General features: G+C 46.0%; 6 protein-coding genes and 1 non-coding gene across 7 annotated transcripts in view; 2 read left to right on the top strand and 5 right to left on the bottom strand.

Annotated features, from left to right (window-relative positions):
- Positions 1–20610: 20610 nt before the first annotated feature.
- On the bottom strand, positions 20611–25668 carry CAMK2N1 (calcium/calmodulin dependent protein kinase II inhibitor 1). Its single transcript, XM_048519269.1, has 2 exons — positions 25226–25668; positions 20611–22171 (listed from the first exon to the last, which is right to left on the bottom strand). Exons 1-2 carry the CDS (start codon positions 25392–25394, stop codon positions 22101–22103), a joined length of 240 nt encoding a protein of 79 aa, XP_048375226.1. The 5' UTR covers positions 25395–25668; the 3' UTR covers positions 20611–22100.
- A 9693-nt stretch (positions 25669–35361) lies between these two features.
- LOC125445537 (von Willebrand factor A domain-containing protein 5B1-like) lies at positions 35362–68879 on the bottom strand. Its single transcript, XM_048518624.1, has 10 exons — positions 68826–68879; positions 67227–67332; positions 57534–57656; positions 43713–43865; positions 42556–42705; positions 41899–42121; positions 40342–40484; positions 39913–40044; positions 38379–38503; positions 35362–35388 (listed from the first exon to the last, which is right to left on the bottom strand). Exons 1-10 carry the CDS (start codon positions 68877–68879, stop codon positions 35362–35364), a joined length of 1236 nt encoding a protein of 411 aa, XP_048374581.1.
- Positions 68880–70504: 1625 nt separating this feature from the next.
- Positions 70505–90670, top strand: LOC125445684 (ATP-dependent RNA helicase DDX19B). Its single transcript, XM_048518914.1, has 12 exons — positions 70505–70659; positions 75296–75344; positions 76482–76535; positions 78433–78568; positions 81863–81955; positions 82307–82409; positions 83610–83724; positions 84859–85036; positions 85170–85407; positions 86102–86264; positions 86633–86824; positions 88279–90670. The coding sequence occupies exons 1-12, from the start codon at positions 70603–70605 to the stop codon at positions 88338–88340; spliced, it is 1440 nt and encodes a 479-aa protein (XP_048374871.1). The 5' UTR covers positions 70505–70602; the 3' UTR covers positions 88341–90670.
- LOC125446103 lies at positions 77815–77955 on the top strand. The gene has a single exon (XR_007246363.1). It is a non-coding gene; the product is annotated as a small nucleolar RNA SNORA57 (small nucleolar RNA).
- Positions 90671–91426: 756 nt separating the features above from the next.
- On the bottom strand, positions 91427–97791 carry UBXN10 (UBX domain protein 10). Its single transcript, XM_048519526.1, has 3 exons — positions 97579–97791; positions 95598–95718; positions 91427–94740 (listed from the first exon to the last, which is right to left on the bottom strand). Exon 3 carries the CDS (start codon positions 94723–94725, stop codon positions 93832–93834), a length of 894 nt encoding a protein of 297 aa, XP_048375483.1. The 5' UTR covers positions 94726–94740; positions 95598–95718; positions 97579–97791; the 3' UTR covers positions 91427–93831.
- Positions 97792–110940: 13149 nt separating this feature from the next.
- On the bottom strand, positions 110941–112997 carry FAM43B (family with sequence similarity 43 member B). Its single transcript, XM_048519581.1, has one exon. The coding sequence runs from the start codon at positions 112764–112766 to the stop codon at positions 111594–111596; it is 1173 nt and encodes a 390-aa protein (XP_048375538.1). The 5' UTR covers positions 112767–112997; the 3' UTR covers positions 110941–111593.
- A 26396-nt stretch (positions 112998–139393) lies between these two features.
- Positions 139394–142383, bottom strand: part of LOC125445632 (trypsin-like) — a 13699-nt gene continuing 10709 nt past the window's right edge. The window contains exon 7 of the mRNA XM_048518806.1: positions 139394–139749. Within this exon, the coding sequence (XP_048374763.1) occupies positions 139600–139749 (150 nt within the window). The 3' untranslated portion in view covers positions 139394–139599. The remainder of the gene's footprint in view (positions 139750–142383) is intronic.

Genomic DNA, 142383 nt, shown 5'->3' on the forward strand with positions numbered 1-142383 from the left:
AATGTTACATTCCTGAAATGTTCAGCCCCACCTTGACGACTGGAAGGGTTTGCCCGCCAGTTTCATTATTTCCTGACGCCTTCTCTCTCCCTCTAGTATTTGAACCTTCCAAACCGGACTGCCAGGAGCCCTAAAAATAAATGGTGCTTGATTTCCATTCTGTTCAATAGTTTTTTACATGAATTCATTAGTTTGAAAGCATACACCCCTACCTATTCTAAAATAGTAATAATTAATTTGTTGGAAAAACCCTAATTGGGCTACTGATATTTTTCTGTTACTGATACAGCTTCATAGAGAATGAATATATGTCTCCCACTTTGCCTCTGTTGATATTTTATCCTGATTCTGTCAGTACGTCTCTGTTCCCACACTACCTTTAGTCAGACTTCTCCACTTGCTGATAGTCCAGTTTTCACTTCCCTGCCCACTCCTGTGCATGGGAATACAGTCAATACAGTGCATGGGAATACAGTCAATACAGTGCATGGGAATACAGTCAATACAGTGCATGGGAATACAGTCAATACAGTGCATGGGAATACAGTCAATACAGTGCATGGGAATACAGTCAATACATGGGAATACAGTCATTCGCTCCGGATGAGTAGCTGTGTTAATGTGTTGTGGCTACTGTTTATTTTTTTAACTTTGTATAATTTTTGGCATCCTGATCTAGATATTCCCAGGCTAGCCTGGTTTTCTCAGATCTTGGAAGCTAATTAAAATTAGCCATGCTTAATATTTGATAGGAGATGACCACGGGATGCTAGGGTCACTAAGCAAAAGCAGGTAATGGCAAATCCCCTCTTACCTGGAAAACTCCTACATCAGTGGTTCCCAACCTCACGTACACATACCAGAGTGTACACATACCTCAAGTACACATACCAGTGGTTCCCAACCTCACGTACACATACCACATGAAAAAAAATGTGTAATATGGGAGTACAGTTTGAGAAATGGGTTGCCAAGGGGTACATGAGTGAAAAAAGGTTGAGAATCACTGCTCTACAGTAACTGATTTCTAGTGTTTAATTCTGGGAGATTCCTGTCAAGGGGATTATATCTAGTTGATTGAGATGCATTCCTAGCTCAATGTAACTGCTACAAGATATATGTAACCAGCCTGCTACATGTTATCACTGCCGTTCTGGAACATTCTTTCCTTGATCTTTGCTTTATGGCTTCACATGCCTAGTAAATAACCAGGCTTTCCCCTTCGGTCTCACGGAAACCTGGATTGTCTACGTTGTCCTGTGGGGGCAGGTTGCCAGTGGCTCTATCTCCATCTATCGCCAACCTTGGGGCGCCTTAGCTGCAAACTAACTGTTTCTCACATTCCTTGGGAAAATGAGAGGGGAGATTAACTTCAGAATAACGGGGGTAGCAAAAACCAGGTTCGCTAGAACTAGCTTTGACAAGCTGGGTGCTTCAATGCCTATCAATAAACGCTGCTGAGCAACAATACAGAGTCTGTTTGTTGCTTCAAGGTTCGAGACTTAACAACTCTCTGACTTCAGCTGCAGGCCGGAGATTCTAGCCTGCTGCCTCCTCTTTTCCTACTCCCTCCGGCTTCTTGCTTTCCCTAAAATATGGCTCCTTCCTTCTGACAGGGCCACATCACAGCTGCTGCTCTATCCTCCAGAGATCTTTCTTTCTGCCCCATAATTCACCCCAAAGATCTTAAGGATAATACCCATGCCTGCACCAGTTGCAGATCCCTACCTCCCCCCACCCCTGGCCCACGCCCACAGCACAGCAGCTTTTCTAGCCCACTCTTGGTGTTTGGCTCACATTCCTGTGCTCAAAGAACATTCCTTCCCTCCCGGTTTATATCTCCACATCTTTTCTCATGTCTTTCCATCTGTTAGTGCACCGTGTGGCCTGAGAACACCTCAAATGCAGAGACAGAGCAATTTGTACAGTAAAATGGGGGCAAATGGAGGGGGTCATGGCTGGTCTTGATGCCTACACATACTCTTGTTTACCTAAATGGATGACTAGTGCCCCCCCCCCCCGCCGCCCCATGTAATATAATGCATGCAGCAGCTTTGTTATATAAATGTGGATGTAAACTGTTCCGAGCCCGACCTGACAGGTGAGAGCAGTCTACGAATTCAATAAATATAAATAAATGAGAAAAAGAGGAGGCCATCTTAAATTTGAATGCAAGTTACAGTTGTGTTCAATTGTTTAAAACACCCTTTTGTAAATAAGCATTAAAAATGAGAATCAACTTACATTCAGGGTTGTCATCCTCTGGGATAAATAAGGTACCCTATTCCCAGCCCAGAGTGGCCAACCCTACAAATCAGAAGACAGTGGGCTCTGAACCCTGCTTTTACTGTATGAACCCTGACTGAACAAAATTGAGCTAAAGATGACAGCAAAGAAGGGCATTTTCAGGGGACTGATTCAACCCTACCATATCTCTTTACCCTGCATGAACATTGCAAAGGCTGTGTGCACAGTGCATTCATGCCTTATGGTTTGCCTGTCTCCCTCTAGGCTCTTCTCCTGTTTCCTCCTCAGGGGTCCAAGGGGACGTATGGGGTCAAATATCCCTGTGTTGTGGCCGTTTAGTCACTTGGGGGTGGAAAATTCCCCCCTCCTTCTTCCCCTCCGGGTTAATACACTGACTTCAAGAACTCATGCAAAAAACGTTGTTTGGTCATGGTAGGGGAGGGCAGCCGCCCATGGGGCAGGGGTGGGGAGGCGGAAAACTCAGATTTTGCATCCGGCTACATTTTCCCCAGATACGCCTCTGCATGGATTGCATGTGGATGGATAACAGGGGTGGCTTAGCCAATGGGCAAAAGGGGAACTGTCCAAGGTCCTGGTTTGGGGGGTCCCAACTGTTGATGGCCATGATACCCTCCCAAAATAACAAGTGCGGGGGAGAACAGCAGACTCTTTCTGTCACTTTCACCTGCCTCATCTGGGCTCAGGCAGTTGGCTTCTGGTAGCAGTAATGACTCTTGCCCAGCTCACATGGGGAGAGGGCAGGGATGCCAGGTTCCAGGAGAGCCGTGAGGATGCCTCGGAATTAAAACTCATCTCCAGACTACAGAGGTCAGTCCCATGGGGGGGATTGATGCTTTGGATGGTAGACTCTATGGCATAGGTGTCAAACTCGCGGCCCTCCAGATGTTATTGACTACAGTTCCCATCATCCCCTGCCAGCAATGTGCTGGCAGGGGATGATGGGAACTGTAGTCCATAACAACTGGAGGGATATGAGTTTGACAACTATGCTCTATGGCATTGTACCCTCCTGAGGTCCCCTTAACCCAAAGCTCCAACCCCAAATCTCCGGGAGTTTTGCAACCAGAATCTAGCAACCCCATTCCCATTCCCCGTCAATGGCAGGGTGGACCTGGCCCCCCAGGGCAAAGTCATCCTGATTTTTGCCCAGGGCCCAAGAATCACTGATAGCCCATTTTTACAAATGAAAAATGCATTTTGAAGAGAAAACAGTGAGGGTGGGAATCATCCTCACATTTTCAGTTGCAAAAAAAGGTTTCTTGCGTTCTGAGCTGTAATCGATTTCGAATTAGACTATCGTAAGAAAAGAGGTAGCTGAAGTTTTGCCGTAACAACAGAACACAGAAATAACTTGCATCTAACTTCTTCAACACAAATGCACTTGCAGGTTACCATGGCAACTCCAACATTTGGCCCCCTCGCCAAGGCGAGAGCACTAAATAGAGTCCCTCGGAGACAAACAGAATTGAGGAAAATATCTTTACAATCTGTGCTTTAGTCGGTGCACTTATCTGAGCTCAGAGCAGGCAATTGCTGACCTTTGAACACTGAGCTCCTATAATGAAGATGACTGTGTTTAAAATATTGCATTGGAGAGATTCACGGAAGGCACATAAAGATGGCCAAATGATGGTATTCTGGTTAACCGAATGGTGGTTATCATCCCAACAAGGGTTAAGGAGGGACTTTAACATACAGAGGTCTCAAATCTTTTGAAGATTGCAGGAGCCTTTGGAATTCTGACACAATGTAGCTATTGTGGCTACAAAATGGCTGCACCAAAATGGCTTCTTCTGAAGGTGGAGCCAGCTGCAAAATGGCTGCCTCAGCTTACCGTCCAGATCCTCATGCTGTGACAGCAACTGCTGCCAGAGTAACTTGAAAAAATTGACACAGCCAACCAAATATCCAGTGACCAATTAGAAAATATACTGGGTAGAAGACCCACCTGGTCCTGCCCGATTTCTAAAAACACTTGGACGGAACCAGGAAAAGTGCCAGCATTTTCTGTGGGTGCTCCTTGCTGGGTGCCTGGCTCCCTTGGTAGCATACGACCCACTTATGTCTCCTCCCTCCTCCCTCTCGCCTTTCTTACACTCCTGCCTTCATCTCTGCTTCCTTGCTCAGCTGGCTGTGACTCCCTTGCTCACCCAGCCATAGGGTAGACAACTCTGGCTTGGGAAATTCCTGGAGATTTGGGTGTACAATTTTGGGAGGGCGGAGTCTGGGAACAAGATGGGATGTAGTAGCGTACAAACCACACTCCAAAACTACCATTTCCTTCAGGACAACATATATTTGTGGTCTGGTGATCAATGATAGGCTGCTTCTGCATGGGCAACACAAATGGGTTAAATGATCCCGTATTGCCTGTTGTCACCATTTGGCATGGCGGGTGCAGGGGCCATCTGGGATCATTGAAATCCCAGTGTGAGGATGTGGCATTGTTTGCATAGGAAATGCTATGTTTCTCTTGCAAACCACACATCTGAGATCCCCCCCCCCCCCACCTGAGAATTCTCCACCCGATAATCCCATACACACACTTACTGGCAAAAATGGCGGCTGCCTAGAGAATCCACTCTAATGGTGGCCATCTGCAAAATCCACCATAATGGTGGACAGAAGCGGGGGAGATAGAATGCTTCCTGCTTGTCATAGCTCACATAGGCAAGCAGGAAGCATCTGAAAGGGAAAAGGCTACTAATTTAGTTAACCCGAGTTTGCCCAAATATAATGGGTTGGAAGCATTTGAGGGGCAAGTTTTGTGGGAACTTCTCCCGCATGATGCTTTTTTCACACCCTTGAAGCTGAAAGCTGGTACCCCTAATTGGGCCACATAGGGAGTCCAAAGCAAGTCTTGGAAAACCTGTGACTCACTTCAGGGACTTTGGAGGCATCCTTCCTTTCCCTTCCTTAATCCACCAATTAGAACAATGCTCCAACGTTCCCCCCAAAGAGCATAAAGTTTTGTAAATTATGCAAAAAAGCATCCTCTCGGAGTCTTGTTCATTCCCCTGACCAGCTTCCCATCCAAGCTCTGGTTTGTAGATGCAGTTGCTATAGGAACCGAGATTCGGAGCAGCTTCTGCCAAGTCCCTAAGACCATTGCTCTCTCTCCAGGAGGGTATTTTCCTCTGGCATTTGCTGCTTCTCTGGCACAGTGTAACGAGAACCCTGCTATCATATGCTTCTCGCTGAAAGTCCTTGTCACAGACACAAGGTCATGTAGGAGACAATTGCTTGTGTTGACAGGGAGGATGGCAATTCACCGTCTCTCCCTGGCCTTGACTGAGTTTCCTATGTCCTTCGCAAATGGGGCCCTTTCCACACTACCTTTTAAAATGCTTTGAGGCAGGAAATAAAACATTTCTTCCATGGAGTTCCACATTTTCTCCCCCTTGGGGGTGGGGGGGGCACATTTTATTTCCAGCCTGAAAAGGGTTGCTTTGGGAAATTGCTATTTTGTTGTTGTCCCCTGTATCAGAATCCCAGAGGCATCCATGAGGCTCAAAAAGATTATAGATCCCTGCTCTAGATGATCTCACCAGCAGAGTAAATTTGTGTTGGATAAGATATCTATCATCTCCCCTCCGGTCCTATGCTGCAAGCATAGTAACTCCACAGGATTCCTGCCAAGCATCTGGTCAGACTACCTTTGGCCAATCCCGCTTGGAAATGGAGCGCTCGCTGGGTTGATTCAAGCTACACACAGCTGCACCAACTGCCTCTGGATGCTGGTTAAATATTTCATGCAACCTCCTTTTGGTTGAGCTGGTTCGTGATTAAATTTAGTCCTTTTTGGAAATATTAAAGACCGGAGGCACCTTTCGGGAGGCGCCTGGTCAAATCATGTTCTCTCCCTCTTCATCTCACTCATTCGCTTCGTTATTATACAATATCCTCCTCCACGGCTGTATTATTTATCTGGGTAACTGAACCAACTAGAATACCTTCTATTATTCATGCAGCGATCCGAGATACCTTTTGTGCAAAAGGAACTCTCCACATAAAAGGACAGAGAATATTTCTTTCTGGATGTGACAAGAGCATGCTCATGAGCACAGGTGCCTTGTCCAGTTTGGGGAATCTTCATGGGGGGGGGGGGGGGAAGAAAGAGGTGTATAAGCTTAAGCAATGGAAGGAAGGAAGGAAGGAAGGAAGGAAGGAAGGAAGGAAGGAAGGAAGGAAGGAAGGAAGCAAGGAAGGAAGGAAGCAAGGAAGCAAGGAAGGAAGCAAGGAAGGAAGGAAGAAAGCCCTCCTACTTGAGATGGACAAAAAGAAATATGTCTTGTGTTCTATGCACTGAAATGCATCCTCTCCAGTTGTCCTGGAAATAATATGGTTGCCAGCCTCCAGGTGGGGCCTGGAGATCTCCCAGCATTAGATTGTATCTCCAGACTACAGAAATCAGGTCCCCTGAAGAAAATGACTGCTTTGGAAAGCAGGTCTCTCCCCTCTCTAAACACTGTCCAAACCAGGATCAACCCCCCTCCCCCCAAAATATCCCTGCATTTCACAACCCAGAGCTGGCAAACCTAACTCCCTCCCAAATACACACCCTTATAACAAGGATGGGTCTTGTGCTAGACTTCCATAAATGCTGAAGTTTTGGTCTGCTTTAGGAACCCATTTGGGATTTCCTTCTTTCTAATCTTTTCTCCATTTAATCATAAACATGAGTGCATTTTCAATGTGGCCAGGATTTGTTGTTTGTTTTCCCAGTTCGTTTTTACACGTACCCTGATCCTGTGGGGCAAACCAGGCGACAACATCAACAATGGCAAAATTCCCACCCCTCCGATCAACCCTCTTTGACGGGTGAAAGCCCTTTTTAATTTTAAACAGCCTTTCGTTTTATTCTCTGCCCCAGGCCTTTCTGAAGGGGAAGTCCATGGTCTAAAGCAATGCGGGAATTCTGTTGCTCATTTAGGGGGGAAATCCACAGAGATTTAGCAAAATTACTTCAGCATATGAGAAGGGAATTGCAGATAATATATACACTTTGGAGCATTAAAAAAACACACTCAAATAAAATTAAAGTTCATAGCTGGTTTGCAATCTTCTCCTGTAACTCCTTTCGCCTCCCTCCTGAGAAAGCATCAGGCAATCTAGAGTCTGAGGGAGAATTATCCTCGCAGACTCAGAAGGGGGTATGTGGATCCAAGGAGGCCTAGAATTTCCCCCTAGTGCAAGATTTCCCCACCCCTTTCTCCCTTTGCCTGTTCTGCAGATTGACTTTCCGTCTTAATATTATTCAAAATCTGCTCAGGGAATGCTTCCTGGAAGCTGCAAATTAGTGGGATGAGATGCTAAATCCCCTCAGCTAGCTTCTTGTTTTATTAGTGAAATTATCTTGCAGGCTGCTAAAGAGACAAGGGGTGGCTTGGTTTCCTCTCTCAGGGCACTGCTGTGCAAAACGTATTGCGAGTCTCACTGGTGCTATTTTGGTTCAGTTAATTCCCACCCATCCCTGTCTGAGCCTAGGGATCCCAGCCTCCAGCTGGTAGCTGGAGATCTACTGAGATCACAACTGATCTCCAGGAGAAAATGGCTCCTTTGGAAGGTGGACTCTGTGGAATTATACCCCACTGAGGTTCCTCCCCTCCCCAAACCCCACCCTCCTCAGGTGGCACCCCCAAATCTTCAGGTACTTTTGGACCCAGAGCTGGCTACCCAATCCGAGCTAGCAACCTACAGTTGAACTTGCCCAGGCTCTGAGCTAGTATTTCTAGCTGCAGCTGGCAACCTGCTGGGAGGATTGGGGGTGGGGGTGGGGGTGGGGGTGGGGGTGGTGGTGGTGGTGACAGGCATGCTGGCCATGTGCAGGGATGTGACATCGCTTCCTGCAAAAACCAGAAGGGTCCTCTTCACATCAAGGGCGATGCTGTCGTATTCACTGAAAACTCTATGGTTAAACCACAGAGCTTTGGTGAATCCTGCAACATTGCCTCTAATGTAATGATGTCACTTCTGGTTTTGGCCATAACTGATGTCATATACCAGTATAATATTGGTATGCCCTCCCCTCCCCATTTCCTGCCACTGGTCTGTAAATCATAGAATCATAGAGTTGGAAGAGACCCCAAGGGCCATCAAGTCCAACCCCCTGCCATGCAGGAACACATGATCAAAGCACTCCCTTCAGATGGCCATCCAGCCTCTAAAAACCTCCAAAGAAGAAGATTCCACCACACTCTGAGGTAGTGCATTCCACTGTCGAACAGCCTTGGCTGTCAGGAAGTTTTTCCTGATGTTTAGGTGGAGTCTCTTTTCCTTCACCTTGAACTCATTACTCCTGGTCCTAGTCTCTGGAGCAGCAGAAAACAAGCTTGCTCCCTCACCAACATGACATCCCAGCAGGGTCAGGGGAAATGCTATTTTAGGGATGTCTGTTGCACGCCATCTGCCAACCAAGTAGATCCAGACATTCCAAAGCATCAGCCTTCTTATCTTCATATTGGTATCATCTATTAAATATTGTCAGTTACTAAATGCCATTGCATACTCTCGTGGGCGAATAACACCAACGCTGTTGATAATGTCCAACAAAACGTTTCACAGAGCTGTGGAGAAATTTTGGCAGCTCCTCCTCTGCTCTGTAAACAAAGAACTTTTTCCCGTCTAAGGACAAAGCTTGGAGAAACTGACTCTGTGAGCTTTTGAAACAGTTTACCAAGAACAGGGGGAAATAGCCTGCGTGTTAAGAAGGACGTATTAGCTAGTCTCCATGCCATCACTAAGTCAGTAGTGCAGTTTTGCCATTGTTCAGTAATAGTGACCAATTACTCTGTAAAATGAAGAATGAACTAAGTAATGTACAGGTGTGCTTTTAAAAATATATATCAGCCCACCTGATACGTTAGGAGAAGAAGAGATGGATTTATATCCCCCCTTTGTCTCCTGTAAGGAGACTCAAAGGGGCTTACAAATTCCTTTCTCTTCTCCCATCACAACAAACACCTTGTGAGGTAGGTGGGCCTGAGAGAGCTCTGAAGAACTGTGACTAGCCCAAGGTCACCCAGTGTTGGAGTGCACAAGCTAATCTGGATCACCAGATAAGCCTCCACAGCTCAAGTGGCAGAGCGGGGAATCAAACCCGGTTCTTCAGATTAGAGGGCACCTGCTCTTAACCACTACACCACGCTGGCTCTCAGAGAGGAGAAAATAGACAGGGACTATTACGTATGCTGTAGTACAGCATTTCCCTGATTTGGATGGCCCAGATTAGCCCCATCTCATCAGATTTCAGAAACTAAGTACGATTGATCCTGATTAGTACTCGAATGGGAGACCTGCAGGGAAGTCCAGGGTTGCAACGCAGAGGCACATAATGGCTGTTCATCTCTTGCCTTTAAAACCCATGTCGGCTGTCCACCAGTTCAGGACCGAAAGATTAGGTTACACCACAGGTGAAAAACAGGTCAAGTGAGTTCTTAAAACTGACTTCTCCATGCCTCCAGGTCACCCAATCGCATGTCCACAGTCCCTAACATGCTGAACAGAAACGTTTAGGAGATTGGCACATGCCAAAGGGTGATTCCCTGATGGATGACGTCCGGTATCACCTCTGCAATTAGAAACCAGAAAGCAATCCTGTCTATAACATGGTGCTGTTCCATGGCCAGTTCTGAAGCTTCGACATTCTCCATCTGGTTGGCCTCTGGGGCCCTGAGGGATGGCTGATTCTTTCCAACTAAGGTCACACATTCATCATGGCTATTGCAGACTTCATGAATGGGCAGCAATCATTATAATTTCACCTATGTTCAGAGCTGCCTGTATGTGAGGCTCTTGGTCACACCTATAAGTTAGGGCTGCAACATTTAGTAGATTAGTTAAAATAATTTTTAAATAAAACTTTTAATAGTTGCAAAAGGTGGCCTCCTCCCACCCACCCCCACTAAACCTGTGGTTTTAAACCATTTTGAAAAAAAAGGAAAAAGTTTTCAAAACTGCCCCCTTAGAGAGCCAGAATGGTATGGTGGTTAAGAGCTGCGGCTTTTTATCTGGAAAACTAGGTTCGATTCCTAACTCCTCCACATGAAGCCTGCTGGGTGACCTTGGGCTAGTCACAGTTCTCTCAGAGCTCTTCCAGCCCATACACCAGCAGGCATTGGTAAACCACCTCTGAACAGTTCTTGCCTTGAAATTCCTCCAGGGTCACCGTAAGTCATTTGTGACTTGACGGGGCGCACGCGCGCACACAGAGGCACCTTAGAAGAAGCAAGTTCTTTCTCAACTCGGAGGGCATTCCTTTGTGAATGTATGCTGATTGAATCAACTGATGAAGATTCTGTAATTGGGGGTGAAGTCGGCCTGCGAAGGTCGCGAGGAAGAGGCGAGATGCAGCGATATCATCCGGTGGAGAGAGCCAGTGGCAGGAAGCGTGATCCGTGGATCTGGCAACTCTGCCGTGGTCTAGTCCCTGGCACCTTTTATTAGGGTTTCACAAGAGGCGGGACGGAGGCGGGAGAGCGGGAGAATACTGTACAGTATATGACTCATGGGGTTGCCTACGTAAGAGAGGAAACGTTCCTGTCTGGGCCTAATCCATACCTGGGGACTTGCGCCCCTTTGTCCCTTTGTCTGGGATGTCTTGTGACCGTGAGTCAGGTATCTCATGACCTATGACTCACGGGGGCTTGGGGACAGGTGAGCGTGTGCACCCAGAAGGGCACAGATGGCACAGGCATTCCTGCGCACTTTCTGAGGCTCTGCTGGGTTCGCGGGGCTCATCCCTACAGGGGGACTGAGTACACTTCTGAAGATGCCAGCCACAGATGCAGGCGAAACAATAGGAACAAGATCTACCAGACCACGGCCACACAGCCCGGAAAGCCCACAACAACCAGTATTATGTGCCTTCTTCTAAAAGCAACATCTAGTCAGTCGGATGATACAGATGGAGAAACTGGAGATCCAACGTGACCCCAAGACATTCAGCTGCTTGCAGAAAAAACAAACATCTTGAACCCAGGAAGGAAGTTTCTCCCTTTCAACGAGACAGCTGCATTTTCCAACCATACTTACCTCCAGTTCTAAAGCACTGAAAAAATCCGCAGTGCTTTATCGCAGCCAGAATCTATTTCTATTTCTCTGCCCCCCCCCTCCCCCTGCCTCCAAGCAAGCTTAGTTTTACAAACCAGAGCAGCTGTTCTACTGTGGATTGGGGAGCTGCTCAGTTTCCAGGACAAAATCCACTCTGCATGAAACTGTCGTTGCGGGGGGCATTGTTTATAAAAGCAAATGCCAGCCTCGGTTATGCGGCCAGCAACTTCAGCCTCTCAAAATCCTGGCCCTTTGGGCAAGGTCAGAGGGACGGTCAGAAACATATCTATAGAAAACAGATCCCAGAGCTAGCACTGAAATCGTGCCCCCTCCTCCCAAAAATCTGACAGGTCTTCTCATCTTGGGGATTAGCTCTCCGGCGACCAGGTCTACCCATTGCTTTCAACCAGGGGTAGACCATCTCTCCAAACAGCTGGCCCACTCATTGTTAAGAAGAATTGGTAGACCTGACCTCCTGGGGCCCGGTCCACCCATTGTTTTCAATCATGGGTAGAAACCAGTAGGATGGGTGCAGAACCAAGGCAAACCCTGGAATGTGATGGGTGGAGCCTAACAAGCAGAATCTGATTGGCTGAGAGCAAAAGATGGAATTGGTTATCTTTTTAGACTTCCAGTTATTCGGCAGAAGATATCCCTAACTCTGGATCTACTGTGGATTATAAAACTATTTTTTGTCAAGCTAGGTAATTTGCTTTAGATGTATATGCATCTTGCTTTTCGCCTCAAAGTGGACCAAAGCAATCTAAAATTTTAGTTTTTACTGCTGCTTCAATGTTTGATTGTTTTATACTGTTATTTTTATATGCTGTACACTGCCCAGAGCCCTTCGGGGATGGGGCGGTATAAAAGCCTAAATAAATAAATAAATAAATAAATAAATAAATAAATAAATAAATAAATAAATAAATAAATAAATAAATTTTAGTTTTTACTGCTGCTTCAATGTTTGATTGTTTTATACTGTTATTTTTATATGCTGCATGACTGCCCAGAGTTCTTCGGGGATGGGGCTGCATAGTGCCTAAATAAATAAATAAATAAATAAATAAATAAATAAATAAATAAATAAATAAATAAATAAATAAATAAAGTCACTCTCTTTCCCTGCATTTTATTCTCACAACAACCCTGTGAAGGAGGTTAGGTTGAAAAAGTGACTGTCCCTAAATCACCTGGAGATAGGTTTCCATTTCAGGTTGGGCAGTTCCTGGAGATCTGGGTATGGCGTCAGCAGAAATAACCCAATTAAAACAGCACACAGCTTTTGGCATTAAAAAAATCAACACTGCTAATGGTTGAGTCCACCCAAAATATGTTAGTGAAATGCCTGGTGGAATGATTTTGTCTTACGTGCCCTGTGGAATGTAGAGAAGCCCCATAGGGCATGAGTCTCCTTTGACAAAGCACTCCTCCAAGTCAGGGCTGTGATAAATCAGTTCTCACCCTTGTCACACCCAAATAGGCAAATCGAGCACCAGACACCACCCAAAGCCTACATGTGGTAGAATAAAGGCATCACAAGGGGTCGTAATGGAAGAGGACGTCCTTTAGGTAATGATTGTCCCAGAAAATTTAGAGCAGTGGTTCTCAACCTTCCTGATGCCGCGACCCTTTAATACAGTTCCTCATGTTGTGGTGACCCCCAACCCTAACATTTATCCATTTTACAGATGGAGAACACTAATGCAGAGAGTCTTAGGCGACCCCTGTGAAAGGGTCGTTCGACCCCCAAAGGGGTCCTGACCCCCAGGTTGCGAACCACTGATTTAGAGCTTTCAAGGTTAACACCAACGCCTTGAACTTGATCCAGAAACCAACCGGAAAATGGTGCAGATGCCACAAAATGGACTGGATATTTGCAAAACATGGTGGATCGGTCAACAGTTTGGCTGCAGCATTCTGAACAAACTGAAATGTCTGAAGCGTCTTCAAAAACAGTCTGGGTACAGGAGGCTGGCAACCCTATCTGGAGCACTTCCATTCCAATTCTCTACCACCATTTCACACCGAATCTCCGGTGGTGGGCTTCAGACTGAATACTAACAGTCCAAATACCAGTGCTCGTTGGCAGGGATTTTGTTTTTAAGGAGACAATACAATTTATTGTTTTGCCTAGCCTTTCCAGTTCTGACTTTCCTGAACAATGCTGCCGCTGTTTGCATAAAGCCTGAAACCTCATCAGCTTGCACTGACAAGAGGAAGAATCAGGGCATTCGTAAGCATCTAGCTGCCACCCTCAAAGCTAGTCGAAGGGGTTCGGGTCTCTTTTCAGCACTTACAGTAATGCGTGGGGATGCTGTTGCAGAAAAGTACACTGTAGGAACTGATATGGTCATCCAACAGAGGAAGGCGTTACTTCACTGGAGTGACCTAATTATGTCCTTGGGGGGGGGGGTGTAAAACAGTATTTTTATTGTTTTCTGTGAACTTATTTGTAGACGGTGTTCCAAATCTGGACACAGTGTACATAGTCCAAGAGAGGCAACAGCTGTGGGACATTCCTGTTCTGTGATTCCATGCTTACTCCATCTTACAGCAGTGTGATGCAGCGGCCAAGAAAGCCAATGTGATTCCGGGTTGTCTCAATAGGAGAATAGTGTCTAGATCGAGGGATGTACTTGTACCTCTCGATTCTGCATTGGTTAGACCTCACCTGGAATATTGAGTACAGTTCTGGGCACCGCGATTCAAGAAGGATATTGGCAAGCTGGAATGGGTCCAGAGGAGGGCAATCAAAATGGTAAAAGGTCTGGAGTCCATGCCATTTGAGGAGAGTCTTAGGAAGCTGGGAATGTTTAGTTTGATGAAGAGAAGGCTAAGAGGTGACATGATAGCCGTGTTTAGATATTTGAAGGGATGTCATGTTGGTGAGGGAGCAAGCTTGTTTTCTGCTGCTCCTGAGACTAGGACCAGGAGTAATGGGTTTGAGGCAAATGAAAAGAGATTCCACCTAAACATCAAGTCAGGGCTGTTTGACAGTGGAATGCACTCCCTTGGAGTGTGGTGGAGTTTCCTTCTTTGGAGGTTTTTAAAGAGAGGCTGGATGAACATATGTTGGGAGTGCCTTGATTGTGTGTTCCTGCATTGCAGGGGGTTGGACGATGGCCCTTGAGGTCCCTTCCAACTCTCTGATTCTATGATAAGCTTTGCACCCCAAGTTTCTAGTCCTCATTGACTGTAGAAAATTTTTTTACAGGATCCAGGGCTGAGGGGGGACTTTTGCAACTTCATGGTTCTTTAATTAAAACATTTATTTTCTACCTCTTCATAAACCTGTGCAAGGCAGCTAATAAGATTTTTTTTAAAAAAATCATAAAACATAACATTATTAAAATTAATCATTTTTAAAACTTAGCCAATAAACCCCAAAAGCATAAAGGTACAAGGAAGAATCTAGAAGCCTAAAAGAAGCCTAAATATACCCTGCTATTCTCAACTGTAAGAGTCTCAAAGCCGCTTACAAACTTTTTCCCTTCCCCTCCCCATAATAGACTTTTTGAAGTAAATGGGGCTGAAAGTTCCGGGAGAACTGTGGCTAGCCCAAGGTCACATAGCAGGCTTCATATGTAGGAGTGAGGAAACAGGCCCAGTTCTCCAGACTGACTTCACGGTTCTTGGTCACTACACCACACTAAAAACACATGGAAGCTGCCTTGGGCCTGATCTTGGTTGGGAAAGGTGGCGTAGAACTCTAATAAATAAACAAACCCAGAAGCCTAAAAGTACATAAAGCTACAGTTTTATCTTCCTATTCTCCCATGCAATCCTGAGTCAAATTGGATTCCTTTTAATGCTTTCTGCTCATCTTTCCCTTCTCTGTGACTCTTGGCACTCATTTGTGCCTCTCTCTCCTTCCCATGAGCCTTGGAAGGTTTGATTCTGCTGCAGAATTCCTGCAATTAACACCAAGCTCGTGCTACACGCCCCTTCCACTTTAACAGAGCACTTAGTGCATTTAACTAGGATCTAGCTCCGGTGCTTTGCAATACACAGGATTCATTTCTTTTTTATGTGTGCGCTCGCCTGCCAGATCCAGGTTCTTCAAGACCACAGTAGCATTACATAACCTTAACGTTCAGTTCTGGAGAGCAAAACCAGGGATGATATTTATTTGCAGCAGTCTAAAGATCCCATCCAGCGCCATGCGGTTGCCAGGCTGCCCAGTTATAACACCAGAACAAGACCCATATTCTGTACTTATCACCCTTCTTAGTTTTAACAAAACAAGCAGGATTTAACATTCCGTTCCTGTGTGTGGTTTGGTGGTGGGGAAACAAGAAAGAGGAACCTGGATACTGTCAGTGCTGGATTGGGCAGCAAAATGTGCCAGAACCACTGGAGACCCAGTAGGATCAGAATTCAACAGAGCATTGGGGGTCAATCCATAGGTCACAATGCAAGGATAGAGTTGGGAAACTAGTCCAGTGTGAGGTTGGAACAGGTGTGGGAGGACTCTGGACAAATGGTCTTTTAGTTCCTCACTCAGGCCCCTTCTGCACATGCAGAGTAATGCACTTCCAATCTACTTCCACAATTATTTGCAAGTGGATTAGGCGATTCCGCATAGCTGCAAAGTGCACTGAAAGTAAATTGAAAGTGCATTATTCTGCATGTGTGGAAGGGGCCTCAGTAAACAGGCCCCTACCACCACCTCTCATCTGTGCAACTATTTACACACAGAGATCTGGCCGAGAGTGGGGTTTGACTATTTCAGCCCTATTGGCACCAGTGAAACTGAAAGGCATGCGAAAGAGTCACAGTTGTCTTGCCCCAGATACTTAGGCTGTCATACAATGGAAGAGTGCCACACAGGCTCTGGTTTCTGGGACAATTTCCTATTTCTGGAATTTTCCCCTCACCCTTCCACCTTAATCTGGATGGCTCAGGCTGGTCAGATCTCAAGAGCTAAGCAGAGTCAGCCCTGATTACTTGGATGGGAGAGTTACAGGGAAGTCCCGAGTTGCTACACAGAGGCAGGTTATGCCAAACCATCTCTGTCCATCTCTTGCCTTGAAAACCCAACAGGGTTCCCATCAGTCGGCTGAGACTTGAAGGCACTGTCCATCAGTTCAGGACCGAAAGATTAGCTTACATTGCAGATGAAAAACAAGTGAGGCAAGTCCTTAAAATTCTACAAAAGGCAGAGAAAACATTAATTTAGCTTGAAAAAAAATTGGTACAAGGAAAAACAAAACAAAGTCTCATGAGCTCAATTTGCATATGGGACAATCAAATAACAAACCAGGGATTTTTTAGTTGAAATAGCAAAACTGGTAAAAAACTGTCCTGGGGATCTTGGAAAACTGCTGCCATGGGGTAGAGTCTATGGCCCCTTCCGCACGCGCTAAATAATGCGTTTTCAAACCACTTTCAAAACTGTTTGCAAGTGGATTTTGCTATTCCGCACAGCTTCAAAGAGCACTGAAAGCAGTTTGAAAGTGCATTATTCTGCATGTGCGGAATGAGCCTATGTGACATAGTCATCAGAGTGCTGGATTGGGATCTGAGAGACCCAAGTTCAAATCCCCACTCTGCCATGGAAGCTCTCTTTCAGCCTAGCCTACCTCACAGGATTGCTGTGATGTTAAACCAAGGGGTGGGGGTAGGGGGAAGAACCATCTATATTGGCCGAAGGTGGAGTTAAACTATGGTACAGTAGAGGAGTAATTCCTCACTGAGGGCCAGTTCATGTTAGTGGTCAACAAGAAATAAAATAACCAGATAATATTAAGTTCTTGTGAGCTCACAGTAACTATCTGTAGAGGAGGCTGCCTGCTATAGCTGAGTACCAACATATCATGCCTTTTCTCTTATTCCCCTTACAAAGGATCCTAAGATAGTTTTGCTGCATGACAATAATCTGCCATAAGGAGAGGATAATTCTGCCCAGCTTTTTAACTTCAACAAAACCGGCTAATTGTTTGCTCTTCTTGTTTGGAGATGCAGCAAAATGACCAGACTTCTGAGGGAGTCTGCTTGTTGCAGCTCTGCATGTTACTACTCCCGGAATGAGGAGGCTTCTCTGAGGAACAGTCATTATTAAAATACATGCTAAAGCTCGAACTTTTGGGGCATACAATAAAACACACCTCCAACTTTATTTCAGAATAAGAGTATGACAGCTACCCAAAGTTTCAGGACGCTGGGGGAGACAAAATTGGATATGCGTGTGTGCATTTAGCAAAAATAAAAAAAATGTAATTAGTTTCTTGGCCAAACTGCTAGATTAGATCATACCAAGAGAGTGAAATCATACTTAGCGGTTGAGCTTGGCAATGCGCACCATCTAAAATGGTTTTATTTTAGTGTACATTGAGGAATACAACTTCATTGTAAGCCGATATTAACATTTGTAATTGCATTTTCTTTATGGGAAAAACTTTAAGGGCTTAAAGTCAAATGCTCAAACCATGGGAAAGCATTCAAATACCAGCCTTACATTTACAGTTTGAAAAGTTGCTTATAACATTTCTCTTTGCCTTGAAGAGTGGTCGACAGTCAATGAAAATAAACAGATATAGTCCATTTCAAAATACTGAGGAAAAGTTAGGTGTATACCTAAATGATACAATACTTTCAAATCATGAACTGCGCTCTCAGTAGATTGTCAAGAGAGACAGGACATTTAAAAGGAACAAATACATAAATAAACATTCTATTTACGTCATTACTGCGGATCATGGTGTACAATTTCATGAATACATCATATAGACAACTCCGGTTCTAAAATTGGTGACATTTATTTTTTATTGCAAATATATCAATACAAAACCTTATTTTTAAAAATCCCAAAGGTGCTGGGGCTAAAACTCAGTGGAAATATTATGCCCCCGCCCCTCACCTAGAAGGAAAATCCATTACAGCAGGGTAGAAATGCTCAGGGACAGAAAAATAGCATACCTCCCTGAGCCTTTGGGGGAGGGCGGTATATAAATATGATAAATAAATAAAATAAATAAATATATAGGATTAGAAAAATAGCATATATAGGGAGATTAGAATCCTATATCCCTATTCAACCCTGAGAAGTCTTTTATTTGAAACACCTGTCCCATCTTCCAGCTGGGATATAAGGACTAAGGGATCTCCATTCCTACTTGCGTCTGATGACTCTTGAAAGCTCATGCCCTGGAAATCTTCTTGGTCTCTAAGGTGCTACTGGACTAAAATCTAGCTATAGTACAATATTATTTCCCAACTGTTCCTTTAAAGAAGAGGGGTGCCCTCAGGTATGAAGGGTGGTGCTAGGTGGGGTTGGAGCTATAAGCCCAATTAGATTTTTAAAAAGGGTCCACTTTATATCCCTATCCAAGCCTCCCCTAACTGTCAACTTTAAAAAAAATGTAAACAAGGTCTCTGATAATCCGGTTGTTGGTTTCTGAACATGCATGTGGTTATACGCCCCTTTGTGCCACCGCCGCCTGTCACGCCCCCGTTCGTGTCTTTGATGACTCAGACTTTGCTTTAATGATGCCGCACTCAATGTTATGACTCAAGATCGCAAACATTTTTTGCAGTAGGCCACATAAATGCTGCCGGAGAGTTCATGGCATCCAGCAAAATTTCTCACTGCCAGAAATCGGGCTTGGTCTGGTTTCATGGATGGCAAGCAATTAAGAAGCCGATTCCCTTTCATTAGGACCTGCAAAATATGGGATCAGGCCAAAGAGAGCTATGCAGGCGAGGTTTTAATGACGACAAAACTATCTTTGCCGGAGGCCTGGTTCACACCAGCATGAGATTTCTCTCACTGTCCTGTGCCAGATGAATAGAAGCTGAACATATAAGCAGATTCCGCTGAAAAGCTGTCATCTCGGAGGTGAGGGTGTTGCAGAAATCCCCCCTCCCCTGTGTTGTTAGCTGTTCACACATGAACCCTCTTACCTGGATCTGCAATCCATCTTTATACAAGTCTAGGCACAAGAATAGGGTCACTCTTCAGTAAGTCACAACTTCTCCTCTTCCTAGAAATCTGATGTCAATTTACTTTTCTTCCTATTTTGAATTTAGAAATTGTCCTGGCAATCTTTGTTTTGCAACCCTTTTTGAATTTGTTCCTACAAGGAAACCGGGTGTGAAAGACCTCCTATCAGTGTGCAAGGAGGTGTTTAGACGCTGCTTTTCTCTACCTTGAAGGAGTCTGAAAGCATCTTACAATCACCTTCCCTTCCCCTCCCCACACCAAAACAGACACCTTGTGAGGGCTGAGAGAGTCCTGAGAGAACCGTGACTGGCCCAAGGTCACCCAGCAGGCTACTTGTGGAGGATTAGAGTCTGCCACTCATGTAAGAGTGGGGAATCAAACTCGGCTCTCTACTCTGGATTACTATACCATGAGTACAGTTGCCAACTCTGGCTTGGGAATGCCAAAGGAAGATGAAGTTTGGGGAGATAGATCGAAAGGGATCAGGTATCCTCTAGCTTCTATTTCTCCAAGATTCTATGGTATACCATAGAGTCCACCCTGCAGAGCTGCCACTTCCTGCAGTGGTAACATAGTTCTGGACAGTCTGATTGGCCCATTGTTCCTGGGAGGACCTCTATCACCTTTCTACACTACATCACACTACACTTTCTACACTCCCGAGAGGGCATCTGCTGCTTTTCTATACTACAGCTCATCCCTCAGCATGAACAAAGAATTAAATCCAGGATTCTTCTCCTGAGGTGGGCCTTCTTGTCCACCAACGGGGGAAAAAAAGGCAGGGGTAGATATAAACTTGGCTCCCACACTGACACTTGCCATTGGCTGTTCACCTGTGCACCTGTGTAGCCACCAGGAAGAGCAGCTACAGACTTTCTCCACTCCTTTCTCCCCATCTGCTGCCTGAGGAGGCTGGTGATCAAAATCCATCACTGCCCAGCCTCATTCCTGCCCTCAACTGATGCCCCCTCACTCACTGGTGGTAGAGGGCCCCAAGAAGGGGCAGTGATGCCTAGTGGTAGGGGAGGTCATCCAAAAATAGGACTTCAGGGAGACAGCTGCCAGTTCCGGGTTGGGAAATACTTGGGAGAATTGGGGTGGTGTGGGGGACTGATCTCTATCCCTTGGTGATCAGTTGGAATTGGAATTATGGGAGCTCTCCAGCCACCACCTGGAGGTTGGCGACCATAGACATAGTGAAGGATCTACCAAAGGGCTCTTGTCAAGTTGCCAGCCCTTCATCTGAGTTTCTTGACAGCGATACAACATCTGAATAGGATTGTGTCCATGTAGATTACGTAGTGTGGGGAAAAGATCCAGCACCAGAAGAGATGCACAGTCCGAGCCTTGTTTTCGTTTATTTTATTGTACATTTCAGAAATAGCCCTGTGCAATAGACGGAAGTGCAAGAGACACAAGGTTCTTAAGTAAAAGAGTCCCCGTCACAATGTCATTTGAGAGTCGTAAACAGAACAGCCGAGAAAAAAAAATAGTTTCCTCTCCTCTGGAGGCATGTTTGTCTTCTTTTGCAAATCATGCAAAAATAATGATAATTATAATAATCAATAATAATAATAATAATAATAAAATCGAGAACTGAGAGAAAGGAAACCAAATCCAGAAGACTCCTCAAATCAGCTGTTATCAGCAAAGAGAGGTTTATATACCTAGATAGTCAGTCAATAGCTTAGAAAGAACAGAATTTGGGTACAAAGTGCAACTTTACACTGACTCAAGATCACAAAATAGGAAACATGAAAAGAAAAATGGCATTTCAAGATATTTGGCACAACTGTTTGTTTTTTTACAATTAATTTTTTTGTCTTTTCTTTTTTTAAAAAAAATGTTCACGTGTTTAATTATAGTTTATTAAAGAGAGCATCCTGCCACAATATTTGGAAGAAAGAGAAAGGAAATCTGAGCTTGCCCATATACCAGGTTGCTTGATAAGTTAAAAAAAAAAAGCAGCGTACATACTTTTCTATCTCTGGTTTCACTTATAAAATTAAATCTCTCTATTCGCCTCTGTGCCACAACTGAGATATACCAGCTCTGTGAACAGTTTTCAGGAACAAAAAAAAAGAATAAAAAATAAGAATCCTTCTTCAGTAGAATCCCTTCCTTAGAAAAGTTTTGGTCGCTCACATTCCGTCGAGACTTTAAAAGATAGCTAGAATTAAATATATATATTTTATATATTTATAATTATAGATCATTCTTTCCCACCCACCCGCCCCTTGACATCCAAGAATACAGACATAAAAAAATGGAAACGCAGAGCATATTCTACGCAAGTGCATTACATTGTTTTTGCAGGGTTGAACCATGTAAACAAGTGTTCATTTGAAGCAACCTTAACCTGTGACGTTCGCCCAAGGTCAGAAAAATACCGTTTCGCTGTTTCATTGTTTTAAAGGACTTTTTTTTTCTACAAAAAAAAAATCCCAGATTAAAATTACACAGTATTGATCATCCAGGGGAAAAGGATGTTGCTGTTAATTTAGACGTCACTGCTGAAATATGTACTTTGTAATTCAAACTTTTTTAAAAAATTACTATTTTTCTGTTTGACTGGTTTGCAGGAGGGGGAAGCGCGCAAGCAAAAAAAAACCACCTTCCTCAGCCATCTTTGTCTGTCTCGGAGCCAGATATTAAGATTTGCAAATTTGCAAGGTAGATCACTGGCTCAGCAGCTAACAACTTCAAAGTGCAATTGGGTATCTTTCCTTCCCCCCTCTTTTTGATGTTGTTCATGTCTTTACCCCAACAACGCACACGTTACAAGGTAAATTATCATATTTCCCCTCTTTTTCACTCAGCTCCTCTGTGGAAAGATTTAAACGCCCGGAGGTGGCTTTTCGGAAATGTTTTTGAGCACATCATCAATTCGGTCGTCTTCAATCACAACTGTAAGTAGAAAAACAGAAACAATGAAGGCACATTGCGGTATTCCACTGACTAAGCTATTCTGTTGCTGACATCCAAAAGCGTCCCCACCGTGAGACACAGTATGGTTCTACATGGGTACCTTAAAAGAAGACTTTCATTCATTTCACTGTGAGCCAGTGTGATACAGTGTTCCGTTATTGAACGAGGATCTAGGAAACCGGGGTTCAAATCTCCATGCTTCTAGGAAGCTTGGGCAGTCTCTCCTTCTCTCTCTCTGCCTGGCCTACCTCACAGGGCTGTTGTGAGGACAATATGAGAAAGGTAGAACCATGTCCCAAGCACATTGGTGGCCAGGGGGATAATAATCAAGTTGATAACTAGATTTCATTGCAGATAACTTTTTAAAGGAAACAACGCCCTGTATAAGTTAGGGTGAGAGCACTGGCTTTAAACATTGCAAAATGTTTATTATGCAGAAGAACTACTGGTGACTCCATTTCAGTTCCAACTGAATTTTCTCCCACTCTTACACACACACACACACATCCTGTGTATGGTCCATTCTCACAGATTCTTTTTGATTAGGAAAGTCCAGGAAATGGTGACCTTTTTTCAGAAGAGACCGAGAGAGATCACAGATCAGACCCTCCTTCAAGAAGTATGGTTGGTACCGAAGTAGAGGATTCGGCACATCAGAGGAGATTATGTTCCTAACCTCATCTTTTCAAGGTAATTGAGACAAAAGAAAAAAGAAAGCCCCCCCCCCCCCCCCCCAAAAAAAAACTTTGACTATGAAGATGAAGGATTGTTGAGGGGAGAATTGTTTTAAAAATAAAATGCCGGATGACACTGCTAGTTGGTTCACATTTACTATTCCGAAATTAATAACTGCAGGAATTGTACACCATAGACGGCAGAGAGATTTCCCCCTATTGCTGCTGATTGATAAGAAACATGGAGATCTTTGGGGAAATATTTCCATCTCAAGGAACAACTGGATACGAATCCTGCCCATTCATTGCAAAATAAAACAAATAGAATCATAAATGAATTGCATCTGTTTGAGGGCCAAAACATTTTGTACCTCATGTCTGAATAAGCTTTTTTTTAAAAACCCTGATTGAGTTTCCCTATCTCTGCCCCTCCCTTACATCTTTTTGACTTTCACTGACTATTCATCCCCTCCAAATACATTTCCCTCCAGAAAATCATCTTATGGCAATGAAGAGTTTGATTTTGGATCCAAACCCTAGTCAAGGCACTGCCCTGCCTTTTAAACCAGCCTTGCTACCACTGCAAGTTTCTCCGCCTGATGAACAATGCTGTGCAGCTGAAAAGCTTGCTGTACCTGCCAAAAGATGTGGTCTGAGCCAAGGATGCCTCAAAGGACCCAGCTGGAAAACAAACCTCCCCTCCAAAGCAAAGGGTTGGGGTATCAGAGAGATTTCAATGTGGCCGACCTGCTTGCAGGCTTTGAAAACAAATAACCAGAAGCAGGTGGTCCCATCATAACCTCACGCAAGTAGAGACAGCTCTTTTCAGTCCATTCATTCCCATCCATGCAGCTACTTTGGTTTCAAATCTGGATCATTTTGCTTTGAAGGGTGGATTTGGAACACTTTTGCCTGCCTTTCTGGATACTCCTCTCTATCCCACTGCAGTAGGAAGCGGAGGTTTAAAAAAACACCCCAGTTCTGCGCAGAGAGCATCGCACATGTGTCCAAATGCATGCTCCTTCCTCCTTTCCCTTTGTACACAAACAGCACGGTAGAGACAGTGAAAAACCTCGCACCCCGCATAAACAACCCCTTGGCCCCATTCAAGCAGAGATCAGAGGCCTCCTTCCAATTGTACTTCTTGCAAAGAGGTATAGAGGTGGGTTCGAATTCCTATTCCTCCTCTCAGAACAGCTTGGAAAGAGACTCTTTCTAGCTGTGATTCACACAGAGCTGGTACCCATCAAGAAAGCCACGGGGTGACTGCAGATCACATGGTTTTTCCTGCCCTAGTGTTGATGCATTTTGGGTGTCATCCCAAAGTTCGGAACATGGGAGACGGAATCAGATGGCACGCCTAGGGTGAAATTTTGGACAGAGGTGAATCCGAGTATATAACCAGACAGGCCAGTCTGTGCCTGTGTTAATATGGATGAGGGAAGCTGCACGCAGGAAGCGTCAACAGAAGGGTTGGTGATGAATACAGCAGTATGGCCCAACAGCTAGAGTGGACTCGGATCTGGAAGATCTGAGTTCGAATCCTCACTCTGCCACGGATGCTCGCTGGGTGACCTTGGACCTTTCCAAGTTTCTCAACCCACCTACTTCACAGGGTTGTAGAGAGGATTAAATGGAGGAAAGGAGAAGCATGTCAGACGTTCGGGGGTCCCACCGAGGAGAAAGGCAGGGTACATATAAAGCAAGCAAACCAAACAAATGCATTCAATCCATCTGAAGTCACAGGGCTGAGTTTAACCTAGCAGGGTGGAAAGGCGGGTGCCAAGATGAGGCAACTGCGAAACGCTTTAAAGATGCCACATCGGATCTCCATCAGTGATGCCAGACCCAAGAACCAATGGGCAAAGGGTGGGATGGAATTGGAGGGGGTCCTAATTCCTGGCAGGGCAACGGTTAGGGTGGGAGCCGCAGCAGAGGGGTTTGGGGGGTAAGTTTCAGGCTGCATCCTATGCACCCTTTACCTGGAAATCGTGGCTTGGATCATTTCGGGGCTCACTTCCAATCAGAAGTGCATAGGACGATATTCTAAGGGAGGAAGACGCGGAGCAAAATACGCATAAGAGAGGATTTTTGCAAGGGTTGCTAATGGTGGCTTTGTGCCCCCACCCCCCACCCCCGTTTTTAAAAAAAGTTCTACCAGAGTCTGAACCTCTGCAGAATCCAACTGGGGAGGGGGCAAATCCCTCCTCCCAAGATGGGAAGTGGACGTCTCTGGGGGGTTCCCCCATGCAAAAGTCCCCCCCCCGGTTGACAACCCCCTCCTCAGCTTCCCCCTTTTGCCACCCCTTAACAACCCTCTCCCCAGCTTGTCGTCTCCCCCCCCCCCCCCATGTCTCACCACACTTGCTCCTGCCGATCTGGCCCAGCTTGGGGGGCCGCTTGGTCTGCCCCCCAGAGTAGAAGTTGCTGGTGTCTTGCAAGCGGCAGGTGAAGGACAGCTGCCCCACGTCCGCCCCGTCGCCGTAGGGCCCCAGCTTCTCCTCGCTGTAGGGCAGCACCTCCGACATCTTGCTGGCCTGTTGGGGAGGGGGCTCGCTTGGCTGCTGGAGAGGGGGTCCGAGCTCCTTAGCTGCCCAGTGGCTGCAGCCTGAGGCGGCCGAGGGGGAGCAGAGCCCCAGCAGGACTCCCCAGCACTGCAAGAAGCCCCGCGGTCCCGGGAGCAAGAGGAGGGCGAGGAAGGGGGTCAGCAGGATGCTAAGGGTGGGGGGGGGGGCTTGCTGCCCAGCTGGGTGGACCCGTGGCTCGCTCGGCTTCCCCTTCCTTCTAGCTTTTGGCTCCTCGGCTCAGGAAGGCGCAGGGGGAAAAGATGCTTTGCAGACTGGGATGTGAAGCGGAGAGGCTGAGAAGGAGGGAGAGGAGGGGAGGGGAAGGAGAAGGGAGAGGGAGGGGGAGAGCAGCAGAGAGCCCTGGAAGAGGCACAGCCTCGCGGGGGGTGCCAGGGCGGAGGGAGAGCTGGCTTGTGGCTCATGCAGCCTGCCCTCTTCTCTCATGCATGTCTGCAAGGAGTGAGTGTGTGTGTGTGGGGGGGGGGGAATGAAAGGGGGGTGCAAAGCCCCTCTCTGGACTTCTTTCCTGCTGAATGCCAGTTAGGAATGCCAGTCTCCAGACTGGGGACCCCCCTGGAATTGCAGCTCATCTCCAGGCGACAGAGATCAGTTCCCCTGGAGGGTGGGCTCCTATGGCGTGGGACCCCGCTAGTCGCCCTGTCCTCCCCAGTTTCATCTGCAAATCTCCAGGGGTTTCCCAACCTGGATCCAGCCACCCTACCTCCTCGTCCCCTGCCAGACACAACTGAAAGGGCCTGAAGGAAAACTGTGTTCCTGAGCATGTCCAGAGTGCATTTCTGCCCAGGCTGACCCTGTCTCCTGCACCACTAAGTCTGGGCTTCGCGAAGAGGGCTTTGGAGTTATCAGACTAGGAAGGAGTGGTTCCCCTTCCCCCATTCCAGTATAGTGTCCTGAAATGCAGCTTTTAGCCTGTTCTGCAATTGATTCCACAGTCAGTGCGTGCCTAGGTTGCTGCGGCTTTCTGCACTTTGTGTTCTCTCTCCTTCCTGCATTACTGATGTGCCCCCGCACATGGATAAAACAGGGCAGGAAAGCACTCTGGAAGGGCTTCATCAAACGAATGTTGCTGTTTCGTAGTCGTTTTGCACATGTGCATCGATAACACGGGAGGAAATGCAATGAAGGAACTGAACACCATGAACAGTTGTGGGTGCACCCTGTCAAAAATCAGCAACATTAAATGGTAGTTTCCTTAGGCATCAGCTCCGCTCTGGATAGGAGTGTGTGCAATTCAGAACTCTCGAAACTGTTTGTGTGTGTGTGGGGGGGGGGGGAGTTTGTATGAACGTTTGTAGCTATTCCAAGTGGTCTTATCCTCTCCACATCTCCGTTTAAAGAAATGTGTCCAACCCTGTGAGGACATAGGCACCACAATTCCCATTAGAATCACAGACTCATAGAATCATAAAGTTGTAAGAGACTCCAAGGGCCATCAAGTCCAACCCTCTGCAATGCAATAACACGCAATTGAAGCACTCCTGACAGATGGCCATCCAGCCTCTCTTTAAAAACCTCCCAAGAAGGAGACTCCACCACTCTCCAAGGCAGTGAATGCCACTGATGAACACCCTGACAGTCAGAAAGTTCTTCCTGATGTTTAGGTGGAATCTCTTTTCCTGCACCTTGAATCCATTTCTCCATGTCCTACTCTCTGAGGCAGCAGAAAACAAGCTTGTATAAAAAAAAATGTCTTTAGCAGAGACTGATCAGATTTGCATCAGGGAATCCATGCATTGAGCAGGTGCCTGGAGCTACATGACTGACAAGGTCCTTTTCTAATTTTAAGATGGTTTTTGATCTGGTTTTCCAAACGCCTGCCAGTGTCAGAAGCGTTTTCCTGACCTTTAAGCCAGCCTGTTCTGAAAAGAGCATTTAATGTTAAATATGTCGCCAACATTGGTTTGAACAACCAACGGTTCTTGCTCCACCCTGATATGCTATGTTTAACATGACATATTGTTCTATTCTCTATAATGTTATGTTTACTGTAATGTTGTGATTTGGAGAAAGATGTGACTTCTGAGGAAGAAGAAGAAGAAGAAGAAGAAGAAGAAGAAGAAGAAGAAGAAGAAGAAGAAGAAGAAGAAGAAGAAGAAGAAGAAGAAGAAGAAGAAGAAGAAGAAGAAGAAGAAGGAGGAGGAGGACGAGGACGAGGACGAGGAGGACGAGGAGGACGAGGAGGAGGAGTTTGGATTTATATCCCCCCTTTCTCTCCTGCAGGAGACTCAAAGGGGCTTACAATCTCCTTGCCCTTCCCCCCTCACAACAAACACCCTGTGAGGTAGGTGGGGCTGAGAGAGCTCCGAGAAGCTGTGACTAGCCCAAGGTCACCCAGCTGGCATGTGTGGGAGTGCACAGGCTAATCTGAATTCCCCAGATAAGCCTCCACAGCTCAGACAGCAGAGCTGGGAATCAAACCTGGTTCCTCCAGATTAGATAAATGAGCTCTTAACCTCCTACACCGAGGCAAAAGAAGCAATACCCGGCATTTGTCCAGTTTAAGATTGAAGTCTTAACTTCAGGACAAAGGTGTCCGAGAAAACATCCTATTGTTGTTACAACTACATAACGTTCTGACCTTTTGTTACAGTGACTTATTAAGAACTTATTATTCTAGAAATTTACCCTACTTTGGATTTTTATGCAATGGTTGAGATAATACATTGTGATAATGATTTCTATAATGTGTTTTTGATAAAAATTGGTTATATAGTTTACTGTCGCAACATAATTGTTCATTTCTACTGAATATATCTATCGATAGCAACATTGTGATGTAGTAATGTTCATAGAGCAGTAACAAGCACAGTTTGGTGTTTGGTTTCGTTGGGGTTACTGCGCTACCCCTGATATATTGATATGTTAGTTCCTTCAGAGAGCCAGCTTGATGTAGTGGTTAAGAGCAGCAGGCGCACTCTAATCTGGAGAACCGAGTTTGATTCCCCGCTCTGCCACTTGAGCTGTGGAGGCTTTTCTGGGGAACTAGATTAGCTTGTGCACTCCAGCACATGCTAGCTGGGTGACCTTGGGCTAGTCACAGCTCTTTGGAGCTCTCTCAGCCCCACCCACCTCACAGGGTGTTTGTTGTGGGGGGGAAGGGAAAGGAGATTGTCATCCCCTTTGAGTTTCTTTACAGGAGAGAAAGGGGGAATATAAAGCCAAACTCTTCTTCTTTTTCTTGTCCCTAGCATATCTTCTGTTTCCAAAGTCCTTCTCCCGCCTGTCCCTTCACACACAACAGTATACTTCAACCTTTTTTTTCCCAAGCACAGACTTTCATTCTGCAGTACAACTAGCAAAAGAGCCTTTGGCAAAGTCCTCTCCTTTTCCGCTTTTCCTTCTTGGGAACAAGCCAAGAAAATGGCAGGAGAAGGAAAGACCGTGCTAATTCACTGCGTGCAGGAGAGAGTTAAAGAGCCCCTTTTCTGCGTCAGCTCATGCATGGGTCAAGCTAGTGCTGCTCACCCCTCAGCCCCTGATCAAATGAAAGGGGTCTTTTGTGCCCCTGCTCAGAGGTTGGCCAGGGAATCATAATGCAACTCTTTCTTTCTCATCGTACCCCTCTTCTTACACAGTCCCATTCAACCACATGATATTGTTTGCTTTTATGGGTTGGAAACTGGGGCTTAGAATATGGCGAGCAGTTTTGGACCAGCAGTAGAACACTTGGTTTGCATACAGAAAATGAAAAGGCTACAAGAAGTAGACAGCATCAAAGACTTCAGTCCATAGAGCCACTGATAACCAGAGCTGGCAACTCTGTCCCATAATAGACCAATGGCCTCTCTCAGGATTATGTTATGCATCTATTTCCCGTCCACCTCTCCAAAGGACTGCTTTCCTGCATGGAATACATTTTTGAGAAACTGGGCATGAATTTTTGATCTACAGGCTTTCAATATACTCACAACAGGGACTAAGCGTGGTGTAGTGGTGAAGAGCAGGTGGATTCTAATCTGGAGAACTGGGTTTGATTTCCCCACTCCTCCACCTGAGTGGCAGAGGCTTATCTGGTGGACCAGATGTGTTTCTGCACTCCTACACTCCTGCTGGGTGACCTTGGGCTAGTCACAGTTCTTTGGAACTCTCAGTCCCACCTGCCTCCCAAGGTGTCTATTGTGGGGAGAGGAAAGGAAAGGAGCTTGTAAGCCACCTTGAGTCTCCTTACAGGGGAGAAAGAGTCTCCTTACAGGAGAGAAATCCAAACTACTACTGCTGCTGCTGCTGATTACTACTACTACTATTCTTCTTCTTCTAAGTCAGAAGGTGTTTCTAGTTCAGGTAACTTTTCTAAGCTGGAACTAAACATGACACATCTAGAAACAAGGAACCATGTGCAATAAAGGCAACTGATAGCTGACTTGGGAAAGCAGTGCAGAAATGAGAGGCTTTCTTTGCTGAGATTTTGTCATTAAAGCTTCTAAAACCAGTTTGAAAGGGGTTGCCTTGTTCCACCTCAGCTGCTAGAATCTACTACTACAAAATGCATGGTGTGAGGTTACTGTGTGGGGAGCCTCTCTGCTCCCCTTTATTGGCTGTCATTGAAAGGGGCAGGGAAATCTTGCAAGCTGATGAAGTAGACATTTTATTTGGTCACAAATTGCCATGGAAGAAGAATTTGGGCTCAGGCCTTTTCAGTAGCTGTCCAGTCCTGGAGGAGATGCCAGACACCGATGCAGGCGAAACGTCGGGAGAAAATGCCACTGGAAAAATGGCCGTCCAACCAGGATAACCCACAACACACTTGTTTCAAAATTGGTTTTCTCTGTTTTAATATCTGTTGTTTTAACGTTTGTTGAAATGTTTCTATGCTGTTGCAGCTCAGGAAAAAGGCAAGCGTGCACATCAAATAAAGAGAAAAGGAGGAAGCTCAGAGTTGTTCCAGCAGCTCCCTTAATGTCTCACTCAGGCCTGAATTATTTGAAAGGTTCTCCGAAAGGCTCCTGGAAGCGGGCAGAGGCCCATGCAATCCCCACGCCCTTCCGCCTACATCCCCTCCAGCTGATCCAGCTGGCTGTGTAACTTGAGAGAAGTGCAAACAGTTCCTGGCATCGCGGTGGAGTCCTCTTATGTGACCCGATGGCATAAGTGTTGCAGCTGGGTGACGCAACCCCCTGGCAACCTGACGCCGTGTCATCCCCGACAGCCAGAAAGGAGAGAAGGGAAGCCAGGAGTTTGCTTGGGTCTGGCAGGATTGCTGTGCCAGCATTCTGTTTGCAGAGCTGCACACAGAGGAAAGATGTGCTCTTCCACTGCAAAGTAAACTGGATCAGCTGGCTTTCCTGTTCTCCCCTTTTAGCCGCTGCCATTCAAGGTGCTGGTTTTAACTTACAGAGCCTGAAACAGCTCCATGTACCTCCTCCTATGCCCTGCACTCTAACTCATGGACGGTCTTAGCCAGTGGCCAACAGAGGCTGGGCTTCTGGGCGCCTGACTGTCCCCAAATATGGCACCTTTAAGAATGGAGGTGGGGGGGAGAGAATAGCAAGCAATATAATATTGTTCTATAACATCGGTTCCCAACCTAGGGTACACTTACTCCCAGGGATATGCAGCAGGGCACAGGAGAGTATGTATTAGGTTTAGGTCAGGCCTGAAAGTAGCTTAATTTAAAACCAGAGGCCTTTTCTTTTTGTGACATGGGGATGTGGGTGACCTTCCCCACACTCCTGAAGCTCCTTCTTCCTCCTTTCTCTCTCTTTTTCCTATTTTTCTCTCTCCCTCTTTCCCACTCTATCCTCCTATGTCTCCCTCCCCTCTTTCTCTCCCCCCCTTTCTCTCTGGATGAGGGATACACAACTGACTGGCAGAGACCTTCCTCCCACCTCTAAAGCTCACTCTTCTCCCTTTTTCTTTTCCCTCTCTTCCCCCCTTCTCTCTCTTCCCTCCCTATGTCTCCCTCCCTCCCTCCATTCTCTTTCTCCCCCTCCCTTCTCTCTGGATGGGGGATACACTACTGAGTGGCAGTGTGTGTGAACAAGATCTTGGAATATGGGCGGACGGTAAGTTAAATATAAGCATCCAGTGTGATGCAGCAACAGAAAAGGCTAAGGTGATCTTGGGGGAGTATCGATAAGAGCATGACATCCAGATCACAAGAGGTGGGGAGGTGCAATGTGAAAGCTTGTCCCAGGCATCATTTTCTGTAGATACGCCCCTGTCTGTGACTTGCACCTATGCCATCTGTGCCTTCTGCAGTGATTCTGGGACCACATTTTGGACTTTTATCCAGATTCACTGAGATTCTCCCTGCTCCATCCTTCCTTCTCTATCCTGGACAGTCCCGATTTTCCAGTCCCTGTTGCTTAATGAATCCCTTTGTTAAATAGTATAAAAATAACTGAGAAATATACACAAATATAGGATCCCAATAAGGTGTCTGAGTGTCTTGCTTCCATGGAGACTGTGGACTTCTCAAGAATTTTTGGAATTTAGTCTCACAATATGAAATCTCGGGAAGAAGAAAAAAAATTCTCCCCCACACTTACATACCATCAATAAATATTACTATTTTATAATATGTCCAGTGTTTTTAAAAAAATTGGGATACACTTCAGCAATTTTCTAGCTGCTTTTGTCTCACTTGTCTGCTAGACCTAAATCAGAAGCCACTATAATAAGCCTCTTCAGAAGACACCCAAGGGAGACGGTAGCTGACGAGACTTCCAGAAAACTGGGTCTGATTTCTCATTGCTCCCTGCAGGAAGTGCGGGGGGGGGGGGGGGGGGGGGGGGTTGCTTCTTGGGAAAATACCTTGAAAGGGTGTTTGAATTACACTTATCCCACTGGGAAAGCTGTTAAGGATTTTGATGTGCAGAAAAAAATCTTTGCTCACGTCTTCATTCATTACTGAGGTGGAATGACATGTCAATAGCGTGAGGGAGCCCTGTGCCTCAGGGGTACAGCACACAATTTGTCGAAGTCCCAGATTCAATCTATGTCATCTCTATTTAAAGGCAGGAGATACTGTGACCAATTTTTCCTCTGCCTGGGACTCTTAAGAGGCGCAGCCAATTAGAATTCAACGATATTTAGCTTGCTAGATTGAGAAGAAGAAGAAAAAGAAGAAGAGGAGGAAGAGGAAGAAGAAGGAGAAGGAGAAGGAGAAGGAGAAGGAGAAGGAGAAGAAGAAGAAGAAGAAGAAGAAGAAGAAGAAGAAGAAGAAGAAGAAGAAGAAGAAGAGGAGTTGGATTTATATCCCCCCATTTCTCTCCTGTGAGGAGACTCAAAGAGGCTTACAATCTCCTTTCCCTCCCCCCCCCCACAACAAACACCCTGTGAGATGGGTGGGGCTGAGAGAGCTCCAAAGAGCTGTGACTAGCCCAGGATCACCCAGCTGGTGTGTGTTGGAGTGCACAGGCAAATCTAGTTCCCCAGAAAAGCCTCCACAGCTCAAGTGGCAGAGCGGGGAATCAAACCTGGTTCTCCAGATTAGAGTGCACCTGCTCTTAACCACTACACCACTGCTGCTCTCAGCTGTGATAGTATAAGGTATCATAACATGGATATGTTATGAATGATATGCAATTGCTCTTTATCTTATTGGGAAAGTTACTCTCCTGACCAGAGGAAGCCCAGCCAAACCCTATAGATTTTGGCAGTCACAGGGACTGCCTGACTCAATCTAAAGGTGCCAAAGTCCAAGTTGTGGCTGCAGATCTCTCCGAATTACTGCTGACCTTCAGACTTCAGAGATCAGTTCCACTGAAGAAAATGGCAGCATTGGAGGTTGGATTCTATGGTATTGTACCCTCCTAAGGTCCCGCATTTCACTGGCCTGCTTCCACCCACCAACCAGATGAGCATCGCTGGGCATGAGCAACAATTACCAGGATTTGGCTTGCCATCAGCAGATATTGATCAGCCGATCAATGCACTTTTCTCAAAATGTCAGGCAGTTTCACTCCTGAGGAAAACCATGTTTTCAAGTTGTAAGCTGTCTTCTGCTTTGATGCTTTCTGAGAATTGTCATTCTCAGAACACTAGATATTAATGAATGGGGAGGGCTCTATTAAAGCCAGAGTCTAAAATTACCTAACTGGACCTCTGAGCACCCGATTGCCCACTTGCTTTGTCCCAGTTATTGTATATCCACTGATTCCAGCAGCTGGAGGCTATGTGCTGCCAATAAAGAATTATGTTGATTAAACTTTTATTGGCAGAGGGCCTCACCCAGGCCTTTGGGGCAGAAATTGCTCCCGGCTCTGGAGATGAAGAATTATTTATTGCTTCATCAAGACCTACTTTCTTTCTGAAAGACTTCTCAACTGCTAAGCCGTGTCTTTTTCAAGTCACAGTTCCTTCCCCACCTTGATACTAAAAAGTCTACGAAGACCAGCTTGCCAGGGAAACAAATGGCAAATTTATGGGGAAAGGCTTGAGCAAATAGAAGGTTCAGATCTGCCCACATAGTATCCTATACCCTGTTAAAAATCTGATCTCATTTTGTAGAACAACATCATGAAGCAGGTTGGGTTGGGCTACATCACATCCAGTTTCATCTTCACTTCACACAGACACTGGCCTGGACAGTAGGACCTGTCAGTGCAATCAATTCTGTGGCAAGAGTGGTATGTAACTCTGGTTGGTAAATGTCCCTTTCAGTTATATATCCGCTGAATTACTGCTTTCCCTACCTCTGACACTGAAGTCAGACAGCCAGTACTTAGCTAAATCCCCAGGTGGAATGTTGTCAAATGAGTCTGGCTTCCCTTTATCCACTTTCCCTCTTCCCTTCCCTTTTTTCCTTTGCATTTTCCCTTTTCCCTATTTCCTTTAATTCATTCTCTATAATTTGGAATTGATTTGATGGTGCCATTGGGCATTAAATTGTGGGAACTGATTGTTGGGTGCTAATTTTAATTATGAATTCCTGTTGTTAGCCACCCTGAACCCAGGATGGGGAAGGGTGACCTATAAATCAAATTATAAATAAATAAACATTATTATCAATCTGTTCAAATTATTCACTTCTTATTGGTTATAATTACATTTGTAACTGGAACGTGTTTAGTTTTGGGTTTGCTTAGTATATCTCTGAAGGGTCTTCTTTAAAATGTGCAAGTCAATACACCTTATATTTAAATAACTAACACCCCTCAATGCAAGCAACATGAAACTTCAGTTGCAAAGTCTGGCACCTCAAGAGAACAGATAAAATTCACAGGAGTATCTGTACATCACACTAGTCTGTGGGATTTAAACGATGCTCGTCACATTTGGTCACCCCTCTTTCCCTAGTCACAGGTGAAGGAGTTCACTCTCAGGAAAAAAAAACAAAAAACAAAAAACACAGAAGTGCACCCAAGGGGAAATCAAATATTTGGATTTTAATTCTGCACTCCAGCAACGATGACACCATCCCCATTTGGATTCAGCATACCGAATAAAATTTGTGAACACATGTACTTGATACTTGCAAAGATTCCCAGCTTTATATTTCTGAAGAAGTCATAAGATTCCCAGCTTTATATTTTCCTCATAATGGAATTGGGAGTGTTTTGCCATTTTACAAGTAGATTGCAACATTAAAACGGTCCAGGAGCATCTTGAGCCAAGTGATTCTTACCACATCAGGATATGTTATGCCATCACAGTCCATTGGTCCAGCTAGCTAAGTATTGTCAAATTTGATTGGCTGCGCCTCTTCAAAATATCAGGCAGGGAAAAGTCTTTCCCGGAACTGGCTTCCTTTAACAAGAGGTGCCATGGACTGAATTTGGGACTTCTATATACAAAATGTGCAATCTACCTTGGAGGCACAAGGCCTCCCTCAAGTGACACATCATTTCCCCTCAGCAGTGAATGAAGATGTGAACAAAGATCCCACACCAGATATTTAATAGCTTTCCCAACGGGCCAAGTGTAATTCAAATGCTTTTTAAAGGTATTTTCCCAAGAAACAACCTCAGCGGTCTCCGCTTCTCTCCAGGTACTATTGAGAAATCAGACCCAGTTTTTGGGGAAGACTCTTTAGTGATGGTCTCCCTTGGGTATTTTCAGCAGAGGTTCTTATAATGGCTTCCAATTTAGATCTAGCACACACGAAAAGCAAACGCATAAACTTGTTGGAGTGTATCCTGCATTTATACAAACATTTGACATTTTGTAAAATAGTGGGTGCATATTCATGGTATGCAAATGTGGAGATTTATTTCTCATAGTGAGATTTGTGTATTTTGAGGAAATATTTTCAACCATCTTGGGAAGTCCACAGTCTCCATGGAAGCAAGTAACTCAAACCCCTTATTAGAATATTTACTTGTGATATTTTTATCGTGTTTTTCAATTTAAAAAAAAAACAGCTTCTAAAACAACTCATTTGGATCATAATTGACTTCAGTTGGAGACAGCTAATCATAAATCTCCCAGTGAATCAGAGGGGAAAAGTGTTTTTCTTTGGATGGATTATGCCCCTTAGGTAGAATAATCCATGTAAACTTTAGTTGTTTAATTGGTGGAAATGAAATTAAACAGCAAACTTCATTATTTTGGAGGCTCTTGGAGGACTGACAATTAAATAATTTGAAATGGTCTTCTGTTCTGACAAATGACGGGTAACTTTGGATTATTAAATGGCATTCAGTTTTCAAATTATCTCATACCACCTCCAGTAACTCAAAACGGCATCATTATCACATGGGGTTGGTGGTTTGATGACTTTCCCATTTCTTCAATCTATTCAATTGACAAAGGCAGGTGATTAATCTGCTAAAAACAGCCTTCGGAGGAGTAGCCCACTTCACACATTCAGTTGTGCAAGCACCAAAGGTATGAAGTTGTGTAACCTAACTGTACCGCTCATTGTCATGTGTTCGGAGGCAAGTCTTTTGCTCATGGTGGTGTAGTTGTGTAATGTTTAAGAGCAGGTGGACTCAAATTTGGAGAACCGGGTTTGATTCCCCACTCCTCCACATGAGCGGTGGACTCTTCTCTGGTGAACGGGATTTGTTTCCTTGCTCCTCTGCATGAAGCCTGCTGGGTGACCTTGGGCCAGTCACAGTTCTCTCAGAACTCTCTCAGTCCCCCCTACCTCACCAGGTGGCTGTTTGTGGGAAGGGAAGGCCATGGTAAGCTGCCTTGAGACTCCTTAAAGGTAGAGAAAAGCAGGGTATAAAAACCAACTGTTCTTCTTCTGTATCTACGACGAGACGGTGCCATGAATTTCGATGATCTCAAAAACTCCAACTGGCGATCTGTGTGCAGATCAGTTTTAATATGAGGCAAAGACAGGCACAGTTGCCTACGGAAACACAGTCTGAGTGCCACCAGGACTGGTAAAGGGAGGCATGCAGTCTGAGGCACAATCTCATGGAAAAGTCTTCAGCAGAAACACTGCTGACATTTGGAACGCATGAATATTTCCCCTCCCCAGTTATTTTTTCTTTGCATAGTTGGTGTTCATCATCAACAGCTTCACTTCTCTTTCTTCGGTTTTGATTCTGTAGACTTGTTTCTCTTACACCTATGGTGCAGGTTCGGTATGTTAATTCGGTATTTGTAGATACAATACACATCATTTGCATTTAGAATATAAATATATTGGTGCCTGAACCATGTTAGAAATGCAAAGACATATCTAGGGAAAACATAGCCTGGAGCTAGTCTGAGTGTTCTGTCCCCACCACGACCAGGTCTTGAAGTCAGTGTATGGACCCGGGGGGAAGGAGGAGGGGTGTGGGGGCGATTTTCCACCCCCTACGTGACTAAATGGCTGCAGCTCAGAGACATATGACCCCATATGTATCCCTGGGTGGTATGCCCCTGTAGAAATGTGTACCCTTTCATGACAAAAAATGGTGTGGGAAAGTAAAAAAGGGGCAAACAGGTTTGATTTGCACAATGGAGAAGCCAAATCAAAACGAGGGTTTTCCAGAATGGTACAGCAGAGAAGAGAAATTCAGAATCATTCCTCATCGAAATCAATTTCTGTTGGATACTTTTCTTCTAGCTAGGCGCCAATTTAAATTAATAAGGGAGCCTCTTTGGACTTTTTCCCTTGAAGGAGCAGGTTTTGGGAATTCCACTAAAGAACAGAAAATTATCAGTTATTTTTTATAACTACCATGGAGTGGATTTTTGCGGTGGGGGGGGGAGGGTGCCTTTCAGTAAGACTTTCTACCGCTGCCACCCAAATGTCTTAAGCCATTCTCTGTTTCCCAAACCAGGAAGGAAAGATGCTGTAACTGAGGGGCAGAGCAGCAGATCTGAACGCTGGACTTCAGTTAAAAGAAAAGTGACATCATAAGAACATAAGAACAAGCCAGCTGGATCAGACCAAAGTCCATCTAGTCCAGCTCTCTGCTACTAGTGAAAGTGGCTCCACCAGGGTGCCTTTTGGGAGCTCACACTTGCAGGATGTGAAAGCAATGGCCTTCTGCTGCTGTTGCTCTTCCGAAAGTCACCCTGGTCTATTAAGGCATTTGCAATCTCAGATCAAGGAGGATCAAGATTGGTAGCCATAAATCGACTTCTCCTCCATAAATCTGTCCAAGCGCCTTTTAAAGCTATCCAGGTTAGTGGCCATCACCACCTCCTGTGGCAGCATATTCCAAACACCAATCACACGTTGCGTGAAGAAGTGTTTCCTTTTATTAGTCCTAATTCTTCCCCCCAGCATTTTCAATGAATGTCCCCCTGGTTCTAGTATTGTGAGAAAGAGAGAAAAATGTCTCTCTGTCAACATTTTCTACCCCATGCATAATTTTGTAGACTTCAATCATATCCCCCCTCAGACGCCTCCTCTCCAAACTAAAGAGTCCCAAACGCTGCAGCCTCTCCTCATAGGGAAGGTGCTCCAGTCCCTCAATCATCCTTGTTGCCCTTCTCTGCACTTTTTCTATCTCCTCAATATCCTTTTTGAGATGCGGCGACCAGAACTGGACACAGTACTCCAGAGATATAAATCCAAACTCTTCTTCTCACCTTTTTCTCAGCACTGGGATCCTTTTTTGTCCCTTTAATGAAATCACTTCGCCCCTTCAGGTGTTGCTCATATTCAGTGGAGGACATGTCCCCTTCTTCCATCAGGACATGAGGCATGTGAGGCTCTGGAGGGCCAGAAAGTACAAAAACGAGGTGCAGAAAAAGAAAGCAAGACAGTGTGTGTTTGTGTCTGCTACTGCAGTCTTGTGACACATAACTAATACACATTTTAATGGCCCTTTCCCCACTCACCTTTACCCGAGGTTTGCTGCGGGCAATTCCCGGCGCGCGCAATTCCTGGCGCGCGCCCTGGCTTCCCCACGACCCCACGCTCTGTGCGGGGTCATCAAAAGGCGCCATTTCAAAAGGCGCCAGGAATTCCGCGCGTCGAGGGGGCGGGAGAGAGGCAGCGTCGAGGCGGCTGCGTTCTCACCGCCCCTGAAGTGGGGAAGGGAGCTGGACCCCGCGCTACTTGAGGAGAGTAGCGCGGGGCTTAAGGAAAGTGGGGAAAGGGCCAATGAGCCTCAGTATACATGCTAAAAGTCTGCCATACCACAGGCAATGCAAATTTATTGCATCAAGTGATGTAACTTGCGTGCGATACCGCTGAAATGGGCTATCGGAAAAAACTTCTCCTCAAAAGACCTGCTAGTAATTTAGAGGTGACCTTAGACCACATCTGAACTTCAATCAAGCCTTTCCCTAATTTCGTAAGACAGCGAGAGACTGTATTCTTTAAATTCAGGAGGAGTCTGTAAAGCTTGCTGACTCTATTTCCTGAGCTATAACCTCCTGTTAATAACTCAAAAGGGGTTTTGTCACTCGAGTTCCCTCAGGTATATCACTACAACGATGTCTAGATTGCTGAAACTGAAGTAATTAAGGTCTCCAACTTCCCACAATAGTTACTTGTTCAAATGATACCATTGTCCGATACATCTTCTGAATAGAAAGTAGAGTCTAAAACAAAACACAAAACCCAAAAACCTGAAAGCCACAGAGACATGAAAGCCACAGAGACATGCTGTACCTCAAATCTGATTTAACTGTTGGGATAGGGTGGTATATTAAATTTAATAAATAAATAAATAAATAAATAAATAAATAAATAAATAAATAAATAAATAAATAAATAAATAAATAAATAAATAAATAAATAAATAAATAACAGCTGGCCATGTCTGAAGATCCTTTATGGAATGTACCTTTTCTAGCCTAGCCAGCCATTCTTGCCCCCACATAAATTACCTGCTCTGAAATACATTCTTCTTCATTTCATACTCTTGACATTGGTTTTTAATGTGGAGTGAGGAGAGGTGAGAACCCATAGTAAACTGATATTAAGGAAATCCAGTTTCTATACGATGATTGAACCATCGGTGCATAGTTTAGAAGGGATGTTTTGGGTTTCATGCTTCAAATGATGAAATAAGAACACCCTCCTGTTTCCTGGAGAACGGAGGACACATGCTTGCTGAAGGAGAACACCCCTCATCCAACCAGTCCCCAAAGACAAGGAGTACCGCCCACCTACCACTGGGATGGATCAATATCTCCACGGGCCGGTCAAAGGTGTGCTTGTTGGCTAGAGTGATCACGATACTCTTGGCAGATCTGGCTGAAGGATCGGCATCCGCTCGAATTTCATGAGTTGGGCTTTCAACTCCTAGTTGGGGAAGTCAATGGAAAGAGAAGGAGAGATCCTAACAAAAATGCATGGAAGGGGGTAGGTTGAGTCACATGGTGCCAATGTGACATTTCTAACCCCCCCCCCCCAGTGGTCTCTCCTCTGAACTTTATGGGCCCCCACTCAGACACCATGAGGTGAACACAGCTGGGGAAATGTAAGGGCCCCAGGGCAGGCCATGAGCACTGGGGTGCCGAACTCATTCTCTTGTAGAGTACTGCTTCTTACAGCTGCCTAACCCTAAGATTAGCCCTGTGTTAAATCTTGTCAGCTTACCTGCAAGTAAGCAGGGCCCCCTGATTTCTAGGTAGAAGCTGAATTCATATTCAGTGGGGTTGGTTGCTTCCGTCTCCAAAAGCTGGGCCAAACAGAATTTACCGGCTGAATCTGGAGTCGCAGTGCCACAGAAGTGTCGGTCTCTGCCAAGGGAAAGACAGCGGGTCAAGGGAACACTTTGACGACTGTATCTTGCAATTGGTAAAGTTCAAGACAAAAGGTGAGGTCAACAGGGGCACCTGCTCTAGGTACCCCTGTGACAGGAGAGATGTAAAATTTAGCAGCTTGAATTCCATACAGAATCATTACGTATGCTCAGAATCACTAAACACTTCAGAATTTTGTATCTCTATTTGCCTTATCTCAATAGCCCTAATTGTAGTCTCCTACCTCTCTCCATAACGAGTAATTTACTAATGATGTAGTAATGATGTAGTAACGATGTAGGCTGGATGAACATATGTCGGGGGTGCTTTGATTGTGTGTTCCTGCATTGCCGGGGGTTGGACTTGATGGCCCTTGTGGTCTCTTCCAACTCTATGATTCTGTGTGACATCATCATGTTTCTCTACCCCCCCTTCTGCATTAGCCAATAGGATTGCTCACTTTAGGGTTGCTAGTTCCCCCTGGTCACCAGTGCAGAACGTGGAGTAAGGGGTGCCAGATTCCTGCCCTTCGGGCCACAGAAATTGGTTCCCCTTGAGAAAATGGTTGCTTTAGAGGGTGTGCCTCAGTGGTGGGATCCAAAAATTTTAGTAACAGGTTCCCATGGTGGTGGGATTCAAACAGTAGTGTAGCGCCAATGGGGCTGGGAGGGGCACGACAGGGGCATGGCCAGGCATTCTGGGGGCGGGGCATTGCTGGGCGGAGCTATGGCAAGGATGCAGCCACTGCGCCGGTCCTTGGGCGGGAAACGAATGCACGCAGGCACAGGCTGCCACGCACACTGGTGCACCTCCTGCTAGACTGCTTCAAGTTCTGCGCGCTACTGCTGAGAGGAGGGGCGTAACTAAGACAAAAATCACGTGGCAAAATCACCAATTAGTAACCCCCTCTCGGCACACACAAATAATTAGTAACCTACTCTCGGGAACCTGTGAGAACCTGCTGGATCCCACCTCTGGTGTGCCTCTATGACATTGTCCCCTCTCCAAACTACACCCTCCCCAGACTGCACCCTCACCAAAATTCTAGAAATTTCCCAACCCATAGCTGGCAACTCTACCAATACCAATGGCAGGAGAGCAAAATGCTGGTTATGATAAATAAGCAAACCTGCCTGTTATAAAGAGAGAGGAGGAGGTGGCATAAGGACGCTGTCTTCTACCATGGAGGATGACCCAGAGAATCCTTCCCCTGTGATGTGGGCCTTGTGTGACCCATCCAGAACATTCTGCTCTGCAAGTCCTTGCTCTCTTTTTTTTGCTATTTGTGTTGTGTGAGTCCTGCCCTGACGGAGGGTATTTGGGGACTGGGCAATCCTACAATGTGAAATGCCTGACTTATATGTGACCCCCTCTCCCTCTCCAGTGCCAGCTGACTCGGCAGGATTCTTACAGTCGGAGGTGATGTCCGGAGAGACTGGTGGTGACATTAGTCGTGTTCTGGGGGACCTTGGGGACACACACGGCTGGAAGGAGGACCCTCACTGCTCCGCTGGGGAGCGTCTGCAGCTCTGACGAAGTGCTGATGCAGATAGACACCCTTTCTTGAGGCGGCACCAGGCCCAAGTTGGCCACGAAGACGATCCTCTCCAAATCCTCATCTAGCACAATGCGCCCTGCATTTGAAACAAAACCACCCCCAAACTGGTAAGATACCAAAGCAAGATTTCCTTTGGCAACGATATTGCTAGCAAGATCCTGGGGAGCTCTTGCTTTGTTTCCAGAATGATCAGGTTGAATGCCTTAGAGCATGTGCAGAGTTCTCTTCCTTGACAGGATTAATTCAGCAGATTAGCTGTAATTCTGGGAGAATTCCAGGCTTTCCCTGGAAGTTGGCAACCCTAATTTCCTACAGGAAATAACAGGAGAGCTTGGTGCATAACTCTGGCACTCTACCGGTGGGGTCAGGGGGATCTACTCCCTACTGGGGAAGGCTCTTTAAACAAAAACCATGGGGAAACACACTGTGAAGGAAACAGCCATGTTGCATGCGTAAATGACCTATGCTACCATCCCCACAAGTTATTCCCATAAATATTTGCCTCGTTACCTTCACCTGGAGTCCTTCCATTACAGCAGTCAACGTAGCAATCGTCAATCTTGGCTTTATCCTTGATTTGGACTGTCACCACTCGATTAGAAACAACAGCTTCAAAGCCAACTACCGTTGTGTATTCGTCCAGTGGATAGACAAAGAGGCCTGGGAAAGAGAAGACATCGCTCAGGAAAGCTGATAGAGAGGGTCCGGGCCACTCACCCACCCAACCACATGACTTGGATCAGAGTCACTGCCTGAAGGGGTGCTGGACTATGAGGGTTGGGAAGAGGGCACTATGGCCTCCATGTGCACAGGTCCTAAAATCATAGAGTTGGAAGAGACCCCAAAGACCATAAAGTCCAACCCCCCGCCATGCAGGAACACACAGTCAAAGCACTCTCCGAGGCAGTGAATTCCACTGTCGAACAGCCCTGAGAATCAGAAAGTTCTTCCTAATGCTTAGGTAGAATCTCTTTTCCTGCACCTTGAATCCATGACTCCATATCCTAGTCTGTGAGGCAGCAGAAAACAAGCTTGCTCCCTCTTCTACATGGCATTCCTTCAGATGCCCCCCTCCCTTCCCCCCTCTACTCTAGTTCTTGTTCTAGGGTCCCTCCACCATCTATGGGACCCCTCCCCCCTCCTTTGTGGAGGTTTTTAAAATTGGATTTTGTTGCTGACGCTGTTTTATATGTTTTATATGTTTAAACGCTGTATCTATTTTAAATGGACTTGATTGTATGTTTTAAACTGTTGTTCACCGCCCAGAGCCCTTCGGGGGTAGGGCGGTATAAAAAACTCAAAATAAATAAATAAATAAAATAAATATGTAAGCATAGCTATCATGTCCCCCCTTAACCTTCGCTTCTCCAGACTAAACATCCCCAGCTCCCTAAGTCTCCCTGTCTTTAGGGAAACTGATCTTGGTTATCTGGAAATCAAGTGCTACCTGAAGGTTGACTACCCTAGAGTAAGCCTACTTGGGAGTCAGAATTTCATGCCTTCTCTGAAGTAAAGCATGGCATCCCTTCAAATACTTAAACATAGCTATCGTGTCCCCCCTTAACCTTCACTTCTCCAGACTAAACATCCCCAGTTCCCTAAGTCTCTCTTGACAGAAACCCACAAGAAGGCACAGAAGCAGGCAAGAATGCACATTCCCCCCTGACCTTCGAAAGGATGGCTCTCACTGTTGCCATAGATAAGCGAGGCTGTCATCCCAAAGGCATAGCCACTGACACACGAGGTGACCTCTGAAGCTGTGAGCGGGAGACGGCTGTTATTTGTGTGGTTGATGAGTCCGGGCATCCTGTTGATCGTATCTGGATAGAATTTTTTTTTAAAAAAAAAATCAAATCAACTGGAAATCCGTAGGAATTTCAATTTTCAGCTTGTTTGCTCTCACATTTTGTGCCCTAAACATTGAAAATGTTTTGCAAATATTTTACAAACGTTTTAGGAGAGTTTGTGTAGAAAGGGCCTTTATGTTTGTACACCTCCTCAAGTGACAGCAGGTTCCAGGAACAATACTAATTGGATTCAGTGACAGAGAGCACACAAGGTTTATGGGCCTCTTGTTAGTATTTATTTACAAGTAAACAGCATGATTGGATGCAAAGAGGCATTCCGACCAGACAATGGCTCCATTAACCCACATCTGATCCCTGGTAAGAGAGACGCTCAGGTCCCCAAGATACTTTGTCCTTCAACCAACTCACACCTATTTCTTCCTCTTTCACACACTCATGTCTGCAGACACTATCAGTAGGGCTAGATTCCAGCCTTGAGACTTGTGTGCTAAAGGAACACGACTTTTCTCAAATCCCAGCCAAAAACATTGCTACAAACCTAACTGCAGTGAACAAAATCTTGTAATCAAATGAAGAGTATCTGTTTTGAAAGGTTTTCAAGGCAGTCTAGGTTCAGAGATGGGTTTGTCCTTGCTTTCCTCTGCACAGCGACCCTGGACTTTTTTGGTGGTCTCCCCTCCAAGTTCTAACCAGAACACCTCAGCTTAGCTTGTGAGTTTTGGTGAGATCAATCTATCTTGGACCATCCAGGACATAGTTCATGCTGACTAGCCTCTGCTGTTTTACACAGTTCTCTTTTTGGAAATCCATTGGGATAATTTTGGAGCTTGGGACAATGCTCCACCACTGCAAAGAGAATAGTTTGCCAAATGGGAAGGAATAAGCTGTGACCCAGAGATTTCCCGGATCGCAGTTTATTTTCTTAGTCACTACATTGCAAGATGGGGCAACTTATGAGTGACCACTGGAGATCCAACTGACTGTGCAGATTTTTTAAAAGCATTGCTTGGACAACAACATGGATCTTTGCTGTCTGACTGAAAGTAAGCTGTGTGTATTCAAGAAAATATTTTTAAACAATGTTTTCATTTTAAAAAGGCATCATGTTAAGCAGAAGTTCTGCCTGATAGGTTGGAGGGTTACCGTTAGAGCAGGGGTAGGGAACCTGTGGCTCGAGAGCCGCATGCGGCTCTTCTGCCCTTGCACTGTGGCTCCACGAGCCGAGCCGCCGGCCCCATCCTTGCCTACCCTGCAGGCAGCAGGGCGGGCGCACCAACTGCCCACAGTCGGCTGGGCCACGCTGCGGGCTTCTCCTCTCGCCTGCCCCATTGGAGCGGGGCGGGTGCTTTCCCGGCGGCCAGCGAGGCCGAGCCGCCGGCTTCATCCTTGCCCACCCTGCAGGCAGCAGGGCGGGCGCATCCATGCGCTTCTCAGAATGAGCGGAGTAAAAGGTAAAAAAAACCCCTATATATATAGTGTTATCTTTATTTTAAATGTCAAAAATTATTTGCAGCTCCAAGTGTTTTCTTTTCCCGTGGAAAACGGGTCCAAATGGCTCTTTGAGTGTTAAAGGTTCCCTACCCCTGCGTTAGAGTTATGCATATCCTCACGTACTCACATTTTGGAGTTGGCTCTGCTTCTTGTGGCAACCATTTTGTGGTTTTACCCACCACCTGGGTTACAATTCTAAAGGGACCCACAGACTGAGAAAGGTTAGGGACACATGTCCTAGACAAAATGGCTATTTAGAAGCAACAATAATCCACACAATAGAGGCATCATCTCAGGAATGGGACCTTGCAAGAAGCCCAGATGCCAATTCTGTCCCGATATTAAAAAATGAAATAGAATGGGATTTTAAATTTTAAAATGAAATGTGATTTTCATTTGTTCAACTGAAATTGTTGTGAATGTTGGAAGTCGCCCCAAGCTTTCATAGGGAGGGGTGGCATACAAAACTAACATGATCATAAAATATCCATCCAGACAACCCCTATTACATTCACACAACCCTTCACCTGCTTATCTGTCAAGGTGATATATGCCATCAGCTGCCAAGAATGCCCTCCCGTTCTCTACGCACATCAAACAGATCAGACGCCGCTTAAAAGAATGAACAAACACAAATCTGACATCAGAACTGACAACATCCAGAAATCATCAGACTGTTCCAATCTCCTAGGATGCTCTGTGGCTGACCTGCAAGTTGCCATTCTTCAGTAAAAGAATTTCAAAGGGAGAAATTTCCTGCATGGAATGGATGGCTGAACTCGAATGCATAAGCAAGCTTTGATTCCCTTTCACTTAGAACTCAAAACCAGGTTTCTCTCTCCCACTACAGACGTTAAATTAAATTTCAGGGGGATGGTATTATCACCTCTTTCTGCTGCTGTGAATGTCAGCGTAGTTATCTGTTTACAGTTGGGCTTTGCTCAGAAATGTCACAGACTGAATCTCTTGTGTTTTATTTGCAATTTCCCCCCTTCTCTACTCATGCCTGTGTAGCCAGCTGAGAATACATTTGGGGCATCTAGTGACGTCAACTTTTGTCCACAAAGGCAATTACTCTGTAAGGTTCCACACAACTAGCCTTTGTTTTTGCTATGACAAACTTAAAAGTGCGCAGGGGCTGTTCTCTCTAAAGAAGCAGCAAAAGAGAACATGTTGGTAAGCAATCGCCCCTTCCATGAAGCATGGCTACCAAGGAACTTCTGTCAATGTGCTAGTGAGATGTACCATTTACACACTTGTGGTCTCCTCTGCAGTGAGTGTACATTCCCTTCCAATTTGATTCTTGGTTACACACAAATTTTCCCCTCTTTGGAACTCACTGCACTCTCACATCAGAGAATTTCTGTGGTTTCTGAAAGCGTGACTTTTTCTCTTCCTTTGCAAGGAAAGCAAAGGGAATCACCATGCATTGAGCAGTCTCGGGATTTTGTTTCCTCCCCATCTTTCCTAGTCCGCACAACAGCGGTTCCTCCCACTCCTTGGGCCACCCATTTTAGAAGAATCAGAAGGACTCTTCCTTCCTTCCTTCCTTCCTTCCTTCCTTCCTTCCTTCCTTCCTTCCTTCCTTCCTTCCTTCCTTCCTTCCTTCCTTCCTTCCTTCCTTCCTTCCTTCCTTCCTTCCTTCTAATTTTCACACTGTACGTCTATTAGTGGAGTGATAGACCCAGTGAAATTGACAAGAAATTGACATGGTCTAGCAAACTAATGCTAGGCCAAAGATGGCACATACACACACACACACACACACACACACACAGGGAGAGATACAAAGGTGGCAGGCGACCTCCCCAAATGGAGGTTACATGGAAACAATGAGGAAGAGGAGGGCAGGCAAAATGGCGGCTCAGCTCGGTTAGAGAGACTTCGCAGGAGGAGAATCCCTGTGCAAACAAAAGACAATGGGAGAAAAACCATTGTGAAGCTAACAGCTGGGGGGTAAGTAGTGAATGCATAAATGGTCTCAAGTTAAGTGAAAGGCCTTTGAGGCAAAGCCAGAACCTTGAGATAGGGGTTTGGAAGCTTGTAGTGACAGTGCTGAAGGACAGCAGATAATGAGCTGTTGGCTTGCTCTCAGCTGCTCTTTAGCACCACAACTGCAAACAGGCAGAATGAGGTATTGCAGCTACAAGTTTAACAGAATCTGGTGACACAAGTGAGCCACTGGGGGATAGTTTTGGGTGATTAACCGTTTTGATCTGCAGTAGAAGAGCGAGATTCAAGTCCAGTTGCACATTAAATAAACAAGATTTCCAGGGTTGAAGCTTTTGACAGTAAAAGTTCCCTTTCACATATACAAACTAGGGGGATACTGGGGTTTCAATGGGGTTTCACTTGGCCCTCTAAAGCACTTCTTCTCAGCCTGCCTGCCTGCCTGATAGAATCTAAATCTTCAACCTGATGGTGGGATTTTCCTGAGGCCTCCCCCCAACCTACATATTATACGGCTTGCACAAGATGTCCACTGGGGTAACTGGTCTATGTACACGGGAAAGTCTGACACAACACTGCTTGGTCTCTTGTGATGTGATGGAAACATTTGTAGATGGGATTCGCTTGATTGAAGGGGATAATGAGCAACCAAGGATGCCCACTGTTTGTTCAGCCTTGCCTGGGACAGAGCCTCCCTGTTGGTTTGCCTGCCAGCCAGCCAAGCAGAAGTCAACCTGGTGAGCTGCCGCCTGCTGCCCATGGGAAGGAGTGAGAGTCCTTCTCCACCCACCCCACTGGAAATACCTGCAGGGCGTGGGGTCTGACAGCCAGAACAGGAGTTCCACTAGCAGCCCAAGGCAGCGGCACAAGGGTGGCAGCACAAGGGCGCCACCCATTGTGGGCCCGTTTGGGGACTGTTTGGGGAGGGTTACGTTGTAGGTGGAGCAGACTCTATGTTAGTTCACTGTATTTTAGTTTTTGTAGTTGTGGAATCTGTGATTTGGGAATTAGCTGGTATATTAATTAAACTGTTTCATGTTTTATTGTTTGATGCATTAATTTTTTGTTGTTGTATACCACCCTGAGCCCTGTGGGGGATTGGGCGGGATAAAAATGCAAAAAGCAGACAGACTTCCAGCGACAGAAGGGATGCGACACAGATCCTTTGCTCACACATACCAACCTCACTGAATTAAGATAAAGCTGCAGTTACAGCAAACAAGGGATGGGTTTCACCCTGCAACAACCACTGTTAAGATGCTAACGGCGGACCTACGTGCCAACCAAGATTTGCGCAACCTGCGGGCAAAGCAGCAGGAAGCCTCCCGTGATTGCTGGTGAGCTGAAAAACAGCTGGAAGGATGTCAACAGAAGCACAGCTGGGAGTAGGGTTGCTAAGGGAAACACTACCTGGAGCTCAACCAATGGGAAACGCTCTGCACCCAGCGTAGGAAAGAGATACTAAGGAAGTTCATCTGTTGCAAGTCAGCAGCCAGCCACTCCTGCCTCCACCCAGATTTGAACAGCAATCGCTGAACTGTGGAGGCACTGATGGAATTTATACTTTTCCTGGTTCAGGTTTCATTTCTCCTGTGTATGCAAACTGCAGGCAAGTCTCAGCTGGCTCATGGCAAATCCTGAGGGGTTCCAAGGCAATAGATATTCAGCAGTGGTTTGCCATTGCTTATCTCTGCTTAGAAACCAAGGACTTTTCCTCAACGGTTCCCCATCCAAATGCTAACCAGGACCAACTTAGTGAAGTGTTGAAATCTGATGACGCCGGGGCTGCTCTCCTCCTGGGAGGGGGCCAATGTTCTCAATGAATTGGGCCAGGTGCAACAGGAATGGAGGAGTTGGGCATTTGCGTTCTACTCAGCCGCAACCTTCATCATTAGGCCTTTCTGTAACCCCAACACTTCCTTTGAATTGCTTATCAGTTCCTTGGTAACAAGTCTGTAAGCCCACAAGTCTGTATGTTGACGACCCCCAAGAGTGTGCTTGTGGGTGCCATAGCAACCAACACTGGGTTCCCTGGTGCCTGCTTGCGTCTTCCCAGAGCAAAGAGAAAATCCTAGCTTTCCTCTGACCCATTGGAGTAGCTTCAGAAAAGCATCCCCTTTGCATCTTCAGAAAGCACCTGTCCACAAACAATTGCCTTTATTGTAGAAGGATGTTTGGCTTAGAATTTCCTGGCACTCTGTGGAACCTGCTAGTGCTTAGTGACTGGACAGAGCCCCTGTGGTAGTCATTTTGAAGCTGGTCCTCTAAACACCCCCAAGACAGCCATTTAGTCCTGGTTCCCACTCCCTGTACTCAAAATCCCTGAAGTGCCCTCAGTAGGGATGCCATCCTTCAGATGGGACCTGGGTTTCCCCCAGAGTTACAGCTCATCTTCAAGCTACAGAGAAGAAGAGAAGAAGAAGAGTTTGGATTTATACCCCACCTTTCCCTCCTGTAAGGAGATTCAGGGTGGCTTACAAGCTCCTTTCCCTTCCTCTCCCCACAACAGACACCTTGTGAGGTAGGTGAGGCTGAGAGAGTTCTGAGAGAACTGTGACAAGCCCAAGGTCACCCAGCATGAATGTAGGAGTGCAGCAACACATCTGGTTCACCAGATAAGCTTCCGCCACTCAGGTGGAGGAGTGGGGAATTAAACCTAGTTATCCAGATTAGAATCAACCTGCTCTTAACCATCACACCACACTGGCTCTCAAGAGAAGTCCAGATCCCACTTGGAGGTTACCAACCCTAGAAGAGACAACTCCCCCCCCTTTCCTTTCCATGTGGGCCTCATCTATCCAAAGCAGGGCTGCACAGCTGCATAATTTTCCTTTCCTCAGCTGACAGAGATCCATGATCTCAGCACATCTGTTTTGTCCCTGATTGGCAGCTGTGCCCAGGCTGTCAGACAGAGAAGAACCTTGCAGCCGAGACCCTTTTAATGGAAGATGCTGTTCACGCAGGACAGGACTTTCTGTTTGTAAAGCAGGTCTTCTACCGCTGCGCCATCTCCACCCCACGCGCACACCTAATGCTTCTGACTTTCAGCGGGCTCTGTCTCCTGTCTGTTCCCTCTCTGCCTTTTCTCCTCCTCATCTCCCTCCCCTGTGCCACACACATCTATCTACCAGTGAGCCGCTATCATTATCATTTATCTCTGAATGAGGCCAGAGATGTGGACATTTCTTCACTCACACAATTATGGATGAGCCGGGTATATATATAAATCCCAATCAGAGAACAAAGAGAGCAGAAGAGGAGATCTTTGCTGTCAGATCCAGGCTGCCAAAGTACTTAGCGTGCTGAACTCGGGGATCTTCGGCATAGGGTTTTTCGTCAGTTCTAACACCATACTGCTTTGGTTTACCCCCAAATAAATACGTGCCTTTTTCTGCTTTTACTTTACACATTGTTCACCCCCACCCCCAGGTTTTTCCTGCTCTTTTGACACCACTGGAACCTGATGTTTTTCTGGAAGCCAGTTATGTGTTAGCGTTTTCCTAGCACTTAACGTTTCTTTTGATTTTCTTCATCCTACCAACCTCCACTTTTCCATGATTGGCTGTTGCCATCATTAAACCACTGCCTCTCCCCTACACACTGAAGATGGGGTTTTTTAAAAGGCCCTAATATATAGATATATTTTGTAGTGTTGTAATAATAGTTTAAGCAGTTTTGCTGAATTCCAACTTTTTATTTGTTTAAAAAGTAAATCTCTAGCCTCTTCCCTTACAGAAAAATGCCTTTTTCCATAAATGAAAGCTGGGGATTTGGAGAACCCTTTACAACAATGATATATTGATATTTTAAGGTTGTTTTTTTAAGGGCCCTGCTCTGCCATAACTGATAGCAACCGTGATGATGACAGCATCTTCTCTTGAAAAATCCTCATTATTGAACCCACATGCCAAAGAAAATAAACTGACTCCACAACTGTGAAAATGCAGAGGCAGGGCCAATGTGTAGAATAACCCTTTAGTGGGGTATAATGCCATACAGACCAGCCTATGAAGCCACCATTTTCTCCAGGTGAACTGATCTCTGTTGCCTGGAGATCAGTTGTAATCCCAGGAGATCTCCAGCCACCACCTGGAAGTTGGCAGCCCTAGGAGGCATAGCCGCACATCATCATGCACACGCAAGGACTGGTAGGTGCTCTGCAGACTGATCGAAGCTGAGTGGGAGCCCATTGACTTACACTATATATAAGTCAAGTTGTCAAGAATATTGCTGTCGTTGGAATTGATTTTTCCCTTCTTTTGCACAAAGGTCAGGCATGTCACATTGGCTCTATTGATCTTCTGAAGGAACTGTGAGCTACTTCTGATGATATGACATAATAGTTGTAGCTGCTGAGGCAACTTCATGGCTCCAAAGTCTTTTGTGCTGTGTAAGTTGCCAGGAAGACATTGTGTAAATTAGAACCAGAGCATCCAACACGCATTTTAATGAGGAATTCCTGGATATTTGGGGGTAGTGCAGGGGCGTACCACCCAGGGGGACATATTGGGTCAAATGTCCCTGGACTGCAATCATTTAGTCATGTGGGGGTGGAAAATCGCCACCCACACCCCTCCTCCTTTCCCTCGGATCCATACACTGACTTCAAGACCTGGTGCAAAAAAAGTTGTTTGGTCATAATGGGGGAGGGCAGCCGCCCATATGAGGGGAGAAGAGGAAAACTCAGATTTTGCACTAGGCTAGATATGCCTCTGGGATAGTGCCTAGGGAGGATAGAGTTTGGGGGAAGGAGGAAGCTCGGTGAGAATGTGAAGTCAATCTAGCACTACCATTTCCCCTTGATTCCGTGATATATCATAGAGTGTGTCCTCTGAAGCTATAATTTCCTCAAGGGGAACTGATTTATATAATCTGCAGATCCATTTGTAATTCTACAGGAACTCCGGGGCCTGCCTTGAGGTTCATAAACCTATCAGCAGCCTGCTTAGCACCACATTCTAACAAATCTGCCCTAAGGGTTTTTGCTCTTTTCTAGTCGTTCTTACTTTACTTAGTTTCCATTTTAATTTCATTTTTTTAAAAAAAATGCAGCTTTTTCATTTTTTATAAAAACATAGCCTAACAGTATTAAAACTTGTAAAGGCTACATGTTTAAAAGTTAACGGCCCTTTTGGAATAACAGCTGCTCATGTACTCATTTGTGTTTGTAATTAGAAGTCACGTGAAAACAGCTGGTTTTTGTGGCCGCTGCCATTCATGCTTCATACTTAACCTCAAGCCCAATCATTTACCAGCTTTCTCTTCCCTACACGTTCCCAGGGATTTGGACTAATGCACATTCAAGTCAATTTGACAGAGTTGTATAGCTGCTGGCATTTAGATTTTCAATGGCAGAGAAACCTTTGGCTCTTTGGCTCAACAGCTTTTCGTGTGACCTGAGGTCTTTTTAAAATTTAACATAGTCTTACCTGTAGGTCAGCATCACTCTTCAGTTTTAAGACTTGCCAATGCAAATGGCCAGTTCAAAAGGTGGCAACCCATAGATACTTCTGTCTGCTTTACCCCAGAATAAATATCCTTTCCTGATATCCTAGCTTGAAATTGACAACTGCAGGTTGAGACATTCCTGAAGGTATGCAGGTAGAGCCTGGAGATTGTCAGGTTTGGAAAGGCAGACAGCTCAGCAGGGCATAAGGTCATAGAGTCCTCTCTCCAAAGTAATAATTTTATTTAGAATCATAGAGTTGGAAGAGACCTCAAGGGCCATCAAGTCCAACCCCCTGCCATGCAGGGAAACACGATCAAAGCACTCCCGACATATGTTCATCCCGCCTCTGTTCAAAAATCGCCAAAGATGGATACTCCATCACTCTCCAAGGCAGTGAATTCCACTATCGAACAGCCCTGGTGGTCAGGAAGTTCTTCCTAATGTTTAGGTGGAATCTCTTTTCCTGCACCTTGAATCCATGACTCCGTGTCCTAGTCTCTGAGGCAGCAGAAAACAAGCTTGCTCCCTCTTCAACATGGCATCCCTTCAAATATCCAAACATAGCTATCATGTCCCCCCTTAACCTTGGCTTCTCAGACTAAACATCCCCAGCTTTCTAAACCTCCCTCTCTTTAGGGAAACTGATCTTGGTCATCTGGAAATCAAGTGCTACCTGAAGGGTGACTACCCTAGGACAAACCTACTTGGGAATCAGGATTTCATGCCTTCTCTGAAGTAAAGCCCTATGCAAGAGGAGGCTAAGAAAACCAGGAAGTGGGTGTGACAGGGATGGATGGATAAAATACAGAAGCAGGCAGGGGAGACTGGTTTGTTGGAATGGGCTGCTTAGGGGAGCTAGTAAGCCCTGCGGATTGCTGCAGCAAAAGGGAAGGCATTTCAGACCAAGTGGAAAGGAAAACTGTAGACTTCTCTAGTATGGGTGGTAGAAGTTGGGAGAATGGTAGGCTTACATCACCAGGGACATGGCAGTATATCTACCTCAGGGCTGAACCCAGCAGTATGTGAGCAGCCCCTGCCAAATGTAGTGGCTAGGTAACCTTAGGCAGCAGAGTTAAGAATTCAGAAAACACCAACCTTATTTTGGGATAATTAAGAATTTAAAATTAAACAGACTAATGTATTGAATAAGTGCTCCATGGACCTTATGCTATTGATTATAGATAGGTCCACAGAAGAGGAGGAGCGGTTGAGAACTGAAGTAATTTCCATGGAAAATGATTTCAAGAGAAAAAAACATACTACTATTGTAGATGATAAACTGGTGGGAATAGAGAAAAGCATACAGGAATTTAAGGTTAAACTTAAGGAACTGAAAACAAAAAAATTCAGACGTGATAAGCTTGATTATGAAAATAACAGAGTATACGACTGGATTGAGGGCAGCTTAAAGAGAACTAAGAGAGTGACTTGGCATGATGGATAGGTCTCCTCGGATATCGATCTTACTGATCAGGAGGAATATGCATTAACATCAGATGATGAGGCTTATTCAAATCGGGGCGCTAACCCTAGAAGGGGAAGACGTGGCACTTGAACATCAGGAAACAGGGATGCCAATTCTGGGCAATGGCGGAGCCAAAGAGATAGACGTTAAGGAAATACCTGGAGATTTTTGGGACTGAGGGTGGAGTTTGAGGAGGCGCAAGACCTCAGCAAGGTATAATGCCATAGAATCAAGCAGCCATTTCATGTAGGGGAACTGATAACAGTGGGAAATCTCCAGGGGCCACCTGGAAGTTGTCAACTCAATTAGGCAAAGAGGGACATGGACCTATGCCTGGGAGGGAGCAGACCTGGAGCTTCCTCTGTGGAGGGTGGGTGGTGGGGTGGTTGAAAACCTTCCTGGCCTTGTGGTTGTTTTGTTGGGTTTTTTTAGTTAAAGGTGTTTGGGCAATCAAAGAGAGCTGCCCTGGTAACTGGTTCTTACAGGTGAAGTTGGAGGAAGAAGAGACACCTGGGTGGGGGGAAGGGCTCCTGACTAGGGAACTTGACAAGCCCCCACAGTGGGAGTGTTGGGGTCATTGTTGTGGGTCCAGAGATACACTACACTGGCTCTCAAAGGTGGTTGACTGGCATTGAGCCATTCATTCCCTCCCTCAGTCTACAGGGTTCTTGTGAGAATAAACCGGGGACAGGAGAACCAAGTAAGCTGCTTTAAATTCCTCTAAGAAAGGAAGAGACAAAAACGGCAGAGCCCCTAGAAGGAATGGACAGCAGCGGGATGTTCTGGAACACTCCAAACTAGAACATTTTTTTTTCTTTGCTGTCAAGTCACATCTGACTTATGGTGACCCCTGGTGAGGTTCTCAACACACGAGATGGTCAGCAATGGTTTCCCATTGTCTGACTCCATAGTACAATGCTCAAAATCAGTTGGAATCTGAATCTAATTGGGTATTTGAGTTGTAAACCAAACTTTTGAAAAGGCGTGAAGCATTCATTTTACACCATGCTCCAGTCTCTCACAACTTCCCCCCAAAAACCAGAAGTTATTTGCACTGAAATATTTGCCCATCTTGGTAGTCACATTTTCAACAGAGGAGGCAGCAATACAGTGACAACCAACCAGGGCAGCCCCCTCCCAGCCCAGAGACCTGAGATAGCTACCACGGATACCCAATATCAAAGATCACCTATTATAGGGGCCCTGGAACTGAATAAAAATTCTGAAACAGTGTCCTTTGACTCTTGGGCGTCCATTCATTATGCTGCTAATTATTTTCCTGAAACAATGCATTTTTACGAACCATTTTTTTCTGGCAGAAAAGCATTAGTCATGGAAAAATTTTGACCTCCCCACATCCCTGGAGGTAGAATAGAATTTGAGATGGTTCTTTCCTTCTCTCTTGCTCTCTGGAGCCATCAATCAAGGGCCTTTAACAAGCACAAGGTTTCTTGCAAGAATAAGCAAGGACGTGAGATTTCTACTGAACAGCCCCCAAAGAAAACAGATACCGGGTTGCCACATGCTCTTAAATGCTGAAGGAAGTGTTCTTTGGCTGGCGTGGTACCGTTTCATCTTGACTTTCACGCCATCCGCTGGTGTACGAGAGAGCGCAAAGCGTCGGCTAAACACATAGTCAAGTTGCTAATTTGTATATTTAAACAAACTGCTACAAGTTTTGCTTTCTTCTCCACAATGGAGTGGGGCGGGAAGACTGTGGAACTCCCGCAGAGGCTGATGATACACGGCCAATTATAGAGACAAACCCACAGAAAACAGAGTGGGTTTTTATGAGCTGGCACCAGGGCTTAACTAGACCGCTGGAACCTGTTTGCAGTGCCAGTGCCAAGCCCAGAAAGTGTCCTGATGCTAACAAAACCCATAAGCAACAAAAATGGTTGCATCAAGATCAGAATAAAAGGTCATAGCAGGAGTCAAAAAATTAGACTGAAGCTCACTGCCATGCTCTTGAGGCAGTCTAGCCTACTTCACAGGGTTGTTGTTCAAATCCTCTGCTTTCTGCAGACTTTTCCCCAAAGTCTGCAGAAAGCAGAGGATTTGAAGTCTGCAGAAAGCAGAGGATTTGAAGGTTTTGACTACCTACTGTGATCTGAGCTTTATCAGAGGCGGGACGGTACATACACAAGCAACAGTGTGTGCTTCTGAGCATCTGCAGAGGTTTTTCCCTCTCACCTACTGACCCCAACTATCAATAGGTTACCAAAGGGGGGACCTTGGGGGCTTGACTTCTAAGGTTTGGCTAGCAGAATTCTATTTCAGTAGCGTTGAAAAAGGATGGATGTAGTTTACCATTCCTAAAATGTTTTCATTGCAAAGGGTTAATCGTACAAACCAAAACAGCAACAAAAAACATAATAGAATAGAATATTGGGCCATTCGGCTGCTTCTGCCCCAAAAGACATTGCCATTGTACACACCAAGACAACACACACACACACCCCCCCAGAATAGAACAGAACATTGGGGCATCTGTGGTTCTCTGCCCCAAAGACTTTACCTTTTACACTCCTATGGAGTGTGTGTATGGTGGGGGGGGATGATATCAGGACAAAAAGGAGTGGCAATTGGACTGAGAAAAGTGGGGAGGAATGGCAGAGCAGCCAGCCAGAATACTCCATAAGCACTAGTGACTTTAACAGTCACAACAACTATGACGGAAAGGACACGTATGTGATTCACCCTCCTACTCTATCAAGACCCGGGTGTTTGGCCCCAGGTAATCCTCCAGAGGGATGGGCTAGAGATTACCTCCAGTTCCCCCAACGGCCCCCTCCCTTTCTATTCTGCAGCTCTGGATTCTATCACTCCCAAAAGGCTGGGGGGAGGTATAGTGGAGCAGATGAATCAGCAAGTGGGGAGGGGTGGGGGAGTGGGGCAGAGCCCAGGCAATGAGCCCAGCCACCTTAAAAAGGGTTCATGTTGACTCTCTGCTGCTATTTTCGCCACATGGGCATTCCCTTCCCCATGCTAAAGGATTCGGTGCAAGCAAGCACGGTCTCTTTCTGTCTCTCCCCCCTTCCTCAGTTCCACAAGCATCCTAAAAAGGAGATGATTTGGGTGGATCTCGGTGGTTCAGCAGCTAAAAGACAGGACGAGATGCTGAAACTCTCTGTGCCCCTTTCTTCCCCAAAGTCTGCAGAAAGCAGAGGATTTGAATTGCCTCCACAACAAGTACACACCGCTTTGGAGGAGCGCTGAGTCCAGCCACCCAGGGCACCCTTAGACCCACACAACATTTGCAGAGATCTTCAGACCAGCAGGTAAAAACAGTTGCTGACCCCTTTCTCCCCCTTTGCTCTCTTACCTTGTTTTTTCAAGCGGGAGGAGGCTGGATCAACTTTGCAGGCTCCCCTGACAGTTCCTTCCCTCGGACCAGAAAGCGTGGACGATCCTAGGAAGCTGCCAGCATCTGCCACTTCTGCCGACTCTGAAAACACAACAGAGTGAGAGAAGACATCTAGATGTGGAGAGGGAGGCAGGGAGAGTCGGCAACCTGTGGCAGCTCCCCCTCCCCATGCCCAGATTGGCTCAGCATCCTCCTGACAGTCCTGGACCACTGCTCCAGGTGATGCTCGATCTCACCTGGGACTACATTGGCAACCACCTCTTCCCTGCCTGTCAAATTTCTACCGTTCCTTTTCAGCTCTCCTGGAGCTGTTTGTGATGGTGTGGGGAAGGCTGGAGGCTTTGCAGAGGCAGGGGCAAAGGAGCTTTGCATCCCTGCCAGCCTGCAAATCAACAACGCACACACACACACACTTTTCCGGAGAGCTGTTTGGGTGACCATTACAAAGATACGACCAGCAGAAAGGTAACCATAGCGATTCCCCGAGTCACACCTTAGCCTCCCTTGGCATAACTTCCACCACCCTCTCCTAAGGACTCTGAAGAAGTTCTCTGATGTGAGTCGATTTCCCTTCTGTTTGAGAGGATCTGTGGCTTTCAGTTCTTTTGAGAAACAGGTGGGAAATCAGGTCATTTAATTAACCTTTCCAGTATGTGCGTAGGGGGCGGAATCATATTCTTCTGATCCCTTCAGACCTGTACTAGCTCCAGCCCAAATCCACTTGCTTCCTATTCCGTTCCCCTGTAATGGTTCAGGGAGGGAGAAGGAACATCCTTGCTGCTGAGATGAAAGTGTCTGGACTTTCTTATTTGTGCAGTACTAAAAAAGAGAGCCAGTGTGGTGTGATGGTCAAGGTGTCAGGGTTCGAACCAGGGTTCGAATCCCCACTCTGCCATGGAAGCTTGCTTTTTGACCATGGGCCAGTCACACATTCTCAGCCTTGACCCTGGTTAGTATTTGGATTGGAGACCTTCAAGGAATAGCAGGGGCAAGACATGGAGGCAGGCAATGGCAGACTTCCTCTGAGTGGCTCTTGCCTTGAGAACAGAGGGAGGCAATGGCAAACCACATCTGAATAGCTCTTCCCTTGAAAACAGAAAGAGGCAATGGCAAACCACCTCCATAAGGCTCTTGCCTTGATAACAGAGGAAGGCAATGGCAAACCACATCTGAATAGCTCTTCCCTTGAAAACAGAAAGAAGCAATGGCAAACCACCTCCATAAGGCTCTTGCCTTGAGAACGGAGGGAGGCAATGGCAAACCACATCTGAATAGCTTTTCCCTTGAAAACAGAAAGAGGCAATGGCAAACCACCTCCATAAGGCTCTTACCTTGATAACAGAGGAAGGCAATGGCAAACCACATCTGAATAGCTCTTCCCTTGAAAACAGAAAGAAGCAATGGCAAACCACCTCCATAAGGCTCTTGCCTTGAGAACGGAGGGAGGCAATGGCAATCCACATCTGAATAGCTCTTCCCTTCAAAACAGAAAGAAGCAATGGCAAACCACCTCCATAAGGCTCTTACCTTGAGAACAGAGGAAGGCAATGGCAAACCAAAGGCCTTGAAAACTCTATAGGTTGCCATAAATCAGCTTGACATCCCCTCACCCTAAAAAACAACAACAAGGGGAAATATTTACTTATGTGATTTATAACCTACACCCTAAGACCTGGTAAGGAGCCTGTCAAAGTTAAAGCACTTAAACCATAGAATTAACACTAAGACTGTACAGAAGGGACTTCAGGGACGGGCTCCCTCCTGCCAAATCTGCTGACCATTCTCCTGCAGCAGAAGAAAAACAAGCATTTTCCAGCTTGCCATTCTCCAGGAGTTGCCCAAAGATCTCCCAGATTTACAAGCACTCTGCAGACTACAGAGATCAGTTCTCCAGGAGAAAATGGCTGCTTTGGAGAGTGGACTCTATGGCATTATTCCTCACTGAGGTCCCTCCCCTACCTAAACCAGCACGGTGTAGTGGTTAAGAGCAGTTGGATTCTAATCTGGAGAACCAGGTTTGATTCCCGCTTCTTCACCTGAGTGGCGTAGTAGGCTTACCTGGTGAACCAGATGTGTTTCCACGCTCCTACATTCCTGCTGGGTGACCTTGGGCCAGTCACAGTTCTCTCAGAACTCTCTCAGCCCCACCTACCTCACAAGGTATCTGTTGTGGGGAGAGAAAGGGAAAGGAGCTTGTAAGCCACCTTGAGTCTCCTTACAGGAGAGATAGGTGGGGTATAAATCCAGACTCCTTCTCCTCTAAACCCTGTCCTCTTCAGATTCCACCACCAAAATCTCCAGGAATTTCCCATCCTGGCGTTTGCAACCCTTGGTGAAGATAAATGACCCAAGTTGAAGCAAATCTCAAAGCACATCAGGGAATAATCCCAATCGAAAAGCATAATCAGCAAAAAGGCAAGCAGACTCATTGTGTGTTTAGCTCTACATGCGCACTGAACTTGGAAGGAATCCCATACATAAGAAGCCACGACTGGCAGAAGCTTTAACTTGAATGCTCGTGTGCCTGATTTCAGGAGGAAGGGATTCAGAGAGCAATGCCTGACTCAGTTATCTTAGCAGATGGGCAAGCTTGTGTGCAGGTGGTTGCTCCGCTAAGCACTCATCCCAGTCACTCTGGGGCTTTAATGGGTATAACCTCCACTTTGAACCAGGTCCAGAAGCAAGCAGGCAGCTGGTATGACTCTGTTAAGACTGGCATTTCCCCAGTAGCTTGTCCCAGAAGGCGATTTTGCTGCAACAACTCCTATTGAAGCCCCACCAGAACAGTTTTCAAAGTCAACTCTAAGTAGACCTCGTGGCTGATGGGAAAGAGTTTAGTTTCAGGAGAATTTCCCATTTCATTTTTAAAAATCCAGAAGTCTGGGAGACTTTCACAGTAGAGAAGTGCCCAGCCTCTGTTTTATTTTAATCATTGTGTGTTAATGCATTTTAATTAGTGGCTTTTCTGGATTGTCTTTTCCAAGTTCCTGTTTCATGACTGTTTTTTAAATATTCCACATGTGTTCCACATCTGTTTTGCCTCTTCCAGTGGCCTGTTCGATTTCACACCTGATTTTATCAAGAGTAAAAAGCTGCTGCTTAAATCAGCAGGGAAATAAACTAGATTTAGTCTTCTGCTATACTGAATCGACCACTAGGGGTAATAAAGCATATGTTGAATTTCGAAAAAGAAAAAAAACCCAGACGAAACAGGAACTTCAAAACGAGCAAAAAGAGTATGCCGAAAAGGTCTAGAATTTGCATTTTGTTTGCCTTCGTTCTTAGTACTCTCTGGCTCATCTACTGCAATAAGCTGTACATGAAACTATTCTGGAAATACCTCTGGAAATATCTCAACACCATGACACATCATCAAGCACCACAAGAAATGCATATATGGACTTGGCTATGTTTGACATCTGGCTGGATCAGTCTGAGATACATCTAGCTGGCACTTTGTCTACAGCACTTGGGATTTCTAACTCTTGGTTAGGAAATCCAAGAAGAAGAGGAGGAGGAGGAGGAGTTTGGATTTATATCCTCCCTTTCTCTCCTGTAAGGAGACTCAAAAGGGCTTCCAATCTCCTTTCCCTTCCTCAACAAACACCCTGTGAGGTGGGTGGGGCTGAGAGAGCTCTGAAGAACTGCGACTAGTCCAAGGTCACCCAGCTGGCCTGTTTTGGAGTGCACAAGCTAATCTGGTTCACCAGATAAGCCTCCACAGCTTGCAGAGCCGGGTATCAAACCCAGTTCTCCAGATTAGAGTGCACCTGCTCTTAACCACTACACCATGTGGATATCTCAGCCCTTGGTTAAAGTGAAAGAACTCCCACAGTAAAATTTGGCCCTTGGCCATGGCTCTTTCCCAGCAGCGAGTAGGCCTGGGCTGAGTCGCAGAAGGGTCGCAATGTGACCAGCTGAAGGACACACTGCGAAAAACAGAGACATCATAATGAATAGGCCAGAGATGTTCCTGGCATGCCGCCCAGCCTTTCCTCAGTCAATTAGATCATACTTCCACATTAACTTGTCAAAGCTATACAGTTCCCTGGTGCTTGTAGATTTCAGGGGAGAAAACAAACAAAAACGAAAAGACAGGGCCCTGTGTCATTTTGCAAAGTGGTTTGGGGACCTTTTGGATTTTTTTTACAGTTTTATCGCAACAATGGGCGACGAGCAGAACTGATGCACGGGCTGTTCCCCCACCACCCAGGCAGTTAAGTAGAGTAACTCATCTGCAAGCATCGGCAGCAAAGCATGTGGCCTTTTGAGACTCGGGAGCAACCCAAGCTGCTATCCAGATGCCTGACAGTCTGGAGAACGCCATCTGTGTGGCGCATTCTTTGATGCATTGATGCATTTGATGCCCTCTGGAGAGCCAGCGTGGTGTAGTGGTTAAGAGCAGGTGCACTCTATTGTGGAGAACCGGGTTTGATTCCCAACTCTGCCACTTCAGCTTTGGAGGCTTATCTGGTGATCTAGATTAGCTTGTGCACTCTAACACCCACCTCATAGGGTGTTTGTTGTGGGTGGGGGGAAGGGAAAGGAGTTTGTAAGCCCCTTTGAGTCACCTTAGAGGCGAGAAAGGGAGGATATAAATCCAATTCTTCTTCTTCTTTCCCACTTTAGGTCAGGTTGCTATCCTCCAGGTGGGGCCTGGAAATCTAGAATTACAAATGATCTCCAGGCTATGCAGATCAGTTCCCCTGGATAAAATGTTTGCTTTGGAGGGTGGATTCTCTGGCACTGGGCCCTGCTGAGATCCCTGCCCCCTCATTCCCAAATGTCTCCACCCACAAAACTCCAGGAACTTCTTACCGGTAACCTGCAGTTGCTAGCCCTAGCTGGGATGTGAGGAAAGACGTGGGTATTTATTATGGGGTAAAGCAGATGGGGTAACTGTGGGTTGCCAGCCTTTTGAACTGGCCACTTCCATTCGGAAGAGCTGAAGTCTGATGCCAACTGTTAGAATAGGCTGTGCTGAATTTTTAAAAAGACCCCAGGTTGCGCCAAAAGCTACTGGGACCAAAAGTGAAAGGTAGCTTGGAAATCTAAATGCCGGCAGTAATGTAGCTCTGTCTCCAGACCTAACTGGAACACACAGGTTCATTTTAGAAGAAAAAGAGGAGCTTGGATTTATATCCCACTTTTCTCTCCTGTAAGGAGACTCAAGGCAGCTTTCAAACTCCTTTCCCTTCCTCTTCCACAACTGGCATCTTGTGAGGTAGGTGAGGCTGAGAGAGTTCTGAGAAAACCATGTTAGGCACAGGGCTAGGCCCTGTCCTCAGAGCTAAGGCTCTGTCCGGTTACTCACAAATAACCATCCATAAGCTTCTTCAGTGTTCAGAGTTTTATTGTTTCAATTCTGCGCAGAAGAGGGAACCAAGACTCTCCGTAAAAATCAGACAGGGAGCCGGTTCAAAGGGGCTGTTGCTTGTGTAACATAATTTATACCCTCTTACAAACATCCCTCCTTGTCTTCTTGCTCATTGGTTTGAGTCAAGTAAACGTACAGACCTGGTCATCTTATCCCACCTTTTACCACACCTTTCCAACCCATATTTCTAATGTAACTTGAGTCTAAAACACCTCATGTATAAAATTTCTATAACAACTACTGGTTTCTATAGCAATCAAGTCTTCGGCTAATTTCTTATCTCCTTGGTGGGGCCCTGTTTCTTTCAACTCAAGGCCAGTGTCAGGCTGCTCTGAGTTTCCTTTCTCGCTTCCTTTGTGTTAACCAGACTTTACTGAAAAGTGCAGAAATCTCCCCTTCTCCTAAGCAAGGCCTCTCTACTAATAAAATTACAGTTCTTTGTTTAACTAACAGCATCTTACTGACCTTTTATAAATTACCTCTAATATACTTTATATGATTAAATATATGGCTTAAAACATTATAAACTATATGCTCATATCAACCAGGACTAGCCCAAGGTCACCCAGCAGGAATGCAGGAGTGGGGAAACAAATCCAGTTTACCAGATAAGAGTCTGTCACTCATGTGTAGGAGTGAGGAATCAAACCCTGTTCTCCAGAGTACAGTCCATGTGCTTTTAATCACTAGAAATCGGGGGGTGGGGGTGGGGGTTAAAATCAGAATTTCATGACTTTTCTCTAATCTCTAATCTCACCATTTAAAATGTGAATTTTTGGTTAAGGCCCATTGGGGAGAAGGCACATAGATCATTGAAACAACACCTGATTTGTGTGGCGGTTCAATATCAGACATACCTGCTTCCTAGATCTCGGCAAACAATAGTATAGAGTTTTGCATGAGTCCCTGGAAAGAGATTGCCAGTCAAAGTAGGCAGTATTTATCTATTTACATTTATATCCTGCCTCTCTGAACATTCAAGGTGACCTTAAAAATACCAGCATATAGAATAGAAGAAACCAGAAAAGTAAGCTTCAGCCAGTCTGCAACTGATCAACAGGGTAATGGTCACCAAAAAAGAACTGCCTTTCATAACTTATGGATGGGGTGTGGCTCAGTGATAGAGCATTTGGTTTGCATGAAGAAGTTCCCAGGTCCAATTCCTAGCATATCCAGTTACAAGAATCAGGTAGTTGGTGATGTGACAACTCTCAGCCTGAGACTTTGGAGAGCTGTTGGCAGCCTGAGTAGACAATATTACCGTAACATTGACTGATTGATGGTCTGACTTGGTATAGAGCAGCTTGATAGGTTCCAGTAAAGAAGCAGACCCCAGGATCTTCTCCTTGAGGGCTTTGCCAGAAGAGGAGGGCTATGAAACGTCTAACAGTTGCCATTTTAAAAGAGGGAACAGATTTTAAAAAGCTGTTCTGTGGTGTAGTGGTTAAGAGCAGGTGGGTTCTAATCTGGAGAACCGGGTTTGATTTCCCACTCCTCCACCTGAGTGGCAGAGGCTTATCTGGTGAACCAGGTGTGTTTCCGCACTCCTACATTCCTGCTGGGTGCCCTTGGGCTAGTCACAGTTCTTGGGAACTCTCTCAGTCCCACCTGCCTCACAAGGTGTCTGTTGTGGGGAGAGGAAGGGAAAGGAGCTTGTAAGCCACCTTGCAGGCGTGTAGATGCAATGGGGACATTCGGGGCGGCTTATCCCAGGTGGCACCATTGCAGTCACTTGGGGAGGTGGGGAGGCGTGTCAGGGCGTGTCAGGGTGGGATTTGTTAGGGCCCCCTCCCTTTGTCACTGCCACTTTGAGTCTCCTTACAGAAGAGAAAGTGGGGTATAAAGCCAAATTCCTCCTCCTCCTCCTCTTCCTCTTCTTCAATAAGCACGTGGGTCTATATAGACTGAGGCTTGAGGGACACAAAAGCTCTTTACAAAACAGCTCTTTCTGAAACCGAGCAATTGTACTTATTGTCAGCCGTCAAATGCTGAATTTCGTGGCATATTCTCAGCTATCAGCTAATACTGACAACAGTGTTTTGCCAGAGGCTTCTGCTTGTCGTTTCTCATTCAGCATTTCTGAGACAACGCGAACTACTCTTGACAACTCTTTTCTCTCTTTGCGTTAAGGACAGCCTCAGGAAATATGCCGATAAACACGATAAATGTTCCCATTTTACAGGCAGATAACCCAGCCAAACAAGAGGTAGCCCACCCAGATACATGAATGTCTTAAGTCAAATTGACATGTTTATACTCTTTTGTGCTATGTTTCTGTGGAAATATTTATTTATTTATTTATTCAATTTATACACCGCCCTATACCATAGTCTCAGGGCAGCTAACAAATGGGGATGAAACCCCGTTAAAACATGCAAAGTTAACATCAAAATAAAAACATACCTAAAACAATACATAAAATCTGTTAAAACCCCATTAAAAATCCCCACCCAACCCCGCTGTGGCTGACATCAAGAAGAGGGTCCCCTGAAAATGTAGGTCATCGCAGTGTCCAATGCAGCAAATAATTTGTTGGTAACGTTTATAATGAAAGTTATTAAGGGCCCCACGTGTTATTGTTTTCAACTGCTAAAGCATGCATGCACCCAGAATTGTATCTCTCCAGCCCCAACTGCATATTCATCTAATCTGGCTGTACTTGTGCTATGTTTGGTTTCCACCTCTATTGGGACAGGAGGCAGACATCTTCTTTAAGGAAGGCATTCGACGGAGATTGATTCCTTTAGCAAATGTGCCTGCATGTCTAACTCCCTTTTCTTCGGTGAAAGTTTTAAAACAGATCTTGGTGAACATGTATTTTTAGCAAGTAAGAAACTTGGCTTATTTGTGTATTTTTATGAAAATAGGAGCAGATGGGAGTGTATCAAAGAAGACTCGCAAACCTGTGATCCTTCCAAGCCAAAGCAACAGCTTTATGTTTCTCTAATTCAGTTGCTTTACATACCATCGTTATGAAATTTGGCCAGATGACACCCTTCTTCAAGTAGGTTCTGCAGGTCACATTTCAGACCCGGTAAAGAAAAGGTTTTGTCTTGGGAAATGAGAGACCCTTTTTTTGCCATTTTCAAGTGGATTTAGGCTGTTGTTTGAGCTGACAAGGAGCAGAGTCAGGTCTGAAAATAATCCTGGCTCCCTTTTCTGCTCCACTCTGTGGCAGTGGTCTCACTGTGGTCTCTCTGTGGCAGTGGTCTCACAGGAGCAGCAGTGGCGTAGGAGGTTAAGAGCTCGTGTATCTAATCTGGAGGAACTGGGTTTGATTCCCAGCTCTGCTGCCTGAGCTGTGGAGGCTTATCTGGGGAATTCAGATTAGCCTGTATACTCCCACACACGCCAGCTGGGTGACCTTGGGCTAGTCACAGCTTCTCGGAGCTCTCTCAGCCCCACCTACCTCACAGGGTGTTTGTTGTGAGGGGGGAAGGGCAAGGAGATTGTAAGCCCCTTTGAGTCTCCTGCAGGAGAGAAAGGGGGGATATAAATCCAAACTCTTCTTCTTCTTCTTCTTCTTCTTCTTCTTCTTCTTCTTCTTCTTCTTCTTCTTCAGATGCAAAGGTATGAGAAAGATGGAAGACGCAATCTCAGCCCCACTTTGTCATCTCCTTGGGTCAAATTTCAGGATGTCTGTGAGATCGGAGGTTCCAGATCCTTGTTTCTTTCACTCAGCTGCAGGGACTGGTTGTAGGGTTACCAAGCTCCAAGGGGAACCAGCAGATCTCCCAGAATTACAACCGATCTCCAGATGACAGAGATCTGTTATCTTGAAGGGAATGCCATCTTTGGAGGACGGACTTTATGGCATTAGATTCCTGTTGAAGTCCATCTCCTCCCCCGACCTTGTAGTATATAATATTGGTGCTGTTGCTTTAAGGACAACTGCCAGAGGCTCTCTAGAATGGAGAGGCTCAGTTCTTGTGACCACAACTGAAGGAGGACTCATAGTTAATGAGGCACCCCCTGCCTCGAATCTCCAGGAATTCTACAGTCTAGCTGGCACCCTTAGATCAGTGGTAGCTTTTTGAAAGGACTGGCTTTCAGTTGTGGCTCTCCCACACAACATTTTGGTTGGTCAAGTCAAGGGTAAGCATCTCTGTTCAGATATGCTCTCATCCTTTACCCCCTAATCTTTTCTGCCTCCCAAATTGCTTTCCCATAGCTAGGAACCAACACAAATCAAAGTTGTAACTTCTGGATTTCTCCTTCTTCTTTTGAGAGTCTCCTTGTCTGTCTTTTCAGGCCGCCTGCTTTCTTCGTCTTGCCTTTCTGAGGCTGCCGTTTCTCATTGGCAGTCTCCTTGTGGCTCGGCTCCTCAGCACACTCTTGGGTCCAGCGACACGTTGCCATGGTAAAGGCTGTGATGTCACCCTGGAAAAACAAGGCAGGGAGACCCCAAGTTCATATTGGCACAAAGCAAGCAGTGGTTGCAAAGAGAAAGTTAATTAGGTAAGGAAAGTGGGAAGCAGGCCAAAATCTTACCAGAAAGAATGTTGTTCATACCAAACAGCAAATATTCTGGATGGAGGTGATTCTGGAGCCTGGAACAAAAACCCCAGACAGACCAAAAATAAAAATGGGGTGGGCTAGATGAGAGGGAAGGGAAGGGAGGAACTGGTAATTTGTATGATGGGGTCCCCTTTAATTCTTGACTGGGAGACAGGCAAAAATTTGAAACGTATAGTGGCTTCTTTGTTTTCCCGGACATGAGATGCAATTTCCAAGAAAGCTATGCCAGTGAATTTCTGCATGCCCTGCAGCTGCTAAAGCAGCCTGCTAGATCAGTCATGTAATCTGGTTTTCCCAAATGGGCATAAAATAGATGAACCCCGTCACTGTAGTCCCATTCTCAATGTCTGGCTAAGCACTGCTAGTAGAGTTGCCAACCTCCAGGAGTGACCTGGAGATCTCTTGCAATTGATATTCAGCCAATGGAGATCAGGTCCTCTAGAGAAAATGCAGGGTGGACTATATGGCATCATTCCCTGCCCTAAACCTTTCTTTCCTCAGGCTCCATCCCCAACATCTTCAGGGATTTCCTAACCAAGAGTTGGCAACCCCAGGTGCTGTAGACAAAGTGCAACGTCGGTATATCTCAGACTGATCCAGCCAGAGTTGGTTGTCTCGTGTGTGTCTGTGTCTCTGTGTGTGCATGTAATATTGCACTGGTAAAAAATTCTACTTCTTCTTGGGCTATATTCCCCTTGAGGGAGTTAGCGCTGACATTTTCTTCACCAAATAGCTCGATTTGGGGCATGTTCAGGGGTAAGGTTGACAGCACGCATGTCTTCAGCAATGCTGTCCATCCACCATTTATTTGGTTTTCCACGTGGACAGTGGCCTCCAGGGTCAAAGTTTAGAGTCATTTTTGCAACAGAAGTCTCCTTCTGTTGCATAATGTGCCCGTAACACCGGAGCTGTGCTTCCCTAATTTTCTTTGTTATTGGTGTAATTCCAAGTCTTTGTCTTATGTCTTCATTTGTAACACAATAAAAAAGAGTCAGGTTAAGTATCCACCGGAGCATCTTCATTTTCATCACATGAAGAGTACTGGTAAAAAAACCCTGATATTTGAAATAATATCCAGCTCAGCTCAGCTCAGCTGCAAGTGGAAATAGATGGCAGCTCAAGTTATATCTGGTTTGGATATGCTGATTCTGCACCATAAAGAACTGAACCATAGAGGGGCTGGATCGTCCATTGTTTCTTTGCATGCAGATGTTGACTTATAATGCCGAAAATGTCCAAAGGTACTCAAAGGATCATAAAGACCAGCTCATAAAGACCCACACAACTGGCTTGGCAGAGGTAACAACAGCAATAATGCAAGTCTTCTGTTCTCTTGCTGTCTTTGGCTGGTTTACGAAAATATGTAAACCCTGCTTTTTGGTATGGAAGGGGCTCTCAAAGTGGTCCATGTCGTAAAATCTTAAATGCAGATTGTACAGCCAATGGAACAACAATCTATACAAAAGAGACATCAGCACAAGGGGCAACAAATCCCTTCCAATCAAATGTATTTATTTATTTTCATTTATACACCACCTTACATGGAGACCCAATGCCGTTTGTTTCTTACTGCAGTAGTTAAAACATTTTCGATTGAAAATATAGAATTGTTCACATCATTCTCCTCTCTTCCATTTTATCTTCACAATAATCCTATTGAGTAGGCTGGGCTGAAGGTCTGTGACTGGCCCAAGGTCACCCAGCAAGAATCCAAAACAATGTGGGCATTCAATCCTGGTTTCCCACATCCTAGCCCAATACCCTAACCACTATATCACACTGGCTCTCTATCCATCCATTAAATAAACAGTGTACTCAAACTGCTGGCACAAAGAATTAGTTTGACTATTCTTTTCCGCAAAAGGAAAGCTGAATATCTGATTTTTTAATCAACCATTTTATCAACCATTTTTTATCAACCATTCAGAGTTCGAAAACATAAAACGACTTTTTTACCTTGGGCCCCAAAATGGATTGGAAGCTAGTGAAGAGTCACAGCTCTGATATATCTGTCATCAAAGCATGTGTAACAAGGTGAGATTTGACCCTTGAAAGCTTATACCTACCTCCTCCCAAATCTATTTGTCTCCAAGGTGCTACAGGACTCAAATCTAGAAGTAAATACATTGAAATGTACAAACAGCTTTAGCTGGATAAGAGTATTCAGGGATTAGTGAATGAGTGACTGACCCGTGACTGAATGACAGTCAAGTGGTTAGTGAAGATGCAGGTAAAAACTGAGGGGAACGTGCTTCAGTCGTAATTGATATATGATATGTGTAATTGACATATGAGAGGTTGACACTACTTGTTTCAGATTTCTGAGTCACTTGGGCTTGGTCATGCCAAAAAATGACTGGAGCCAGTATACATGCTACAAACTTTCTGTCTATGTTGTACCAGATATGCAGTGAGAGTTTTGTCTTTACAGACACATGCTGTTTTCTGTTCCTTTTTCTATTCCTGATTGCAGCACATGAGAAGCAGTTTGTTTTTCCAGTGCCCATGCTAGTTGTGTCCCCAGACCATCCATGCAGTTGTTATTAGCTCTGCTGCAAAAATTATGCCTATCAACTGCATTATGAAATGCGTGTGTGGTTTTAATATGAGTGTAAAGCAGAGAGACCACTGGACTGCAAAATGGTGATCCAAGAGGAAGAACTACTTCTGTGGGTGTCAACCCCACTCAATCAAATGGGACCTCAACATGGAACAATTTTTAAAGCCTCCATTTTCTCCAGAGGAACTGGTCTATGTAATCTGGAGATGACTTGCAATTCTGGGGGGTCCCCAGGTCACACCTGGAGGCTGGCATCCTTGGAAATCACAGATTGGAAAATGAAAAGGAGAACGCTAAAACTGGGAAGACACCGACTAAAGCCTTCCAGAAGCCTTCCTTTTTTTGAGAGCCAACAAAAACCTCCCAAAGAAGGGGGGACTTTTCCATTCCCGGAACTGCAGCGCTAGGGGTGTCATTTCCCGGACGGGAGCAATTAAAACCGCACCCTGCCCGGCTCTCTGTTTTCTCGTGCGCCTGCGCGGTTCCTTCCAGCGGGGCCATTGCGAAGCGGTGCGTGTCCGGCCTTCCCCGCACCCTCTTTCCTCCCCGCCCCTTCCTCCCCCGCACGAAGCATGGCGACGGACTCCTGGGCCCTGGCGGTGGACGAGCAAGAAGCGGCCGCGGAGTCGGTGAGGGGCAGCGTTACAGCCATGCTGTGCGGGGCTCAGAACGGGAGGCGTCGGTGTTCTTTGAGTGAGGGGCCGGGGGTGCCGCGGTGCTTCATGGGAGAGAAGGGGCATGCCCCTTGGGGAGACTTTGGCGGCCCCCTCCCCTCGGCCAAATGTGGCAGGCTGTGCTGCATAGTGGTTAGAAAGCTGGCCTTGCACTAGGAAGACCCCGGATTCGAATCCCCGCTGCTTGACCTTGGACTAATTCCTTCCTGACTTTAGCCTACTTCACAGGGCTGTTATTGTGGAGCGTTTTCCACTCCTCTGGGAACCATTTTTAGGGAAAGAAGCTCGTTATAAGTAGCTAGTTATAAGTTATAAATAAGTTACAAGTCATAAATTCTCCTCACCCTCAGTCTGGTACAAATATAACTAAAGTGGGATAGAAGGATCTTAATTGATATAGAATTATAATGTTTGGATGTTGTTTTAACTCTTGAATTGTTTTAATGATATGTTATGATTTGTTAGCCGCTCTGAGCCTGGACATTAGGCTAGGAAGAGCAAGGTATTAAGTTTAATGAAATAAATAAAAACGTTCTCACTAACTATACTTTGCTGGTTGGATGATTAAAAAAAAAAGGGTAGCCAGTATAGAAGGGTGTTTTGGCACTTTGGTGACTCTACTGTTCTCAAATGCATGTTTCCATAATTGATTAAAATCAGTGTTTATTACAGTTGTAGACCATCATATGGTAAATAAAGTGTAACTAAATGTAACAATCTTGCAAAGATATATCTAAAAGGATCTACTGATAATGAGCAATTGGAAACACAATACAATTGGATAAAAGCATAAGTATTAAAAAGGACCAAAGGCTTTAAATGATTTTGATTATTTTAAATCACCCTTGGAATTTTAACTATCTAAATTATTGTTTTATGATTGTTAAACCATGTATGTTAGCCGCCCTGATGCCAGGGAAAGTAGGGTATTAACTCAGAATTTAAACAAATAAACAAACTTTTAAGAGGCTATAAATGATTAGAAAAGTGGGATGGGTATTGAGGAGTAATAAAATTGATTAAGAGCTATATAAAATAAAATTGATAAATACATAAAGTGTGTAGACAGGCTGAGAGTGGAACAGCAGTGACTAGGAAACCCTGTGTGTTTTCCTTAGAGGCTGGGTGGGCCCAGAGCTGGTTTTTTTCCCATAATAGAACAGCCTTGGTTGCTAGAGAACCTAGAGAAAGATGTGACTATGCAAAATTGCTTTTTGCCGAGTCAGACCCTTGGCCCACTTAGGGCAGTGATTTTTGTCTCCAGCAGAGCAAACTCTTCAATCCCTAACTTGCCTGAGCCACTGGGCAGATATTGCCTGTGGGCATAAGAAAATGCTGGGATGGATAGACCAGTGGGCTTAAAGCCAAGGTTCATCTAACTTGCAAGATAGAGATGGGACGATCGTGCATTTATTTTACGTTTTTGGGTTTTGGGGTGCATATCTAACATTGGTCCTAGGTGAAAATGTATGATTAGAAGATGTGAGTATGCAGATTACAAAAAGGTGTCAGCGGTCTTAGCATCAGCATCAGCTTTTTTGCAAAGCTGGTCCTTGGTTATGTTGGTGTGAGTAAGCAGAGTTCGCTTTCCACCTGGCCCTTGTACTGAAGTGGTGAAAACTACGGTAGTCTTTCATGTTCCCTTCCAAAGAACCTAAATCTTAAGAGCAGTTCTGAAAATAGGTGATGTGATAATTGAACAACTGACACATTTCCTCACTCTTTGTCTTTTTGACTTTCATATTTGCATAAAGCTATTTTACTCCATAGTTTATAAAACTCAACTTTTTAAATCTGTTGTATCACGTGATATTTGTTCCAACATGTTTGGGTGTTTGATGTGCCCTGGACAACTAGTCCTGTTTTTTTCCCTGCTCCTTTCCCCATATTTACCCATTCGTAGTGGTTTTCTTGGTGAATCTTGATAGAGTTCCTGATCATTCCATTCTAGGAAGTTACTTCAGAAGTGGTGGTACTTTGCCATGCTGTGGTTAATTTTGAATACAGTCCGTACACATTATGCCAGAATCCCAAAAGTGTGGACTGGATAGTGCTTTTCCATGAACTGAGAATCCATTTAGATGGGACACAGTGAATGAGTCTGAAATCGTCAAGCTGACAGGTTTTGTTCTAGCATTAATAATCACAACAATTGTGGTTAGATTTATTAAAACATACAAGACAGTGTTTGATCATTCTGTTGTAATGAAGCTTGCTGGGGGTGAGGACAACCATTCTTTCTCAGCCTAGCCTACCTCACAAAAATGTTATGAGGATAAAATGAGGAGAATAGAACTCCGTATGCCGTCCGGAATGCTTGGAGGATAAAAGCGTATGAGGCAGATATCTAAAGCACAACCAGATTATGATATAGAATTGCAGATTCTGTGCAAGAAATAACAAAAATGTGAAGGTTGCTCTTTAAAGCTCTTTGGATGAAGAGTAATCAATCATTAGTCAGCATTTTAGCCTGCCAGCAAGAATGCTGCTTTCTGACTTAGAAATGTTTCCAACCTTTGATGAATTGCAACATGCAGTGGTGACTCAAACCCAGATTTTTCTGTTAAGACTTCAAGACTCAATTTCTGACAGTTTGGAAAAGCAAGGTCATTGGGATTTTCTGGTGGTGTTTTGCTTTATTAGAGCTCCAGGATTATTTTTTAATGTCCGTCTTTGTGTTTTAATGCTTTCAGTTTTATATTCAGTTGCTACCATTTGCCAAATTCCTACTTTTAGAATGTTTTAATGTCATCGTTTGTAGGTTGGTTTTGTTAGAACTTGGTGTTATTTTGGTGTCTTTAACGTTTTTAAATTGTTTTTATGTCCCTTTTGTAAACTATGTTCTTGATTTTGTAGGATGGTGTTTATAAATACACAGATTTTGAAAAAACTGGCTAGTTCACACGTACAAAAAGAGTTTGTTTTGAATGTGGAGGCAGAAGTGTATAACCCAATGGTGGGTAGGAAGGTCTTTAGCAAACTCCTTTAAAACAGGAATGATAGTTTCTTTCAACACAGGCTCAGAATTCTGTGTATTACTAAACATTAGCAAAAATTGTTTTAAAACTGCTTCTCGGTTGCCCTCGGAAATGGCATGAACTATGTAATTAGCAGCAAGAAACAAAAATAGTCACATAGTTTGGAAGGGAAAAAATACCTTCCTTCCCCATAGACTTGTTTGGAAAATAGTTGACATCGTGAGACAGGCAGCATACCCAAAAACTATAAGTACACCAGAAGTTTTGAATAAATGGGCACCAGAAGCTGAATATATCATGAATGGAGATTGGATTTCTGTTGCCAATTTGGATGATTGGAAACTAATATTAATAGCCAGTTTTGTGAGTTGTCATTGTATTTTAACCTTCTGTATTGGAGTATTAAGTAAGAAAATCAAATTATGCATTATAAAGTCATATAATGTCTAAATCACTTTGTGCTTTATTTAATTTGTTCCCTGAATCACATTCTTTCAGTTTGGTGTTTGGCCATCAGGAGAAAAAGAAAACTTGACGTTTTCTGCAGCACATCAAATAAATACAGTGCTCTTTTAGATTTTGCTTACTAAATATAAGCAAAATAAACATGCAGAATCCAATTCCAGTCACCGAAGGGTATTGGAATAATTTCTAATTAAGTGTTCTCTGGAAAGCCAACATCAGCTTTACTAGATGTTGAGGGCAGATGGCTGCCATTGCTGTTTATAGTTGAGTCACCTGGCTGATTACGTAGCGGAATGCTGGACTGACTGGAGCTTTGGTACGATTCTAACATTCTAATAATGATGAAGCAGCCAGCATGGTGTAGTGGTTAAGAGCAGGTGGATTCTAATCTGGAGAACCGGGTTTGATCCACCTGAGTGGCAGAGGCTTATCTGGTAAACCAGTTGTGTTTCCACACTCCTACATTCCTGCTGGGTGACCTTGGGCTAGTCACAGTTCTTCAGAACTTTCTCAGCCCCAACTACTTCACAAGGTGCCTGTTGTGGGGAGAGGAAGGGAAAGGTGCCTTGAGTCTTCTTAAGGAGAGAAAGGTGGGATATAAATCCAAACTCCTCTTCTTCTTAATGCAGAAGTGTAATGCCAGCGTCTTCCCTGGTATAAGTCAGCTTTTTTCAAGCTACTGGTTTGAGTAGAGTCTACATTTCCCACACAATGCAATTTTAATCTTCAGGGAGCTAGGGGCAGCATTCATGATTACCTCCATCTCCATCCTGTACTCACAACAACCATATGAAGTAAGTTAGATTAAGGATTTGCTTACTTGGCCAAATAAGGATCTGAAGCTGGGTCTCCCAAGTTCCACATTCTAAGCACTGTGCAGGCTCTCATGAAGGACTTCATATCATTAAAATGATTGATGCTTCCTTGTAATTCTTCAACCCAGGGTAGGGATGCTCAGGTCGGTGATGGGATCCTATGGAGTGCCATGATACTATTGATGCTATTAGGAAGGAGCTGTTGCTAAGTTCTGTGATTGGATAGCAAGGGTTCCATGCTTCCATGCTGATAGGAGCAGCTGGGACTCTAGCTCCTCCTCTTCTGTCGTGTTACTTCTGATGTCACCCTTTTTCTATCTGCATGCTGTCTAGTTGGGTAACCTGCATCTAAAGGAGGAGAGACCCAAACCAGAATCTAATGGTGAGTATAATAACCATGAGCGTTAGATTGGTGCCCTAACCTGGATAGCCCAGGCTAGCCTGAACTTATCAGATCTCAGAAGCTAAGCAAGATCCCCCCAGTTAGTATTTGCATGGGATACCACTTAGGAAGTCCAGGGTTGCAACGCAGGGGCAGGCAGTGGCCAAGTACCCCTGAATGTCTTTTGCCTTGGAAATTTATGGGGCCTCCATAAATCATCTGTGACTTGATGGCCACAAAAAAAAAAGATTGGCTCATCACCCTGAAGCTATTGCCCTTGCTCCTGAGGCCCTCCCTCGGTGGAGTTGTTTGACATCAGTATAGTCACCTGCTTGGTTTTAACACCTTCGCTTTTCATGTTGAATTCTGTCTTCTTAACTATGAGATTGACCATCCCCAAAAGTCCATAGTTGCTCAGGGAGGTGTAAAAACCAAGCCTTGTGTTGCTTAAAATCTAGCAAATATATAAGCTTTGATGAGCTAGGTACCTGAAATCTTACTCTGACTTAGGAACATAATCAGAAGGTACCTAAGCACAGAGAAGGAAAAGTGTGACCCTAAGGCGAGTTGGGACACTATTGAATACAACGTGTGGGTGTGATCCATTTCCAGCTATTAGCAATGGGATATAAATCCACACAGCAAGTCATTTGGAACTCCAGATGTGGGACAGCCGCTTTCTGCAGGGACTATGTCACTCTGAGTTTTTTCAGTGTCAAAGTCCCCAGTAAATTTTGATCCGGCTGTTTCAGCCTTCCTTTAAAAAATAACTTTAAAGATGTGTCAACTTCACAGAACACCCTGTGCGCAAAGCATATCAACTGTTAAACCACACACTAATCTAAAAAAAACAACTTAGAAAAGCAAACTTGTGCTTATTTTTCTTCATTGGAGGCTTTGGGGGATTGGACCAAAAATGAGCACAGTAAAATCTGTGGGCTGCATCTGGCTTGCTTAGATATGGAGCAGTGGCAGTACAGTTGCATAACTGGTGGTTTGGTTCTGCGGCATGAGATACGCATGGAACAGGTGGCACGAAACATTGCCCTGAAACAGCTGGCAGAACAGTCCCACGTTATGAAGAATTGTTACGTTCAGAGGGGTCTGTGTTCTAATCACTGTTGGTCCATACGACAGGTGCTGTTGTTAAGACAGAAGACAATGCAGAGAAGACAGAAGAGGAAGAAAAAGGTAAGTTCTCAGCATAAAAGAGTGAAACAAAAGAGTGTTTTGACTAAGTGGGGAAGGGCTGTCACGCCAAGCTGAAGCATGTGCCAGGTCTTTGGCTTCTCCTGTTAAAAAGGAGCTCTTTTGCCCAGCCTGAAGCAATCCTTGAAGCATTGGCAAAGAGCTACCAGTCCCAACCCAAACTGGTATTTGGCTCAAATGTGACTTAGCTGCTGTGCTTTAAAGATGCTCAGTTGCCAGCCCAATATTGAGTGTTTCATGTACCTTCTACAAGACGCAGGCCACAACAGAGAATACACCTGTACAGGAGATTCTTGATCTTGCTCATTTGCCAGGCGGAACCTACAGAAAGATCACGATCAGATGAGTGGAACTATTGTGCCAAAGGACAGAGTCCTGCAGATATGAGTGCCCAAGGCCATAAAAGGCTTTGTATGTGGTAGCCAGCATCTTGAAATGAACCCAGTAACTGATGGGCAGGTAGTGGAGTGTCTGCAGAATGGGAATAATATACATGCTCTTCCCAGCTCCTGATAATAATCTAACGCTCAATGTTAGGAGCTAAAATTACCAGACCACAGCCCTACCACCCAAGAAACCCACAACAGGCAATCCCGACGTTTTGTTTTTTTTTTTTTTTTTTTTTTTTTATTAGAAGTACGTTTTTGGTAACTTTCCTAGAGGTACCTTGCGGCTAATCATACCAGCCTGCAGTGAGAGAAGGATAAAACAATACTTGAACCCCTGTTTGAAAGAGTAATCAGTTGAACCAAGTATGTAGAAACATTTTAAAACAGTTTGCCTGATGGCTGAGTATGTACCAGGCGAGAGGTCCAGCAGGCCTCTTTAGGCAGGCCGTTCCTCAGCACAGCTCAATAAGCTTCTTCCATTAATGCAGTTGCCTAAAGTAACTTAGGGGACTGAGAGATCACAGTTGGCTTAAGATGGCTTTAAAGAAGATATAAGTTTGTAGGGATCAACATGTCTCAACATAATGCATCAGTTCTCAGTGATAACTAGATGGCCATCTCTGTGTTCAGAGGATGTGTATCTCAGAAAACAAAATGTTGGGGCAGACAGCAGTGGATGTCTGGAAGCATCCATCTGACCTCCAGAAGGGGCCTTTGGCCTGAAGCTGGAGGATGGTTTATTGCTCTGCTACCGGTTTTAGGGGAAAAGTTCTTTGGAACAAGCTTTTCTCTGGCACAATTGACAGCATGGCAGGGATCGCATGGGAAGAAGGCGCTCCTGCAAATAGGTGTTTCATGCTCTTGGACCACAGCCTCCTTTTCTGAGCAGGCCTGGGCAACACAGTGCCTGGCTTTGTTGTGCCCAGAGGTAGAAGAAAGCCCACCTGGTGTTCTGTCTTTGGTGCCAACAGCTTTTCGATTTGCTAGTTCTACCCTCAAGCGTCAGAACTCTCTCGATCCCACCTAGCTCACGAGGGTTTTCCTCAAAAACCCTACTGGATCATCATAAGTCAGCTTTTACCTGACAGCACTTTAAACATGGATGGATGGATGGATGACATTGAGCGAGCAAGCAGTGGACTGTAATCAGGAGAACTGGGTTCAATTTCAGGTCCTGCACATGAAGCCTGCTGAGTGACAGTTCTCTCAGAACTCTCTCAGCCCAAGCAGAGGCTGGCAATGGCAAACCACCTGCCAGTGTCTCTTTTCTTGAAGACCCTTCACCGTTAGTTTGTTGTGACTTAACAGAACGCATACACGCTTATTCATGATATGCCACTTTACCCACCACTGTCAGATTGCAGAATCCACAATTAAGGGCATCACCAGCTGCTTGCTTTGCCATTCTGTCTTTTCTCAGCAGCATTTTTTTCACTCTTGAGATAAAGCTGAAAGTGGTGTGTGTTTGATTCATACCTTCTTCCTGCCAGAGGACAAAGCGGCCCAGTCGCTGTTGAACAAGCTGATCCGCAGCAACCTGGTGGACAACACGAACCAAGTGGAGGTGCTGCAGAGGGATCCCACATCGCCCCTCTACTCTGTGAAGTCTTTTGAAGAGCTGCGGCTGTAAGTGCCTCTCTCTCTCTCTCTTTTTTTTTTTTGCTATCATTTTTGGTGCTGCTTATTGCCAAATGAGCCATCCTTCACACCTCTAATGTGTGTGGCTCATCCCTGCATTGTTTGGCTGGTGTCAAAAGACCCAAGCTGCATGGGAGGAGCCAGCGTCACAGGTCCCTCCCACTGTTAACCTCATTGCATGAGATGAGCAGGGTTGGCTTGGGGATAAGCTGCAGTGTAAGCAATGAAATAGAGGACTCTGAAGCTATGCAGAAGGAGGCGACAGAGTTCTGGCCTACACTGGGTCAGCCTCCTGGTGTGGGGTTGTTATTCTGAACACAGAAGTGGGTTGGAAAAAATTCTCCCTGTAAATTCTAGATTTGGCTACTGCTTAGAGTGTGAAGTTTCCTTTTGGAATTCCTTGTAAATTCTAGATTTGGCTACTGCTTAGAGCAGGGGTAGGGAACCTGCGGCTCTCCAGATGTTCAGGAACTACAATTCCCATCAGCCCCTACCAGCATGGCCAATTGGCCCATTACTGACAGAACTGATGGGGTGCTGGACCCTAATTTTATCGACATGATTCCTAACTAGAGATGTAAAAAGTTCCTTCCAGAATTCCTTGTAAATTCTAGATTTGGCTACTGCTTAGAGTGTGAAGTTTCCTTCTGGAATTCCCTGTAAATTCTAGATTTGGCTACTTCTTAGAGTGTAAGGTTTCCTTTTGGCCCTCGTTGGCACAGTCTGCTCCCCTATCTCTAGTTGTGGTCACGTCTGAAGATTTTCTCCTGGCACCATCTGTCCCCTCCTTCCAGCACAACTGAAAGGCCAGTGCAGAGCTTAAAGTTCCCAAGTAAAGCCGCTTTCCCTGACCCGGAGAGCCCCAGACAGCCTGATCTCAGCAGATGTCTGAAGCTAAGCCAGGTTGGCCCTGGTTGATATTTGGATGGGAGACCACCAAGGAAGTTACTATTCATGGTGAAATGGAGATTTGAACGCCGCTTTCCATCAGGATGCCTGACACCAACCAACACACCTCTTTGGCTCTCTCGCAGGCTTGTGTTTTCCTCCTGTTGAGTGACAGGGTTGCTGTTTCTTTTCTTTTTTAGCCAGTCATTGTGTCATAAATTGGTAACGAGGCTGTTGGGTGACTTTGGGTCAGGTATTTCCTTATTCTTTCATCACAGTGCCTTTATTAAAGATAAAGACGAGGAAAAGAGAGCCATATAGCTCCCCAGCAGAACTGAAACAGATGGGTTTCTGAACTGAACGCTTTTGCACATTTTGTTCTCGAGCCTGTCTGTCAGCTTGTACTTTTTATTCATCTACTTCATTTATACCCCACTTTTCTCCCCAGGGAGGCACAGAGGAGCTGACCTTGTTCCCGTTTCCTCCATTTTATCCTTACAACTAGCCCACGGTTACCCAGCAAGCTTCCATTGCTGAGAGGGTCTCCCAGATGCTAGCCCAGCACTCTAACCGGAACATCTCTCTGTCTTTCTGTTCTCTTCCGCCCCAACACAGCCAGCCCTAGCACCACTCTTCCAGTGTCTTTACTTAAATGAACAGTCCTCTGTTCCGTCCAAATTATAGCATAGACTGTATTCAGTCCTGTACTTCCAACCTAACCCAGCTTTCTGACACTTCCTTTGAGACAAAGGGAATATAAGGGAAACTCCCAATTTATCCAGTGTTTTAAAAATAATCAAGAATTTACAAGGAATGAAGACCGGGGGGGGGGGGGGGGGGGGGGCTTGATAAATCTTCTTTCATGTGTCTGACACACTCACTCCAAGAAGAAGAAGAGTTTGGATTTATATCTCCCCCTTTCTCTCCTGCAGGAGACTCAAAGGGGCTTACAATCTCCTTGCCCTTCCCCCCTCACAACAAACACCCTGTGAGGTAGGTGGGGCTGAGAGAGCTCTGAGAAGCTGTGACTAGCCCAAGGTCACCCAGCTGGCATGTGTGGGAGTGTACAGGCTAATCTGAACTCCCCAGATAAGCCTCCACAGCTCAGGTGGCAGAGCGGGGAATCAAACCCGGTTCCTCCAGATTAGATACACGAGCTCTTAACCTCCTACGCCACTGCTGCTCCTCCAAGCCCTCAGCTATCAGATTCTTCTAATCCTAGGCCCCTCAAAAACACAGCCTCTGTTTTCCCACTATCTCCGCTGAGGAATCTGTCCATGGTGCTGAATATTTTGTCTGCTGCTGATAGTGACATTATTCTTGAGGGGGTCCTCCTGTTGTTGTTCTGCCCCCACGTAATTGGTCTCAGCATCCGATTCCTGCTAGCGCATCCCTGCAGGGAACCCACAGTGGCATAGTTTTCATTGTGGCGTCGAGTGGCTTCATTTTCATCCTCGGTGTTTTGTTGCTACAACAGACTCTTTAGATCATGTGCTCTTGTCCTGGTAGGTTTTTGAAAGCTTTAAGTATTAATCGGGAATCAAAGGCAGAGCTAATGATAGCTACGCTTGGATTAAGTGAGTCTCCTGTTTCACTTACAGCGTAACCCTGGCAACCGTCTCGGTAGATCTTTTACTTCTGAATGAGACCCGGTTTACCTTTTCAGATGAGGTTTCTATAGTCCAAGCTAGACGCAACAGCAATAAACCGGTCTTAAAAGGAGGGCATGCCCCGGTTGTGTATAAAGTGGAAAATTGAGAGCTCATACTTTCAGTGCAATGGAGATTAATGGTCAGTTGTCGTTGTTGTCTCTCCCCCCACTGCTGCATGTGGCTTACATCTCCAAGGTCCCCACCCCATTTTTAGCATCCATTTCTGAATGCGGGAGAAAAAACTCAGCAAGGACAGCCAGGGAAGGGTTGTGCATTTCTGACCATCTGGGGTTTTTTAACCCTCCGTCAACCTAGCAAGGCATGGCAAATAGAATGTGCGCCCACTGGAGAGAGAGTCATCTTTTATTATGAAAAAGACTGGGGTCACATTAAGATCTGCTTGTAGCTGGTGTCTGCATCGTTCTCTCAAATACGCTTATTATATTTAACTGGACGTCAGAGAGGAAATGTACTTTCAGGGCAAGGAGGAAAGCTTTACTAGAGTCTGGTGCCTGATTTTTATCTTAGTGCTACCTGAAAAACGGACCTGCATGTCTGTTTGAGGTGAGACATAGACTTAACAGCTATTCAGAAGCAGTGTGATTCAGAACAAGGTGACTGCTTGCATTGTTGCGAGGGCAAGCTGGCTATAAAATTTCCTGTAGCTTCTGGGGAATGCAGAGACCCATGAGGTAGAACTTTGAGACCTTTAGCAACATACAAAAATGTTTTGAATTTTTAGGAAGCCACAACTGCTGCAGGGTGTCTACGCCATGGGTTTCAATAGACCATCCAAGATCCAGGAGAACGCGTTGCCTATGATGCTGGCAGAGCCGTATGTATCTGAACATGTTTTAACCATGCGTGCCCGATTGGGGAGAGCAAGGGTCCTCTATTGCGTGGTCACAGAAGAACTGTTAACAGTCCTTGCGCACTTTCACACATATTGAATAATGCACTTTGCTACTGGATGTTTACTGTGTGAATTGGCAAAATCTACTTGCAAACGATTGTTGAAGTGCATTGTTAAAGTGCAGAATGCATTGAAAGTGCATTATTCGGCACGTGGGGAAGTGTCCCTTGTTGCAAGCTTAAGGTCTGCTGCTGGGACAGTTTTTTGCTCATATGCCATTTCTTTTTTGTTTTTTGCCTGTGTTGAAATTCCTCTACTTTGACCTGCATCCAGCCCGCAGAACCTGATTGCACAGTCTCAGTCTGGCACTGGCAAGACAGCGGCATTTGTCTTGGCCATGCTCAGCCGAGTAGAACCCAACAACAAATTCCCACAGGTAATGAATTACGCTTTGTATTCTCACAGTTAAGTAGCTTCACTCATGAAGCCTGCTCTCCTCAGAGGAAGTGGCCAGGGTGGGGATGCACACCCTTTTCCCCCAGATATATTTTCCATTAAGGAAAGATGTCAACCTTTACCGAGTACAGTGCAGGGTGTTTGGAACTTAGTTTGAATTGAATTTAGTGTGGCGGGGAGATTTCCTGATGACCCCTGGGTGGTGTGGTGAAATGTAAGAGATGAGCCTTCTATGTGTCACAGAGAGAAACACATCTTACCGTGCCCTGCCTCTGAAGATGCCAGCCATAGATGCGGGCGAAACTAGGAGCAAAAACTAGCAGGCCATGGCCGCATAGCCCAGAAATCCCATAACAGCCACTTTCTTTGTAACCTGTGCTTTGCTGTTAGGATGGAATAAGAAAGGAATCTGAAAGAAGCTAGGTTTGCTTTCTGACTGTTGTGTAGCACCATCTAGGGGAGGTGCCCCAAATTGTTCTTGAATCGCATCTGAGGTTGTCGTATTGAAAGTGTAGAGAACTAACTTTTCTTCCATGACGCTTGAATGAGCCACTGTAAAGGATCACGGGTTGCCTTAAAAGACACCATGCACTTTAAAATTCTCGCTAGTTTGTTTGCAGCAATGTGTTTTTGAACTTGTGGGGGACAGTTGATGGTACTTACTGTCTTGTTCAGATGATGTCTCCATCTGAGCTGAGAGATTCTTTTTGAGATTTCCACCCCATGCTGAAGATGCATGCGCTTTTCATTTGAGCTGTTTTAAACTGGAAAAAAGGCACTTCAGCTGTGCAGTTGGATGTAGTGGGAACTTCAAACAAAATACCTTAAAAATCAATTCCCACTTTTCATTAGAAGCTGCATTCGGAATGGGGCTCAAGGTTTCCTTCCTCTACCTGTTGGCCACAGTCCGGTTCTTGTTTTAAGAAGGGAAATAGGTAAAATAAGGCATTTGAGGTCCCCAGCATTTTTGAGCATGTGGGCACCTTTGGAATCCTGAAACAGGGCAGTGGACACAGCTACAAAATGACCACCATGAGAGGTGGGACCAAGTACAAAATGACCTTCAGAGCCACACCCAGAGGAAGCCCAAGTTCAGGGTACAAGAGAAATATTTTTTTAAAAAAAATACAGTGGGAAAAGAAGAAAGTGAGAGAGTAAAGCCATCCCTTTCCTCTGACAGTGTTTGTGCCTTTCCCCAACGTACGAGCTGGCCCTCCAGACCGGAAAGGTGATAGAACAGATGGGCAAGTTTTATCCGGAGCTGAATCTCGCCTATGCAGTTCGGGGCAATAAACGTGAGTTTAAACTGTCTTCATTGGATGATTTCGGAATGGCAGGAGGAGGTTTTGTGTCGTGCCTTGCTGGGTCTAGGAAGTGGATTCCCTCAGGCACGTAGAAAAGGCTGGATACGTTTGCATGCTTGAGAAAAGACCATAAAGGGGTTGTAGATATAGGTTTCTGACCTTGGGGAGTGGCAGCAACTGCTGAACCACAGAATCCCAGTGTGTCGTACCTGCTGGATAGCAGTTCAGTCTGGATTGAGGTGACCCTTTCTTGAGGATACAAGGTTAGTCCAAATAGTCCGAATATTTCTTACCCTGTTCAGGTCTGCTCTCACACTTCTAAAACCTTTTCTGCTAGAGCTATGTGAGAAAAGAGGGGACGAAGAAAAGGAATGGAATGTAGGAACGGAGAGCGTAAGGGCTGCCTCCTACCGTTTTTCAGAGCTGTAAGCAAAGAGCAGAGATCTGTGTTCGTTGCCCAGGGGAGAATGAGTCCCGCCTGTCCTAGTGAGAAGCCCACTGCTTGTAGGGCCAAGACCCCTGTTTTGTTTCTGGCAGAGGATTAGAACCAGAATGTGACTCCCAACTGGTTTGAGTCAGCAGGATTGGGACCAAGCCAACTAATTACTTGCATCACTGGTTTTCATCCATCATTCAGTTTTGAAAAATATCCCTATCTTTGGAAACAAGGCAGTGAATTCCATCACTCTCCCCCCCTCCCCCCCCAATCCATTTCCCACTGAAGACTCTCGCTCCCCCTTTCCCTAGCTATTCCTGGTGCAGGCCTCCAGGAGAGAAATTTGAAGGGGGTCGTTCAGTGGGCGAAGGGCAAAATCCCTGTCTGCAAGCAGATTGTGTTGTGTACAAACCACTGTTTTTTGAGCAGCACAATTTCTGGTCAGTTGATTGTGGAGTCACTTAAATCCAGAAGCTTTGGGCCCCGCCACGCTGTGACTGAGGCAGAAAAGTCACTTCCCTTGGGTTGGAGAAGGTTGAAAGTGCAGCTTTGAGCAGGATGGGTATGGATTCGCTCCAGCCAGGGTTGCCAAGGAAAAGAAACGCAACTGAATTGTGCCTGTTCTCTCTGGCGGAAAGCAGAGCCTTCTGAGGTTCTCCCACTCAGAACAAGTCTCGATCTCTCAACAGTGGAGCGTGGCCACAAGATCTCTGAGCAGATCGTCATCGGCACCCCGGGCACCGTCCTGGACTGGTGCTCCAAGCTGAAATTCATCGATCCCAAGAGGATCAAAGTCTTCGTCTTGGATGAGGCAGATGTCATGATAGCTACCCAAGGACACCAAGATCAGAGCATCCGTATTCAGAGGTATAGAGAGACACCTAACATGAGTGGCGTAGCGCCAACGGGGCATGGCAGGGGTGATCTGGGGCGGGGCGGGGTGTTGCAACGGGAACCTACCTGGCCCTAGAACCTTGGCTTTTTCTACCCAATCTCTCAGGATGCTGCCCAAGGACTGTCAAATGCTTCTCTTCTCGGCCACCTTCGAAGACTCAGTGTGGAAATTTGCTGAGAAGGTCGTTCCGGACCCAAACATCATCAAGCTGAAGCGCGAGGAAGAGACACTGGACACCATCAAACAGTACTACGTCCTGTGCAACAGCCGCGAGGAGAAATTCCAGGCCCTTTGCAACATTTATGGGGCCATCACGATTGCGCAAGCGATGATCTTCTGCCATGTGAGTGTGATCAAGGGGAGGGTGACTCTGGGGTGGGGGACACACCCAGGTGAGGCTGTGAAGGTTTATGGGGAGGGCCAAGGCTGCGTGAGTCTTTCAAAAAAGCGGTGGCCACTGCAAGGTGGATACAAAGGTGATGGGGTTTCACTGTGGGGCTGTTCTTCATCCTGAATGCGAGCATTTCTCTGAGGAGAAGTTTATTCTGAAGAGATTCCAGTTTCGAGATGGCATCTGTGAAGGAGCTCCCTGTGTTCAGACGTAGGCTGCTCTTCCCTAGTCTCTCACTGAAACCAACAAATTTACCACAAAGTGTTTTTTTTTTAAGTAAACTGTCTCCTTCCCCACACATCTCACAATCTACCTTTTTAAAAGGGAGTCAGCTGTTCTGAGGTATTTTATGTTGCTTCTCTCCCTCTGTTTTTTTCTGGAGGGTTTTTACTAGAGTTGAGGGTCAATTAGACATCCCCTGTTAAAACGAACAGGGGAGACGGAAAGAATGAAGCAGTGGCCCTCTGCTATAATTGGAAGCTTAAATGATCACCCCGCATTGGGAAAACTTATCATTTACAAAGTAGCAGTTACCTCTCTGTTGATGGGGGTGCAGGCTTAACTGATCAGTATTCTTTTACACCGGAGACGTTTGTGAAAGGCATCTCTTAAGCAGGTTACTGTTTGTTGGCTGTGCCCTCTGCAGACTCGCAAAACAGCTGGCTGGCTGGCTGGCGAGCTTTCCAGGGAAGGCCATCAGGTGGCTCTCTTGAGCGGTGAGATGATGGTGGAGCAGCGGGCGGCGGTCATCGAGCGTTTCCGAGAAGGCAAAGAGAAAGTCCTGGTGACCACGAACGTCTGTGCCCGAGGTAACTACGGCATGTGGTGCTGGAGAAACGTCCAGTGAAGGCCTGCTGCGGGCTATCTATGCAAGTGCAGAATCTGCTTTGAATCCCTGTTGAGAACCTCTAGGACCCGTGTGTCAGATCCTATCAGCGTGGTGGTGTAGTTAGGAGCGGCAGACTTATCTGGTGAACCAGATGTGGAAAGAGGAAGGGAAAGGAGCTTATAAGGCACCTTGAGTCTCCTTACAGGAGAGAAAGATGGGGTATAAATTCAAACTCCTCTTCTTCTTCTTTCAATGGGCCTGCTGACTGCATGCGCCACTGAAGATGCTTTATGAAAAAACCCGCATTTGCACACCTTTTGACCTTGTTTCAACTGCCGTTTCTTTTAGGGATCGATGTGGAGCAGGTCTCTGTCGTCATCAACTTTGACCTACCAGTGGACAAAGACGGGAATCCAGACAACGAGACTTACCTTCACCGCATTGGCCGCACGGGGCGCTTTGGCAAGCGAGGGCTGGCCATCAACATGGTGGACAGCAAGCACAGCATGAACATCCTCAATAGGATCCAGGAGCATTTCAGTATGTTCTTTCTGGCTATTTTTTTCTGCCTCTCGACCAAGATGATTTTAAGGGGGGGGGGGGGGGCAGCACTTTTCCTTGGAAGGAAGCGGGAGGAGGCAGCAGCGGTCTGGATGAATTGTGGATGTTTTTGGTGTTAAGGTTTGGGAAAACAGCCGAGCAAACACTTGCAGTTCAGGGTTACAAAACCAGGTCACCCGGCACAAGGAAGCACACCAGAGCTAGTTGCAGGCAGCAGAATCAGAGCTGCTCGTGTGCCACAGGAGCTCAGAAGTGCAGTGTTTGGTTTTGCAGTTTGCGTTTTAAGTCGATTTCTACCTGCTGGTGGTGGAAAAGCACAGAAATGCATTATTTTGCGTGGGGTACATTCTGCTTGTGCTGGGTGCAGAATTTTAATGTTTGTAGCACACCCAGAGCAAAGAAGGGAAGGAAAAACTTGTTCTCTGATGGAAGGGGGTGACTGCCAGGTAAGACTCTGCCCAAGCTGCTGGGGGAAGGAGTGTAGGTCGAGGAAGGAGAAGACTTATATCCCCCTTTCTCTCCTGTAAGGAGACTCAAAGGGACTTACAATCTCCTTTCCCTTCCCCCCCACAACAAACACTCTGCGAGGTAGGTGGGGCTGAGAGAACTCTGGAGAACTGTGACTAGGAGATTTCCCTCCTAGTGTATGTGTGTTTGTGCTTCAGTTTCATCTGTTGTTCACCTCATGTATGGTGCACGTGTTTAAGGATATATGTGTTTTAAATATGGAGTTTTTAATCTTGTATTAGAGCCAGACAGGGGTTTTGTGTTTTTGCTGTTGACATTTATACTGTCTCATTATACTGCTTTGTATGTAACTAGCCCAAGATCACCCAGCTGGCATGTGTTGTAGCGCACAAGCTAATCTGATTCACCAGATAAACCTCCACAACTCAAGTGGCAGAACGGGGTATCAAACTTGGTTCCCCAGATTATAGTGCACCTGCTCTTAACCACTGGCTCTCATAGAAGAAGGCACTGATCCCTAAGCAGTGTGGCCAAAGAGAATTCTCCTAAATTGAAAAAATTGCATTATAGTAGTTATTCCCAACCTTAGTACTGAGGTAACTCTTCCTGTGCTGCCAGAAACAAATATATGTGTTAAAAATGAAGGGCTCCTCTGAGTCCAGATCCATCCACCCTTTAGGGCGGCTGCACAAAGACAACCTGTTTGGAGTGTGGATTATGCTGTCAATCTGTAGATGTGGGTCTTCCCTCTTTTGTACAATCAGGTCATGCATTTGTTCCCAACGCACAGAAATGGCATAATTTCCTGCTCTTAAGAGAAAGCTGCCTGCTGGATCTCTGAATAAATTCTGGGCTTGCCACCTTCCCTCCAGATGGCACGCCTAGAACATCGATCCTTGGGGATGGGCTTCTGTTGACTTCGGATGTAGTCTTAACATTGATCCTGTGGTGTTTCTCCTTTCTAGACAAGAAGATCCATAAACTGGACACCGATGACTTGGACGAAATAGAGAAAATAACTAATTGAAGTGCAGTCGCCGGAACTGGCACGCGCCCTCCCGTGGTAGCACTCCCACTATGATTGGATCAGCACTCTGATTGGCACAAACGTTAGCCAAGTCGCACGCAAAGGGGCGTTTTTAAACATAACAAATATACAGAAATTACCTCATCTTTAAAAATAAATTTTGGCTGGACTTGATTTTAGAAAAAAAAAGTGCAACTCTGGGGAAAGAAGAAATGTTTACAGAAACTTTTTTTTTTAGTTTAGCCTTAAAATGGGAAACTCTTAAATTCTAAAGATGAACTGATGCCAAAAACGTAACCAGTTAATGCATAGGAGAATGCACCCCTGTATTATCTCTGTCAGTGGGAAGTCACTTTTTAAAAACACACTCAAGCAGTATATTGAAAAGGTTAAAAAAAAAACGGGGTGACCTTTTTATTTTAAAAAAGAGAGTGCAGAGCCTGGCTAAAAATCGAAGTATTAACAAAAAGGCCTTTTCATTTTGCGCTCTTGTTTCAAGGTTTCTGGTAGGCTGTCTCGCTTTTCCTCGGGTAAATAATCTGGAAGCGTTGTTTTTTGCTGGTTAGTACAATCAACTGTTTTTTTTAAAGGACAAGTTATAATCCTGCGGAGTCCCTCTGTTACCTTGCAGAACTAGGTAAATCAGAGTTGCTTGAGGGGAAGCCGCAGCAACTGCCGCTCGAGTTGCAAAAGTTCACAGTACCAGAAGGTACCTACAGAAACCGATTTAAATTGGTGTAGTGATGGAAAGTGTATATGTAGTACAATTGACATTTAGATTAAAAATGTATTTTATCATTGCTGTACCAAATAGGCGCTCTGCAAAGGAAGTGCTGGATCAACCAGGAAAAGGGGGTACAAAGCGGCAGCCAGTCTGTCCAGGGTCTTGTCGGTCCAGGAACGATCCAGTATTGCTGGGAAATCACCACTTTGCAGTGAGGGGCACGTGTTTGAAGAAGTAAGGGAAAGCGTGCGGGTAATTCAGTCTCTCAACAAATCTAGTTCATGCAGCTTCCGGCTTTGAAGTTGGAGGATGCTACAGCCCAGTACTGTACCTGTCTCCCTCCTATGCCTGCTGGTTTTATAGCCCAGCCAGGTTTCTCCCCTCTCCAAAGATACTGAATTAAACTCACCAACTCTCTCACTTGTGGAAACACAGCATAGTGATCCCGTTGAAGAGGAGGAGGCCAACACAGGAACACAGGCAATTGGTGGAGTTAGATCAACTGGCTTGTTACTAACCTTATTCTTTCCAAACAGTTTGCTTTGGGGCAGTTTGCTTTTTTTCTTTTGAAAGAGACAGAGATTAACCTTCTGTTTAAAAACATGTCTGTTTTAAGCAGTTGTCCTCATCAGAGCAGCTCCAAACGTTGGAGGACGACCCGCCAACAGAGCTATCAGATGGGTTCCATTTTTGTGGTCCCTTCACAGCAATGGATCGAGAGAGCCCTCAAGAAATACAGCTTGGTCAGACACATCTAGCCTTTCTTACAGGACTGTTAGACTTGCCCTTGGAGCAGGGGGACTCTTTTATGTGCGAGGAATGTGCTGACCAAAAATATTCTTCTGTGGGTCACAGCTCATTTGCCTGTTACACAGCATGGCTTGGTCTCTTAGCTGGAGTCAGTCTGTTCTGCTGCCTGCTGGTTTTAATCCATCTGCTTCAATCACGCCTGTGCTTCAGCAACCCCAATGCAGATTTCCTTTGTCAGTTTGGGTCTTCCAAGATGCACAACAAGGGTTTGGACCACCCTTTGATTTTTTTTTCTCTGAGCAAATTAGAGTATTTTTCTCACTGAAGTCTGAGAATTGGAGCAAGCACGCAGCAGCTGACAAACCCCTGCTCTGAAGAGTCCCCTCTCCCAAACTTTTTTCCAATGTTGGCTGCTAATCATTCTGTTCGAAGACAGAATTGTGGATTCTTTTTTACCAAGTAAAACAAAACAGATCCGACAAACACACACACACACACACACACACACAAAGCTTATTTTAAAAATGTACCTAAAATTTTAGGAAACTTTACAGCAACCTTTATTGATTTGTGTAAATGGCTTTTGAAGGTGGTGAAGGAAGTTTGGGGGGAATCCACACATTTTGTATTCTGAGGTGTATCTATTTTTATTCTCCTGGAAGCCTCTCTTGAGTGGTGGGTGAGTGTGTGCTTGTGTGGTAAGCGGCAGAGGGCCTTCAAACCCCCCTTAGTACGGCTGAGCAACGGTGTGAAAGCAGCGCGTTGGCTTTGGAACGGCCGCACAGACGCTGCTGGGCCAGTGTGCTCTTTCTAATGTACTTTTCAATTGAAATAAAGAACACAGAAAGAACGGCAATGAGTCGTGGCTGCCTTTCTCATATCGGCATCCTTTCTGCTGGGATTGAGAGGGATTGCTTTGTGGGGGGGAGGATCACCCCAAAGTCTGACAAGAGGTGATGCTCTGCGGGATTAGCTGCCCTGCAGCGGATGGGTTCTCCCCAAATGTCTGCTGTCAGCCACACCCTTGGGAAGTTACGAAAGCCCCTCACTCTGTCTTGGTGTGTTTTTATTATTCCTTCCCTCTAAGAGAAAGAGACAGGCTGCATAGACACCACCACCCCCCTTCTGCCTGTTTGCTTGTGGCATCTACAAATGACAAAAAAGACATCTCCAGGTCGCAGTGTAGCTCAGGGGAGTCCAACACTGGTGCTTCAGACATTCATGAACTACAGTTCCCATCATCCCCTGCTAGCATACCCAGTGGCACTTCAGATGCTCATGGACTACAATTCCCATCAGCCCCTGCTGGCATGCCCAATTGCCCCTGCCAGCAGGGGCTGATGGGAAGTGTAGTCCATGAACATCTGAAGCGCTAGAGTTGGGCACTCCTGATCTAGCAGCTCTTGGGGTTTCTTAATTGCTGCTGCATATCCAAATGCAGTCTCTTGCTCATATCCTCAGAGTAGCTCTTAACTGGATTAGTCACTTTGGCTGTGGGACGGTGGCCACACAACCCACAAGAACAGGTCAAAACCTTAAACTGACTGTTTGGTCTTTCTAGCAAGCTAGCAGATATAAAAACCGATCACTGTCATGGACTTAAAACAAACGGTCACACCCAAAATATCTTTATTGAGCCTAACTCTACAGACAACAAGTTTCATTTTTAATTAAGTGCCGAAAATCATAACACTTTTTTGTACATTAATTTATTGTTTTCAAGCTTGATTCTTTCCCCCTTGACTGTTCCAGTAAAGGACACAGAGTGCGTCACGCCTGCATTCCCTCCCAACATGCTTGCTGTGGTATGAGAATGGGTTACTTCTCTCTACCCAGAGAGGGAGATTGCAACCCCTTGGGTGGTGACAAACAACAAGAAGGCAATGCTTAAAGTCAACTGCTTGGCCCCGCATTGTGAAGCATCTTCCCCCGCTGCCCCCATTCAGTGAGGAAAAGTTTGAACTGTGACTCCACAGTCCCATCAACAAGAATCCAATTAGGCCACCTCAGAGACCTCTTGAAAACCTACACAAGAAAACCTACACAACCAGCGATGTGAGGGATTCAGCTTGATTTTAACACTGACATGCTCTCCTGTGTGTGTGGCATTTAATGTAGGAGAGGCAGTCACTACACCTCTCTCCCTGCCCCGATAGCCTGAACCGGTACAGCCTTTGAAAACTGAGACTTGCTCGGATGTAGCTATAATGGCCTTTCATCTTGCCCCGGTTCTGACCCGAGCTGGAACACGGCGCAGTTTGTCCGACTGGCTCTCTCTTGAGCGAAAGGGCCCCAAGTTGGCTTTTAAGGCAAGTGAGCCGCTGCCGCTTTCCTATTTGAGGGAATGACTGACAGACGGGCAGCTTCCCACCCCTTCCTCTAGCTTGCATAACCTGAACTGGAAAAGGGTCAGCCCTCCCTATGTGTGTGTGTGTGTGTAACTCTCTGCATACCGTTGCCAGAACTCAGCCTTGCCTCGAGACTGTGCTAGCATCAGTTCCCAAAGGGACATTGCTGCCTGTCACCTTAGCCTCAACACATCCTTCAGCCGAGAACAGTCAAAACTTGCTTTCTGGTTGCTCCTAAAACTCTGCTCTGCAGGGAACTGACAGGCAGAGGAAAGAGGCGTGTCATTCCCTGCTCTTTTCAATTCATTGCTTCCCAGGTCACACAGTCACCGCTCATAGCTGAGAACAGCAGGCAGTTTGCAAAGGGGGGGTTTGGCTAGGAACTCGGCAGCTGTCGTCAAAGAAACGACAATCTTCTTAAGAACTGGCTAGGGCCAACGATTCTGCCAGATGGGGAGGAAGGAAAGTCAAGCTGTCGGGTCTGTACAGCTTATACGGAAGCTGCCTGTTCCAGCAGCCTTAACCGAAGCAGCAGTGAAAGCCATTTCTAATCTGAAGAGGTTAGTTTGGCCTTTTTGTTGAAGCAAAAGCTGAGATTGGTTCATGAGAAGCAGACACTCGGCAGCAGGCCCATTTGGCAAGCAATCCAGCAGGTTAATAAAGTTTCCGTATAAGACGAACTGTCCGAGCCCTAAAAGTTGCCTTTGGATAAATTCTTCCCCTCACACGCATGCAAATATAGGTTTTTACAAGAATATAAATGGCATTTTGCGAAATACAAAGGTTGATTTTAAAAATGAAAAAGTCGCTTTCTGGGAAAGCTGCGGTTTGTACACAGGCAACGGCTCAATTTAGAGAACAAGAATACCAAATTAACACACTTGCAATTAACTCTGGTTCAAAAAAAAAAAAGTTTTACACCAGCTGCCAAACACTGAAATGTACATTTATACTGGATAACCCATTCCCCCAAGACCAATTTGTGCTGTAACCTTGCAAGAAATGACTGGCGGAAAATACGGTAACAAACTCGATTAGGTGACCAGCAAAAGCAAATGCCGCTTACTCTTCAAAGCAGAGAAAAAAAGCGTGCGAGTCTTTTTGGTCTTTGCAACCAAATCCAGAACGTTCTCTGAAGAGGGACTTAACATTTTTTTAAAGCAGCACGCGGCACAGCTGCTTGAAATGTTCTGCACAGCCTTTGCCACCGGATGACAATTTGCTTAAGCGGGATTTGTCCTGATGAGATTAGACCCTTGATGTCCGCCTCCCCATCCTACAGGCACTCATCTAGACTTGAGTAGGGAAAGGGATTCGCTTCTAGAGCCAGCGGAAACTTAATTCTCCTATGGACAACAAACAAATCAGAAATATGAAACGAACGGGTAGAACTGGTGGACCTTGAAAGGCGGTGCTGCTGTCTGTTGAGATAAAGGCACTTATAATGATTCTAGCACAGGATGCATGAGGGAAACAGTTGGGAGGTGGACACACGAAAAGGGAATTGAAAGGGGATCGTCAGAAACGGACCCCCATGAATATGCAGGGAACAGCTGGGAAAATGGCCACGAGGCCACAGGGAGGTGCCTGTGGGGCTGAAGAAGTGGACATCAGGCGAAGATCCATGGCTTCCAATTGTATTTTAATACAGAGAGCAGCCCCTGGCTGCTTAAAGCTCTCCCTCTGGCTCCTGCCGCAAGATACACAGAACTGACTTGTGGAGGATCGCACACTCTTGCAAGGACTTGGTGAGGTCCAGGAAGGTCCGCCGAGGTACTTCCACTGTTTCAATACTACAGCGCTTGTATACGGTGGAGGTTTTTTGCTCTGCCACTGCGAGGACAGTCTCGAGGCTGTCCGTGGGTCGGAAGTGGTGTTCAAACCTTTGACCCGAAGGAGACCTGACGGCCAAGAGCAACCTGGGCTCTCTCTCAAAGGGCTCTTCTGGAGCTGGGGCTGACCATGAGACACTTCCTTCTTTCATTTTACCCAACAGCTTTGTTTCCAAGGGAGGTGGTGACATTTTTATATGTTCACCACTACCCCTGTCGTGTATCGTCATGCCAGAGACGGGCATCCTCTCTGGGAGGCGAGCTTTGAATCCCTGCTCTTCTTCCTTCGGTCGGTTGCTCACTCGGAGTTGGCTTGCCTGTTCGGACATCGCTTCCACTGCGCCTCTCCTCAGATCCTTTCTACTGATGGACGGGAGCACCCTGTACTTATTCAAGGAAGAGGAGGTCCGGGCAGGCACCTGCTGGAGGAGATCCGGGATTTCGGCTGGAGACGCCTGAACGGGTTGGCACAGCTGCTGGGAGGAGGCCGACCTCCGGCCATTCCCAGGTTCGTCACAGGGTATCAGGGGCTGAGGGGATGACGGAACTCGACAGGAATAGGTCTCCAAGCTATGGGAGTAATTCAAGCTGGACCTGGTGCGCCCCTTTGCCGATTTCGGCCGTGTGACGTGCATGGTGACGGAAAACGCTTGCCAGAGGGGAGGCTCTGGGATGTCTGAAGAGGTTTGCCGTTCAGGGGGTGCTATGTTCAGATGTGAAGCAGCAGCCATTGCTTTTCAGGACCCCTGCGGAAATGAACAGGCAATAACATCTCAAGCAACTGGCAATACTGAGCGTGCTTGGTGGCTGCAGGCGTGGCCTACAGCTCACTGCATGTTATGACAGCAGCCTGGTTATCTTCCCAGCCAGTGTGCCACTACAATAAGGTGTTACGGTCCATGGAGAAGTTCAAATGTACACATCTGTCACATGCATGAGAATTTCTAGGTACATGACACCCTTGCGCTTTTTCACATCTCCTGTGTAAGATACAGCAAAATGCAGTAGGGAGCACATCCCTCTCAATAGGGGGCCACTAAATGTCAGTTAATGCTGCATACCTTCTATGGAGGCCTCTAACCTTCTAGCTACTTCAAGCTGCCACTGAACACATCTGAACAGAAGTGGAGGAGACAACTAGCTGTCCTGTGCCTTTGCAACATATTATGTGGCAAATCCACAGTTCACACGGTCTGGTCAATCTCCTTCGTTTGGCCAGTTCCCTCCTCAGCCATGTCTGGTTTTGCCCCACACACTCCCCAAATTTTCTGGCTTCATATTTCCCACAAATCAATCCTTTCTATTTAAGGCAGTGGAATTCGCATGGTGGCATCTGTTGAACTGCCCCTCAACAGAAATGGCTGCTTTGCCTAACTTTGTGTAAAGAGTGTGACAGTACATGAAGCTTTAGCAAATGCCGCCCGCCCCCCACCCAAACAAAAGAGACAATTGCTGGAAGGAGGGTGCAGGCTGGAGGAGAGGATGAAACTTTGCCCAACCGGGCACAAAAGGCTGAGCAAACTGAAGGAGCATTGAAAAGATTCCCATTGTAGAAGTCGGACAAAATTAACAAAACTTTGTAAAGGGGGAAAAACAGACTCACTTGCAGTAGATGCTCCATCAGTTCCAAAGGACTGGCAGCTCTAAAGCTCCCACTGATAAATAGGTCAGTCACTCTGATACAATCTCCAACAGCAGCTGCAGGGAGTCACAGATCTTTGAGTCTGAAACCCAGGAAGAGAAGGAAGAATAAAACGGGATGTTAGTCTCTGCCTAGACCTTTCAAAGGGAGGGCTAGGGTGGGGATCTAGAACAACTGGAGGACAACTCTTAAGACTGCCCTCATTTTTTTTCCTGGCAAGAGCATTTTTAGCAGCTGAAGAAAATTCAGTAGTGGCAGCTTTCCCAGCAATATACACTGAAATAGCCCCCCCACCCCATCTCATGTCTTGCTAGAGTATATCTTCCTAAAAGACAATGCACAGAGCGGAGATTCATTCCAGGGTCTCAGAGAACAAGGAGAAATGTCATAGTGAAGGAGCTCCTGATGGTATGCCATCCTTGAAGGTCACTGCCAACATTTGGAACACAGGCCAGAAGCTGACTGATAACTGAAATCTTCAAGCCTCAGGTCTACTGAATGCAGCATCAGTCCTGTCAGCCTATGGTGTTTTTCCTAAACACTGCACATCTTTCTCCCAGTCCAGCTTAGATGATGGTTATTTGAATTATCATAGCCTTACATCTAACCCACCTTCTGTCTCCCCACATATCTCAAGTCCACGCCAACCTGCGGCAATGTGTTAAGAAAAGGTGCCTCGCTAAACGGTGCTCTGTCCAACTTTGGAAAAATCAGCCACTCGAGGCTATTTAACACCAGTTTCCTCTGGATTGGGTTCTCATCTTCTCAAAAACTGGAACCAGGAAAGTGGAAGGATGCCCAGCAGTGACAGCTAGTCCTAAAGGTAACGGATGCTACTGCCAGAGGTCCACTAATGAAGATGCAGAAAAAGCTGGCTCAAGTTAGCAGCTCAGCAGAACCCACGCTCTGAGGCAACACTCAGCCATTTTTTCTTAAAAAGAGCAGGCGTGTTTTGTTTGTTCAGTTTAATACGCCCAGCAACCCAACCTCCAAGGCAGCCCAGGCAATACAAAGAGCCAGGGCAACAGCACTGCAGGCCATGTCAAATCTCAGCCTGAATTAATAACCTATCGACAAAAGTGAAAAGAATGTCTCAGACTTTATGTGCCCCAAGGTTGGAGGAGAATAACTCTGCGTGTGTTTCTGTAAATAAGCCTTTGCCATTTTTTAAACTGAGACATTTGGACAGCATAACTTCTTGAGCTCTTATTTCACAGCAAATCTAGAATGCTGTGTGTGTGAGGAAGGGAGCCTTTTAAAAGGAAGAAAAAAGCTTCAGAAAGTATCACAACCCCAGCCACCGAACTCCTCTGCCCAAGTAGTGGTATCCCAGGTATCACACCCCAGATCTCCAGGAATTAGAAGAAGAGTTTGGATTTACACCCCACCTTTCTCTCCTGTAAGGTGGCTTACAAGCTCCGTTCCCTTCCTCTCCCCACAGCAGACACTTTGTCAGGTTGGTGGGTCTGGAAGAGTTCTGAGAGAACTTTGAGTAGCCCAAGGTCACCCAGCAGGAATGTAGGAGTGCGGAAACACATCTGGTTCACCAGATAAGCCTCTGCCACTCGTGTGAAGGAGTGGGGAATCAAACCCGGTTATCCAGGTTAGAATCCACCTGTTCTTAACCACTACACCACACTGGTTTAGCTAACCCAGACTTGGCACTGACAACCTGGGAGTCCGGCCTACCTCACAGGAGGGTTGTAAGTACAGACCATCTCAGGGGATGTAAATAGACGTCACCCTTGTTTTCTTGGAGGAGGAAGCGAGAGCGACATTTAAGAAAGGGGGCTGGCTTTTGGGAGGGTGTCGTTAGGCAAGGCTACCCACCCATCCCGACCCCACTGCCGGGGCAAGGCACCCGACCCTACTGCCGGGGCAAGGCAGGAAGGGGATCCCGGCTGGAGGCATCAAGAGCAGCGCCAGGGCCAGGGCCTCTCACCTCCCACCGGCTCCATCCATCGGCTCCGCTCGCACCGGGCCCCGTTCTGGGTGGCAAACCGCGGCGCGTTTCCACGGCAACGCTCAGCAGCCAGCCGTCCACTTCCGGCCCCCGACCGGAACCATGGGGCCGCTCCCGAAAGCCATAGAGTGGGAAACTAAACGTCGCTTCAAGGGAAAAATTGAGGGACGCACCCCGGCTGCTCGAGGCAATGCTTTCTGTATGGTTTTGCAAAGGAGTGAAAAATAAACCGCCTCAGGGCTCGAAGATGGGCGGCTGCGGGCTTGAGGGGTTTCGCCACAGAGATGATACTTCCTAGAGCGGCATCGCGTCGCGTGCCGAAAAGAGGGCGGGGCAAATGGTGGCGTTCCATGTTTTTGTTTTTAAACCTCCATGCGGAGCGGCGGGCGCGCCTTCCAGTCCTTTCAGTGGCTGCTGTGATTTAATTTGATTCTTTTGATTACTTTTTAATTTTTTTTAAAAAAAACATTCAAACAAATAAATATATATTTTTAATTAAAGCAGATAAAATAAACGCAAGGGCGTAACACACTAATTACTAAATATTTGGTTACTTTTTAAGCCATTGGATTCTAGCCTGGAGGAAGGAGTGCAAAAGTGACAGATTGCAGTAGGAAAACTCCCTGCCCAAGAAAGCTATATGAACTTATAGCTTATATTAAGCCAATTTCATGTTTAAAAAAAGGGAAAGGAAACGTGTGTTAATTATTCTATTAGATTCAGAAAGGCGAGGAGGTGGTGACACTAGGGTTGCCAGCTCTGGATGACAAAATACCTGGAGATTTGGGGTTTGGAGGATGCTCAACAAGATATAATTTCATAGAGCCCACCCTACAAAGCATTCTTTTTTTGTGGAGGAACTGATATCTGTCGTCTGGAGATCAGTTGTAATGCGAGATCTGTGGGCCATACTTGGGAGGATGGCCACCCTGGTTGTTAGAGAATTTACAATTTAGACACATTCCCTTCCATTTAAAGAACTGGTGATTTGTGAGTTTGCCTTAAGATCACAGGACCTTTCTTTGTTCAGTTCTAGAAATTGCCAGAGCTTGGAAGCTAAGCAGCATTGACCCTGGTTAGTACTTGAATAGGAGACCACCAAAGAAGTCCAGGGTTGTGATGCGTAGGAAGGAAATGACAAACCACATTTCCTGCCTGAACATACTGCAACTTGCTAACTCACAATTATTATTAGGGAACCTTACTTACATCCCATGAGTTTCCCCCACAGGGCAAGTGTAACCCACCTTAATTCCAAGGGGGATATTATTCTCAACTGAAAACTAAAAAAAAAAAAAATCACTTTTTGACAGTGTGATCCTATCTTGTGATACCAAACACTGACAAAAATTACAGTAAACAATTTTCCAACTTGTTCTTTCTTTTGTCTTTCTTTCCCAAGAAATAACGTACAGAACAGTAAATCAAATATAGAAAACAATAATTAACATATAATGGTTCAGGGCTGTTGTGCTCAAACAGACTAGCAGAGTCTCAGTTCCGTTCTGGCTTTTGTCTAGCTGGGTCCCTTAGAGATGGATAGACTTGGCAGCTTAGCTTTCCTTTGCTTTTGCTGAGCCCGTCTGTTCTTCTCTTCAAGGGTTCCGATATAGCCCTGGAATATCAATATGTAGTTCATAGAAAACTTGGAGTCCTTCTGAGGTGAGCTACCTACAACTTCAAGGTCTCCAACAAATCTGGGAAAATTCACATAACATCCATTGCAGCATTCATAACAGAAAACCAAAATACAAAACATTAGCCAACCAATATAAACACAATCCCCCCCCCCTTTAGCAATCAAATACAAATATTCTCATAACTGGAATATCAATACTAGTTCATAACAAACTTGGAATCCTTCTGAGGTGAACTATCAACAGCTTCTGGCTCTCCAACAAATCTGGGAGAATTGCACTTTTTCTTCGTTATGCTGGAATATCCCAACACTTTAGCTCCCATAGTAGACTCTGGGTTACACAAGTGCCATCTTCCTGGGACCATTTTATGTTGGGAAAATGGCTGAGGGGGAGGCTTAGACTCCTTCTCTGTGCACACCGCGGTCCCAATCCAAATTGGCCACCCACGTGACTGGAAATTAAGTTTCATCCTGAAACTTCCAGCTTAAATTTGGTTCAATAGGACATGGAGCACACTCATCAAGAATACAGCATGTAGCTATGCCCTGCTGTTGTTTCCAACTTGGGGGATTCCTGAAGATTGGGGTGGATGAAAGTTGATGATAGGGTTGCCATCTGTAGATTGGAATATTAGTAGATGCTGGGGGTGGAGCCTGAGGAGGTGGGGTTTGGGGAGGGGAAGGTCTTCAATAGAGTGTAATGTCATTGAGACCGCCTTCCAAAAAAAGCCATTTTCTCCAGGTGGACTGATCTCTATTGCGTGAAGATCAGTAATAGCAATAGATCTCTGGTCACCACCAGAGATTGGAATGTTAGTTGGGGAGAATGATCTGCCAGAGATTCTGAAACTGACATTTCCTTCTGAGAGTCTAAAACTGATATTTTCTTCTCATCTGTGTAGTCTGAATAGTCACTGTAATTCCAGAACTGCAGCCCTTCCTTGGGGGTTGGTTTCTCTACACTTGATGCAACCAAGAACCAAGACAGAAACAAAGTTTAGTCCCCAGCCCAGTGGACTCCTTGAGCATGATACATTAATGCTTCCCACATAAAGCTATGACAGATATGACAAAAGATATTCTTTAACACCAGTGAAATGTCTCTCTGCCTGGGGAAGAGACGGGGGCACATCAGGAGCCCTGGGATTCTGCAGGCTTTCCCTCTGCATTGTAGGCATTTTGTCAACAATAAATCATACCTGCTAACAGCCACTAGATTGCAGTATTGTTTTATCTTGGAGCTGTCTCTCTTCAACTTAGTTTGTCACCAAACTCCCACAGCTTCTCTTATGACAGTATTGCAAAAGTGTGACCTTTCTTCCCCCTCACTGAACGCCTTTCTTCCTCCCCTGGTCATCTTTTGCCTTGACAAAGGCAACTTCTTTCTCTTCCCTGTTCTACCTGGGGCCTCTCACAGAATCATAGAACTGGAAGAGCCCACAAGGGCCATCAAGTTGACAACTATCCAGCAGACTGCCTACAATTGCCAACCTCTAGGTGATAGCTGGATACCTCCTGGGATTACAACTGATCTCCAGACAACAACAATCAGTTTTCCTGGATAAAATGACTGCTTTGGAAGGTGGTATCTATGGAATCTATGGTGCCTCCCTTCACAAACCATGCCCTCAGGATCCACCCCCAAAATATCCAGCTATTTCCCAGCTCAGATCTGGCAACCTTAACTCTATCATCACTAGCAGTCACTTTATAGTTGTTAGAACTATGTGAGGCCCCTCCTAAAATTCCTATGTCTTCCTATCTGTTCCTGGTTCCAGCACAAAGTTCATCCTCCCCTTTGAGGACATCTGTAGTCATGTCCTTCTGATCTTTCTGCTCTTTCATCCTGCCACACTCCCAACCAAGACCTTCCTTCCCCCAGCTCTATTGTCCTTGGTCCAAAAGACTTCTGCTCAGGGGTGGGATTCAAATAGTTTAACAACTGGTTCTGGTGGTGTGATTCAAATAATTTAACAATTGGTTGTTTACAAGCACCTTTTTAACAACCGGTTCTGCTGAAGTGGTGCGAACCTGCTGAATCCCACCACTGCTTCTGCTCCATTAGACTTTTTCTCCCTAGCTGCGCCGTTTGCCTGGGATTCCCTCCCTGGAAACCCGTGTCATGGCATCTCTCTTATTTCCTTCCATTCCCACTTCAAAACATACCTTTATTGGTGGAAAATATTTATAGACCCACTTCCCACCAAGGCATTCCACGTAACAATCTAAAAACAATTTGTTAAAACAGTAAAAAAATGTAAAACAACAAATATTAAAATGCAAAAACCAATCCACTAACAGCTTGTGCCTGTACCAACAAGGTATTTCCCTTTTGTCGAGCTCAGACTGCCCCCAGAGGTTTCCAAACAACACTGTCTTACAACCTCACTGAAAAGTCAAGAGGATGGGACCTCTCCCTTGAGGCTGTTGGTTGGTAGATTTACATTAATAGCAGAGTTTAGCAGATGCTAATAAAGACCCAGATACTACTGAGTTGCTTAATAAAAGGTTTACTAGCTAATAAAATAGGGTAACATGGAGAAAAAGAATAAACACCATACAGTTATTTACTGCATGGTGCTACATGCTGGCACATGGTCCAACTGAGCCCAGAACAAAGAAACCAAGTTAACTTCATACCCCAGGCATATGGGCTCATAGTCATGTAACAAATGGCTTTCTATACTGGCCAGTGTCTAATCAATAGGTCAGCTCATTAGAATGTGACCTCAACATCTTGTCACCAGAGCAGATAGTTAACACTTTCATGACTGATTGTGACAGACACTTAAATCCCAACACTGTTCCAGAAACCTGGACAGCCACCAGGGACGGATTGGCCATTAAAAGCACCTGGAATAATCCCAGTGGGCTGATGGCCTGGGTGCCAACCCCCCAAATGGGGGTCATTCCCCCCACACATGCACACACCAGGGCCACTTCAGTTCAAAAAGTGGGGTGGACAAAAGCTCAAAGTGTGGCAAAGAAGGGTGCACCTTCCTGGCCCAACTTCATCTAGCCTAGCCTTGCCAAGGCAAGAGAAAGGACAGTGCCCCTGGGCTCACCCTGTTTAGCTGCCCAGCTTGACTAAGCCTCTGCAGTTTGGAGTTGGTTGGGTCTGTTGCTTCATTGGGGAAATGGGGTGGGGCTCTTTTCCAGGGTCCTCCCCCCCCCAGTCCAGTGGTAGCCCCTAAAAAGCCCAAGGCGAGACCATTGCTGAATGTGTCTTAGATAAGCTGCCACATGGGAACATGCAATCCTTCAGTTCCATGGGCTCTAGGTCAGGAAGGGCTTTAAAGATGAGAACCAATACCTTAAATTGGTCCCAGAAACCAATCCTCAGCCAGTGAAGAGGCCACAGAATAGGAGTGATACATCATTCTGCTGGCTAATCCCCAATAACAAGTGGAGTGACACAATTTGCACCAGTTTTTAGATCATCTTCAGGGGCAGCCCTATGCAGACCACATTAAAGTAGTCTAGCCTCATGGCTACTAAAACATCGATCAGCATGGCCAGATCAGGCATCTGCAAGCAGTATATTTGCCTTTCCTTTTAACTTTTTCCTGATCGGGATGATCCAGGATAGCCTGCTCTTGTCAGATCTCAGAAGCTAAGCAGGGTTGGTCCTGGTTAGTACTTGGATGGGAGACCACAAGGGAATACCAGGGTTGTTATGCAAAAGAAGGCAATGGCAAACCATGTGTGTGATTCTCTTGCCTTGAAAATCCTATAAGGTTGGTAACAACTTGATGGCACTTTACACACACCAGACACCTTTGGCATGACTCCCTTTCGTAAACTGAGACATGTGCAATGGCGATGTGTTCTAATAATTAAGATTAAGATCAGGAGCCAAGGGACTCCTAATTACCCCTGTCCCATGGGAGGTTTGGCCTCAACGCCAGCCAGGGCCTTTTCGGCCTTGGTTTCCTCTTGGTGGAATAGCCTCCCAGAGGAGATCAGGACTTTATGGAGTTCCGCAGGGTCTGTAAAATGGAGCTGTTCTGTCAGGCATTCTATTAAGGCTGGTCCTTGACCACCAGTCTCCCCTGGGGCTATGTCTCACCTTAGCCCTTAGGTGGGTTTTACTTCTCCTACTTGATTCCATAGTTTTAGTGTAGTTGGTTGCATTAATAATTCCTGATGTTATGGACTATGTGATTTTATTTATTTTGGGTACTGTTTCGTCTTTTAAACTATGGGTCTTTTTGTCAAAACAGTTTGTATGTAAATACAATTTTGTTTGTACAGCGCCCCAAGCCAGACATGGGAGGGGCAATAAATAAATGATAGATAGATAGATAGATAGATAGATAGATAGATAGATAGATAGATAGATAGATAGATAGATAGATAATTCCCCTGTTTTAACCCCACTGTCTCCTTTCCCTTTGTTACCTCCTTCATGCCAGTTTATTGCTTGCAAGCTCCGTGGGGCAGGGACTTGTCCATGGTCCTTAAGGTGACATGTAGAATTGTGACATGAGGTTTGGCCAGGGGGAATCTCTCAGATTGGTGAAGTTCTTGCTCAGTGAAATGCTTCATGATGCATCTGAGTGTCAGCTTCGGTGAGATGCTGTAAAGTATGTTAAGCTGCAGAGAAAGAATGGTTTTGCTCCTCCTTGCGTACCCTCCACCCCCAAGATGCACAAACAGAAGCATCAGTGTTCCTGGATGAGCTCATTTGAAAGCCAGAAGAGGTACTGAGTGTCACGGGCAGCTCTGAGACATGATAAAGGCTGCTCAGTTCCCTTGTCACGACAGCCAAGAAAGCCCCAAGGGCAGGCCTTGAGCAGTGCTATCCGGTACATAGCATTGGAAGGGCCTCTGCTTGGACTCTGCCTTAAGAAAGTTGTAGTGGTTAAAAGTAGGTGCACTCTAATCTGGAGAACTGGGTTTGATTCCCCACTCTGCCACTTGAGTTGTGGAGGCTTATCTGGGGAACCAGATTAGCTTGTGCACTCCAAAACATGCCAGTTGGATGACCTTGAGCTAGTCACATCTTTTTGGAGCTCTCTCAGCCCCACCCACCTCACAGGTGGGGTGGGGGAAGTGAAAGGAGACTGTAAGCCCTTTTGAGTCTCCTTACAGGAGAGAAGGGGGGTATAAATCCAAACTTCCTCCTCTTTCTCCTTCTTCTTGTTTCTCTTCTTCCTATTCCAGTTGGCAGACTGAAGATTAGCTGGCCCACACCTGCTGAAGAGCAGAAACTTTGGGATGGGGGTGGCAGTAAAGCAGTGCATCACCTGAGAATTGCATCTCAGGATACCTCGCACTGCTGCAGAGAATGCTGGGAGAATCCCTCCATCACAGGACGATGTCTTACCCTGAGTTAGACCATTGGTCCCTCTTATAGCGGCTATCAATGATCTCTGGCAGAAAGATATTTCTCCACCTAGCCAGGGGACTTACCTGAAGCCTGCTGGGTGACCTGGGCCAGTCACAGTTCTCTCAGAACTTTCTCAACCTCATCTGTCTCACCAAAAAAAAATATTTGTTGTATGGGGAGGAACAGAAGAAGTTTGTAACCTGCTATGAGATTTCTTACAGGGAAAGGCGGGGTATAAATCCAAATTCTTCTTCTAGTTGACAACCTATTGACTCGGGATATTGCAGTCTGGGGACTCCTTGCATGAAACTTTGGTCTTCTCAGATTGAACTCAAATGAACATAAGTTGCTGTTTCATACTGAGCAGGAACAAAAATCTGTTCCACCCTGTCTCCCATGATTTGATACCTCTTAGGTCTTTTCCAGCTAAGTTCACCAATTTCTGTGAGGTGCCTTAAAAAAATTATTTACTGTTGTGTATCCACTACAGCAGGGCCTCCAACCTCTTCTTGAATGACAGTGACTGTCTTATGCATGATACTACACCGTACTGGCTCTCCTTACTTTTATGACATCTTGTACTTCATGTGTTTCCAGGTATGTGGCAGGAGAAAGTCAGAGAGGTTTTTAGCATATCTTGGGGTGAATACGACTGGTCGGCGTGGTGTAGTGGTTAAGAGCAGGTGCACTCTAATCTGGAGAACCAGGTTTGATTTCCCACTCTGCCATTTGAGCTGTGAAGGCTTATCTGGTGAACCAGATATAGCTTGTGCACTGCAACACATGCCATCTGAGTGACCTTGGGCTAGTCACAGTTCTTTGGAGCTCTCTCAGCCCCACCCACCTGACAGGGTGTTTGCTGTGGGGGGGGGGAAGGGAAAGGAAGCCCCTTTGAGTCTCCTTACAGGAGAGAAAGGGGGGATATAAATCTAAACAAGGGGTCTTCAAACTATGGCCCTCCAGATGTTCATGGACTACAATTCCCATCAGCCCCCACCAGCATGGCCAAGTGGTAGGGCTCATGGGAATGGTAGTCTATGAACATCTGGAGGGCCATAGTTTGAAGACCCCTGATCTAAACTCTTCTTCTTAGCTTGATAGGTAGAAAATAGCATTGCCTACCTCCTGGCAATCACTCAGAATTACAACTTTTCTCCAGGATACACAATCCAATGGAGAAAATGGCTGCTTTGGAAGGTGGATTCGAAGGTATTATACTACTTCTATGGTATTCTACTTTCCTACCTTCCCCACCCGCAATGATTTCAACAAAATGGTGTTTGTGGAGGATAAGGAATTGTGAAGAGTGACACAAGAAAGATCGGCAGCAGTAAATTGCCATTCTAGTCTAGATCCAGTCCTTTTGTATATGTGTGCAACTAAAGGTGATATTATCACAGAGAACAGAAATAACCAGAGTCCCTCACGTGATCTTTTCCATTGCCCTATTTCAGGAACAAAAGATGAAAAACTAATCTCAAACCTTTTTAGCCTGCCAGAAAGGGAATGAGTTAGCGTACGATTCTTAAACCTCAAAGACAAGAGAAGAGGGAAAGGAAGATATGGAACCTTCTTAGCTCAGTGGGCCAACCACCTCCATGGCACCAGGCCACTGTGTTATATCCATGAATCATTTGGCCCGACTTTCCATTGAAAAAGCTGGTTGCCATGGCCACTCAAAGTGGGTATTTTTTCCTCCCCTTTTGACGGATGTTTCTAGAACACAAGTTGCTGTGGCAATAGGATGAAGCTTTAAAAGTGTGCAATCTTTTTTTCCTACAGCTCTCATCTTCTTTTCCCGCCCCCTTCGATTTACCCGCTCCTCCCTCAAATCTGTGGTAACAGAAGAGCAAAGCAAAAAATCCCTACTCCTTTCTACACCCTTTCTCTCAGTAATGGAACTTCGGAGATCTTCCCTGTTCATCTCAACCAGCTCTTGTGGGTTGACGCTTAGTGCTGAGAGCCTTCTCCTGCCACCTCCTCATGCGAAAGGCCATCCAATGTTGACATTCAATCACCACACAGAACAAACCTAATGGCATCTCAAGCGAGCATTTCTCCACAGAGCTGAATGGGATGAGAGGAAAATTCTTCGAAATTCCAGTCCACAGAGACAATCCAGAGCTCACAGAGCATTCAGTTGGCTTTATTCAGAAGAAGAAGAGTTTGGATTTATATCCCCCCCCCCTTTCTCTCCTGTAAGGTGACTAAAGGGGCTCACAATCTCCTTTCTCCCCCCCCCCCCACACACACAACAAACACCCTATAAGGTAGGTGAGGCTGAGAGAGCTCCGAAGAACTGTGACTATTCCAAGGTCACCCAGCTGGCATGTGTTGCACAAGCTAGTCTGGTTCCCCAGATAAGCCTCCACAGCTCAAGTGGCAGAGCGGGGAATCAAACCCAGTTCTCCAGATTAGAGTGCACCTGCTCTTAACCACTACACCACACTGGAAGGGGGGCATGGCCAGAATACCGGACCGTGAAAAGCGTCCTGAAGCAAGTTAAACCGAATGGCCTCTACCGAGCTACAAGTCAGCAGTGCAGAAATCATCAGGCTCAACAGTGCAAACAGGATTAGTTCACTCACTGCTTCCTCCTGAAAACAGCAGGAAAAGGTATTAAGTGAACTGACACCAATTACCATTGCTGATGAAGGTCTTCAGTCAAGTGGCCCCCGAGGCAGTGGCCCACCAGGAAATTTCTCTGTAAGCTCCCTGGCTGGTCCATACCTGAGCATGGCTCAGTGGTTGAACATCTGGAGAAGGTCTCAGGTTCAATTAGTGGAATCTCCAGTGGAAAGAGGCGGAAAAAGACCACTCTGCGACTGTGATGATGAACAGTCATATGAGTAATTCATTCTAGGATAGATGGTTTACAGACTGACTCATGATAAAGCCACTTCTTATGTTTATAACAATGGATGATGACAGGCAACCAATAAAGATAGCTGAGGAGCAAAATGGTACCAGAATGCCATGAACCCTCATCTGAATAGCCCAGGCTAACCCAGTCTCATCAGATCTTGGAAACTCAGCAGGGTCGGCCCTGGTTAGTATTTGGATGGCAGGGATGTGATTGTACCTCTCTATTCTGCATTGGTTAGAACTCACCTGGAATATTGTGTACAGTTCTGGGCACCACAATTCAAGAAGGATATTGACAAGCTGGAACTGGTCCAGAGGAGGGAACCAAAATGGTAAAAGGTCTGGAGTCCATGCCCTACGAGGAGAGATTTAGGGAGCTGGGGATGTTTAATTTGGGGAAGAGAAGGTTAAGAGGTGACATGATAGCCATGTTTAGATATTTGAAGGGATGTCATGTTGGTGAGGAAGCAAGCTTGTTTTCTGCTGCTCCACAGACTAGGACTAGGAGTAATTGGTTCAAGGTGAAGAACAAGAGATTCCACCCAAACTTCAGTAAAAACTTCCTGACAATAGGGGCTGTTTGACAGTGGAATGCACTAGCTCAGAATGTGGTGGAGTCTCCTTCTTTGGAGGTTTTTAAAGAGAGGCTGGATGGCCACCTGTCAGGAATGCTTTGATTGTATATTCCTGCATTGCAGGGGGTTGGACTTCATGGCCCTTGGGGTCTCTTCCAACTATGATTCTATGACTGCCGAAGAAAGCCAAGGTCACTAAGCAGAGGCAGGTAATGGCAAATCACCCCTGAGCATCTCGAGGTTAGCACAAATCACCATACGACAATATTTTATACGGGACATCCTTAGGTGAGAAGCACCCGGCTCCCTTTAAAGCTGCCCTGAAAAGACATCGAATATTTTGAAAGCAACCAAGGTATTACAGTTAACTGCTGAAAATCAAAGATCTCCCATCAGATCAACACCCTTCAAGCAAAGAAGGGGAAACTGTTCTGTTTGAAAAGTCACGACCAATTTCAAATTTTCGTCCTAAATGCGAAACGTTGCCAGGGCTTTCAAAGATCTGTGAATGTTTGGTCTGGATTACAGAGACGTGTCAAAGGATGCTCCAGCTGCGGGGACTGGATTTAACACAGCTAGATGAGGTTACAGTAGTTACGTAAGTGCCGTCAAGTCACAAGTGTCTTGCGGTGACCCCAGCAGGGGGCTTTCAAGGCAAGAGAGAAGCACAAGTGGTTTGTCACGGCTTTCCTCTGCAGTGGTTTCCTTGGCAGAGCCCTATTCAAGTACCAACCCTGCTGAATTTCGGAGATCTGATGAGATCGGGCTATACCATGCAGCCTTCCCTCCCATGGCATTACGATAGCATTCCCGTTTCCAAAACAAAGGACCTGCAGCGACCTCAGAAACCAACTGCAGTCATTCCATGCTAAGGAACAGTCAGATTTTCAAACTCTAACCACTGACTGATCTCAGCCCCTCGCCCTGCCCCCTAGTTATTAAAATCTCCATTGTCATTTCAATCCATTCTCTTTTCTAAGAAGCTGTACCACACCTGATGTTAATTTTCTGGAAAGGAAGGCAGAGAAGATAGCCAGAGATGTACGCAAGCATGCTTATGCAATGCGTGAATAAGTTGCTTGCACGTTTTTTCCTATTTTTCTGCAGCATCCAACATGAACTCTGCCTATGGGCTCCTGTAGGATTTGGAAATTTTTGGCTGCATGCAGGAAAACCTGGAGATGTCTGCCAAAAGGGTAGCAAACTGATTGGCAGAGTGATACAACCTGAAGTGGAAGGCAATGTTCCCTTTCGTTATGCATCCCAGATGCTTTCTGTCGGACAAAGCGTTCTTTAACGTTTTCTCCCACATGTCGTGAACAGCTTCTGCTAAGACAGAGCCTGGGGAAAAATGCACTCAAGAGCACATAATAAAGGGGAAAGTCCACAGACTCAGGGGCTGCTAGGGACTGAACTGAACCACTGTCCCTATTCTAAACACCACAGCTGTCCACAGACACAGCTTTCATGGTTTCAAACCCATCCCCCCAAACCATGAGGACAAGGAACCTGGTTTCTTAAATGAAATCTACGCCAGCTCCTTCCTTGAAAGCTCAGAGTGTAACTGAGCACACAGAAGTGTGTGAAATGAGAATGCATCACACCCGAAGTATGGATAGTTTCCCTTTTGCACTTTACAAACTCTCTGCATTTCAGTCCCTTAGTTAAAGCAGCCATACGAGGGGTCCGATCAAAAGCACTTCCCTTTTGGCGAACCCGCTGGCCATCTGGGAAGACAAACTCTTCCAGACATGGCAGTGGCTATAAAGGCTGCAGAGACTATAAAGCACAGCTCTGGTGAGAGAGAACACAGCAGGCTGTGTAGCCGGATGCATGGGAGAATATGAAGTCCAAAGCTCTGCACGTAATCCAGCAAACGTCTATTTTGCACGAGGGCAGACTTGGAATGGCAAAGAGGGTTGCGAAAAAGCCGTGCAGATCTGCCCTCTCCCCGAGATTTCCCTCGACTGTCCTCCACATGCCTGTGGATATTGTTTGTGCCACTGACTCATATGCACCCGTAAGCATAACCTCAAATAAAGCATAACTGGTGTGTACAATTAAAAGGTAGCAGTGCTTTTTAAATGAAAATCTGCCATTCTAAAATGGGATCCACGGAGAGCAAGTTGCTTCCCAATGCATTGGATCCCCTGGAATCCACCTCCTTCCCTTCCCTTCCCTTCCCTGAACCCAAATCCATAAGATTATGACACTACGCTCAAACACATGTGGACCAAATTCTGTTGCAGCTCAAGAGAACGACTTTGGGCTAACCCATTGGTCTAATAATCCAGCAAACCTCTATTTGCATGAATGCCAGGTGATGTGTGTACCAAGAAAGAGAGATTATTGCTAATGGCCAACCTCTATTCTCTGTCTCTCCACCAGAATAAAAAGTGAAAAACTGTTTCAGCTTTTGTGTCCGTTCTGAATTATTAAAGCAAAGCCCAACAGCTGGCTTTTCTGGACACAGAATGAGTTACTTTGGGATCACAGTAGCCTGGGCCCATGGGAGGTAGCAATCTTCTATGGTGTAACATTACATTAAATCTCTATTAGAAACCTTGGTTGAAAACTGATACCCCCACCCATTATGACACGGCTCCAATGGAAGTCAAATTGTCTAGTGCAAATATTCCCATAAATAATTTTCCACCCTTTGTTCTGGTAGAGAAGGAAGAATAAAATCTAACCAAGAACAATTCTATCCTGGATTTATTTCCCCCCACCCCACCTGCCCAATATATATATGCTGCCTGGAAGGTTGGTTTATATCTACAAAATTAAAACCAATCCAGCAGCAAACTCAATCCAAATCAATGAAACCACACGTGTTTGCAACCTGTGGACCCCAGTCCAAAGCAGGGTACCTCAACCAAGACACCCCAATATGGTCTCACCCCACCCCAAAAATTTCATGCAAGAACGGATTCAAATTCAAAGGGCAAATGTTCTTTACATACACGCACACAGGGAGAACTTCTTTTAAGACACTTTTTTCCCATTTTTGAACAAATAAGGAACAGATGTACACATTAATGCAGTTTTTAGCCCTCTCTGCAAAGATGCAGAGATCAAATCCATGTGCTAGTTTCTCCTTCTGTCCCACTCAGGCTACGCTAAAGGTGCAGCACATCACAGTAACACTGTGAAAACCCGTAAACCCCCCCCCCCATCTCTCCAGCCAAAAGCGAACGGCTGCCGGCCACCCACTGCTGCGTTGACAGTCCTCATCCGCCGGCCCAGCTCAGCATTTCGTCTGAGCATCGAGTCTCGAATTCTCGGAGGCCGGTTAGGATGACCATTTCATTGTCGCCGGGAGAAAAACAGACTTGTGTTCTGGACGCAACGAGAATCGGGTCATAAAAGACTGGCCAGGTAGAATCGGCACACACCAATGGCACGCATCCATCAACAAGGCATTGAAGGCAGTTCGTCAACCCGAGACGTACAGACGGCAGCCAAGGGAACACGAAGGAAGCAAGCAAGCAGAGGGAACGTGATGTTCCATACACCCACTTCTCCAAATCCAGCGCCAGAAAATCCGGGGAGGGGGGAATAAACTGTCATGGCTCCAGGGTTCCTAAGTAGAAGGGTAAGATGGCTTTGGGTGCCCAGACATGTCCGGCTGGGGCAGGGGGCTTCTGAGAGTGCAGACCCTCAGCTCATGGGCCAAGGTCAGAACCTCCAACCTCTCCCGGCCTTTGCCCATCTTGGTGGCAGTTTTGCCACATGGAGCAGTGCCGTTGGGGCCACCACCAGAGACGCGGACAGGCCCTGCGTCAAGCTCACAGCAGGTGCCGACGATGAAGTCGGTCGTGACTTGGTCAACATAGGTATGGAGCCGGTCACTAAGAGTGCCAGACCCCTTGTCCTCCTTTTCGCTGCCCTCTTCTTCCTCTTCCTCCTCTCGGATGGCACTCAGCCTGGGGGTGCTGCGGTTCCTCTCCGGAGGAGGCCGGTAGGGGCATTTGCAGTTCAGGATTTTGCGGAGGGGGACCCAGGGGACGATAGCCTCCCCCAGGAGCTGCTGCTGGAGACGGCGGGCGTCGTTCTGCCTCTTGAGGCGCTTGAACTCGTTGAAGGCCGAGCGGGAGGTCTGGTAGAGGAGCCGCGCCATGGCGTGGGCCTTCTCCGCCTTGGAGACCAGGACGGCATGGCACCGCAAGACCACCGCCTTGTTCTTCACCTGGTGCCGGTAGACCCAAGCGAAGACCTTGGGGTGGCCCCGGTCGGCCCCACAGTAGGTGATGCGGTGGAGCAGATAGGCGTGGCCGGGCCGGCGGGGCCCCTTCTCGCAGGGGCTCATGCGGATGCCATGGGGCCCGAGGGTGAGCTTCATCTTGGTGCCGCCACCCCCGTAGTCGCTCTTGGCCCAGATTTTCGCCACCGCCTCCTCGGTGCAGCCCTCGCCTTTCGCTTGCAGGGTGACAGCGTTGCCCAGGTACCAGACGGTGTAGGTGGGGTCCTCGCGGTTCAGCTCCACCTTCTGGCGCCGGCTGCAGAACACGCTGCCCAGGCGCCCCAGGGGGCACTGGGGCAAGAGGTCCGGGCAGGAGCGCACCAGGCCGGACAGCAGGGAGGCGTAGCTCAGCCCGGGCCCCAGGCTCTTGCCTTTGGCTTTGCGCTCCGCTTCCACCAGCACGAATTTGCTCCGGCGCCAGGGCAGCATCGCGGCCAGGGGGCGGCCGGGGACCCTCCGGCGGGGGGCTCGGCTACAGTCCGGCCAGGGAGCCGCCGGTTCCCCCCGGAGCATCTGCCGGAGGGGCTCGATCCACCCCGATCCCCTCCTCCCCGGGACTCTCCAAGCGCGCAATCTCGGCAGCTTCCTTCGGCTTCCAGCCCGGGCTCGGGAAGCCCCGATCGCGGCACCGCGGCTGAGTCGAGCCTTCCCGGGAAACAGGCGCCGCCGGTGCGCTCGCCCGGCTCGCCGCTGCCCCTGCCCCGGCCAGCCTCCTCTCGCAGCTCCGGCGCCCGCCCGGCTCCGCCTCCCTCCGACCCTCCCCGGCCCCGCACGCGTGGAAGGCAGAGCGGCCCCCGACACGCCCCGCCTCCGGCATGCGCGCAAAAGCCGCCGCTCCCAGCCCCCGACACGTGTGCGCCGGTACGTGGGGACGCGCCCGGAGCATTTTTGCGCCCCGGACTCCAAGCGCGCCAAAGTTTGCGGGGATCCGCTCCCCCGGCCACGCCCCTCGCGCCCCGCCCCCTCCCACGTGCCCATACCCCCTTCGATGGGGCAATATTCGGCCAGGGAGTCGCTGAGCTTGCGCAGAGTCCCCGTTCCTTTCTCTCGGGAGCTGAGTTCGAGAGCGCAGCTTCCATCTCTTTAAACGACAAGTTGGAGATTTGGTGGGGGAGATCTTTGGGAGAAGGGAATTTGGGGAGGCCACCCTTCCGTCGAATGGGTCTGTATATGCCAAGTGCTGTGAAGTCAAATCCCAGCCGATTTATGGCGACTCTTTTATGGGGTTTCCCAACAGTGGTAGTTTGCCATTGCCCTACTGCATTCAAATCTAGAGGACTTGGGGCGACCCTTTATGGGGTTTCCAAGGCAAGAGACAAGCAGAGGTTTGTCATTGCATGCCACCACTGCTTAGCAACCCTGGCATTCCTTGGTGGTGTACCAACCAAGGCCCTGCTTAGCTTCTGCGGTATGACAAGGTCAGGCTAGTCTGGACCATCATGGTCAGGGGCAACAGAGTATAATACCATAGATTCCACTTGCCAAAGTACCAGTTTCTCCAGGATGTCCAGGCCCTCTGGAAGTTGGCAACCATACAAAATTATACATGACTGGGCTCCCATGTAGTCTGAACCCTGGTAAAGCTCATTGGATTTTTAACAGTAGGTTCATTGCAAGCCTTAAAACCCAAGGAGCTTGAAATTAATTTGAAATAGATTGATTTATACTATATAACTATGTATTAATAAGTGATATTAGGTTAATAGATGTTACGAGGGACAGAGTGACGAATTCGATGTTCCTCTGATTTAGTTTCTTCAATGTATTTGTAAGCTTGACAATGTAATAATTGATACAACTTTATTTTCTATTTGTTATTTCCTGTTTCTTTTTCTCTTGTCTTTTTTCTCTTACCTTTTACATCTTTTTCTTTTTGACTTGTGAGCTGTATGCTTGTGGATTTGCGATCTGAATTTTATGTATTTTTGAAAACCCAATAAAGTATTTTTTAAAAAAAAATTAAAAACCCCAAGGAGCAAAACAAATTTGCATAGTGAATAGAAGAAAAGAGCAGGAAAGGAATTACAGTCGCTAGATAAAAAATTGTTAAAAATAAATATTGTGTGACTGGATCTGATAAATGAATTCTGGTCATTTATTTATAGATAAGGATCCCTATGGAGGACTTTAAGGGCTATACCCTTGAATGTATACTTATGTGTAAGCCCATTTATGTGTGAACCCATTATGATCTTTAAATAGTTTGTGCTAGAAGTTGATTCTTTGTGTAAATATGTTTACTCATAGAATTGAACTTAAAAGCTTTGAAACCTTCTGATGGAAACCATCGAAACAAGCATCACCTGAGACTTTGTCAATTTTGCGATTGATATGTACAAGATTTCTTTCATTGTTACTTTAAAAATATGTTTCCGTTGATATTTCTTACTCTGAAAAATCCTGCTGGATTATTTTTGGTTGGATATATATTTAATCTGAGCTATAGATTTGACCTTTGTCTTACATGTAAATTTGTATTTATAATGAGTCCAGTTCATTATAAAGAAAACAGACACAAGAGATCCTCTGAAGATGCCAGCCACAGATGCAGGCAAAACGTCAGGAGAAAATGTTACTAGAACATGGCCAGACAGCCCAGAAACCACACAACACCCCAGTGTTTATAAACAGTTTAATTTATAACCCTAGTGATTCCAGCCATGAAAGCCTTCAACAATACAAGTTTAACTTATGTTTGGAGCACATATTGTGTTCGATAGAATTATATCCAGTACAGTTCTCTTCTTGCTGTTTACACCTAACCCTTCCTTGGCAAGATTCTGAAAACCAATTCTAAGAAATCCCCCGGGTGATTATGGTGGGTCTTTCACATGACCATTGCCCCATGTGTCTCCATACCAGCTTGTTTCCACTCCTGGGCAGCCTAAAAAAACGAAAACAAAACAGCAATCCGGGGCAGTGCAGCCGAACTCTTTTCTGTCTGTAAAAACAGTTGCAGGAAAGATCTCACTTCTGTAGATGAAGTTTCCTCCAGCATTCCTCTGGCAATATCAGGAAATGATTCATGAGCTGGATTTCTGCCTGTTGTGCAGCTTTGCAAGCCCAGTCTGAAAAAGGAACAAAGAAACAAACAAGTTGGCCACTTGGTCGCAGGGGCACGTGAGGACCCGTGATGATTTTCAAAGGGATCGGCAGCCAAAGATCACCATGCAGCCCTTCCGTGTGTCTCGATGCGCAGTGCACAGTGATGCATTTGCAATTAATGTGCACACAAGGGTTAGGATATTCGTTTGCTTGGAATTCAGCATGCCCCAGGAGCGTTTACCCCCCCCCCCAACCTATTTCAACAGTTATGATTAAAACGCTCGTGAAATGGAACTTTTGACATTGACACAAAGGGGGGCGGGGGTAGTGTAAAAGCTTTCTGTTGCTTCATTTCATTCTTCAGAGCCTCTTCTCATTAATTTGTTTACTCGTTCATGTGTATTGCTTTCAGACCAGTTATACTTTCAGACCAGTGGGTGACTGCCTCAAATTCATCCAGCAAGCTTCCAGCAAATAACCTAGAGGCTAGTGTCAGATCTACGAACTCATTCAATGCTGGGCTCTGGATTTTGCAACACAGAAACCTTTATTGAAATGGACGCGTGTATTTGGCTTGCGCGAAGCCTGTTCCAATCCCTCGCAACACAAAATCCAGAGTCCAGCGTTGAATGAGTTCGTAGATCTGACAGCTAGTCCTAATACAGGTAATTCTAGGGCTGTTTTAAAATATTTATTTGTTTTATTTTTAACAGGGTGGTCTTAACACACGGGCACACTTTTCTTTTTTCCTCCAGTTTCTTGGCAATCTTATCTGAGCCAGAGTGATAGGATTCTGCTCGGGTTGCCAATCTCCAGGGGGTGGCTGGAGATCTCCTGCCATTACAACTGATTGGCAGGGGACTGAGGTCTGTTCCACTGCAGAAAATTGGCCTTTGGAAGGTAGACACTATGGCATTATGCCCCATTTAAATTCCTCCCCAAATCCCACCCTCTTCAAGCCCCACCTGCAAAATCTCCAGGTATTTCCCAGCCAGGAGCTGGCAACCATTCTGCACATTACAGTTCATGCTGTTCTAGAGCAGTGCCATGAAACAACTGTAATTCATCACACAAGAAGAACGCCTACGCAATTGTGGGTGTTAGACTTCAAAGCTCTTCTGCTGCATTTTATGATCATAATTTTCTGCATTAACACAATAACCCAGTCTGCTGCACATTCAGCTCAGAAATCCAAAGTTCTTGGGGGAGGGGAATCTCTTCCCAGCCACTCCTTCCTTCCTTCCTTCCTTCCTTCCTTCCTTCCTTCCTTCCTTCCTTCCTTCCTTCCTTCCTTCCTTCCTTCCTTCCTTCCTTCCTTCCTTCCTTCCTTCCTTCCTTCCTTCCTTCCTTCCTTCCTTCCTTCCTTCCTTCCTTCCTTCCTTCCTTCCCCTCCTCTGAAAAGCTCTTTGCAAAAATGTTAATTAATTCGTTTTCGCAGCCTCTGTGAATAAGAAAGGCCTTTTTATGTCACTCCTTTTTATAGCACGGCTTGATTTGTCACCTAGCCCCGCTAAGGAATCAGCTCTTAGACTTCTGCCATAACCGTTCTAAAAAAAGAAAAAAGGAAGATATAGCAAGCTGATTATTTTTCCCACCTATCGGCCACAAGATGTAATTTGAGATGTCCAGGGGTGCAAAAATGAGGGTTTGGCAAGAAGCAGGCGAGGAACAGTCAGGGAGACTTCTAGAAAGCTGGTGCAGAGTGCTGGCCGTTCCCTCGTCACTTAGAAACTGCGTGATTTGCCCTCTGTGACTTGAGGGCTGCTTTTCAGGCAGGTTTGAGTAGTGCTCCGCATCCAGAGGCAGGTTGGCAGCCACACTACAGCCCCTCCCATTTTTCTGCTTCCTTCTCTACTTCCTACCCAACAGCCGACCCACTTTTGTCCCCCTCCATCTTCAGCCTTCCCTCCCTTAACCCCAGCCTTTCTCCCTGAGAAAATTCTGTACGGGTTCTGGCTGCTGGGCTGAGCCCACTTGTACATTACTGGCCAGTATGCCTAGTGGCACAATCGGGAACCCGCGGAGACCCACATGGGTACCTCACTTCCTCTCCCCATATCATTTCCTCTTTTCCATCTCCTGGCAGCCCCCATTTCCTTACCTATTTCTGCTTCCGTTTCTCCTTTCCACTCATGAACCGACCATTTATCTGCCCTCCCCGCATCTTCAGCTATACATATTTACTTAATTTATACCCCACCTTTTCTACAGTGGGAACCCAAAGCACCCTACATAATTCTCCTCTCTTCATTTTATCCTCACAACAACCCTGTAAGATAGGTTAGGTTGAGTCACCTGACCCTGATAAGCCTGCCCTCAAAGGTCAAAGTTGCCCTAGAAAAGGTCCTGCCATTTCCTCTAGTCTTTCGCTGATCTGGGCTTGAAGGCTGGCAATATTGCATATTAATAGCGATGGAGGGATTTTGCTCTTAAAGCTTCATTTGGGAGCAGCTTAACTCCCCCATGCATTTTTTGTGTGGTTTTTTGCTTTTTTATTTCAGATTTTTCTTCAATTCTGGAGCTTTTCTCAGGTTTTTAGAAAGAGCTGTCATGTTTGTTCATCCCTCCAGTCTCTGGATTTAGGTGTCCACAAATCTGACCACATTGAGCTTTAGATATGTTGATGATTCTTATATGAATGTTATTATTGGAGAAAAGGAAACGGATGGTTATAGCCAGCCAGAAGAAACACACAAAACAATCATCCAATTTAAAGGAACAATAATAATTTCTTCATCAACTGCAGAAGCCGAGAGCCCATTATTCAAAACATGAAATCATGGTACATTTTCCCCCCAACTGAGATAGTTTCAAACTCACAAAGGATTTTAAACTGTCTGACACGTAATGGAAAACATCAGCTTGCAACCAGCTAATTCTGCTATGGATGAATGAGGAGTTTTACATCTTATAAACAGTCAGGCAAATGAACGTTTTGATGTAATTGCTTGAAACAGTACATCCAAATAACCATTTATTAGTGAAATAGACACCAGGGCCCTGTTCTCTTTGTTTTACCCCACCACCCCCATACACACACACACACAAATGCAGTGTTAACAGAGTGTGCTAATATGGGTTCTTCATCAGGTCCTACTGAATATCAGCCTAACCTGCAGTGGCCAAAAACAGATTCCCACAGCTGTTGTCTCGTAATGTAAAATAATTAGAGGATCTTGTGAGCTCTACAGACCCACCTAGAATGTTGGCTTCCCAGTGCATCTCTGCATGCTGTACTGTTCTGGACTTGCTTCATTCCGATCAGGAACTGTGCAGGGGGAGAACATTCTGCCGCCCTCTTATCCGGCTGGAGCATTCAACCGGCAGCAACCCAGAAGAGTCGGAAAGGAGTTAATCACAAATGCCTGTGGCACTAACTGCCATCTGTGGACTGTGAACTGAACTTAAATGGCCTATCAGACAACACATCCTGGAGAATCCCAGGCAGCTAAGCTCTCAGCGAAAATGTCCCAATTGGTTTGCCCCAACCCCTGTCCAATATTAGCTGTAGTTATATACTCCTACAAATCGGAGGGCCTGGGTCTTCTCTGAAGAAGACATGCTTGGATTTACACCCTGCTTTTCTCAACCTTAAAGCAGCTTGAGAGCCAGAATGGTTGTAGGAGCAGATGGAGAACTTCTTACATACTCGTCGTCCCCCCCACACCTTCTTGCTACAACGAACACCTTGTGAGGTAGGTGGGGCTGACGGAGTTCTGAGAGAACTGAGACTGAGCCAAGGTCACCCAACAGGCTCCATGTGGAGGAGTGAGGAAACAAACCCAGAAGTTCCTCCGGGATTAAAGGAGTCCAAGCGCTCTTAGCCACTTTCACCACCACCCCTGGCTCCTCCTCTGTGGGAGAGGGAAGAAGGGTGTGGCCAGATTTTACTAGGAAACATCTTTGATAGACCCTCACTCAGTTATCTCCACTCCCGGTTTGCCACAGCAACTATCAAAACAAATGGGATGGGGGACAGTTATTGCCAGCTGTTTAATTTTTCACCCCATTTTGTACAATGGAAAACTATTCCCAGACTTAGATGGATCCCTGCTCAAATCTGCCTGAGAGCCAGCGTGATGTAGTGATTAAGAGCAGGTGGGTTCTAATCTGGAGAACCGGGTTTGATTCCCCACTCCTCCACCTGAGTGGCAGAGGCTTATCTGGTGAACCAGATGTGTTTCCGCACGCCTACATTCCTGCTGGGTGACCTTGGGCTTTTCACAGTTCTCTCTGGGCTCTCTCAGCCCCATCTACCTCAAAAGGTGTCTATTGTGGGGAGAGGAAGGGAAAGGAGTTTGTAAGCCACCTTGAATCTCCTTACAGGAAAGGTGGGATATAAATCCAAACTTCAACTCCTCCTCCTCCTCCTCCTCCTCCTCCTCCTCCTCCTCCTCCTCCTCCTCCTCCTCCTCCTTCTTCTTCTTCTTCTTCTTCTTCTTCTTCTTCTTCTTCTTCTTCTTCTTCTTCTTCTTCTTCTTCTTCTGTGCCATGCTTTCTGTTTGCACAGCTCACCAGAATGGGGAGCAGATATTTATGACTCCAGTTCCCTTCTTGGCCTCTTCCTCAGTAACAATAGGACATTTTGTTTGGTTCAGCGGATGCCATTTTGTTTGGTTCGTGTCAGCTTTGCTAAACTCTATTATATGGCAGCAGTCAGACAGTGGCAGATTCTGACCTCTGCTGTCAATCACCTGTCGGGTCCGGTTGAATCCCAACCACTCTGAGTCTTGCGCTGTCATAAAAAAGCGTTGCTGCCGCATGACATCTGTCCTGTGCTTTCAAATGTTAACTGCAGCTGCAAAATATTCAGTGCCACACTGGGTCTTGAATATCAAAATTTTATTAAGCCAGAGAATATTCACCTTCCTTAACTGGTCATGTGCATGAAGCAGGAAAGTGCAGGCCATTGGGATACTGGAACTTCCAAATGTCTGGAGGGAGAGCAGGGGCTAGGTACTAGTTGTCACTTTTGGCAGCCTGTTACAATAACATTTGGTATGATCCTCACACAACAGGTTTTTTTTAAAACCACCTTTCGATTTGCTTTTAAAAATTCCTTCCCCTCCTTCTTCCCAGGAGTTCAGGACAAAATATGTAAATTCCTCCTCACCCACTACATCTGCTTTGAGGTTGGTTAAGCTTTCTGGCCCAAGATTCTTCCATGAGCTCTATGGCTGAGTGGGGATTTGAACCCTGTACTTCATAAATGCCTGGTAACGCTCTAGAGCCTATTTTAAATGCCTAATAAAGGTTGTTGTTGTAGTTGATTTGAACCCAGGTCTTCCTGGTCTGGATCCAACCACTACAACTCACTGACTCTTCATTTTTAGTCAGTTTGATGAGTTGAATCTATTTATGCTATCCCTGCTCAATCTAAACAGATGCCCTTTGGGAATGCTTACAGCGGTTCCCTTGAGCTATCTTTTTCTTACATTCACTCACTCACTCACTCACTCACACACACACACACACACACACACACACACACACACACACACACAGAGCTGACTTGCATAGAATCAGACCATTAGTCCATCAAAGCCAGTATTGTCTACTCTGACTGGTTTTCAGCTGGAAACCTTTCACATTAGCTGCCACCTAATCCTAAAATGGGGATGCTGAGGATCGAACCTGGAACCTTCTGCACATCAAACAGATGTTCAACCAGTAAGTTGCATCCCCTTGATGAGTTCTGTGCCTGTCCTCCCTGTTTTTATTTCTTGGAGGTCTGAGCTTTTCTTTGTGCTGTATAATTCAAAAAAATATACCAGTGAAGAAGAAGAAGAAGAAGAAGAAGAAGAAGAAGAAGAAGAAGAAGAAGAAGAAGAAGAAGAACAAGAAGAACAAGAACAAGAACAAGAACAAGAAGAGGAGGAGGAGGAGGAGGAGGAGGAGGAGGCGGCGGAGTGGAGGAGTTTGGATTTATATCCCACCTTTCTCTCCTGTAAGGGAGCTTACAATCTCCTTTCCCTCCCCCCCCCAACAAACACCCTGTGAGGTGGGTGGGGCTGAAAGAGTTCTGAAGAACTGTGACTAGCCCAAGGTCACCCAGCAAGAATGTAGAAGTGCGGAAATACATCTTGTTCACCAGATAAGCCTCTGCCACTCAGGTAGAGGAGTGGGGAATCAAACCCAGTTCTCCAGATTAGAATCCACCTGCTCTTAACCACTAAACCACTAGACCACACTGACTATCTTTACACATGCACATTTTACAAAGACAAATCTGCCATGATGGGATTGAGTTCAGGAAAGCGGTTCTCCCTGCCGAAAGCCAAGCAAACGGCTCTGCACAACAGAAGCAAACGTTAAAATGGCACTTACTGCCTCTCACGCACATGCACTCCAGCCGTACATCCCCTGCTCTTATTGCTTTTTAAAACAGAAATGGAAAGCAAGAGATGGGGGGAAATGGCTTTTGCAAACTGACGGTCCAAAGCAATTAACTCCCATTAATTCACATCCAGGCCTACCCAGTGCAGATACGAGCTCTAAAAATATGTTCTTTGAAACAATCCCCCCCGTACACATGTACCTGCCCCGCTCCAAATTCAACATGACGGAACCTTGAGCAAGAATTGTTCCCTATCTGGTTGTTTGGAGAAGACGGGGACAACGGGTGTTTCTGCCCATGCGGCATCACTTTCACTGGGAACAGCTTAGCCTCGAGGCAGATTGCTATCAGCAGTTCCTGGCTGTGGCACAGAATACTAACATCTGCAGTTGTACATGTCTTAGTGAGTTAAAAAAAATCAGCGTAGGCTGCGACGAAGGCACCAGCCAAGTTAATGGGCTTCCTCTCTGAGTGGCTTTTGGCTCATGCCGAGTGCTACACTCAAAATTCTCCAGAAAACTTGAGGGGGGGGGGCTGAAATGATCACTGAAACCCACCAATACTTTCTCCACATCTATATGCGGTCATCTCCAGCACGGGTGGCCAGTCTCCAGGGGGTAGCTGGAAATCCTACTACATCTGATCTTCAGGTGACAGAGATCAGTTCACTTGGAGAAAATGGCTGCTTTGGGAGGTGGACTTTATGGCATGTGTAAACAGAGAAAGGTAAGGAGGCCCCGCTATGACCCACTGCAGAGCGACGAGCCCTGAGAAAAGTGATCCATGCATAACAGGCCATTGTCTTCTTCTCTGGGACAACTGCACTTCTTCTAGAACCAGGGTCTGCAACCTGCGGCTCTCCAAATGTTCATGGACTACAATTCCCATCAGCCCCATGCCACCATGACCAATCACCATGCCTAGTGGGAAATGTAGTCCATGAACATCTGGAGAGCCACATGTTGTAGACCCCTGTTCTAGAAGAATGAAATACCCTCCTCAGAAACTTCTCATTCCTCCCTCCTCTTCTCCAACAGAGCCATCCAACTCTCACTTCCATTTTCCCATTCAACAGAAGATGAGCATGATGACCCCACACAGGACATTCCAGGCAAGAAGAAGAAGAGTTTGGATTTATACCCCACTTTCTCTCCTGTAAGGAGTCTCAACATGTCTTACCAGCTGCTTTCCCTTCCTCTCCCCACATCAGACACTTTGCGAAGTTGGTGGGGCTGAGAGAATTCCGAAGAACTGTGACTAGCCCAAAGTCACCCAGCAGGAATGTAGGAGGGCGGAAACATATCTGGTTCACGAGATAAGCCTCTGCCACTCAGGTGGAGGAGTGGGGAATCAAACCTGGTTCTCCAGATCAGAATCCACCTGCTTTTAACCATTACACAACTCTGGCTCTCAAGGGAAGAGCAGAGATAATTCTTCCATAGCCTGCCTCTGTTTAGCAACCTTCCTTGTTGCACTCCCTTCCAATCAGTAACCATAGATGTGAAGTTGATCTGGCTGTGACATCTGTTACCCCATCAACTGCCAGGATTGATTCGGCTTATCTGGCTTACTAAGCAGGTGTCCCCCTACCTCTCTCACTCCTCCATGTGTGTCCCTTCCAAAGCTGCACATTTGGTGGAAGAGGATGACCATCCCAGACAGAAGGAGTATGCCATTCTTCAGTCAAGAGTATATGACCGCTGCACTCCCCTGCTGGAACCTCCAAACAAGCTCAAGGTCCCAAGGGCCAACCCTGCTTTGCTCCGAAGCTTGAATGACCCCCTAGTAAAGCCAGGTTATCTGCACAACAGAAGCACTTCAGATAATCGTCTCCCACTAGATGGCAATATTCCTAAACCTGTACCTGTCCTGCAGGGCAGGAAAACAATCTGTTGACATTTTCAATATAATCAAATATCTCTTAAAGGCTTACATAATTCCTTGGTTCCACAGTCTTTCTTCTGTCAAGGGTGCGGGTGGGTGGTGCACAGAAGGAACACAATGCAACCACAGGCTCTTTGTGTAATATTGAACAGCCCTTGTGGAATTGTATTCTCTAAGTTTATTTGATTATTTGGGTTCTTTCTGTCAGTTAATTCTTTTGGTACTCTTAAGAGCCTGTTGTTTACCTCTTCCTTTAACATTTGATGGGCTGGGTCAGGCCAAAGTCTTCTGCTGTCCCAAACAAGTCCTGGGTGCATGGCTGCTTTATACTGAGTCAGACCTTGGATCCAACACAGTCTGAATTGTCCACTCTACTGGCAGTGACTCTCCAAGGTCTCAGGTAGATTATTTTAATATAACCTACTGATTGGTCCTTTTAATTTGTCCTGGGGGGAGGTGATATGCACAGGCCCCCATCCAAGGGGGAAGGATCACAGCACACCAGTAGAGCATCTGCTTAGAGAGCCAGTGTGGTGTAGGGGTTAAGAGCAGGTGGATTCTAATCTGGAGAACAAGGTTTGATTCCCCACTCCTCTACCTGAGTGGCAGAGGCTTATCTGGTGAACCAGATGTGTTTCTACAGTCCTACGTTCCTGCTGGGTGACCTTGGGCTAGTCTCAGTTCTCTCAGAACTCTCACAGCCCCACCTGCCTCAAAAGGTTACCCCTCAAAAGGTTACCCCTCAAAAAGGTTACCTGCCTCAAAAGGTTACCCCTGGGGAGAAGAAGGGAAAGGAGTTTGAAAGCCCCTTTGAGTCCCCTTATAGGAGAGAAGGGGGGGGGGGTATAAATCCAAACTTTTCTTCTTAGCATGCAGCTGGCCCCAGGGTCAATCCCCGGCTAAAAATGTTCGAAATCAATACATATTATTTTCTCTCCGTCTTGCAAGCTTAGCCTGAATCTCCTAGCTTGTTTCATTGGTTCATAAACGTTTTACAATTACGCACAGACGTGTCCACTGTTGTTCATATACACACAGAGTACCTGGAAAGCCTCCAAAGCAGCTCAGAGATGTGTTTTGCAGGACTTCCAGTCAGCTGCGTTTCTCTCACGCACACCCCCTCGGGCCAAAGGGATCGTAAAGAAAAACTGATGCACACAGCCAAGGAGAAATGACATCAGCACAACTCAAACGCCTTAATAGAGCAAACTCCATCTGGGACCCAGTTCGAGACGAAATAGCTATACACTGATGCATCTATAATTACCTGGCTTCAGCACTTCTATTAATGAAGAATTATGACTTGAAAATATTGGGATAAGCAGATCTAACCAGTGCCGGCACTGTCTGCTTCAGTTTTTTTTTAAAAGACGGCATCGAATGGCAAAGCAGGCTGCTATCGGTTGATCCTTGAGAGAGGCAGGGTAGGCAGGAATATCCAAAGAAGGGAAGGGGTAGCTGAAGGAGGAACTAAGGCTGAGAAGGCCATAATGAGAGAGAAGGGCGGGGAACAGCTATGGATGGCTGGGGGGGTCTCAGGGTGGTGTAGTGGTTAAGAGCAGGTGCACTCTAATCTGGAGAGCTGGGTTTGATTCCCCGCTCTGCCACTTGAGCTGTGGAGGCTTATCTGGTGAACTAGACTGCCGATTCTCATATAGAGTCTATCCTCCAACGCTGCAATTTTCTCCAGAGTAACTGTGCTCTGTAATCTGGAGATGAGCTGCAATTCTAGGAGATCCTTAGGTTCCATCTGGCTTCTGGCCCCCCTACTTGGTGCCCATGAAAGCCATACAAATATCTGTGTGATGCCCCTGTACAAATAACAGTTTGATTCCTGCAGCCTCCGAGTCGGCAGCATGTTGTTACTTCTCATAGATCAGGAAGATGATAATGCTACCAGCCAGAACTGCGAGGCCACATAGACATCACAGCGGGAGGGAAATCCAGACCATCTGTGAGCTGCGTAAATGGAGCAGATTTACATGTTCTCCCATTTCGCATGATTTATTCTGCAACATTTTCGCGGCTTTGCATAATTAATTTTGATACTGCTCGTCCTCGGAAGGAACCAGGAGCCGAGCAGGGTTCACAAACCCGAGCTTTAGATTGCTGGGGGTCATTTTCGTCCAGCTCCTGAGAACCCATCAGATGGTGCCTAAAAACTTCTAAGCACATCTTTGGTGCCGCGAGGAACAGAAACGTGCTTTTAAAATGAGCAATCGTGTTTAAAGCATAAATTCAGCACCCAATGACCTTTTCAGCAACCAAAGCTACACTGCGGTGGTGAGACTAAGATCTGCAAAACTCAGGTTTCAAACCTTACTCTGCCATGGATGCTTGCTGCACCTTGGGCTAGTCACATACTTTAAGTCTGACCTACCTCACAGGGTTACTGTGAGCATAACGTGGAGAAGGGAAGAATGTTATACAACTCTGTCTCCAGATGGGGCATGGAGATTTCCTGGAATCACAATCTCTGGACTATAGAAATCAATTCCCATGGAGAAATGACCCCTTTGGAGGGTGGACTCTATGGCATGATACCCTGCTGAGGTTCCCCTGCTTCCCCAAATCCTGCCATTCACAGACTCCACCCTCAAATCTCCAGGACTTCTGAATCCAAAGTTGGCAACCCTATCCGATCAGGGTGCAAAGCAGGATACAAATTATGTAAATAAATAGATAAGTGTTTGATAAACATTTGATCATTCTGAGCCAGGGTGATGTAGTGGTTAAGAGCTAGTGCACTCTATTCTGGAGAGCCGGGTTTGATTCCCTGCTCTACCACTTGAGCTGTGAAGGCTTATCTGGGGAACTAGATTAGCTTGTGCACTGCAACACACGCCAGCTGGGTGACCTTGGGCTAGTCGCAGTTCTTTGGAGCTCTCTCAGCCCCACCTACCTCACAAGGTGTTTGTTGTAAGGGGGCAGGAAGGGAAAGGAGTTTGTAAACCACCTTGAGTCTTCTTACAGGAGAGAAGGGGGGAATATAAATCCAACTCTTCTTCTTCAAATCTCCAGGACTTTCTTAATCCAGAGTCAGCAACCCTGTCCCATCAGGGTGAAAAGTAGGGTATAAATGCCACAAATAAATATATAAGCTTTTGATAAACATTTGATCTTTCTCCTTTCTTCCAGTGAAATTACTGGGGGCAGTTCTGGTTCCTCCTGTCTCTACTAGCCGCTGGAAGGCACAGCCCCATTAGATGCAATTCTTCCTTTGATGACACTCTGCAGCGGTGCAGAAACTCCGGGGTTGCCATCTTCCCGGTGGTGCCCGATGATCACCCAGAATTGCAATTCCTCTACAGACAACAGAACAGTTCCCCAGCAGAGAAGTGGTTTCTTCAAAGAATGAATTGGACAGTGTTTTAATTTTTTTCCCCACAGAGCTTTAAAAACATAAAAAAGATTTAGCAGAAAGAAAGAAGAAAAAATAGATACGAGCGATAACAATGATATAATATGGATCTGCAGTCCTCTGTCTAGCAGATCCAGTAAGAAAAAGAATTCTTCAAAGAGAATTTAAAATAAACCAGACCCCAAAATAATAAGAAAAGAAAATGAATCACGGGAAAAATGAAGCTAAAGAAAAAAGAAGAAGAAAGAGATTGGAGTGGGGTTGCTTCTAATAGGCAAAAGGCTAGCACACACCTACTGATTCTGGATATTTTCAGATATAGTGGATCTATTAACGGTTCCCAATTAATTCACTTGTCAAATTGAAGGTCCCCACAGAGTCAGACTGCCTCTGCTCTTATGTCGGCAAATTGCCCTTTTCAGTAATGTGTGGCAGGAAACTCCTAAGAACTCAAACCAGCCAAAGAACCATCTTTCCCAGAAGTCAAATTGGACAGCATTATGCCCAGTTGAAGTCCTTCACCTCTCCAAACCCTTCCCTCCCCAGGCTCCACTCTAAAAATCTCCAGGGATTTCCTAACCCTCCCCAGGCTCCACTCTAAAAATCTCCAGGGATTTCCTAACCCTCCCCAGGCTCCACTCTAAAAATCTCCAGGGGTTTCCTAACCCTCCCCAGGCTCCACTCTAAAAATCTCCAGGGATTTCCTAACCCAGAGTGGGCAACTATAGCTCTTGCTGCGGCCAGGATGTGAGTCATTCTACTTCCCGTGCTTTGCAGGTAGAACGAGCATCCTTGCATGCCCCTTGGCTTCTGGAAGCTCCAAACTCTCTTCCCATCTCTCTTTTTCTCCATAATTTCCTGCCCCTTCAGCTCATGGGGCAGCTGACGTCAGAATGCCAGATTAATGATCCAAAGCCAAGCCAAGACTGTCAAACCAGGAACTCAACCTCAATGCATGTTCCCCTTTAAAGTGATGAGGGTTGTCATCTCTCAAGCCGGGAGAGGCTTCGCATAGGAGAGACAGCACCCCTTATCAGCTTTAACAGGATTACAGCGTGTCTCGAGATGCCCTTTTCTGATCTCCCCCCACCAAGGTATGTAAGGCTGAGCAGTCTGTTCCTGGGGAGAAGGAACAAGTTGCTACCCAGAGATCTATTTTTACTTTTTGCTTCACCGCTGCGGCAGGAGAGGTTGCCAGCGCTATCTACCCACCGCTTTCTGAATCTCTTCTTCCTCCCACTTCTGCCAAAGCTGGTGAGGTTCTTTAACAATGCCTCCAAGCAGGGTGCCAAAGTAAACTTGCCAATTTCCAGGTGGCACCAGGTGATCTCTTATTCCAACTGATCTCCAAGTGACCAAGACCTGGAGGAAATAGTTGCTCTGAAGGGTGGGCTGTTTGGCATTATATCTTGTTGAGGGCAGACCCTCAGGCCCCTTCTGCCCATGCACTTTCAATCTACTTTGCAGCTGTGCAAAATAGCAAAAGACACTTGCAAACAATTGCGAAAGTGGATTGAAAGTGCATTACTCTGCATGTGCGGAAGGGGCCTAACGCCATGCAGCCCAGCAGCCTCCAAAGCAGCCATTTTCTCCTGCGAAACTGATTCCTGTCGCCTGGAGATCAGTTCTAATACTGGGTCTCCAGCTGCCACCTGGAGGCTGGCAACTCTACTGATTCAGTTTGCAACTTTGGTATGTACAGAGAACAGGTTTCAAAACCCTCCTCAGTCATTGTTCTAATCTGAAACTGCCTTCAGGGGGCTGTTTGTCTTTTGGGGAAGCTCAAGACCTACTGTGCCTCTCTCACCTGTGTGCTCTGTCATGTGAGGTAATCCATTTTTTAACATTTTTGCATCTGGCAGCCCTTGAGGTTGTTTCCAGCCTGCTCTGACTAGCAATGAGAAACCACCGCAGATTGAGAACTTGTAGAGATCGAGCCAGGAGATTCCCATTCCACTTCCCACCACCTGTTTTCTAAGATGGATGTCGCTGCGCAAGAGGCATTGCTGTGAAAGTGATGGAGAGTTATGGGGTTGTGAGTTACGGAGTGAAAGCAGCCAGGCTTAGCTCTCGGGGCTCAGAAAAGGAGGTGATTTAAGGCTGAAGGCAGGACAGCATGCCAATGAAAGCAGAGTCCTAAAGGGCCCCAGGCGGTCACAAAGAACGGAGGCTGGCTAGAAAAAAAAGAAAGGAGGGATGGCTGACTTATTCAGGCCTGCCGAGAGAAGATAGGCACAGAGACACGCTCACACTAGTTTTGTACTGGAAGCTCCCAAAGGGACTGAGAATTCAAACCAAGGATGTCATATTTTGGAATTTGGCGTGATTCATATATTTTCCATGGGATGCTTAGGGTGAGTAGTCGTTCTTGGTCCAGTGCAATGGCTATTGACAAGCTGCTCATGAAATAGGCATTACCACTGGGACCAAGGTCCCAGTGGCTACCAATTTATGGCTACCAATCTTGATCCTCTTTGATCTGAGATTGCAAATGCCTTAACAGTCCAGGTGCTCAGGAGCAGAAGGCCATTGCTCTCACATCCTGCAGGTGAGCTCCCAAAGGCACCTGGTGGGCCACTGCGAGTAGCAGAGAGCTGGACTAGATGGACTCTGGTCTGATCCAGCTGGCATGTTCTTATGTTCTTAAGGTAACCTGGGCTCAAGTCCCCGCAGTCCACAGGTTAAATGTTCCTATGCAACTTAGGCATACCTTACAGGGTTATTATAAGGATCGTGGGAGCCTAATATGCTTCCCTTAACTCTTGGGTGGAAGGGTGGGATAAAATGTGCAAGAATAAATAAATATGAACTTATGAGCTTGCCATCACCTTACAAAGATCTCAGACACATTTTGTTCACCAGAAGGAAAGAAGCCGGAGTTTACATACATGTTTTGGACAGTTGCTCTTGCCAGGGCCATATTATCCATAAGACTGACTAGGCTGAAGCCTGGGCACCCCGCAGGCATAAGGAACCTGTTTATTGTTGTACACTTCTCCTCGTGCCAGCCGGTAGTTCATTGTTTAAGCGGTTTTGTGGAGGACATTTTGTATAATTGATGTAAAATTTCTCCATGTCCTAATGGAACAAATAAATAAGAATTTTGTTTCACCTGTTTCTTTTCTTTTTCTTTTGGTATTAACACCCCCTCCTATAAATTACAATTAATTGATTCTCTTAGGTCAAATCCCCACTACCATCTTAGCCAGGTTTCAGAACACAAACTAACCAGGTTTGAGGGACGACCTCCCCACTGCTTGCATGGCAGATTCTGTTTCTGGTGCTTGTTTTCCCCGTTAATCCGCGTTCTGGCAGGACCTGGTTGCAAGTGGCATAGACCCCATTAACACGGATCAGAGCTGATCCGAGGGGAGGGATGAGGAGTTTGGAAACCCATTTCGTTTCCCGATCCTGGAGTGTAACCTTGAGTCCAGGGCAATAATCACGCTGTGATGCACGCGCAGCCTTTCCTTGGTTTCGTTTCCGTTTTTGCGATCGGCCAGCAGAAGGGGATGCAAACGTTAAACAGTTAAACGTTTAACTTTGAATTGTTAATGGTTTACACAGGTAACGATTAACTGTTTGCACAGTTAAATGTTAAACTTTTACATGTTGGTTTTTTTATCACGCCCCTACAATGTATGTTTCCGCAGTGGGAAAAGGTCCCACCCCATCAAGGCATGCCAGCCAATCAGAGGAGACCGGCGAAGCGAGCTCGCCTGGTAGTGGGGATTGCTAAGAGTTCTGCAGCCGGGTGTGTCTGCTGTGTGCTCGCTGCGGTGGGGAGGGAGAAAGACAGTTTAACAATGAACAGGTTTGGATCTGCGTGCAAATTTCAAGTGGGGATTCGACCTTATATAACCTCTATTAATAAGATGATTAACTGCTTCCTTATTGCCGTTAAACAAATTGCCTCATATTAAAATGATTACCCATAAATTATGGGTTTTTAATAAACAATAAAATATTAATTCACTTCAAAATATTACAGTATGGAGCCATTATACTCCCCAAATGAGCTTCCCTAAAGAATTCCACTCACGCAATAATTAAAAATATTTTAAAATTGTGAGTAAAATTCTTCAGGAGACCCTCAAAATGGATATCGGGCTATGTACTGCGGTCTAGTACCTGTTGTACCAGGGTCAAGCTGTTAGTTTTTTTAGTTTTTTTAACATCAACCTTTTTATTGGCATAAGTCTAAAATACAACAGGGAGGTTGAGGAGAATCAAGTTAAAATAAGTAGGTTCGAACATTTCCAGCAGTTAAAACAATAAATAAATAAATAAGCTAAAATCTGTGGCGAATCTGCTGTACCAGTGCCAGGAATTTGGCAACGTCTAGGGATCTCTGAGGAGACTGATCACAAAGCAGAAAGAGGGATTTAACCTTGTCTGGTGAGTTGGCATAGTTCTCAGTGTATGGGTCTATAAATTGTCTTCTAGATGAAGTATATGGTTTAAAATCCCTAGGAGGGATGTACTTTCCCGATTGTTTTGATGGCTTTTTTTTGCTTGAGCAGGGACCACGTTCTTTGTTGGTATGGGATCTGGGAGAGAATCTACCGCTCAAGACTGCACAGAAGGTAGAAGCGTTCAATTTCAGACTAGCATTAGAATACGTCGGAGGAATCTGGTGAAGATATATTGTAAAAGTACCTTGGTAGCCCTTTACTGAAGGGAAGAGGGTGGGAGCCCTCCGGTAAAATGCCCTTCATGTATTGAGTAGAAAACAATTGATTTTCAATGTCAAGTAGCCTTAGCGACAGAAGTTTGACTATTTGCGCTTCGTCCATGTTTATGAAGAAGTCTAAAGCTGTTAGTTTTAGTGGGGTGAAAGATTGAAGTGCTGGAGGGGTTCCCCAAAGTACCTGAAAGCGTTGGAGCCCAACCATGGGTTTACAATCCTGGCTCTTTCACCCTTATGAGGCAGCACAACACCCACCCACCCCCGAAAACCGTGTGTGGGCTGTAAAATTAAACGGCTCACTTGAAGTAGTATCAGACCAAATCTTATTTTTTTTATCTGTCACCATCCAATTATAATAGAAAAATAATCTGGTGAAGCCCAATTCCATACAGATCAGCCATCACAATGATAAGACAGACTGTTCTATTGCAGTTCTTATAATCACACACTCCCAAGGCTTTAAAAAAAAAACCAAGCGAGATAATCCTTCAGCTTGTTAAATACTAAGTCCCCAGGAACGCTGGTCTGTATGGAATTGTGCTTCAGTAGATTATTTTCTATTATAATTTGAAGGTCGGGGGTAAAAAAATTCAAATGTGACCTCTGCAATATAAGGTTTTGTTTGCTACTGCTTCAAGTGAGTTCTGTCATTCTATAACCCACACAAAGTATTCTTTCGTTTTGTGTTGCGTCTTACAGGGGGTTCCTTTCTATTTTTGCATTTGCCCTTGTGAGGCAAATCCCAGCTGGCCGCCTGTTTCTTGAGGATGTCTTTTGGAAATCACGTGCTGGCCTGGTTTTCTAAAAGGAGAAGGCCACGAAGCAATATTGGGGTGGTAGACCTCATGCTTGGCAAAAGGCTTAAGGATTTCAGCAGATTGTCTTGTTTCTATTCAGCGCTCCAAGTTTGCTTCCACACAAGATATTCAGGTTGGCTTCAGTGCTGATGTGTAGTAAGTCTTTCTCTACTTCTACACTCTTATGGTGATGGTTTTATTTGCCTTCTAGTATTAAAAACTATTGGGATTTGTCAGTTACTGGTTAAAAAAACTCTCCTTAGTGGTGGAAAGCCAAGGGCCTTCCCCCACTTACGATTTGCAGCGCGCTACTCTCAGCGCGAGCGATTTCCGCCGGCTGATGCGTCGTGTTCTGCCTTGGGGCCAACGGGGATCCAGAAGGTACCCCGTTTCTTCCAGCGTCAGAAATGATGTACCTGCACTGAGGGGACGTGAGGCGCAGAGTCGGAGCAGCTCGCGTCGTCGCTACACCCTGGACTACGTAGGGGGGCTTGCCGCTGGATACAGCTATTTGGAAGTAGTAGCGCGCATGCAAACGAGTAAAAGCGGGGAAAGGGCCCAAGTCACAGTGGGGCAGTTGGGCAGGGAAATTGCAGGGAGACCCACCATGGGGAAGCTCAGTTGTCATTGTGTTTCTACAGAACTTCATGCTCCAGGAATAGGGGATTTGTTTTCTCAGGCAGTTTCTGCCCTGTATTGCCAAAGGCTTTCATGGCTAGAGTCAACTGGCTGTTGTGGGTTTTCTGGGTTGTGTGTCTGTGGTCTGGTAGTTTTTGCTCCTAATGCTTCACCTACATCTATGGCTGGCAACATCAGAGGAATGTCATCTATTGAAAAACACATGTTACCAGGACAGGCCTCTGAAGTTGCCAGCCATAGATGCGGATGAAATGTTAGGAGCCAAAACTACCAGACCACGGCCTCACAGTCAGGAAAACCCACAACAGCCCATTTCTGCCTCGCTTTTGGCTTGCCTGCATTCTGTGGCATTGAGTTGGGTGATGTGTATCTGTGTGTCTTGTATGGTTGCCAGCTCTGGGTTTGGAAATACTGGAGATTTTGGCGGTCCCTTCCCTGCCCGAACGCTGCCCTCTCAGGTCCCACCCCCCAAATCTCCAGGAATTTCCTAATCAGGAGTTGGCAACCCTCCAAGAAGCCAATCGGCTCCAGCCTGCAGAGACAAACTGATGGCGTTCTGCATTTCCCCTGCAGTCTAACTTGCCTGCTTGACTCAAGCTCGGCTAATAAAACACAACTTGGCTGCCTTCCTCTCTCTCCTGGCAGTAAAGCTCTAAGCCTCAGTAATAAATTTGTCAACTTTTTGTAATGGCTGGGCTGATTTTATTGCTTGCTTGCAAGGCTCCATCATCCCTTCACAACTCCCTGCGGGGGAAGGAAACCGTGTACAGTGCGATGATGAGGGCTCCTTGCCACACTGAAAACTCCCCCAACCAAACCCGGAGTCACCACAGCCCCGGCTTGCCATCCTTCTGTGTTGTACTCAGGACATCAAGGGGTGTCTCCATCATGTTTAAATGACGGGGTCAAAAGCAAACAAACCATACACGTTCTAAGACCAGTGTCGCAACATCCTTGACAATCACACTTCTGAATGGTTTGATGCAGGTTTGCCGTTCCTCCAGCAGCCGATTGCAGACATTTCTATTATAATTTGAAGGTCGGGGGTAAAAAAATTCCAGCCTCAGATGGGATCTGGGAAGCTCCCAGAATCACAACTCATCTGCAGGCTGATCAGTTCCTGTGGGGAAAATGTCTGTTTTACAAGGTGGATTCTATAACATCATAGCTAAAAGGGATGCCAGCCTCCCGGTGCAACCTGGGAATATCCCTGGAATTACATATTGTCTCCAGACTACAGAGAAAATAGATGTTTTGGAGGGTGGACTCTATGGCGTGGTACTCTGTTAAGGTTCCTGTCTTCCCCAAATCTTCAAGAGTTTCCCAACTAGGACCTGGAACCCTACCCCTCCATCCCTCACCAATGGCCAAGTGGTACCTGGTAGCCCTAAACCCCGGCCTCCCTAGGCTCCACCACAAATCTCCAGGAATTTCACAATCCAGAGTTGACATAAGAACATAAGAACATAAGAACTGGCCTGCTGGATCAGACCAGAGTCCATCTAGTCCAGCACTCTGCCACTCGCAGTGGCCCACCAGGTGCCTTTGGGAGCTCACATGCAGGAGGTGAAAGCAATGGCCTTCTGCTGCTGCTGCTCTTGAGCACCTGGTCTGCTAAGGCATTTGCAATCTGAGATCAAGGCAGATCGAGACTGGTAGCCAGGGATCGACTTCTCCTCCATAAGCTCCATTGGAGCGATCGCCAGCTCCAGATTGGGAAATTCCTGGTGCTATGGGGGCGGAACCTGGGGAGGCCAGGCTTTGGAGACAGGAGGGACATCACCACGCTATGATGCGATAGAATCCACCTTCCAATGCAGCCATTTCCCCCAGGAGAACTAAACTCCGTGGTCTAGAGATCAGAGGTAAATGTGGGACAACTCCATGCCTCACCTGGAAGTTATCAATCCCAGGTGCAAAAGGGTCCAAGTATGGAAACCCGTGTCCTCTTTTACCCTAAGTCTCAGATTCCAGAGACACAAAGCTCCATCCATTCTCTTTTCCTTACCAATGTTTATTTCTATGAGTGTCATAATGAAGAATGCTGGTGCAGTTTGCCCAAGGTACTATTGGGGAAGGAGGGGGTATACTGAAAAAAGATGACCTTTTAATTCAGGTTACGTGGCAGCGCTCAGAACTGGGGAGGGTTAAGGGACAAAGCCTGGGGGGTGGGGAGTTAAGAGGGAAAGCCAGTCTGAAAGACGATTTATATAAGGATTCGGAGAGACAGTTTTTCAAAACTGTTTTTGGATCCTGACAAATTGCATGATGTAATGTATAATTTTCCTCCTTTGCAGGGTTTGGGAAGGTTTGTGGTTGTCAAGCAAGTTTGAATTCAAATTTTGATTTATTTGGTGGAGTTTAAGAGCTTCCGTTGTTTTCAGGATGGCATCGGGTTTCTTGCCTTTCCCCAGAGACCCCGGCAGCCCTCTCAGCACATCCCTTTAAAAGAATCATGAATCCCCAAACGCTCTGCCTTTCAATACTGGGAAATCACTGTTGAATGTGTCTTCAAGCAACTCGGGGACATTCTTGATATGCTCCTCGCAACAATCCTGTGAGGTAGGAAAGCTGAGACTCAGTGATTGGCTACACCAGGTCACCTAATTACCTTTATAGAAGAGTGTGATTTGAACAACTCTCAGGCCCAGCTCAAATATTCTGTGTTATCCCAAACATCATTGACAAGTGAGCCAGAACTCAAAAACAGGTCACAAGTCCACCTAAGGCCACAGACACTTTGTGAGGTAGGTGGGGCTGAGAGAGTTCAGAGAGAACTGTGACTAGCCCAAGGTCACACAGCAGGAGCAGGGAAATAATTCTGGTTCACCCGAAAAGAGTCCATTGGTCTGGTGGAGGAGTGTGGATTCAAATCGCTTCTCCAGATTAGAGTCTGCCGCTCAACTACTACACCACTCTGGCTCTCTTCTCCCCTGTAGTTGGGTGTCTTCTGTTGATAGGCTGAACTTTCTGCAGCTGTCATTTTGTGGTTGGCTCCGTCTCCTGCAGCCACCATTTTGAAGTTATGCCCACTGCTGTGAGTCAGAATACCAAAGGTGCCCACAGGACCAACAAGGTTGGGGACCCCTGGACAGCTTTTCTTTTCTTTCATCTTTACAACATGGATTTAAGAGAAGAGGAAAGAAAGAGCGAAGCAGCCTGGTGGTCTGGTGAGAATTGGAAAAGGACCACCTTCTCCAATATGCCTTGTCCAGAAGAAGACTTCTCAACATGAAGGCCTCCAGGTCCCCAGAATGCTCCTGTCTCTGAGAACAGCGACAATTTCATTGCAAACGTCTCCCTGTGTTATTGGAGATGCCCGAGGCAGATATTTCTATTTTTCAGCGGCTTCTCATTGACATTTAATTGTAACAAAATAAAGAAGGCCCCCTGTGGAAAGCTGGCATGAAAGGTGTTTCGTAATCCGTGCTTGTAGAAGACTACACCAAACGCTTCACCCTTCCATTTTATTTAATGTCCCCTTTTATCCTTTATCAGGTACCTTTCCAAACAACTCTTTATTTAAAACAAGCCGTATATGTTCAAACCCTTATAACTGCAAACAAGAGCTGTGGTAGACTCTGCCAAAAAAAATGCAAAAACCATCTAGCTGAAGATAAGGTTTCTGGACCATTATGCAGTTCAGAGTACAATTCCAGGAACGGACAGATGGCGTTTTATTTGGAAGTCATTATAATTCAACCATTTCTCTCCCCCTCCCTGCCTGTTCCAATTAGGCTCACAAGCTTAATGATTTCTACGATGAGACAAATGCTTATCATGCCTGAATCTCCAAATGAATGCTTCCTATATTCCTTCCCTCACCCATTTCCTCAACATCGCTGCTCAGTCACAGATATTCCTATTTCACAGCTTGGGAAACCAAGGCTGTGAGAGAGCACGTGTGATTCTGAGTTATCCTGGGCCAGGTTATCAGTCTTTCTGGCTCAGGATTTATAATCTGATTGACAACTACTCTTACAATAGAATCTTTCCATTTTGTGCCACATGGGCTCCTTCCCAACAGAGATGTCACAAGTTGAGTACATGGCCCTTTCCCCACTTATGGTTTGCTGCGCGCTACTGTCCCCAAATAGCGCGTGGTCTAGCGGTGCTCCCCACGAGTCCGAGCGGCAACAATGCAGCAGCCCCGATTCTGTGCTCTCACGTCCCTTCAGCGCGCATCATTTCTGACGCTGAAAAAACGGCACCTTCTGACTGAAGAAACGGCACCTTCTGACGCTGAAGAAACAGCACCTTCTGCGCGTGGGGAACACAACCCCGCAGTGGAAATCGCTCGCGCTGAGAGCAGCACGTCGCAAATCGTAAGTGGGGAAAGGCCCCACGACTTCCTCTTCTTATTTTTTAAAATGTCTCTCTTCTTCTCTTGACATCAGGTCGATGAAAGTCTCCTCTGCTCCCATTTTTTTCTTTGCAACAACCCTGTAAGGTGGGCTAGGGTACAGCTGAAGAATAGTCAACCTCACCGATGAATATGGATTTTAATCCACTCTTCCTGTTCAAAGTTTGGCCAAAGTGTGATGTGGTGGTTAAAAGCAGTGAACTCTTATTCTGGAGAACCAGGTTTGATTCCCCACTCCTCCACTTGAGCTGCGGACTCTTGTCTGTCGAAGTGGATTTGTTTCCCCGCTCCTCTACATGAAGCCTGCCAGGTGACCCTGGGCTAGTCACAGTTCTCTCCGAACTCTCTCAGCCCCACCTATCTCACATGGTGTCTGTTGTGGGGAGAGGAAGGGAAGGAGTTTGTAAGCTGCTGTGAGACTCCTCACAGATTAGAAAAGTGCGGTATAAATGCAGACTCTTCCTCTTCTTCAAAGTTATGGGTCACCTCTAAGGAAGAAGCTTCCAAACTACAGTATTAGGAAGGTCTGATACAGATGGAGAACAAAAGATGAGGGCGCAGTGACGCTCTCCTTGCCATCTATTGCAAGGTTTCAACTGGCCTTGCGGCGGGGAAGTGGTTTTCATTTGTTTCTGACGCCGGGAACATTCTGTTCTGGCGAGATGGATCTTTCTTCCTCTCCCCGGCCACTGGAGCGGATCAATGGCTTTATTTCACACTGCTTCGCCAGCTCCCTTCATCTCCACCAATGGGCTAGCTTTTAACGGAGTTCCAATTGCTCCCATTAATTCCGGTACCTGCTTGGTTCTTAAACAACAGTCACTTTCCACATGCTTTTGGATAATTGGGCTGGCTCCTTGCCCAAACGGCTGCATTCCTGTCCAGAAGAAATTCACCAGAGACAGGCCTGTCTGCTATGAGGCCCTGAAGCAAAAGTCCACGGCCCCAGTGGGGAAAGCTGTGCATTCATAGCCCTTTGAAGCAAGACGGAATTGTGCCGATTGGCTATTTGGCAGGAAGGGGAAAATAGAGGGGTGAAGCCAAAGGCTCCCCTGACCCACTTCCAAATAACTGCATGATCTCAGCTTCCTTGAATAAAGGCTGATTACAGACAAGGGATCTGCTGGGCGAAGGTCCGTCACAGCAAGATTTCTTATACAGACATGTTTCCTGGAGCTCCGCTTTCACCTTCCATTCTTTCTGTGGCAAATGAGACCACTTCTAGCGCAGTTTTTAATGTGCTTCATTGCCAAAGTGGACAGATTTGCCAATGAGCACAGCTTTGCCCTGGGCATCTTCCCTCCTCCCGTGGCCAGCCTACCCAGCTGCCTACTCCTTCCCCCTCATCCCCCCCTTTCCATGTTGCTGGGTCCTTCCTGCTTCTTTATGTGCTTATATCAAGATATCGATATCTCAGTAAAATAATTACAGTATTTTCCAAAGCACAGCACAAGCAGGATTTCTGTTTGGCTCCATCCCACCTCCCCCAGGGTCAACTTCTGCCCTCCCTGATGATCAGGAGGGCTTTTGAAAACTTTATTTTACACAAGCCTCTATTCTAAATCAAGCATCTGTCTTCTCCTGTGGTGGGGAGGTGGGGCAGGGAATGGTGGGAGGAGAATATCAGCTTTATCACATGGTCCCCCTCTTCAGCAGTGTGTTGTCCAGGGAACTGCATGGCCTCTTTCATTGGGAGGGGTAATTTTTGGAAAGGGCTACGATATCGATATAACTGCAATAAAAGATATAGCCATATAATAACAATTTAAAGGGATTTAACAAAGACAGAAATCTTGAGATCTGTGCCTTTAAGGATAACTTGGTAGGTGAAGTTAAGCGAATCAGGGAAAGGAGAGGCCCAGCAGACTTCATCAAGCAGCTGCAGGGCACTGGGCTGCCTTCTTGTGTGTAAACAGAGAAACACAATAGCCCCACTGTGCAGCTAAGAGCCCTGAGGTAAGCACTCCATGTATAATGGGGCAGTGTCCGGTTGTTTAGTTTTGTTTGAAGAAGCACACATGATGGGAGCACCTGTTTATATATTTTTGGCCCCCATCTGGATTGGGGTGCAAATGTACACTTTTTAAAAAGCTTAAAACAGGAAAGCTCAAATGCAATTTTAATCCACCCAAGAGAGAATTATCACTCAGTGGAACTAGTGGAATTATCACTCAGTGCAGAGAGATGATGCCACATTATTATTTTCCAGGAAAAAAATGATGCATATGGACTATTGCTTGAGGATCGTCTTGTAAATCCATTTCTGAAAGTTGGCCACTGCTGTGTAGACACCCGGATATCTGGGACTGGCACAGCTGTTTCCCCAGGAAACGATTCCAAAGACACGTCCTTCACAGACCAGAGGCCCACCCGAGTCTCCCTGGGATAAGCGGGAAGGGAGAAAGAAAAAAGAAAAGCAGAGATTGACACTCAGGTTACATGAATACATTTCTATTTCGTCTTCTCTCTCCTAGGAATTTGACCAGTGTTTTTTGGTTTTTGCCAACAAATCACAGCTGACTTTTCTTGTCTCCACCTCCCCCCCCCCCCCAAGAAACTTGGGCCTTAGAAACTTTGAAATCTATCCTGTCTGTCCAGAAGTGCTGGTCAGCAGTGTTGGCAAAAAATCAAGTTTCATGCTCTATGCTTTTAAAACAGTTTTCATTGCAGATAATTGAATGCTGATCAAAAAAATGAAATGTACTCATTACGGTTCAGTTAAGCCTGTGGGGGGAGGCTGGCAGCTCACCCTGCTTTTGTATGTGCCCTCTTTTAAAAGTTGGCTTTGCATATTGGTGAGAACTGTTCTCCCATTAGCAAAGTGAGGGCTAACCCCACACAGAGCCAGGGGGCTCTGTGTGGGGTTAGCCATCACTTTGCTAATGGGAGCACACTTCTCACCAAGTTTATGCAAATCTTGGACTAAAAAGATCAGAGTTCAGATTTGCCACAAAGTGCTTGGGCTGGGCTGGAGTTGCATGGGAAATACATGGAGACTTTGGGGGGGGGGGTGGAGCCTGAGGAGGGTGGGGTTTGGCAAGGGGAGGGGCTTCAAAGGCATATAGTGCCATAGAGTCCATCTATGCAGCCATTTTCTCCAGGTGAATTGATCTTTGTCACTTGGAGATCAGTTGTAATCCCAAGCGATCTCCAGTTACCACCTGGAGGCAGAACGAATGCCACTCTGCCCCAGTCGATGGAGGCTCTCTCAAAGCCATATATTTAACAAATTATTTCTAAATAACTCATATGACCTATAACAGAGGCATATCTAGAGAAAATGTAGGCCTGTGCAAAATTGAGTTTTCCACCCCCCGGTATGGGCAGCCACCCTCCCGCACCACGACCAAACAATGTTTTTTTTGCACCAGGTCTTGAAGTCAGTGTATGGACCCGGGGGAAAGCAGGAGAGGTATGGTGGGCAATTTGCCATCCCCCACGTGACCCTATATGTCCCCCTGGGCCGCATGTCCCTGATCTATAACAGTAACCTTTCTTTTGTTCTATAGGTACAATCACTCATCAGTAGAAAAACCAAACCTGTCAATCTTTTTACTGAAGAAATTTCAACAAATGAATATTTTTCATTTCCTGAGGGATTTTTTAAAACATAAAATACATATACATCAAATGTTCTTGCTCCACAGACAAAAATCCAACCTTCGTAGCTACGCATCAATGCCTACATCACTGTAGATTTTCTTAGGCATTACAGCATGATTTCACTTGCAATCAACATCATTACAAAAAGAGTTTTGGGGGCAATTAACCTCCGGTTGGGTTTAAATTTTGTGGACACTTCTTCATGTCCAGTACTAAAGTTAGCTCCCTGGCAATACAGCAGTTTGTGCAAACGCACTTCCAAAGCTTTCTAGAGCTTAACAATAATACTCTCCAGTGTAGCGTATTGGTTAAGAGCAGGTGCACTCTAATCTGGAGAACCGGGTTTGATTCCCTGCTCTGCCACTTGAGCTGTGGAGGCTCATCTGGTGAACCAGATTATGCACTCCAAATGCATGGCCAGCTAGGTGATCTTGGGCTAGTCACAGTTCTTCAGAGTGTTTGTTGTGCGGTGGGGGAAGGGAAAGGAAATTGTAAGCCCCTTTGAGTCTCCTTACAGGAGAGAAAGGGGGGGGGGGCATAAATCCCAACACTTCTTCTTCTCTGAAACCGACATGCTGCTGCTTGCTCTCAGAAGCCACAATGGTCTTCATTGGAGAGCTCTGAGCTATATGTATTTTGTGTAAAACACTCGGGAAACTAAAGATATCTTGGTTCCTGGTTTTTCACTGATGAGTGGTTGTGTACTGTAAGAAAACAGAAAGTTATTGTTATTGGCCATATGAGTTACATAGAAATAATTTGTTAAATATATTGAGTTCGAGAGAGCCTACAGCAACTGGAGCAGAGTTGCATTTGTTTAATCTGTTGGTGCACCTACCTACTGATTGTTGTGATGGACCACGTGGAGGCTGGCAATTCTAGACCAGGTAGATCAGGGGTGTCCAACTCTGGGGCTTCAGATGTTCATGAACTACAATTCCCGTCAGCCCCTGCTGGCATGGCCATGCCAGCAGGGGCTGATGGGAATTGTAGTCCATGAACATGAACATCTGAAGCACCAGAGTTGGACACCCCTAGGGTAGATTGTCTGCCAGGTTAGCCTATCTCACAAGCTTCAGCAGGTCAAGTCCTGCTTCCCATAGTGAATGCTCTTCTTGAATGAAGATGAATCACCCGTGGGGATAAGGTGTTAGAAGATGAGGGGAGGAGGGAGATCTATTTTTAAAATACAAGAGTGACTCAGAGAACCTCTCGCTATTTCTCCTAGAAAATTATAAAAGATTGCAGCATTGCAGAGCTAAAAAAAAACCCACTTCCTTATTCATGGAGTACCGGTAAATATAAGCAAAATGTTACCAGGTCAAAAACCTGCAGAAAGTTGCTTTTGAAGCAATTTTCTGCCCAGGATTGCCAATTGGCCTGGAGGAAGCGTCCCCTTAACAGAATTAAT

Source organism: Sphaerodactylus townsendi, linkage group LG16, assembly GCF_021028975.2.
Source record: "Sphaerodactylus townsendi isolate TG3544 linkage group LG16, MPM_Stown_v2.3, whole genome shotgun sequence".
NCBI classification, from domain to species: Eukaryota; Metazoa; Chordata; class Lepidosauria; order Squamata; family Sphaerodactylidae; genus Sphaerodactylus; species Sphaerodactylus townsendi.

Excerpts from the sequence above, each read along its gene's own strand:
- CAMK2N1 (XM_048519269.1), bottom strand. The coding sequence starts at position 25,394 with ATGTCGGAGGTGCTGCCCTACAGCGAGGAGAAGCTGGGGCCCTACGGC. Across the intron at positions 22,172-25,225 it reads GATCGGCAGGAGCAAGTGTG|TTGTGATTGAAGACGACCGA; the intron begins GTGAGACATGGG and ends TTCTACTTACAG.
- LOC125445537 (XM_048518624.1), bottom strand. The coding sequence starts at position 68,879 with ATGGACCACTTTGAGAGCCCCTTCCATACCAAAAAGCAGGGTTTACAT. Across the intron at positions 43,866-57,533 it reads CTCCCGCTTGAAAAAACAAG|ATACGATCAACAGGATGCCC; the intron begins GTAAGAGAGCAA and ends AATTCTATCCAG. Across the intron at positions 42,706-43,712 it reads TGAGAGCCATCCTTTCGAAG|GCCTCTTTGTCTATCCACTG; the intron begins GTCAGGGGGGAA and ends TCTCTTTCCCAG.
- LOC125445684 (XM_048518914.1), top strand. The coding sequence starts at position 70,603 with ATGGCGACGGACTCCTGGGCCCTGGCGGTGGACGAGCAAGAAGCGGCC. Across the intron at positions 78,569-81,862 it reads TCTTTTGAAGAGCTGCGGCT|GAAGCCACAACTGCTGCAGG; the intron begins GTAAGTGCCTCT and ends TTGAATTTTTAG. Across the intron at positions 81,956-82,306 it reads CCTATGATGCTGGCAGAGCC|CCCGCAGAACCTGATTGCAC; the intron begins GTATGTATCTGA and ends ACCTGCATCCAG.
- UBXN10 (XM_048519526.1), bottom strand. The coding sequence starts at position 94,725 with ATGGCTGCTGCTTCACATCTGAACATAGCACCCCCTGAACGGCAAACC.
- FAM43B (XM_048519581.1), bottom strand. The coding sequence starts at position 112,766 with ATGCTCCGGGGGGAACCGGCGGCTCCCTGGCCGGACTGTAGCCGAGCC.